At 38.8% G+C, this 121,896-nt stretch overlaps 7 protein-coding genes across 9 annotated transcripts; 3 read left to right on the top strand and 4 right to left on the bottom strand.

Annotated features, from left to right (window-relative positions):
• Window positions 1-2,161: 2,161 nt before the first annotated feature.
• cdk2ap2 (cyclin dependent kinase 2 associated protein 2) lies at window positions 2,162-7,185 on the top strand. The gene is made up of 5 exons (XM_056372101.1): window positions 2,162-2,255; window positions 3,308-3,463; window positions 3,969-4,060; window positions 5,561-5,681; window positions 6,452-7,185. The coding sequence occupies exons 2-5, from the start codon at window positions 3,409-3,411 to the stop codon at window positions 6,517-6,519; spliced, it is 336 nt and encodes a 111-aa protein (XP_056228076.1). The 5' UTR covers window positions 2,162-2,255; window positions 3,308-3,408; the 3' UTR covers window positions 6,520-7,185.
• A 121-nt stretch (window positions 7,186-7,306) lies between these two features.
• Window positions 7,307-12,313, bottom strand: aip (aryl hydrocarbon receptor interacting protein). Its single transcript, XM_056372099.1, has 7 exons — window positions 12,157-12,313; window positions 11,413-11,595; window positions 11,141-11,329; window positions 10,224-10,400; window positions 9,948-10,089; window positions 8,866-9,095; window positions 7,307-8,720 (listed from the first exon to the last, which is right to left on the bottom strand). Exons 1-7 carry the CDS (start codon window positions 12,253-12,255, stop codon window positions 8,715-8,717), a joined length of 1,026 nt encoding a protein of 341 aa, XP_056228074.1. The 5' UTR covers window positions 12,256-12,313; the 3' UTR covers window positions 7,307-8,714.
• Window positions 12,314-26,467: 14,154 nt separating this feature from the next.
• tmem134 (transmembrane protein 134) lies at window positions 26,468-30,332 on the bottom strand. Of its 2 annotated transcripts, none has more exons than XM_056368161.1 (8): window positions 30,127-30,332; window positions 29,348-29,604; window positions 29,191-29,258; window positions 29,000-29,086; window positions 28,833-28,909; window positions 28,153-28,197; window positions 26,935-26,988; window positions 26,468-26,824 (listed from the first exon to the last, which is right to left on the bottom strand). In XM_056368161.1, the coding sequence occupies exons 2-8, from the start codon at window positions 29,558-29,560 to the stop codon at window positions 26,742-26,744; spliced, it is 627 nt and encodes a 208-aa protein (XP_056224136.1). In that variant the 5' UTR covers window positions 29,561-29,604; window positions 30,127-30,332; the 3' UTR covers window positions 26,468-26,741. The 2 variants fall into 2 exon arrangements, with proteins under 2 accessions (XP_056224136.1, XP_056224146.1); XM_056368171.1 differs by lacking the exon at window positions 30,127-30,332 and adding an exon at window positions 29,974-30,120.
• A 1,541-nt stretch (window positions 30,333-31,873) lies between these two features.
• On the top strand, window positions 31,874-36,758 carry serping1 (serpin peptidase inhibitor, clade G (C1 inhibitor), member 1). The gene is made up of 11 exons (XM_056372491.1): window positions 31,874-32,012; window positions 32,375-32,422; window positions 32,549-32,657; window positions 32,749-32,910; window positions 33,043-33,342; window positions 33,575-33,790; window positions 34,609-34,752; window positions 34,910-35,113; window positions 35,196-35,335; window positions 35,744-35,966; window positions 36,180-36,758. The coding sequence occupies exons 2-11, from the start codon at window positions 32,375-32,377 to the stop codon at window positions 36,425-36,427; spliced, it is 1,794 nt and encodes a 597-aa protein (XP_056228466.1). The 5' UTR covers window positions 31,874-32,012; the 3' UTR covers window positions 36,428-36,758.
• A 73-nt stretch (window positions 36,759-36,831) lies between these two features.
• Window positions 36,832-103,686, bottom strand: doc2d (double C2-like domains, delta). 2 transcript variants are annotated; one of them, XM_056372492.1, is made up of 12 exons: window positions 103,435-103,686; window positions 80,412-80,532; window positions 64,106-64,511; window positions 63,563-63,642; window positions 62,845-62,919; window positions 58,449-58,558; window positions 52,664-52,790; window positions 52,318-52,374; window positions 51,471-51,595; window positions 43,690-43,771; window positions 43,336-43,432; window positions 36,832-39,817 (listed from the first exon to the last, which is right to left on the bottom strand). In XM_056372492.1, the coding sequence occupies exons 2-12, from the start codon at window positions 80,418-80,420 to the stop codon at window positions 39,678-39,680; spliced, it is 1,308 nt and encodes a 435-aa protein (XP_056228467.1). In that variant the 5' UTR covers window positions 80,421-80,532; window positions 103,435-103,686; the 3' UTR covers window positions 36,832-39,677. The 2 variants fall into 2 exon arrangements, with proteins under 2 accessions (XP_056228467.1, XP_056228468.1); XM_056372493.1 differs by lacking the exons at window positions 80,412-80,532; window positions 103,435-103,686 and adding an exon at window positions 66,969-67,138.
• On the top strand, window positions 85,427-106,434 carry cabp4 (calcium binding protein 4). Its single transcript, XM_056372494.1, has 8 exons — window positions 85,427-85,482; window positions 85,951-86,052; window positions 86,444-86,576; window positions 92,945-92,975; window positions 93,351-93,494; window positions 100,842-100,951; window positions 102,430-102,577; window positions 105,885-106,434. The coding sequence occupies exons 1-8, from the start codon at window positions 85,427-85,429 to the stop codon at window positions 105,911-105,913; spliced, it is 753 nt and encodes a 250-aa protein (XP_056228469.1). The 3' UTR covers window positions 105,914-106,434.
• Window positions 106,435-106,998: 564 nt separating this feature from the next.
• lonrf1l (LON peptidase N-terminal domain and ring finger 1, like) lies at window positions 106,999-121,071 on the bottom strand. The gene is made up of 12 exons (XM_056372322.1): window positions 120,336-121,071; window positions 117,245-117,363; window positions 116,120-116,242; window positions 113,329-113,520; window positions 112,987-113,200; window positions 112,500-112,605; window positions 112,255-112,369; window positions 112,003-112,124; window positions 111,707-111,865; window positions 111,297-111,459; window positions 110,933-111,085; window positions 106,999-108,864 (listed from the first exon to the last, which is right to left on the bottom strand). The coding sequence occupies exons 1-12, from the start codon at window positions 120,931-120,933 to the stop codon at window positions 108,706-108,708; spliced, it is 2,223 nt and encodes a 740-aa protein (XP_056228297.1). The 5' UTR covers window positions 120,934-121,071; the 3' UTR covers window positions 106,999-108,705.
• Window positions 121,072-121,896: the final 825 nt, after the last annotated feature.

The raw sequence follows: 121,896 nt of genomic DNA on the forward strand, positions 1-121,896 counted from the left end.
TAAATACTGTATACTCACTAACCCTGCAATTAATAAAGCACTGATATTTGTGCAATATTGTTTGAATAAAAAGTGATATTGGTGACATTTCTGATACATCCAGTGATACGTCTTCATCTACTGTTCTAGATGGAGCACTTTCCAATACTGTTCTAACAAACCATTTTGACTATAGTGCTATTATAGACCTCTAATCAAGGCACCAGGTAGCACAATAAAGAACCAGTACCTGGCACTGGGTAGAACTGTATGGTTCTAGTAAAATCACCCAACATTTGTTCTCACTCAACTCTGTCTCATTCCCTGTCAAAGAGTTTGTCACCTCCAAAGACAGCCAAGTATGTGCAGCAAAGTATCATCTGGGTTTCAGTGACCTCCTCCTTGCTTCTATTTTCATGTTATATGATCAATCAAGAAATTTCTTTGCTCTCATTGTGAAGCTTTAAAGTTAGCTCTGAAATATGAAATACTGTAGATATGAGTCATGGAGGTTTTCTGTTTTTTAATAAGGACACATCTTCGAAGGCTTTTAAGCTGCCTGTGTCCAAGGGGGTGAGACAAATACCTGTCTGCAATTTATGGAAATTGAGGCAAATGTATGCATAAGTATCTTTGAAAAAAACCTTTACTATCTTCCAGCTTATCAGCTAGCTAACCCTGCACCCAGTGGAGAAAAAAAAACCTATACTATATACTATATTATTTGGTCTCTGCTCACTTTTTTGTTGCAGCTGATATCTACTAAGAACCTGTGTGGAAAAGAAACAAAACTTCCAAGAATACAACTATTGCTTTCTTGCGCAGGCCGGTGCCAGCAAGGTTAATTGCCCTCTTCTGATGCATTTTAAAGAAACATTTCCTTTCATCGTGGATCTATGAATCCAGCTCAGAGATTGGCAGATAAAAGAGAGACCACATCTATGGTATATTAACACCATACATACTAACACTGAAAACTAGCACATAAATACAGAATCATGTTTAAGGTCTTACTTAGAAATGGGCAGAAATATCCCCCTCTCCTTACCATACAGTCACAGACTGCAGGGAAGATGAATGGAAGCTAAATTCTCTCCTCATGTCATCTGGTGGACAAAAGAAAATCTGGCACCATTAAGTTACCCGACTCCATGTAGTTAGTTGAAGTAAAATGTTAAAAGCAACATTTTAGACTTTTAAATATAATGAAAGCTAAAAAAAATGAATGAACAAAACAGGAGGCTTGTCCATACACCATTGGTGGAAGAAATGCTCCTCTTCTAATGACACACTGTTTCATTTGGTTTCTTTATTTATGCATATAAAAATTCAAAAGGTACAGCATGTAATTTGCAAGTGAATGTTAAGTAGACTTGCCTGGAAAAACCATCGAGGGGCTTGAAAAATGGCATTCACCAGAAAATAAATAATGTAGATTGCACAATCTGTAAACCATTAAAGTGCTGCATTGAAAGTTTTATTAAAATAAAAGAACACAAGTATTAGCATCGAAATAAATTTAAAGTACTAATTATGGAAAATGGTCAGTTCCAAAATAATGTATATTATCTTTTTTTGGATTATAGTTATTGATGCTTTAATGTGTTCATTATTTATTTATTTGTTTCTTTTCAACATAAAACTGCAACATAACAAAATGTGAAAAAATTGAAGGGGTCTGAACACTTTCTGAATGCATTCTATCATGTCTTAATTGGTAGGAAAAAAAATACTTTCTTTTAGAAATGCAAAACATCATTCAACATTAATTTGACATGCAAATATCAAATTTACAGTGGAGGAAAGCACATCTTATTGAAATTGAAATTGTTTTGAATCCAATGATTAAAAGAGATGTTTTCTACTACATATTGTTATTTCTTTTTTAAGATAATAGGATTTTTCCCTCCAGATGTAGGCTTATCATAGCATCGTATCGTACTCCTTGGTAACATTTGCTGGGATACTGACCCACAAGGAGACATTTCTGGTTTGGATAAATATCTATCATTAACCACGAGATATCTTTTCTCAATATTTATTTATTTATTTATTTATTATTTTATTTATTAATTTATTTATTATGTTTGTTGCTGTGGCGATTCCCTGTGATGACACCGTTTGGAACAGACGTCATAGGGTACACCATCAGCCAATCACATTGCACTAAAAGTATAAAAAACAGTACTACACTACACATCTCTTCTGCGCAGACTCACACACAGAGGAAGAGCCAGTACTCGCGTCCACGGAGGATTTCAACTCTCCTTAAAAAGGTGAAAAAAATACCACTCTTTTGAATCACTTGTAGTGTTCTCAATGGTCACAAGTGTAGATAACCCCTCTATTGTTCACTGTCTGTTTGTAGAATATCACCGCTGCTTCACGACTATTTTTCTGCGTTGTACTTTTGATGTTATGCTAACCGGCGACAGTTAGCTAATCTAGCTAACGTTACCAAGTAGTAGTTAGCTCGACACCTTCCTCTGAAGCTAACGTCAGCTTTTGTGTCATTAAGCACCTCCGGCTCCCTTCGTATCTTTCTTATCACATTCAGACATCCACGCTCCGAAAGCCTTTTGTATTCCGGAAATTAACCACGTAAAATTCATATTCACTCATCAGAAATTATATCTAGCAGATTTGAATGACAAGTGAACATTGCCTTCATTGAAAGGTTGTCTTTGCTAAACCTACTTAGTGAGCACTTAATTAGGAACACCATAGCAATTCCGGGTAGGGCCTCTCTTTGCTCTCTTAACAGCCTCAATTCTTAGTGGCATGGTTTCTACAAGATGTTGGAGACATTCCTCTGAGATTCTGGTCCATGTTGCCTCAGGGTTCGACGTGTTGTTCATTCTGAGATGCTTTTCTGCTCACCATTCCCCTCTGACCTCTCTCAAAAAACAAGCCATTTCAGGCTGTAAAATGACCAAAAAAAATTGTTCTCGATATCTATAGTGTCAGAGCGTCACCCCTTAAATCCTTCAACAAATTGAACTGCCCAAATCTTAATTCTCTGGTGTGTCTTAGTGGAAAAAGACAGATGTGATGTGTGTATGCCTATAATTAAGAGACCGAGGAATATATCAAGGCTTGCCCATTGCTGTTAGATACTGAGCTGTCTTTTTAGATTATTGTGTATCCCACAGTGGCAGTCCCTCAGTGCTTGAGGAAAAAATTGAGCCAATGTGCTTGAGTTTTGCATATTCAGTTCTGAATATTCACTGCCTTGATAACTGAAAACTGTAGCCTTCTTCCAGTTACTCTGAGGATGAATATAAATGTGATACTATCGTCTTTTATTTGTGTATCTCCTTTTCATCAGCTCTTAGGAGCTCATCACCACCAGTAAAGCTGTATAAGCACCGGGTTGACGGGACCGAAGGAAGTGGCGCGTCGTACGGGGAGCTGCCTGCTGACATCGCCATGAGTTACAAACCCATTGCTCCTGCGCCATCCGGCTCCAACCACACTCCTCCAGGTACTCTGAGACCACTCAGCCTTAATGTTGTTCAAGCAATTATTGGCCAGTTGCTGTTTCTCCATGTTAAGGATTTAAAACATCTTACACCATGGTTGATGGAAAATAATTATAAATCAGTGATAGCCCAGTCAATGTTGCAAGTAACCACACAACAGCATACAACAACAGTAGCCACAATACATTATCATGCTGTGATAATAGTTAAACTAGCTGATAGCTAAACCGAAGATACTCATGACGCAATTGGTTGTCTTCATATTGTATGTTATTTGTGATAAGTAGCCATGGTTTGTAAGTGGTAAAGATGTCTGAGGTGTAAAAAGTAAAAGTAATGTAAAAAGTAATGGCTATCAGTATCAGGGAGTATCAGGGAAACTTTTTGTGTTTTATTGCTAATTCCTTTCCAAGATTAAATAAAATGTTTCAGATGGCAAGTTTCTTCTCATTCTGTTTTTCAAGTTCCAGCTATAGTGTGATATATCTGTCCTTCTTTTCTGTCCAGGCTCCTCTGTGCCCTCTCCATCTCTCCCCTCATCGTCCAACTTTAGGCCAGCTTTTAGTGACTTTGGCCCACCCTCCATGGGCTTTGTGCAGGTATGTTTGCAGTACAGTTATCCATACTGTTCTGGTGTCTTATACTTTGGAAATACCACATACAGACAGATGGGTGACAAATTAAAGTGAAAAACCAAGTGTCTTAGTAAGGTACTGGGCCACAATGTGCTGCTAGAACAGCTTAAATGTGCCTTGGCATTAATTCTACAAGTCTCTGGACTCGAGGGATGAACACTATTCTTCCAAAAGATATTCCCTTGTTTGGTGTTTTGATGATGGTGGTGGAGAGCGCTGTCTAACACATCAGTCCAAAATCCCCCACAGGTGTTCAATTGGGTTTAGATCTGGTGACTGTGAAAGCCATAGCATAATTTTCACATTATTCCACATTATTTTCATAGTCATCAAACCATTCAGTGACCCCTTGTGCCTTATGGATGGGGACATTGCATCTGGTTTCTCAACTCATTTTTCAGGTTTTCCCTTTGTCACCCATCTGTACATAAAAGTAAACCACTCTTCATTGTATTCTTTATGTGGTTTAAAAGGTAGAACTTGTTCTTGACATCATGGCTTTGTCAGAGACTTTGTATAAAAGTCTGTACTAGAGTGGAAACTAAATGATACCTGTAAAGCATATTAACTGAAGATGTCTAAGAAAATTGCATATTAGCATATAAAGTTCCAATGTTTCATACAAATGTTCTGGCCAGGGGTGGGCTGAACACACCTACAGCTGTTATTTTCAAACTGATCATTAATTGTGAACCGACTTTTATTTCTGAACTTAAGGTGGTTTTACGAAGGACCTTTCCTTCATTTGCAGCAGCACAGGTCTTGTTAAATGTTAGGTGTTTCATACTTATGCACAGACCAACAAAGTCATTGTGTTCATTCTGTAACAAAGTAGACCTGAGTTGAACTTGTTGCAACATTTAGATGCACAGGATTGAACAGAGAATCTGCTTCAGCTAACTTACCTGAATTTTTTTTTTTTTTTTTTTTTTTTAATTAAAGTACTTGTAGCCAAACATGCATTTCTAACTATTGCTCTACATTTCCGCTGTACTCGTGAAGCACATTAAAGGTTGATAGTGCTGGAAGGCTGCAGGCATGTGACCTACATGGGAGTGCTGAGAATGTTGTTGGAATAATTTGAAACAGGGGAAAGGAGGAATAGATTTTGGTACAGCTCTGGAAGCATGGCAGTGTAGGAAGAATTAGATGGAAAGAGTTATGTTACTGTCTGTAAGGTAAATAATTTCATGAATATTGGAATGGTGATGTTGGAGTTTTACATAGTATCATTTTGACTTAATCAGTGTCTTGAAGATAAAGATGCCCAGGCCCTGTGCTGAGTTACAGTTGTAGTTTACATCACACTATATTGTATGGGCAAGAGAAACAATTTTCATTCATCTTTCTCTTCACCTGTGCTGTGACCTGTCTTAATGGGTTTTTTTTCTCTCCCTCCACCCCCACCCACAAAATGACATGTTTCTTTAAAAAAAAAAAAAAAAAAAAAAAATACACAAACAGCCTGTCAAAGTGTCTCAAGGGTCCACCTACAGTGAGCTTCTGTCTGTCATTGAAGAGATGAGCCGTGAGATCAGGCCTACATATGCTGGGAGCAAGAGTGCTATGGAGAGGCTAAAGAGAGGTATGTTTTACTTCTCAAAAACGCATATCTGTTGTCAGCACAGGTAATGAGTTTTTTTTGTGTGTTGTGATTAGTACATCCAAGTGCTGAAGGGGGGAGAATATATATCTATTGTACTCCAGAAAGAGTGATTACCTTGGCCATTGACGTCTGGGAATAAAATCAGCCTTTTTTGCTCTTTGGTGAAGGCAGGTCTGACACAGACTTTATTCTGTGTAGAATATGATTGTTTTTGTTGTTTTGCTTTTAGGTTTAAAAAAGAAAAAATGTGAATTTGAAATAATTCCACCCCTAGCATTGTTTGTTAGGACAATAACCTGTATATTTCGATATCTTTGTAGAGTTTTATAACAGTTTGTGAGGTGAGAGGTCCAACAGGGAATTAGACTTCTCTGGGAGTATCAGTATAAAGGAAGACTTGTATTTCTTTGTCTGTGACTTTTTGGCAAACCCATAGAACATGTTCATGCACAAACCATATAACATATAAAACATTAAATGTTTTAAGTTTGATGTATAGAATTAATGGACCGGTGTAATTGAAATAGAATCAAAAATATTTTTGCCTTTTAACTCAACCTGCAGTTTTCTTGATTAAGGGCAGCCCTATTGCTACCTCAGCAGTAATGGCTGTCTTGGATAACTTAGATTTTTGTAGCTGAGGTGGACCCGGGCAGAACATTTCAAAATTGCTAATTATTTTTGCAGATCATCTCATTGATATAAAATTGTTGATTTAACACCTTGCACCTTCTGTTTGTCTTGTTCAGGTATAATCCATGCCCGTGCACTGGTCAGGGAGTGTCTTGCAGAGACGGAAAGAAGCGCCCGCACATAACCTTTTTGACAGATCCCTTCACCCCCCAATCTTTCCCTGTAGAAGCCTGCCCTCATTATCGTCTGTTTTACAACCATTTTTTACCCCCACCTCCCCACCCCCCCTTCCCCCGTTTTGCCTGTTCCCTGCTGGCTTTTTATAGGTGCATTATGTCCTTCTTGTCTCCACTGTTCCCTGCATTCCACCACACCCATTTTTGTTAATGACAAACTTTCTGTGATGTGTGGGGTGTATGCAACTTGCAGTTTTGTATCTATTTTGAAATGAGTGTGGGGAATTTCAACACAATTTAAAGTAGAGTTGTGGGTAAAGACCTTGAATGGGAATGTTTAAAGTATTTGTTCAGTAATGGCAGTTGACATAAAAAAAAAAAGGCTTTTTTTTAAAATGGTGAAATCAATGTTGAAACTGCACTTGTCTAAGTTTCTATTCTGAGCATCACTCTACAACCACTTAATATTTTCTGAGCATCTTAAACATACCCTGTTTCCATTCACCCTGGCTTTGTTTTCATCATTATTTTGTAGTGTTAAACACACACACATTAGATGTTTCTCAATCCCAAGAACTCTGTACATCTCAAGTCAATTTGTTAGTACGGAAATTTTGTAAACCAGATTTTTGCAGTTCGGTATGTATATCTTAATTAAATAACAGAAAAAAGTACTTTTTTTCCCATGTGTTTCATGTTCATTGTTGACTTTGAAAATAGTATTTTGACAAAAACTCCCAAGGTCCACCTACTGCAAATTCTACGGTGCATTAAGCTTATTGAGTAGACTCAGAATCAGAATCCAAAAAACTTTAATAATCCCTGCAGGGAAATTGCTTTGATACAGTTGTGAAGCACTCAGGTAGTATTCATCACCAAACCAAAGCCACAATAGGAGAGATCTCTGAAAAGTTTACAGTAAGTTGACCTTGTGCTAGTATTTTGAGTCGTCTACACAGGATTATCTGTCTACAGTGCAAGAGGACACTGATCAGCCTTTTCTGTTTCAAATTATCTGTCGGCTGGTGTCATGTTTAAAAATACAAAGTTGGGGATAAACAAATTTATTTTCAGTTACATAATCATAACCTCAATAGTATCTCAGTTCCAACAGGTGAGGCTAATGACCCACTGCTTCACATGAAGAGTTGGCTCTTTCTAAGCAAGTCAAAAGAGATACTGAGGGTTTTGCTGAGTACATCTTGACAAAAATAACATAATGGTATTTCTTACATATATGAAATAAGTACACAGGAGAAAGCAAAGACAACACAAGTTCATGTGTGTTATATAATGATTGTCACAGACAGCTTGGTTTCCCAGGAGATGGTGGTCTCCTCCTGCTTATTCCAGTGCTTCTACTGTGAGCAAGATAGAAAACATGGTCTGACAGTGCAAGGCAGAGGTGTGCATGTTGAGTACATGATGTTCCTTGTGCAAAACAAACTGATTTTCAGGAGGGAGAGCGTTTGTCTGGAATTCATAGTAAATTTACCCTGCTGGGCTACGGTTAGGAGTACTTTAAGATTGTCCAACAGCTCTGCACATGTTTCAGAGAAAGCAATACAACATTAAATACGTAAGCTACTTGTTTAATATTGTGGGAAATTGGTGTTTGCTATATAAATTGCCATATAATGACTTAACACAAACAGTGATAAATTCATCATTAAATCATAAAAAAAGAAAAATCTCTCAACAAATGCTGAGAAAGCCATTGCTAAGGGTATCATTCTGAATGTAGCCCTTTACTGTGAGCAGGTTATTCACCGAGAGTATTAACATTTCTGAAACCTTAAGCTCAGTAAGAAATTGGAGTTCATTCATATTGAAGACCACAATGCTGTGAATTAACGTAGTTGCTGGCCAGTGCAGACCTAATGTTACCATGGGATTTTGAATTTTCATTAAAGTCAGCCTGATAATGTCAGCATATCCTCATCAAAAACTGAATTTCACAATTAAACGGGGAGTTTAGAGGAATAAGGCAGGAATGCAAATTGCACCTCAGTGAATTGCGAGTGCATTTGTGAGTCACAACCTAACAGTGTGTGAGAATGTTTCAGCGTGTACCATGGAGGGCAGGGTGGCAGAGTGTTTGTCTTAGGTGCATCATGGATAAAACTAAAACACCAGCAGCATACTGTTTCTCCTCCATCTTGAAATTCACAGGCATCCTCTTGTTTCCAACCCAATGACAGATTCAACCCTGAGAGGAGAAAGAGGATATGAGCTACTTAAAGATAAATTAAAATTCTACATTATATCATAGCAAACACGTTTCTCATTTTAATGTAATAGTTTGTGTCAATGAATGGGATAGATGCAATTAACAAAACTCAAACTAGACTGACTGTGGTGGCAGTGGCTGGTGGTTCGTTGTAGTTGAACAGGCCTTTGTAACGACCCTTTTCTTCCTTGTCTTTGGAGCGGATCCTCTCCTCCATGGCTCTCAGCTCTTTGGCTACAGATGGTCCCAGAGAAGGGTCCAGCTCCAGCACTTTTGCAAAGTCTGCTCGTGCCTCTGTCTCGTTCCACACTGCAGCATGGGCCTTGGCCCGCTTGTAGAAGGCCTTCACATTATCTGTTCGGAAGGAAATTAATGAAAAATTATACACATTTAAGTTGGGAGCAAGACCAAGGACATGGCTATTCACAACATACTGTATATGAGGTGTGATGTTAACTTCCAGGATGATGAAAGTAAGTGCAAGTAAACCTTTTTTTTTATAATAGTGCAGGTTTTGCGTTCTATAGGCCACATGGTACAACCAATACATTACAATACACTTGTATGGCAGACTCAAACAGTGACATAACTTAATTGCTGTATGAGAGAGACAAGTTATGGGACAATCAGATGTTAAGATTAAGTATATATATATTAATCTAATAGTAAAATATGCAGTAAATATGGTAACTCATGCATCAAAATACTTTTCATGGAGTATTTTACAGTCTTTACTACAAAACGCTGAAGTAAACTTCACTGGTTTTAATTTTGAATTGTGCTGTTGAAAACCAAGTTTTGGTATAAATTACAACAAGAGCTAGACTAGTTTTACAATGCAAATACAGTATGTAACAACTGCTACATGTCTAAAAACTATGAAAAAGTAAAGGAAAAAGCAACGTGAAGTGCAACCAAATATCATGGGAAGGTATTGGGTTATCATCAGCCAACAGCTTCAGTGAACTCTACTGGAGGGATGAACACCATTCTTACAAAAGATTTGGTGTATTGATGATGATGGTGGTGGAGAGCGAAATGAAGCAGCATACTCATATTTTCTTCACAAACTTTTTTTTTTCAGATATATACCAATTCCAAATAGACTTCTCCCTCTTTGAAACTACAAATATTTGTAATCTGTAGTAGCAACAGAAATCTTTCATCTCTTCTGGCACTTGTGCAGCACCAACAACCCAGCTTTACCTTCATATTTGAAGATCAAGGATGAGCAGTGTTCGATGACTTCGTAGTACTGGCCCTGGCGTAACTTGCACTGGCAGTAGTTGAGAAGCAGTGGTGTGATCATATGGTCCAACTTTACCCATGCTTCATCTCCAGGATGCTCCTGAAAGAAGAGAAAAAAGCCACAGAAGAGTTGGAGACACTTGATTGCATTGTGTTTGCAAATGTGCAATGGAATTGTCATTGGTGTATTCATGTTTACTGTACCGAACAACAAAGGATTAGCTGTTCCCTAACCTTCATCTGTAGATTTTTTAGGCAGGCAATGCCATTGTAGTACTTGTCTGTGGCCTCCTTAATTTGGCCTTGTTTGAAGAGCAAGTTGCCCTCCTCGTGGATCTGAGGCACAAACTCCAGTTTTTCTTCGTCTGTCATAGCCCACACATCCAGCTGGAATGACCCGGGAGGTAGAACCTGAGCAGACAGAAAACAGAGCTCAGTGGCAGCTGCGCTTTCATTGTAGGACAGTAAAACTGTATTAGCATGTAGCAGTTTTTTGTATGGTACATATATATTACTTAAAATGTTTTTTAAGGTGCACCTCTACAATCTAATGCAATTTATAAGCTTAGAAAACTTTGCTGAAACTGTGTCACAGAGTTGTTCACCTAGGACAATACCAATTTTTGAGACCATGATGGTGATCTCATATTGGACTGCATTATATTGATGTATCTGATACTTTTTCACCCGTGTGTATGTAAATATCAGAAATACCTTTCATGTAATGCAAATGTGGCTGGTAACGAAACTCAATACTTAGTTGGTATTGACCTAAATGTGTCCGTAGATCAGAGTATCCCAATATGTCAAGTACCAAATGCTGGCATCACATTTTTGGTCATATTTGTAATCTTGTGAACTTGTTAAGTATCTATATAATTTACAGAAATAATTCCTAATCTATATCCATATTCTTTTTATTTAGACAAAGTTATTGTACAGCTCCCTTCGTTTAGACAACATTTGACATGTTTTGCCTCTTTTGTTACATGAAAAAACAGGTTTTGTACAAAAACAATAATATTTCTCAAAGTAAGTATTTGTATCAAAACTCAGGTTTTTTGTTTGTGCCATAATAGAAAAAATTCAAACGATGCTTCCCTGAATACCACAAGCTATATTAAACTCTTTTCTCTCCCCTGCCTGCTCACCTCCAGCAGCTCGATGCCAAAGACAAGAGGTTGTGGACTGGCCTGAAGCTGATCCAGGTCCTTGTGCCCCAGAGAGTGGTGGGAGTGGATCTGGGCAATGCCGCAGCAGTGCCTCTGGCCTTCCAGGGGGTCCTTACCAGCACTGATGTTTCTCAGTGACTGGGATACAAGTGGGTACAGTGCGGTGTGCTGAGGGGTGAGGAGAGAGATAGGGAAAAGTCAGCACTGAGGAGGAACAAGATATTGACCCTGTCATGCCCAGTCTCACAAACCTTGGTGTCACAGGTAAATTCTGCAATTTCGCCTTGTCTCATGGTGATGACCACTCTCTCCCACACAGCTAGTTTGAACTTCTTGCCCAAGATGAGCTCCATGGGTTTGCTGCGGTCCCCCATGTTTCTGGAGTCATCCAGCACTGTACCATCACAGAGGCTGGTGCGGTAGTGGAAGACCACCTGGTAAAGCAGATATTGAAGATGAAAATCAAACATTGCTTAAAAGAACTATCCGGTTAAAATGCGCATTGTGGCACCGCCCCTTCAAGAACACTCAATCGATGCAGCTGATTGCTTGTTTACTTGAGACAAAACAGCAATCACCACTTCTCAGACAGGCCTAGACAACGTCTACACGCCAGCATATTCTGACCGACCACAGAGGCAGATATTTGATTGACATAGTACGCTGACGAATCAGAAACCATAAACACATGTCATCCTGTCCCGCCCCCTGTCTTTCCATCAGATGAAAAAAGAGAAAAAATTTAACCTGGCTAAAACAACAGTCATAATCAAATCTAACCTTAAAATCACAATAAAAGCAATGTAGCTCAGACGCGTATCAGCGGTGTCTGTATACAAGCTCAACGCTTTTATAGCAACATTAATCGGTAAATGACAGCTTGTGTTAGCTAAGATACAACTGGTGATAGCATTAGCTAACGTGCTTCGTCGTATATCTTAAACTAACCCAGAGGGTGAGACTAAACCCTCTAAATCCTTGACGCTGTGTTTTACCTTGGTTCCATTGGGGAAGGTGGACAGCTCTCCTTTACCAGGACTGACCAATTTCTTTCTTATTCCTTCTTCGAGGAGCTTGCGTGCTTCTTCCTCCATCCTACACAGAGTCGCAGTTCACGACAGATGACGGTGTTTGCCGAAGCTAGTCGCTTCGTGAGACGTCACTTCAGGCCTCAGAGCGCCATCTACACATAGACTGTTTAAGTGTAAATACAGTAGAAGTTGGGGACCGCGACTCATTTTTCAATAACAGAAACCATTTTTTAAATTAACTTGCATAATAATTCACGGGAATTTACATAATACATCACGTCTTTGGCGAGGCACACTACATCTACTACCAGTAGTAGAATGTTATTCAAGTACTGTAGCTTTTAAGTATGAATTAGGAGTACATGTATTATATCAAGCGACAAGTTTAATTTTCAAGGTTCATGTCTATTTTCATACAGTGTAATTTGCTCTTAGTTTGTTTACACACTGAGGTGTTAACTCATTAGAAAACAAGCAGATAGTAATTAACAATACTCTGGGTAAATACTTGTTGCTATGGAGCAGAGGTGGAAAGTAACAAAATACATTTAGTCACGTTACTGTATTGAATACTTTTTTTGTGTATTTTGTATTTTTTAAGTACAATTTAAAATCGGTATTTTGTATTTTACTTGAGTACGTTTTTACTCAAGTATTGTACTTAGTTACTTTATAAATCCTATCCGTTACTGAGTAAAAATAACAATTCAACCTACAGGGGAAAAATACGCGCCAGAACCATTGACAGTAAACCAATGGCCAGAACCAACAGTGACTAACTTTACAAAACAACTAACTTTAAGTTGCTACTTAAACTGAACAAGAAGTTCAGTTGTTGTGAAGTTGTTGTTTTTGCACTTACATTTGTTACACTTGTTCTTTAATTAAAAACAAAATAGTTTTGGTTTTCTGACCCCTTGTCCTATTTTTACTACCCTCACACCCCACACAAAGAAAGTAACTAAGTAACTTTTACTTAAAGTACATTTCAAATGAACTACTTTTTACTTTTACTTGAGTACATTTTCAGATGAGTACTTTTACTTCTACTTGAGTAATATTTCATCAAAGTATTGGTACTTTTACTTGAATACAAAATTTTTGTACTTTTTCCACCTCTGCTATGGAGGTAGATTTGTTTAAATATTATTTGTGTGAACAGGTCGACAATCTGGGCGTAAATGTGTAATCTGTAAATATGAAACAAATACATACCACAAATACAAAAAATGTTGAATTTTCAAATTCACAAAAATATCTTGCAAATATAAAACAGATTTAAAGCTACACAAACAAATTCCACAGATTATCTGTAAATACTTTTTATGTCTTATGTTTTAAGACATTTTATGCCTAACTATACTATTTCATCTTATGTCTTACCATACTATGACGTTTTTATGACCTTTTATGCCATAATATACTATGACGTTTTTATGACCTTTTATGCCATACTATACTATGACGTTTTTATGACCTTTTATGCCATACTATACTATGACTTTTTTTTTCTTTTTTTTTTGCCACACTATACTGTGACATTTCTTGGCATTTGGACCTTTTATGCCTTAATATACTATGATGTTTTTTTGACATTTTTTTATGCCTTACGTTACTATGAGGTTTTTTGGCATTTTTATGCCTTATTATACTATGACGTTTTATTCCTTACCATATTATGATGTTTTTATGACCTTTTATGGCTTAATATACTGTGATGATTTTTTGGCATTTTTGTACCATACTAGACTATGTCATTTTATGCCTTACTATACAATGATGATTTAATGGTGTTCTGTCTTACTATTGTGATGGAAATCTCAAAATAAAAAGTTGACAAAATGATCAAGTTGTCTTTGTGTCTTTTAATACCATCTATGCAAAAGATCAGGCTACAGTCCCACCAGAGTGGAACTTCAGACTGAGGTCGAATGAAGAGAGTCCATGCACTTTATAGAGAAAGGAATAAAGGAGGTATTTTTATGCCATAAAAATGATGTTTTTTTGACATTTTGTGCCATACTATACTATGTTTCTTGGAATTTTTTTTATACCTTTCTACACTATGTCGTTGTATTCCTTGCCATACTACGACATTTATATGACCTTTTATGCCTTAATATACTATGATGTTTTTTTGATGTTTTATGCCATACTATACTATGACATTTTTTAACATTTTTATGCCATACTATAGTATGACATTTCTTGGCATTTTTATGCCTTAATATACTATGTCGTCTTATGTCTTAGCATACTATGAGGTTTTTAAGACCTTTTATACCTTAATATACTATGACGTTTTTTTGACATTTTGTGCCATACTATACTATGACGTTTCTTGGCATTTTTATACCTTTCTACACTATGTCGTTGTATTCCTTACCATACTATGACATTTTTATGACCTTTTCTGCCATAATATACCATGATGTTTTTTTGACATTTTGTGCCATACTATACTATGATTTTTTTTTTGCATTTTTATGCCTTTCTACACTATGTCATTGTATTCCTTGCCATACTATGACATTTATATGACCTTTTATGCCTTAATATACTATGACGTTTTTTAACATTTTTATGCCATACTATACTATGATGTTTTTTTTACATTTTGTGCCATACTATACTATGACGTTTCTTGGCATTTTTATACCTTTCTACACTATGTCGTTGTATTCCTTGCCATACTATGATGTTTTTATGACCTTTTATGCCATAATATACCATGATGTTTTTTTTACGTTTTATGCCATACTATACTATGATGTTTTTTGACATTTCTATGCCTTAATATACTATGTCGTTGTATTCCTTGCCATACTATGACATTTTTATGACCTTTTATGCCTTAATATGCTATGATGTTTTTTTGATGTTTTATGCCATACTATACTATGACATTTCTTGGCATTTTTATGCCTTAATATACTATGTCGTCTTATGTCTTACCATACTATGAGGTTTTTAAGACCTTTTATACCTTAATGTACTATGATCTTTTTTTGACATTTTGTGCCATACTATACTATGTTTCTTGGCATTTTTTTTATACCTTTCTACACTATGTCGTTGTATTCCTTGCCATACTATGATGTGTTTATGGCCTTTTATGCCGTAATATGCTATGATGTTTTTTTTCATTTTTTATGCCTTTCTACATTATGTCGTTGTATTCCTTGCCATACTATGACATTTTTATGACCTTTTCTGCCATAATATACCATGATGTTTTTTTGACGTTTTATGCCATACTATACTATGACGTTTTTTGGCATTTTTATGCCATACTATAGTATGACTTTTCTTGGCATTTTTATGCCTTACTATACTATGTTGTATTATATCTTAGCATACTATGAGGTTTTTAAGACCTTTTATACCTTAATATACTATGATGTTTTTTTGACATTGTATTCTTTGCCATACTATGATGTTTTTATGACCTTTTATGCCATAATATAACATGATGTTTTTTTTACGTTTTATGCCATACTATACTATGATGTTTTTTGACATTTCTATGCCATAATATACTATGTTGTTGTATTCCTTGCCATACTATGAAATTTTTATGACCTTTTATGCCTTGATATGCTATGATTTTTTTTTGCATTTTTATGCCTTTCTACACTATGTCATTATATTCCTTGCCATACTATGACATTTATATGACCTTTTATGCCTTAATATACTATGACGTTTTTTGACATTCTTATGCCTTACTATACTATGATGTTTTTTTTACATTTTGTGCTATACTATACTATGATGTTTTTTTTACATTTTGTGCCATACTATACTATGACGTTTCTTGGCATTTTTATACCTTTCTACACTATGTCGTTGTATTCCTTGCCATACTATGAAATTTTTATGACCTTTTATGCCTTAATATGCTATGATGTTTTTCTGCATTTTTCTGCCTTTCTACATTATGTCATTGTATTCCTTGCCATACTATGACATATATATGACCTTTTATGCCTTAATATACTATGATGTGTTTTTGATGTTTTATGCCATACTATACTATGACGTTTCTTGGCATTTTTATACCTTTCTACACTATGTCGTTGTATTCCTTGCCATACTATTACATTTTTATGACCTTTTCTGCCATAATATACCATGATGTTTTTTTGACGTTTTATGCCATACTATACTATGACGTTTTTTGGCATTTTTATGCCATACTATAGTATGACTTTTCTTGGCATTTACTTACTTATGTCATCTTATGTCTTAGCATACTATGAGGTTTTTAAGACCTTTTATACCTTAATATACTATGATGTGTTTTTGACATTTTGTGCCATACTATACTATGATGGGTTTTTTTTGCATTTTTATGCCTTTCTACACTATGTCATTGTATTCCTTGCCATACTATGACATTTATATGACCTTTTATGCCTTAATATACTATGACATTTTTTAACATTCTTATGCCATACTATACTATGATGTTTTTTTGACATTTTGTGCCATACTATACTATGACGTTTCTTGGCATTTTTATACCTTTCTACACTATGTCGTTGTATTCCTTGCCATACTATGAAATTTTTATGACCTTTTGTGCCATAATATACAATGATGTTTTTTTGACGTTTTATGCCATACTATACTATAACTTTTCTTGGCATTTTTATGCCTTACTATACTATGTCGTCTTATGTCTTAGCATACTATGAGGTTTTTAAGACCTTTTATACCTTAATATACTATGATGTGTTTTTGACATTTTGTGCCATACTATACTATGATGTTGTTTTTGCATTTTTATGCCTTTCTACACTTTGTCGTTGTATTCCTTGCCATACTATGACATTTTTATGACCTTTGATGCCTTAATATACTACGATGTTTTTTAACATTTTTATCCCATACTATACTATGATGTTTTTTTGACATTTTGTGCCATACTATAGTATGACGTTTCTTGGCATTTTTATACCTTTCTACACTATGTCGTTGTATTCCTTGCCATACTATTACATTTTTATGACCTTTTCTGCCATAATATACCATGATGTTTTTTTGACGTTTTATGCCATACTATACTATGACGTTTTTTGGCATTTTTATGCCATACTATATATGACTTTTTTGGCATTTTTATGCCTTTCTACACTATGTCATTGTATTCCTTGCCATACTATGACATTTATATGACCTTTATGCCTTAATATACTTTGACCTTTTTTAACATTTTTATGCCATACTATACTATGATGTTTTTTTGACATTTTGTGCCATACTATACTATGACGTTTCCTGGCATTTTTATACCTTTCTACACTATGTCGTTGTATTCCTTGCCATACTATGACATTTTTATGACCTTTTCTGCCATAATATACCATGATGTTTTTTTGACGTTTTATGCCATACTATACTATGACGTTTTTTAACATTTTTATGCCATACTATAGTATGACTTTTCTTGGCATTTTTATGCCTTACTATACTATGTCATCTTATGTCTTATCATACTATGAGGTTTTTAAGACCTTTTATACCTTAATATACTATGATGTGTTTTTGACATTTTGTGCCATACTATACTATGATGTTTTTTTTTTGCATTTTTATGCCTTTCTACACTATGTCATTGTATTCCTTGCCATACTATGACATTTATATGACCTTTTATGCCTTAATATACTATGACATTTTTTAACATTCTTATGCCATACTATACTATGATGTTTTTTTGACATTATGTGCCATACTATACTATGACGTTTCTTGGCATTTTTATACCTTTCTACACTATGTCGTTGTATTCCTTGCCATACTATGAAATTTTTATGACCTTTTATGCCTTAATATGCTATGATGTTTTTTAACATTCTTATGCCATACTATACTATGATGTTTTTTTGACATTTTGTGCCATACTATACTATGACGTTTCTTGGCATTTTTATACCTTTCTACACTATGTCGTTGTATTCCTTGCCATACTATGACATTTTTATGACCTTTTCTGCCATAATATACCATGATGTTTTTTTGACGTTTTATGCCATACTATACTATGACGTTTTTTGGCATTTTTATGCCATACTATAGTATGACGTTTCTTGGCATTTTTATACCTTTCTACACTATGTCGTTGTATTCCTTCCCATACTATGAGGTTTTTAAGACCTTTTATACCTTAATATACTATGTTTTTTTGACATTTTGTGCCATACTATACTATGACGTTTTTGAACATTTTTATGCCATACTATATATGACTTTTCTTGGCATTTTTATGCCTTTCTACACTATGTCATTGTATTCCTTGCCATACTATGACATTTATATGACCTATATGCCTTAATATACTATGATGTGTTTTTGACATTTTGTGCCATACTATACTATGATGTTTTTTTTTTGCATTTTTATGCCTTTCTACACTATGTCATTGTATTCCTTGCCATACTATGACATTTATATGACCTTTTATGCCTTAATATACTATGACATTTTTTAACATTCTTATGCCATACTATACTATGATGTTTTTTTGACATTATGTGCCATACTATACTATGACGTTTCTTGGCATTTTTATACCTTTCTACACTATGTCGTTGTATTCCTTGCCATACTATGAAATTTTTATGACCTTTTATGCCTTAATATGCTATGATGTTTTTTAACATTCTTATGCCATACTATACTATGATGTTTTTTTGACATTTTGTGCCATACTATACTATGACGTTTCTTGGCATTTTTATACCTTTCTACACTATGTCGTTGTATTCCTTGCCATACTATGACATTTTTATGACCTTTTCTGCCATAATATACCATGATGTTTTTTTGACGTTTTATGCCATACTATAGTATGACTTTTCTTGGCATTTTTATGCCATACTATAGTATGACTTTTCTTGGCATTTTTATGCCTTACTATACTATTTCGTCTTATGTCTTAGCATACTATGAGGTTTTTAAGACCTTTTATACCATAATATACTATGATTTGTTTTGAAATTTTGTGCCATACTACACTATGACGTTTCCTGGCATTTTTATACCTTTCTACACTATGTCGTTGTATTCCTTGCCATACTATGACATTTTTATGACCTTTTCTGCCATAATATACCATGATGTTTTTTTGACGTTTTATGCCATACTATACTATGACGTTTTTTGGCATTTTTATGCCATACTATAGTATGACTTTTCTTGGCATTTTTATGCCTTACTATACTATGTCATCTTATGTCTTAGCATACTATGAGGTTTTTAAGACCTTTTATACCTTAATATACTATGATGTGTTTTTGACATTTTGTGCCATACTATACTATGATGTTTTTTTTTTGCATTTTTATGCCTTTCTACACTATGTCATTGTATTCCTTGCCATACTATGACATTTATATGACCTATATGCCTTAATATACTATGATGTGTTTTTGACATTTTGTGCCATACTATACTATGACGTTTTTGAACATTTTTATGCCATACTATATATGACTTTTCTTGGCATTTTTATGCCTTTCTACACTATGTCATTGTATTCCTTGCCATACTATGACATTTATATGACCTTTTATGCCTTAATATACTATGATGTTTTTATGACCTTTTATGCCTTAATATACTATGACATTTTTTAACATTCTTATGCCATACTATACTATGATGTTTTTTTGACATTATGTGCCATACTATACTATGACGTTTCTTGGCATTTTTATACCTTTCTACACTATGTCGTTGTATTCCTTGCCATACTATGAAATTTTTATGACCTTTTATGCCTTAATATGCTATGATGTTTTTTAACATTCTTATGCCATACTATACTATGATGTTTTTTTGACATTTTGTGCCATACTATACTATGACGTTTCTTGGCATTTTTATACCTTTCTACACTATGTCGTTGTATTCCTTGCCATACTATGACATTTTTATGACCTTTTCTGCCATAATATACCATGATGTTTTTTTGACGTTTTATGCCATACTATAGTATGACTTTTCTTGGCATTTTTATGCCTTACTATACTATGTCGTCTTATGTCTTAGCATACTATGAGGTTTTTAAGACCTTTTATACCATAATATACTATGATTTGTTTTTGACATTTTGTGTCATACTATACTATGACGTTTTTGAACATTTTTATGCCATACTATATATGACTTTTCTTGGCATTTTTATGCCTTTCTACTCTATGTCATTGTATTCCTTGCCATACTATGACATTTATATGACCTATATGCCTTAATATACTATGATGTGTTTTTGACATTTTGTGCCATACTATACTATGATGTTTTTTTTTTGCATTTTTATGCCTTTCTACACTATGTCATTGTATTCCTTGCCATACTATGACATTTATATGACCTTTTATGCCTTAATATACTATGACATTTTTTAACATTCTTATGCCATACTATACTATGATGTTTTTTTGACATTATGTGCCATACTATACTATGATGTTTTTTTGACATTATGTGCCATACTATACTATGACGTTTCTTGGCATTTTTATACCTTTCTACACTATGTCGTTGTATTCCTTGCCATACTATGAAATTTTTATGACCTTTTATGCCTTAATATGCTATGATGTTTTTTAACATTCTTATGCCATACTATACTATGATGTTTTTTTGACATTTTGTGCCATACTATACTATGACGTTTCTTGGCATTTTTATACCTTTCTACACTATGTCGTTGTATTCCTTGCCATACTATGACATTTTTATGACCTTTTCTGCCATAATATACCATGATGTTTTTTTGACGTTTTATGCCATACTATACTATGACGTTTTTTGGCATTTTTATGCCATACTATAGTATGACTTTTCTTGGCATTTTTATGCCTTACTATACTATGTCGTCTTATGTCTTAGCATACTATGAGGTTTTTAAGACCTTTTATACCATAATATACTATGATTTGTTTTTGACATTTTGTGCCATACTATACTATGACGTTTTTGAACATTTTTATGCCATACTATATATGACTTTTCTTGGCATTTTTATGCCTTTCTACACTATGTCATTGTATTCCTTGCCATACTATGACATTTATATGACCTATATGCCTTAATATACTATGATGTGTTTTTGACATTTTGTGCCATACTATACTATGATGGTTTTTTTTTGCATTTTTATGCCTTTCTACACTATGTCATTGTATTCCTTGCCATACTATGACATTTATATGACCTTTTATGCCTTAATATACTATGACATTTTTTAACATTCTTATGCCATACTATACTATGATGTTTTTTTGACATTTTGTGCCATACTATACTATGACGTTTCTTGGCATTTTTATACCTTTCTACACTATGTCGTTGTATTCCTTGCCATACTATGACATTTTTATGACCTTTTCTGCCATAATATACCATGATGTTTTTTTGACGTTTTATGCCATACTATACTATGACGTTTTTTGGCATTTTTATGCCATACTATAGTATGACTTTTCTTGGCATTTTTATGCCTTACTATACTATGTCGTCTTATGTCTTAGCATACTATGAGGTTTTTAAGACCTTTTATACCATAATATACTATGATTTGTTTTTGACATTTTGTGCCATACTCTACTATGACGTTTTTGAACATTTTTATGCCATACTATATATGACTTTTCTTGGCATTTTTATGCCTTTCTACACTATGTCATTGTATTCCTTGCCATACTATGACATTTATATGACCTTTTATGCCTTAATATACTATGACATTTTTTAACATTCTTATGCCATACTATACTATGATGTTTTTTTGACATTATGTGCCATACTATACTATGACGTTTCTTGGCATTTTTATACCTTTCTACACTATGTCGTTGTATTCCTTGCCATACTATGAAATTTTTATGACCTTTTATGCCTTAATATGCTATGATGTTTTTTAACATTCTTATGCCATACTATACTATGATGTTTTTTTGACATTATGTGCCATACTATACTATGACGTTTCTTGGCATTTTTATACCTTTCTACACTATGTCGTTGTATTCCTTGCCATACTATGAAATTTTTATGACCTTTTATGCCTTAATATGCTATGATGTTTTTTAACATTCTTATGCCATACTATACTATGATGTTTTTTTGACATTTTTTGCCATACTATACTATGATGTTTTTTTTGCATTTTTATGCCTTTCTACACTATGTCGTTGTATTCCTTGCCATAGTATGACATATTTATGACCTTTTATGCCTTAATATACTATGACGTTTTTTAACATTTTTATGCCATACTATACTATGATGTTTTTTTTGACATTTTGTGCCATACTATACTATGACGTTTCTTGGCACTTTTATACCTTTATACACTACGTCGTTGTATTCCTTGCCATACTATGACATTTTTATGACCTTTTCTGCCATAATATACCATGACGTTTTTTAACATTTTTATGCCATACTATAGTTTGATATTTCTTGGCATTTTTATGCCTTAATATACTATGTCGTCTTATGTCTTACCATACTATGAGGTTTTCAAGACCTTTTATACCTTAATATACTATGTTTTTTTGACATTTTGTGCCATACTATACTATTTTCCTTGGCATTTTTTTCTTATACCTTTCTACATTATGTTGTTGTATTCCTTGCCATACTATGATGTTTTTATGACCTTTTAAGCAATAATATACGATGATGTTTTTTTTACATTTTATGCCATACTATACTATGATGTTTTTTGATATTTCTATGCCTTAATATACTATGCTGTTGTATTCTTTGCCATACTATGACATTTTTATGACCTGTTATGCCTTAATATACTATGATGTTTCTCTGCATTTTTATGCCTTTCTACATTATGTCATTGTATTCCTTGCCATACTATGACATTTATATGACCTTTTATGCCTTAATATACTATGATGTTTTTTTGATGTTTTATGCCATACTATACTATGACATTTTTTAAAATTTTTATGCCATACTATAGTTTGATATTTCTTGGCATTTTTATGCCTTAATATACTATGTCGTCTTATGTCTTACCATACTATGAGGTTTTCAAGACCTTTTATACCTTAATATACTATGTTTTTTTGAGATTTTGTGCCATACTATACGATGACGTTTCTTGGCATTCTTATACCTTTCTACACTATGTCTTTGTATTCCTTACCATTCTATGAAGTTTTTATGACCTTTTGTGTCATAATATACAATGATGTTTTTTTGATGTTTTATGCCATACTATACTATGACGTTTTTTGGCATTTTTATGCCTTACTATACTATGTCGTCTTATGTCTTAGCATACTATGAGGTTTTCAAGACCTTTTATACCTTAATATACTATGATGTTTTCTTGACATTTTGTGCCATACTATACTATGTTTCTTGGCATTTTTTTTAATACCTTTCTACATTATGTTGTTGTATTCCTTGCCTTACTATGATGTTTTTATGACCTTTTATGCTTTAATATGCTATGATTTTTTTTTGCATTTTTATGCCTTACTATACTATGTCGTCTTATGTCTTAGCATACTATGAGGTTTTAAAGACCCTTTATACCATAATATACTATGATGTGTTTTTGACATTTTGTGCCATACTATACTATGATGTTTTTTTTGACATTTTGTGCCATACTATACTATGACATTTCTTGGCAATTTTATACCTTTCTACACTATGTCGTTGTATTCCTTGCCATACTATGACATTTTTATGACCTTTTCTGCCATAATATACCATGATTTCTTTTTTATGTTTTATGCCACACTATAGTATGACTTTTCTTGGCATTTTTATGCCGTACTATACTATGTCGTCTTATGTCTTACCATACAATGAGATTTTTAAGACCTTTTATGCCTTAATATACTATAATGTTTTTTGACATTTTATGCAATACTATAATATGACCTTTTTCAAATTTTTATGCCATACTATACTATGATTTTTTTTGATGCTTCATACTTCACTAAACTATGACAATTTTATGCCTTAATATACTATGACTTTTTGGCATTTTTATACTATACTATTTCTTTGTATTCCTTGCATTGCTATGACGTTTTTATGACCTTTTATGCGTTAATATATTATGATTTTTTTTTTTACGTTTTATGCCATACTATACTAGACGTTTTCTAACATTTTTATGCCATATTATACTATGACTTTTTTTGGTATTTTTATGCCTTACTATATTATGTCGTTTTATTCCTTACCATACTATGACGTTTTTATGACCTTTTATGCCTTATCATACTATGATGTTTTTATGATCTTTTATGCCTCAATATACTATGATGTTTTTTTTTATGTTGTGTGCCTCAATATACTCTGATGTTTTTTGACGTTTTATGCCTTACCATACTATGACGTTTTTATAACCCTTAATGCCTTAGTATACTATGATGTTTTTTTGACATTATCTGCCTTATTTATGTTTTCAAGTCGTATTATAGCATTACAATTTTATGCCTTAATAATCTATGACGTTTTATAGTTTAGTATATTGATACGCTTTTATGATACTGTATGCCTTAGTAAACAAAGAGTATTATTCCTTACTATATTATGATGTTTTTTCTGTTACATTTTATGCCTTAATATACTTTGACCTTTTATGACGTTTTATGCCTTGCTATACTATGACATTATTCGACATTCTTATGCCTTATTATACTATCACGTTTTTTGACATTTCATATCATACTATACTATGAAGTTTTATGCTTTGCTATAATGTGTAGTTTTTTGACATTTTCATGACTTTCTATAGTATGACGTTTTTTGTTGTTTCATGCCTTACCATACTATGATGTCTTATCACGTTTAATGCCTTGCTATACAATGATGGTTTTTGACATTTTTATGCTTTTATATGATGTTTTATGCTTCACTGTACTATGATGTCTACATGACGTTTTATGCCTCACCATAATATGTTCTTATATTTCTATGCCTTAATATACAATGACGTATTTATGACGTTTTATGCCTCATGATGTTTTTATGACTATTTTATACCTTGTTATATTATTATTTTTTATGCCTTACTATACTATTGCTTTTCATGCCTTATTATACCACAACATTCATATGTCTTACTATACTACGATGTTTTGTTTTTTTTGCGTTACTACACTATGAGTTTGTCATGGGGTGGCACGGTATTACAATGGTTGCCTCACATTGAGGGCCTGCAGTCCAGAGACATGCACATTAGTTTAATTGGTGACCCTAATACCTCATTATACTATGATTTATTATGCCTTATTATACTATAACTATTTATGCCTCAGTAAACTGTCATATATATATAACATATTTGTCCCTATATCAAGAGTGATGTTACTGTGTGTCATTTATAAGAAGACATATTATTATGACATATATACATCCTCTGGATATATGAAGATATAAGTTTATAACATATAAACTCGTGGAAAGTTTGTTTCAAAACTCTAAAGTGTCTTTAAAATTGAAATCGACAAGCATAAAACTGCGATCCACGAATGCTTTTTGAAAGTTGTAAATGTTAAATGAAAATATTCATAAATGCTTTTCATTTATTTGTAAATTAATTGAATGTATTCACAGATATTTTTTTTATTTGTGGAATTTGTTTGTGTATCTGCAAATCCATTTTACATTTGCAAGATATTTTTGTGAATTAGCAAAATTATTTTTCATACTTGTAGAAGGTGTTTTTTATTTACAGATTACACATTTACGCATGGACTGTTCATCTGTTCACACAAATAATATTGAAAGAAATCTACCTCCATATGTTTCTGATTGGCTGGAAGGTGTGCATGGAACTGGTGCACAAGTCGCACCAGTTTAATTTTAATCTGTTTTCTAAAACCACTTTTTTTTCTTTCCTGGTAACCACTTACCAAACTATGTAGCCATGGCAAACTCATAAAACAACTGAAAGCCCAGTACACAAACACTTGTTATACCTCTTGCTTCTTGAATTCAAATATAAGTTTACATCCAAAACAACAGTAAGTGAATGCACTTCTGTTAAAAAGGTGACTGTATAAGGACAATCCACTCTAAGATCTGCAGTACAGGATTTTAGTCCAGTTCATGGAGGCAACTTTTCAGTTCTTTAACACATAAATTGTGATAGATTTTTCCTCACTTGAACTACTCACTGGGCTGAGCTGCAGGTTTGACTTCACCACATTGTTTGTAGCTAGGCACACTGAGAAAAGTTTGATTGGAAAACTAACCCAACTCAAAAAAATAAAATATACAAAAGTTTTATTGTAATTTCACAGTCATTATTCACACATAGAAAACACAGGCAAGACCAATCTCCTTCTTTTTCATGTACACGTACAACAATGTCAGTTCATGTAGTGGAAACATACTCAAGGTACTGAGTGGTTAAATTAGTAGTGGTCATTACAATGACAAGAAAAAAGAATGTGAAACGTGACAATATATTTTTGTTACAAGTGACAAAATACAATTCATTTTAAGATAACAAATAGAGAAATGTAGTGTGTCATAAAATGTCATTTTTCAAAATAAGGTAAGTAGAACAATTTGAAGCCTCTTCTTCCGCGGACAGCACAGCTGATGTATATCACATGGTACACTGAAGGACATACAGGGAATTAAACTGTTAATGTCAAAACAAAGCATGTGTTTATTGGTGCAGCCAAAAGGCATGCAAAAGAAGTTCTAAGAAGTAAATGATCAATTTACCTCCAGGGATGAACAGAAGAAATCCGGGAACAAAGAAAATAGCACTCGAAACCCCTGTAATGACAGTTTCATTAGTTAAAGACACACTCACCAATACTAATCAGTGCAACAATACATTAAAGGAACAATTCAACATTTTTGGAAATATATTTTTTACTTTCCTGCCGGGAGTTACATGAGGAGATCGATACCAATCTCAAGTCTGTACAGTAAATGTGAAGCTACAGCCATCGGAAGATTTGCTTGTCTTAGCATAAACACTGGAAACGGGGGAAACAACTAGCCTAGCCCTGTGTAATGGTAACAAAGTCAACTATGCTGTGACTTGGAAAATGTCCTTACAGTAATTACTGTACAGTAATTTCTTTCTTTCTTTCAAAACATTGAAGTTAATCCTACAAATACAATTACTCATTCCAGGCATTGTTGCAAACTGCAATTTAGTTGTCCGAAGAGTTCACTGACAGTTATTAAGTAATACTACTTGTATAGTATAGGTTGGGTGTTGGCAACATCAACAACATGTGCAATTACACGCCATACAAGTCATTTCATTTTCAACTTTTGCCATCTTCTGAATAATCAAAAATCATGATCCTCATCTACAACCCACAGGCCCACCAGTCCTACATGTTTTTGTTTCTCCAGCTCTATTTCTTAGCACCAGTTGTAAAAGTAGACAAATGGAACAGATTGACCTTGAGTGCAGGGTTGGGAAACAGTGTGCTATGTCATCTAAAGAACTTTGGCCTTTAAAAACGGGTGCTTCTTCACCACCAACCCAGTGTCATGGTGGCACAGGGACAATTTAAAGACAAGATTACTCAGAGAGCCGCCAAGCTACAATATGTTTCTGTGCAAAATCAACATTCATAGACTCTAAAACTGTAAAGTTCTGAATTACAAGCATTTAAATACACAGAAAGACAAAGACATATTCATTATATGTCATTTGTAAATTTGTATAATTAAATAGAGAATTCTTTTCTCAATTTATTCCTTTTCTTTAAGAGTCAGTATTTTGTTGAAGAATGTTTATTTCTTTATGATTTGGTAACAACTTCAATTTGTCAGTAAAATGTTTCTTTTGCTACTTGTCAGCTCATACGACAGCGTGTTCTCTTTAAATACTTTTTAGACTAATTCTCTTGGATATGGACTAACAGATCGATTGTGTCATTTCTGTACACAGAAATCAAATAAATTTGTCTTTCTTACCTGCATTTGGATTCAGCTGTATGACAACACCTGTGAAAATAAGAGCTAAAAAGAAACAATACAGTAGCATCAGTATATACAGTAGACCATGAATGGGAGAATGGTCTCAGAATTTTGGACCCCACTGGGTATATATCTATAAAGTATTTCACACTTCTTTTTTCATTAGTTTTGTTAACTCTGGCAAGAATTAGTTGTACACAGAGGATAAACAAGGGGACAAAGTTCAGTGAGTGAAGGGCCAGGCATGTCACTGACTGACACAACACTGAACAAACTACCTGGTAATAAATTGGAAAACTATCTGAAGCGGTATGTTTATGTCAAAATAATGGGGCACATCTAGAGCTTCATATAAAGTGCCCTTTTATCATATAAGAGTTTCTGTGCTTTTCAAATATTCATTTTAGATTGTAGCCGATTAACTGTAATTTTATGAGTTTCATCCAATTACTAAACCATCTACATTTTGAGCAGCTCATACAAAGGAGTTTTAAAGGGTGAGAGCCATTACAGCCAGACATTATTACTGTCGTCAAGTAAGAAAGAAAATCTAGGAAAACATGACAAGAACAGCAGCAGAAGAAAGAAAGAAGGAAAAAGTCATATAATCACATCAGAATATTCTGGCTGGATATTTTATATTTGATGAGTGAGTAACACTTGTGCTAAAGACTCACCAACTCCAGTGATGAGGAGAAGGAATGAAGCCAGAACAACTCTTCTGTTTTTCTTCACCAGCGGATGGGACACCCACCTGAGCAACACATTTTTCTTAAGGTAACTGTGTTTGTTGTTGATTCTGTTTGTGAGTGTGTGTATGTGTGTATCAGTTGTTTGAACTCACCCGCAGCAGTGTGCAGAAAGCTGCGTGACAGAACTCAAGGTGCTGAAGGACCACTGAGAGCTGCAGTAAGACAGAGTTGCTGGGTCACTGTGGAGAGAGCAGAAACAGACTTTATCTCACACTTAAACCACATGAAGGCAAAGGAAGAAAAAAAACAATATCACATCAATAGTTATAGTTGTAAGACCTACCTGATTTTGAAGAAGTTATTGAAAGAGGAATTGCCATTGTTCCCTAAAGCATCTTCATTTTCCAGATTCTAAAGAAATGGCAGATGATAAAAGAGTTGCATTTTCAAGTAAACAACTTTTAGCTTCATGTTTGTACACACAGAAGGTGCATGTGTACCTGATACTTCAGGTTACTGTGTTCAGGGGAGCCGGCCGCAGCGGGAGAGGGATGAGTCTGAGGTTTAGAGAAAGATAGAGGACCAAATGTCATCTCGCCTGCTTCTCTGTCCTTGTCTCTGCCCCTCCATCCCTCTGTCTCTCCGTCTGACACAGCTCCCTCCTCATCTCCCTCCAACACAAAGGCATCATCAATACTAAACTGCGTTGCCATGGTGATCGCCTCTTACACCCTGAGGTCCTGTGGCTTGATGCTCACTGTGGGCAAAGAGGAAAAATCAATGTTGCTCACAATGCCTGCAGTCAAAGCTATGAAAGAGAAACATCTCATGGTATCATTTATTGATTGATTGATATCATTTATTAATTTTCTACATGAACTATTCTGCTACACTGCAGCCAGCTACAGTTTCCTGCCTTGCAAAACAAAATAAGTGGAATTATTGAGTATAAAGTAAAAAGTTGGATTATCGACGTTTAATTTTTGTTGCTGCTTCCTCTTCAAATGGATTAAAGCACGTATAAGGTGTGAGCTCATTATCACCAATGTAATACAGTTAACCACTCTGAAAATAGCAAAAAAAAAAACAACAAAAAAAACGAGTATACCATTAAGTCGGAAAATACCTGCAAAACTGCCTGAACTTGGCCGACACAACTGAGCGGATTGGGACCAAAGTTGGCTAAAATGAACAAGCGGGTAACTGGCTCTGTTGTTGCTCTCTGCCATTGTTTGTGCTATTTCCGCTAGTCGATCAGATGACCAGGAGGAAAACTTACTGTCTTGAGTAACTCTTTTCTCCAGCGAGGCGAAACTCGACACCACGTTGCTTAGAGACGGGTCACATGTTTGAACACTCTGTGACAATTTTATAGGAAGCTTTCCTACTACGGTTTGTTTTGTTCTTGAATGCAAAGAAAGGCTCTGAAAAAGTTTCGGACCTCTTCCTTTCTCTTTTTTTTTTTTAACTCCCGGCTCTCGATTGCACACGACTGATTACGCCCAAAGATCTCCCCCGGAGTCAGCCCGTTCAATCGAAGGTCGAGTTTTCGATCGACCCACTAACTTACATAAGAAAAAGTCACCCAAACTCTAATTCACCTGTTAACAATAGTTTAATAATGATAAGCATATTTAACCCAACTGGCCAACACTACAGTATGATGATCCGGTAGATCGTGATAGATGATGATCAATTGCTGTAGGCTAATTACTACTAATATTGTACTATTTAAATTTATCTAACACATATAGTCAGTTTTCAGATTTTAAACTAAAATAAACTATGATATGTTTGCAAAATACAATACTTTGTTAAAAAAGTTAATTTCAGATAGTGACCTGTATGTATTTAAAGTAACTTGCACTCTTCCATACCTCGCACCACTTGTTATATATCTTGATGTCTAAATGTTCGACTTGTACATTGGAGGCTTGGGGCTTTATAATAGGACTATATAATAAGGAGGGTTTTTTTGGTACTTTAAGTACATTTTGCAAATGTGTTTTTGTTAAACTGGATCTTGAATGCAGGATTTGCTTGGTATGGAGTATTTTTTACATTGTACTTTTATTTAACTCTTTTTCCACCTCTGCTTGTCATGTACTGAATATATGAGAGAAAGGCAAACTCATAGTGGTGAATAAGAGATTTATTGACCTTATCAATAAAAATCAAATATTATTTATTAAAATTATATGAGGAGTAGTTGACAACACATGAGGGTTTATTTTTATTAATGTATTAACAATTTTTTAAATGTAGAATTTGATAATATATATTATATACAGAAGAATATTAGATTTTTTGCTAGAATTTACATGAGAGAAGATGGAGTAAAGGTTTCCCTCTGAAACATTAAGAACAAAATGAAAGCAGTGACAACAGTGGGCAAAAAAATTATACTTACTGGTAAACCTCCAATGTGGGATCACGATAAGGCCAATACACTCGAAAATATAAATAAAAAACTGAAGAAAATAAAGCACAAATTCATTTAATGTTTCCATAAAAACACTTCACTTTTGTCACTTTAACTCCATAACTTTGAAATTTAATTATACATCATGTCATACATGTGACAACACTGTTTTCTGCCAATTAGCAAAAACTCAGCTTGTGTTTTCCTTCCACTATGTTCATGTCTGTGTTTATTATCCTGTGCAACCTTTGGCAAAATCAAATTATGTAAACACTTCAGGCAAAAACATTTTATTATGCAAACTGAAAATGAGCCAAAAATGAGTGAAACTGCTAATCCACCCCCAGCAACTCATAACTATGTTCCACTTGTCAAGATTGAGTAGCTATAACTGATATAACCTGGATTTAAGCACTGATATCCTAAGTAATACAATAATATATCGTTGCATTGCATAAATACATGAAATGACAGCAAAGTAATCACAGGAATATAAATCATCCCACTTTGTATTTGTTGCCAACATGTGAAATCATGTGGTTTCCAGAAAGTCAGAAGACCTGCATTATGCAAACACAAACATCTCTAAACCAACAAACACAGATTAGTCATTGTTGGTTACAGTTTACGGGAGCAGACAGTCAGAGGGAGAACGAGTGAACAGTGGTTTGATGTGGCAGAAACATTACTGGTAAAAACTAGTGCCGTTACTGAATTTGGATACATTTGGAAATTGAAGAGATGTGAGTTATTTAATGTTTTTCTGACTTTGACTTTGACTTTGTTGTTTAATCGCTGAACTGAAGAAATATTATTACATTATATTATGCTATACTGTTATAAACAACAATAATTTACCTCCTGAAGCTTGGACGGGATTGATCTCTGTCTAAGGTGTTTTTTATTGAAAGTAGAAGTCAGAGATATGTGCTCTAATTTTGAAAGGTTTTAATGGTGGGGAATATCACTATGTTTCACAGGTTGCGCCATATATTGATCTTTCTTCCGGCTTGATGCCATAATCATTTTGAAATCTTCACTTGCAAAACAACTCCATCAACTTGCTAATCTCATTTTACTCCCTCTGCTCTGTCCTCTGCTGCAGATGAGACTGCAGGCCATACTTTGCCTCTTGCTGCAGCTCATTTTTGAGGTAAAGAAGAATGTTCACCAATATCTTCCATATTGAATAGATGACAAAAGTGCTTAAACCTCAGCCTTCTTGACTCTTTGATTCATCACCTTTGTATCAGATATTTGACACTTTGTTTCTGTTCAGTTTTCATCATGCTCAAATCTCAGGGTGATATCTGGTTCCACCCTGGAGCTGCCATGTTTCTCACCCCAACCTGACTCCGCTGGATCCACCATCACCTGGATATTCAATGGTCTTGTTATATTTCTATCATCACTGTTCTCACTGTGTTGCAAAAGTATACACTTATATATTTATACCGTGTGATCTTTTTCTTAATACAGGTAAGGATGTAAGTGAGGAGCCACCTGACTCAGTTAGAGTTAAAAAGGATGGCTTGTATCTGTCTATATCCCCTGTAATTCCTGCCAACGAGGGCGAGTATGCGTGTTTGGTGAAGGAGAGCAATACGGAGATAATAAAGACATACAACATCTCAGTTGTTGGTGAGATACGCACCTATCTTTATCTTACATTCATGCATTGTTTATTTGGTTTTGATTTAAATTGACATGTGAAAGAACCAAGAAAAAGCTTGTAATCAAAAGAGGTTGACTTATTTGTGTTTCTCTCTACAGCATTACTTGACATTACCATCAAGGTAAACCGAGGCTCAGATGTGCACCTCCCATGCCACTTCCCACCCAGCAGCCAAGTCATGGCCAATGCACTCTGGTTCAAAAAGACGGACCCTGTCGGGAGGACACAGCTGAATCCTGAAGACGATACAGATGATACAACGAGACTAAGCCTGCTTTATCCACTTGACAATGATCAGACCATCCTTATCAAAGACACTATCATGGAGGATGCTGGAATTTACCATTGTGAATCTGCAGATGGGGAGAGGCTCAGCACCATATACATTATTGTTGAAGGTAGGTTTGGCAACCTTTTCTATATGCTGCAATGATACTGCACAGTCCATGCAATTTGTAACCATTAATTCTTACAGTAAATGTCAAAACAACCAAGCTTGAGTATTCATTTTAATAGCAAAGAGCCTTAACGTACAGTAAAAGCTCATTTCTGACCATGTTGAGGTATTGTTTTAAAAAGAAGGTAAAACAGTTATGTGCATTTTTAACCGTTTGCTTAACTCTCTTTTAGTTGTTCCTACCAAACCTCCTTTCTCCTGCGAGAAGTTCCCCAGAGCATGGGAGCCGTGCCAGGACGAGAACAGTCGCACAGGGGAACCCATGCTGCAAGAGTCCATGACAGAGTTTTCCATGAAGCTCTATTCTTACCTCAGAGGGTCATATCCTTCTGGCAACTTGCTCATTTCTCCCATCAGCATCAATGCGGCACTCTCCCATTTGTTGCTAGGTATGAAAAGGGAAGCAAGTCCCTTATTTGCTTTAATCAATTTAACAACTCTTAATTATTCTTAAATATTATTATTATTATTATAAGTCTGGTGATATTCCACATTTTTTATTATCAACAAATCCCATGAAAAAACTAAAAACCATCAATGAATTGTTAAAGTATTGCCTGTGTGTCTAATGCCCTCTACGCCAAAGAGCTCCATTCATGTCCAAAAATATTTTAAAAACACATCATTGAACCACACAGTCTCAGTGTATGATCTGTTTCCTCATTACAAGTAAAGTGATGCCAAGTTGATAAGTTGATCCCATATACACTATCTACGCTGAAGATAGTTCCCAACAAAAACACAATTTTACAATTTAAAAAATGCAAATATCTAATTTATTTTTTGTTTATATAAAATTTTTTGTTTTCATATATTCAGATCTCAAGTAGGAACAAATACTGTAGGCGTGCAGCTGAGTGCCCCAGACAGGCTGCGGGAGCTAGAGGATATTGTGAGATGTACAACCAAATTATTCATTTTGGTTGCTTCATAGCATTTGTTGACAGAAAGAAACATATAGAATGACGCCAGCCTTGGCCTTTAAGATTCTTTGGTCTAAAAAGCAACATAATCCCTTTGTTTTCTGTGGACAAGAAAATGTCTATATAACTTGGAATTTACATAAAACTTTTCTCACTGTTAAATGTCACAGTAGCTTTTCTTCTACTTATTTTAAACCTTGCAGCTTTCTTTACCACTCTAAAGTATGTGTCTTTCTATATTATCTCCATTTTATATTGTCTCTTCTTTGTTGTGATACTTTCAGGGGCAAGGGATACCACTCGCAAAGCCATTGAGAGGGCAGTCTGTGTGCCTCATGACTTCCACTGCGTTCACTTCCAGATGAAGAAGCTGAGAGAGAAGCTGGCTGGCTCCTTGCAGCTGGCTTCTCAGATCTACTATAACCCACGTACTGTACTGCTATCACAGTGTGAAGTGCACAAAATGGCCACTCTGTGAAGAGAAATGCAATCAGAGATAAAGATGCAGAGATTCTGAGCGCATACAAAAACTAAATGGATTTTTATCTCTGTAGCTCATCATAGTTTCTTTGTTCTTTTCCTTAGAAATGAATCTGGCCGAGTCCTTTGCTAACCAGTCCATTCAATTCTATGAAGCGGAGCCCACCAGGCTGCTGGAAAACAGTGAGGACAACACACGGATGATCAACAGCTGGGTGGCAAATAAAACCCAAAATAAAATCACCCAGTTGGTTGAATCAGTTTCACCCAGTACACAAATGATCCTGCTCAACGCTGTCTCCTTCAATGGTCAGTAAAGTGTGTGCGCACAAATGTGAGTATTTGCGTGTATAGTGGAAACTAATAAACTGTGCGTATGTGTGTGTGTCAGGTCAATGGAAGGTCAAGTTTAATCTGAAACCAAAGAAGGGTCTTTTCACAAAACTGGATGGTGATCTGGTAAAGGTGCCTCTCCTCTATCACCCTAAATACATGGCGGTTATGACGTATGTGGTTGAGCTAAAGGCACAGGTAACAAACACACTAACACACATCTAACTGTAACCCACCCATTTACATACTATATACAACAGCTAATGGCTGATTCAGCATACTTTTAATGCTACCAATTTTCCAAATATAAACAAATATGAGCTAAAAAATGAAGCTCTAGTTGTGGCTCACAGCTAACTGTACTCTCCATGGCGGATTATCTTTCCTGTTTGCAGCTCCCAAAGCATTATGGAGACTGTAGTTCCAAAATTTAAAGCGTGCTTATCCTCCAAATCGAGACACATAATTGAGTGAATGAATCCATTAATATGGACTTTTTTCAAGTTACGTCATCAATATTTTTTACATTATAAAGGTATCAGAGATCTGGACAGACTTTGAAAACATCTGTTTTTTGTATTTTTTTTTTTTTTACTTTGCCAACAGGTAGCGAAGTTTCCTCTTACAGGTGACAGCAGTCTCTACATCCTGCTACCTCGCTCCAACAAAGTGACTGACCTGCAGCAGGTGGAGGAGAGGATGACAGACACAGCTGTGCATCAAATGATAGAGGGAATGAAAACAACAGTTCCTCACTATATCGAGGTTACTCTGCCCCAAATCAAGCTGGATGACCAGCCAGACATGAACATACTTATCAAGAAATTAGGTTTGTTCGTCTTTCATGTGCTGTTCCGTCTGTCAGACTCAAGTTCTGCTTATTACCACATACTCAATACCACCCATGCTTTCAGCTCATGTATAACTTTGTCTAGCAGCCACAAGACATTTGTGAAATATGTCTCCCCATCTGCTCGATTCCACTGTATGTAATCCACTTACTTTGCTTTCCTTCCTGCTTTCTCTCTCTTTCCCAAAACAGGACTGTCGTCCCTCTTCGAGGAGCCCAACCTGTGTGGCATCAACACTGACAACATGCTGGTCTTGGACGATGTCAGACACAGGGCCTTCCTCACACTAAACGAACAAGGAGTAGAGGCTGGCGCTGTCACCACTATGTCGTTCTCTCGCACCTTCCCTTCCTTCTCTGCCTTGCGGCCCTTCATCCTGCTGCTGTGGAGTGACCAGGCCAACGTGCCACTCTTTATCGGCAGAGTAACCGACCCGTGAGCAGGAGAAAGAGCGAGGGTGGGGGTGGGGGGTGGGTGGGAGAAATGCAACCAAGCACATGTACAAGAAGAAATAAAGACATGGTGAAGAAAAGCTGCCTGATATAAGTGAAATACATGTTATTTCATAATGTTACTATGATTTTTTTCAGAAAATTCAGCTGATTTTTCGAAACTTGATATAAAACAATATAAATTCAGTATGAGCATTGCTTCAAGTAGTCACTAAAGAGAGTCTTAAAAAAAACATACACAGCCTTACAAAAACATATACACTGGCTTTGATGTGGATTGTCTTCAAAGTTGTCGATGAATAAACACATACGCACATATACTGCCTGTCTTATGTTTTTGAAGATGTGAGCACTGAGCGGATCACTTGTAATTCAAAGGAAGACAGACGAGCACTGAAACAGCTTCAATTTATTTTTGCGAAGTAGTTACACAAACCCACCACAGGATGGCAGCCATACTGTGTGATTGACATTGACAGTGAATACACAGGGACTGCAGTAGTGAATTCCCATCTCGCTCCCATCTCAGCCCTCCTGCATCATCACCACTGATATCAATTTAAGGAAGACAAGTGTCAAAATCTGTGACAGTAAAGTTGTTTTTTTTGTTTTTTTTTTAAAGTAATAGCTCGTTTGGTAAAGCACAGCAACTGAGCAAAAAAATACCCTGAATCATCGTATTCACAAACAAATACACACTGATGGCAAGAGACTGAATGGATGGCATAGACTGTAAACACATCAGCATCCAGAACAATCAGCTAAAGTTGCACTCTATTATACAAGCTGATGATGATTGCTAAACATGCAGCCGTATTGCAGATAAAAATGATTACATAAGCTAAGCGGGGTCAATAGACACGAGTCAGAAAACTTGGTGACTGTAAACAAAACCAACAGATCCAGTCAGAAACGTGAACTCTTAGGGCACTTCCACCCAGCTGATCCCCAAACAAAGTGTTCCCAGAAATGCATCTTTGATGCTTGGATAACATGATCATGTTGTTTTGGTTTGATTATCTCACTGCTGACGTGCTGGGAGTTTTGATGTGCATAGAGAAAGTACAGAATAAACCCATCATTCTTGCCCAACCCCTCTTGTTAAAGTCATTTAAGGTCTAACTGAAAATGTTTTTAAGCTTACTGTTACAATACATGGTTTAGTCCCAAGCTTTTATAATGCCCAAGCCCTTTTATTATTCTAAACCTAATTCACCACTGAAGGATCCATTTTTTGCAGTCAACGATGAGACATTCACAAGGTTGTCGAAGGACACCAAGAATATGAGCAGCCGGATCGATTCAACAGTTAGAAAACTCCCGGAGGCCACTGACTGACTGTGGGTATGCTTTTGTGAACCGGTGTATGGCCAGAGCAGGAGTGCTGCGAGATGAACCGAGGGAATACATTTGATATCCTGGCAGGTATTTAGGGCAGCTCAGCAACAAGCTAGCCCATACACACCATCAATATGCAGATCTGTGCATCAAGGCACGTAACACACATGTAAATTAATAAGTGTGCAATCTAGCATAGCTTCTCAGTATCTTGGATCCTGGTCTGTGATTATCCACTGTCCCCCTACTGCCAAATGTGTTTCCATACGGGGTGTAATCTCATTTTATCTCCTGAGGTTATATCATAGGGGGGCTCCGTTCTCTATGCCTGCATTTCTACTAACTGCACACAGTTAATCTCAGCAGGCAATCATATGTTTCACAGACATGGGCACAGTAGTCCCTCCAGTCCTGTCTCATGCCCAAATTATTAAATATATGCCACTATAGACCTAATATCTAATAGGTCAGAAATAATGGGATGAATGATCGCAGAAATAACTCCCCCTGATGGATGATGTAGATTACAGCCATTTTTTTTTTCTCACAGAGGGAGAGGCTCCGAGGGTGTGTAAAGGTGGATTAGGGGGATAGATAAGATAACAGGAACAATCAAATGCCTGAAATTTCAAATTAATACATTACTGGTATGAGATTGCCCTGAAAGAAGAAAATGTTACATCATCTGTGACTCTGCTGGAGCAGAATTGGAATCACTGAGGTAAACTCGCTTAGATCCTGTTGAAATCTGGTTCACAATGCTGGAGTGAAGCGAAGATACAAATGGTACCTCCAAAAGCAATAGCCGTACTGCCTGCCATGGACACAACTCATCAAAAAAGAGCAGTCAAAGGTTACGTATCAAGACATATTCCATTCTTCAAGTTGTTCAATGACTGTCTGGCAAAGGGAGAGAGAGAGAGATGGTAAAGGTCTGGCACACACGATTGACGGCTTGTCAGTGTCCTCCAGCCAGGAACACTCACACCACTGAGGTCTGTGGTGGTGGTGGTGGTGGTGGTGGTGGTGGAGGAGGATTTCTCTCCTGTATGTCTTTTCTTGTCCTTTGTTACTATTTCTTCACACCTCTGTGCTTCTGAAGTTGGACGGAGACATTTTGAATGGGGCATGATGTGAATACAGATAGACACACAGTGCACAGACAGTGGATGTAGGCACTCATATTCTCATAGCCCTCACGCACACACGTATGCCGACACGTTAATGTCCGATGTCAAGGTGTATAGAGAGCCACTGTCACCAAAAGTCAATGAAAAGACATTAGAACAAGAACACTGAAACAGTAAAGGTACAAATCCACCGAATGGATCGTTTTGTGCTTTATAATACGGTGTGTTGTTTTGCATCAGATCAACAACCACTAAAATAGAGACTTCTCCGAACATTCCTGCTCCTGTAACTAAATACCACATTATGAGTCACTAGGGTGCACATAGTGTTGGCCCCTTTCAATGAATGAATTTTTGAGTACATTAGTCTCAAATCTCTTCATCAGGTGTAGATTTCAATGACAGAATATGAGCAACTTCCACAATACAGTAAGGTCTAAAGCACAATTTCGTGGGTATTGTTTTGTTACGTCAACACTTTAATGAGGACATTGTCACAATTTGGTTCACCTTTAAAAAAATGTATTCAGATTACACCTTATTACCATCACTAATATTAGTATGAATATCATATACTAATACTCGGTGCTGTAATTGTTGGCAATATATGACGGATTTCATCTTCAACATTATTATTATTGCATGTTTTATCCTTTGCTCTTACTACTGCATGACTTGGTCTCTGTTTCCAACCACCGCCCAGTGAAACAAATGTTTGTGTGAGTGTGTGCGTGTGTGTGTGTATGTATGCATGAATGTCTTGTGTGATCTAGTCCGGTTTGTCACTGCTCGGGGCTCCTTGCTGTGTGAGCGTATGCCAGTATTCCACTTTCTTCCCTTTGTTTTTGAGACATTCGAACCAGTGTCTGAGTCTCTGACCGCTTGCATTGATCCCCAGCTCCACTCCACCTGAAACCAGAGGGAGACGACAGAGAGGAAGAGTCAGGAGGTGAGGGCACATGACAGAAAGAAAGACCAGTGGTAGAAGAAGCACTCGGATGCTTTACTTAAGTAAAAGTACTAATAAGGCGACATAAAATTACTACAAGTAAAAGTGCTTCAGAAAAAAATGTATCTGTGACTGATATAATTATATATTATATTATTAAATTGTTCAGACTGATGCATCAAATCACATGTAACATTTTACTGCTGCAGCTGGTCAATGTGGAGCTAAATTTAACTACTTTATTCACAGTTCAGTAGTTTATAGATATTATCATAAGATAAATCTGAAGGGTTGTGAGATGATTAATGGAGTAGGAAAGAAGAAAAAAGTTGTGCTACCCAAATTCATTGTTTTTTTCCCCAGACTTTCTCAGCTAGTCTCCAACTGTGACTGTTTGCTGTCTGTTACTCAGCAGGTAACGTAGAGTACAATGGGTTTTTAGAGCTTTTTTAAAACAATAGATGTCCCAAGTGAATACTGCAAGTACAGACATTGAATAAATATACGTAGTCATTTTCCACAACTGGTGACATCATCAAAAATAACTAAGGGGACAGGCAGACATTTTGCATTCTTGTTAAAATCTAATAATCAATAATGTGATATTGAGCTTCGGCAATAATGTACATCAACATTCACGCCAATAAAGATAATTATTATTTAACAGGCAGACAGACATGAGAGCAAAGGAAGAAATATACAGACACTGAAGACAAATTCCTCCAGGCAGAGAGAAAGAGAAATAGACAGGTAGCTGGGGAATTAGGAGGGAGAGAGATTTAGACAGCAAACGATTTATTGAAAGAGCATGGCTACTGAATATAATGGGGGGGGGGGGGTAAATATGCACAGAAGCAGGAAATGACTCAGGCAAAAGTGAGTGGAGGTGATGGAGGCGTTGGTGGAGAGGCAGGCTGGAAGACAGAGACATGCAGGCAGTTGTTTGCACCGAGGTTATTACAAAGCCATTCCCTTGGCTGTGATTGCACAGTTAATGGAGCGTGAAGTTTTAAACACGGTATTTTGGCAATGCTGGCTTCTAACAGTGCCTTGGAAAATGACAGCCGCAAGCAAACAAGGCTTGATTGTTGATCTGCAACTCATCTGAGCTCGGGAGCCAACGCTGCCTGAGATGCAGCCACTGGGAAGAGGGGAGCAGTCTTACAGTGTCTCATAACCTGTATCCTCCATCTCACACACAAGACACACAACTTAGAGAGCAGGTCTAAACCTGTTGACAGTTTCGATAGAATAATCACGCACAACACTTTGTCACCTCCGCCCCCACAACACTCCCACCACCTCCGAACAGAGATCGATGGAGTGTACCCCGAGGGTTGCTGGTGACAAACGAACGGTCAGCCATCCTGACATGCAATGGGGCACAGAAGAAGGATGAGGAACCGGAGGAGATGATACAGGCGAGTGTGAGACTGACACGCTGGCAAGCAGATGTGCACTCGCAGAGGTTTTACCCTGTATCTGTCTGCTTATTTTTACACAAAATCCTCCTCTGCTGCACATCTGTCTCATCCAACCCTACCAGCAGATACACAAGCTGTACTGAGCCAAGTATCCAGCCGAGCATTCGACCTGAAGGCATCAGTTCTTGTCAGATCATGGAAGTCCCCACACCTTCCTCCTTCCTTTGAGGGGCTACATCTGACAATTTTTTGTAACAGGACCAACAGTTAGAAAACATGCAGGAGTTGAACTTTTCTCTCAAACTGTCTTTTAATGTTTTCACACAGGACTGCTTCCCTCTCATTTGGTGTGTTGTTTTGCGTGCAACACTGTGAATGCCTCTGAAGACAGAATGACTCAGTGTGTGCACCATCATCCAACATGTGTGAAAAGCTTTCAAGTGTGGTCATTTGGACCAAGTACAAACACCTTTGCCTTAGAAATGTGCAGACGAAAGACACTTCAGACCAACCACTTTTTGAATCATATGAAAGCCATTAAAAAAACAAACAATAAAAACGCAGCTTTGAATAAAACCTGGTCAGATGAGGTTTCTTTTGAAAACAAATCCAATATCTCAACTTAGGGTGTCTTCTGAGTACAGATCCAATACATGTTCTATGCAGAGAGGTAAGAATCTGTACAGCTTACTGCATGGAAATGATATTTATGAAAGCTAACACAAGGCCAGCGATTGCTGTACAAATAAAACCAGAAGAAAGCAGCCCAATGTGACTAAATGAATATACATAACTTATAGCTGGATCACTGATTTTTACGTCATTGACGAAGAAGCTGCAGTTAATGTGGATCAATCACAACATGGCAGATACCTGATCTGCTTATTAAGATCAGTACCGGCCCAGATACTGATGTGGCGTATCAGATTCATTCTCACTTGAGACTTGAATTAGACTATCTACAGTATAGGTTTTACAGTTTTCCTGATTTGTAAATGTAAAACACGACTCAAAAATAGGAGGCTTGGATTTGGTTCAGGGCGAAGATGAAATTCCCCATCTCTCCTAGTGTATCGATTGCTCCCTCAAGTTATCCACTTGATTTATTGCCTGTGTTTTCTTGTGTACTTTTGCCCCCTCATTTTTCCTCTCACTGTTCAGTTTTTTCCTCCATGTATCTTTGAAATCTCACCTTTTACCATTTGACATCCTCTATATCTTCTGCTAAGCCTATTAGCCCACTTGTAATTGCTCTCACTCTCATACTAGTGCAGTGGCATCGTGCTCGCTCAGCCCCTTTATCAGCTCGTTTTCTCCATTCTTCCTTGTCTCAGTGTCATTTTTCTCCCAGCTTCAATTAACATAACTGGGAGGGTGCTGTAGCCAAGCCTGTTATATGATAATGGTCAAGGGAATGGCTGTTATCTGGGGCTGTATGTTAGACATGGCCTTTTTTCCCAGCAGGGCTAATAACTCACTGGGCTTATCTAAACAACAGGCGTCTCCCACTAACCCACCCATCTACTGCCTCGCACGCACACACGTGAGCACAGCACACACACATAAAGACAGCGTAAAACGCTTTGATCTGAAGGTCTCCAAGCTCACAGGGTGGTAATCCATTCTCACTGTGCATCCCCACTAGTTACCCATCACTCCCTAAGCTCCCATTGCCATGATATACACAGCAGGCCATGCCAAAGCTGTTTAGCGGCCTGATGGGGCAGCAGTGATCTGATATGCCGAGACCATGAAGGATGGGGATCCAGACCAAATGTCATCCTTTTTGATTTCCAAAGCCTTTCCATTTCCTTTTCCTCTCTCAAACTCTCCTTTGCTTGCTCAATCATTCTCCTCAAGCCTCATAATTACCCCTCATCTCTCTGCATTTTTTTTTTTCTACTCCTCTCTCCGCCCACACTTGGCCTGGTTTTTATGTTTTCTGCAATTGCGTCGCTTTCATTCAAACATTCCTGTAGAGTCATCTACTTTGCTGGTGCTGCTGCTTCCCTCATCCACTCCTCCCCACCGCATCACAGTCTCTATCGGCCTACCTATGAAGTCGTTGCTCATTCCCAAGTCGTAGTCCCACACAGAGATCTCCAGGGTTTTCTTTGCCAGCTGGTCCAGGGATACATCATATGAAAACTCCTGTGCAGGTGGCGCACACAAGAGCATATTTATATCAATGATTCATAAACACAGGAGTTGAAAGGAACTAGATTGGTGCTTTTTTTCATAAAAACATGCAGATGATGCTGAGAACACATTGAAGGAGATGTCATATTTGAAAAGGTACGGTTAATTGCCCTGCTCTACACAACAGGAAGTCATATGGTGCTGAGCAGACAAATTAAAGAAGCTTTCTGGTGTACTGTGGTTATTTGTGGAGCAAGAGACACATTTACCTCATTGAATTCAGGGTTGAGAGTCTTTTTCTTCACTGAAGTCTTGTACTTGGACTTTTTCCCCATATCTGGTTGCAAGATGCTGTGAAAGAGAGAAAAAAAAGAGAGCACAAGCTAAACAGGACATCAAATAATCAGGACCTTTTACACTCTAAGTTGTTTCCAACCTCAGTACAATAGCTTAAACTTATAAGAATAATTTGAGGAATAGCTTAACAGTTTGGTAAATATGTAAATGTACTTTATTTATACAGCCCTTTACAACAATCCTTTCGGCGTACCAAAGTGCTTTACAACAGGTAATAAATAAAGAGAAAAATAAGTGAAAACAATTAAAAAAAATAATAAAAGAACAATGAGAGCAATAAAATACAACAAAATCGATTAAGATAAAATAAGATAAAAGTGTTATCATACTACTGGGTATTAAATGCCATCCTAAAAAGGTAGGTTTTTAGCCTAGATTTGAAGAGGCCCAGGTCAGAAATAAGACGCATCTCGGCAGGGAGCTTATTCCAGAGCCTGGGGGCAGCAACAGAAAAGGCTTGGTCACCCCAGTGTTTGTATTTTGAGCTGGGCACTTCCAGCAAAAGTTGATTTGTTGACCTCAGAGGTCTACCAGGATTTCGGACAGTTAAAAGCTCAGATAAATACGATGGGGCAAGGCCGTTAAGAGTTTAAAAACAAACATTAAAAGTTTAAAATCAATTCTATAAAGGACAGGAAGCCAATGAAGAAAGTTAGAGAACAGGAAATAGGCTAATTTTCTTTTCTTTTTTTTTACCAAGATGATGAAAAGATTGCTACAACTCTCATGTCTTTCCAGCATTAAAAATATAACTAGAGCCAGTAGCAATTAGCTTAGATAAGCTCAGCATAAAGACTTGGAATAAGGGAAAGAGCTTGCATTATACTTAAATAAGAAATATGGTGTTACTCAGAGAGCTTTAGATGTGTTTCTCAAAATGTCCAACTATTTCTCTGATTCCAGTCTAGTTGTAGATCACGGATGTACTTCTGTAAAGAAATGGAGCAATTTCTACGCAGGGGCAACTGTAAAAACAACATTTCTAAAATAGAGATCCTCAAATACATTTTACCTCTCAAACTGGGTCAGAACATTCATTATTTCTGAGATCAAAGTAATTAATCCATGAATTTATTATCTTCTGCCCTGCTGCGACAATAACCCTCGCTGAATGGCAGAAACAAAGGGAGACAGAAAATTTGCAAAATCTTTTGTTTGAGATAACTGTGACCCAGAAGTCTTTTGAACATGGAGGACAGCGAGCCAGTGAAAGAGAAAGAGAAAGAGAGGGAGAGACAGTAGACCACAGCAAGATCATAATCATGCCAATGTCGGAGGAGTATACACTTCGGCAAAGAGGCAACAGAAGGATCGCTAGAGGGCAAAGGGAATCATCATCAGCATAAATTCCAAGTCAAGATGTTCAGGCGGTGAGATATCTCACTCCTCTAGCCTCCCCCCACTACCACCACTAGTGACGAATCCTGGCCTGACAGCTGATGCATGAGATGGGCTTGGGGCTGTCACTGCAGAGCCGGAATCAGAGCGAGTGAAGGATGGAGGGATGGAGGTGGAGAGGGAACAGGAAGAGGAGGAGGAATTGATAGAAAGCAAGGTGGTGACACAAAGAGTCGAGTTTGCCATCAGTGCCAAAAATGTCATTTTTCATGATATGACATGATCTGACAAAGTAGCAGTGGCCAGAGACAATTGTGACTTCAGTCTTTCTTTTTCTTGACAACAAAAAAAACCCTCACAGTTACAACCTAGAACTATTTTTAACCAGCACTGAGCAGGAGCCTCAAGATCAGAGTATACCTATTGTCTACGGCCTTATTTGGTGTCCTACAGTAGTTAGTGGGGCAGGACAGACATATGCCAGGCAAGAGAAATCTGAGGGATAACAAGATTTAGATTGACAAGACCAACGCTAAATTATGTGAAAAGAATCAAACTTTTTGCCTTTTCCTCATGAAACACTTGACATTTTCATCAAAATAAAACAAAATACTAAGTAAAAATCACTGTTTGGTTGGACTGCTCACAACTCCGCACTAAGGCCAGAATCTGTGACACCACACGGCTTTGTTTTAATAGTTCATAAGTCGAATAAGTTGGGAACCACTTTCCAGTAAATATACAAAGCTATAGTCTCATTCTGCAGCTGATCTGATTTTGTGACTGTCGTTTAAACCTGCATGAATTGATTTTTTTGTGGCCACTTTTGTGGGGCACTGCACCAAGCTGTAAACACCACATTAGCATACTGCAACATTTGTTAAGGGTGAATATGTTAGCAAACAGTTACCTAGTCACACATTCAGCAGGCACAGAGCAAAATCATCATTCAGCTGGAGTCATGTTTTTGGACGAATGTAAGTCCAATATTCACACTCACTCTTGTTTTGCTTTTCACCAACTCCTTAGGAAAAATATTAGAGTTTTAGCTGCATGCTGCCTTTTAAAGGTAAAATATAGTCTATCAGAGCCTTTTCACTCAAAACAGCTGCTTGCTGCAGCTGAAAATTACTTTGGTGAAACAGGTGAGACCAAACAGTAAAATGTGGGCCATAAAACCAAAACAATGAGGTGAAAAGTGCTAAAATACTCTGCCGAGCTTAAAGAAACTACAGGGTCGGGTATCTCAATGTCAAGCCAAGACTGCATCTGGACCTCTAGACTAAGAGAGGATTCACAGCCTCTTTGACAAAGGACATTTCATTTAAATCTGAGTGTCTCGAAAGAAGTGCCCACAAGCAATAAATTTACACTGTTGTTCCAGTTTAAGTCATTTAACTCATAAAATGTTACCAAACAATGTCTTGTCACCAATCACAGGCTCAGTTCGATGTTTACTGCATTTTTAAAGGTCATTTTCTCCATGAGCTAATCAGCATTTATCCTCCAAAATACCTGCTGCTTATACAATGGTCTGCCTGTCTTCACGAGAAAAGAAAAGGTAAACTGGAAGAAAAGAAGGAATCAATTGAGAGAGGCAGCCAAACAAAGCCTCTATTTGACCAGCAGCGTGTGAGAGGGTGAGGTGAAAGCCCATGAGACATCTCAGCTTGAGCTGTGCCAAATCGCATTTTACATACGGCTCCGAGGCAGCTCAGACAGGGGAATTCCAATTTCCACAATAACAAAACACCATTTGACAGCAACATTCATCAACAATGATAGCATAAATAAAAATATATTCCGAACAGCAGCAACCAAACTATGTTCGAATTACCGTAGAAAATTCAATGTGAATAATAATTCATAACATGGGAGGCTGGTCCATGGAGATATGAGAGGATTATCCTCTCAGTTAGTTTTTTTTTGTCAGCTGTTCCCTTAAAAAGTAGGTTGTTCACTGCAGAATAAAGTAAACTACCCATACGTTTCTGTGCTGTATTCTTCTACCATTTTTTCTTAAATCATGTTAAGAATAACACACAAAATAACAGGAACACGTACCTGTACATGTAATATAATGAAATGTGATGTAATACTGCAGCCTCAAAATTAACACCTACTGTATGTGCTAATATTGTTTTATTCAAAATTGTGCTGCATGTGTTAATGAACTCTGCTGTCTTCATATTACTAGAGTTTGTTACAACAGTTGACTTATATATTACATTACTGTTTACATTCCTTTCTAGACTTAATATATTTTTCTTGATTTTTCTTTCGTATTTTTATTTACAATGTTTATCTCTTTCTTTTTTCTTCTTTGCACTGTATGCACCTTGAAAGAGTTACTGTAATTATTCCTCATGTACATACTAAGCATGTAGCCCTCTCCTCGTAGCTTGACTACATTGGAAAAGGTTCACAGTCCTCATTCTGCGCAAAATGCATTACAGAGTTCAGGTATATTCTGATATTAAGGTTCTTTTACTTTACAATGCATTCACTGCAGTGGAGCCTCCTTGCTGATTTTATACCAACAAGACATGTATTAAGGAAGATATACACTTTGCCTTTATGATCGGATAGCTCTACATTTCGGGAAATATGCTTACTTGCTTTCTTGCTGAGAGGTGGATGAGAAAATCAATGTGCGTAGGCAGATTTTGTAACCTTTGGACAGAGTCAGGCTAGCTGTTTCCCCGTTTTCAGTCTTTGTGCTGCGCTAAGCTAATTGGCTGCAGGCTGTAGCTTCACATTTACTGTACAAACATCAGAGTGGTATCGATCTTCTCATCTAAATTTCGGCAAAGCAAATAAGCATATTTCCTGAAATGTCAAACTATATTTTTATATATATATATATATATATGTGCACGTGAAATGAAATGACACATGACGTTTTTTGAGAGGAGAGGGTTATTGACACAACCTGAAACAGCAGCAACACACACAATTTGACATTTTTTGTTTGTCTTTGCCCAAAATGCCACTTCATGTCATAGGAGCCACTGCGCACAGTCACATGACAATTTGACAACTCTCTAACTGGTTGAGTCATGAAAATTGTGGTACCTAACAGCATCCTGACAGCAGGCACAAGAACAAGAGCATCCCTGTAAATGGAAAAAAGAAAAAAAAAAATGCTGAGAGGTGACAGGGAGGGATGATCTAGAGGGAACTGGTGATAAAAAAAAAAAACCTGTCACCACACCAAAGAAGTTATGACAGAGATGTAAAAATAAAAAAAAGTGATAGAGAAGATAAGTGACAACTGGAAAAGAAGAGCTAAATATACGCCTGCTGCAGAGAGGAGTTATGACTTTCACTTCACACAAGTGTTCAGAGGAAAAGAGAGAGAGAACTAATACTGTAAAGCATGGTCTTGTGCTTTGTCAGCAGGAAATATCTGACATGTTTTGCACTTTTTTCTGCCTTCATGTGTCTTTTTTTCCTGACAGAATATAAATATATATACAGTATATATATTATACGTAATGTGTGAAGAGCAGGGGGGAGAAATGTGACCCCCCCCACCCCCACCCTGAAGGATGTAAACTCATTTAGTCTTTAAAATGCTAATTTGTCCTTTTAAATGGAAGACAAATTAGTACCGAGATCATTCTGACCTTGTGTCACTTGAATGGCTTCGAAATGCTGATTGAGAGCCACAGTGAGAAAAAGACCAATTGGAAAAGCCTTCTAGACAAATGTGTGGACACACACACACACACACACACACACACACACACACACACACACACACACACACACACACACACACACACACACACACACACACACACACACACACACACACACACACACACACGCACACAAAAACATAGCATGGACAAAGAGCGACTGGCATCAAGTTCAGCTTTAGTTACAGATTCCTCAAGAGAATTGCTGGTGTTACAACTGCAGGACATCACCAAACTGACAGTGGAGTAATTTAGAAAACATCCTGAGCAAATTCACTCCTGTGTCGATTCAATTGTTCAGTATACTCTAGAGATGTAATTCACCTGTTCCAGCAATACATTCACCCCCATTCTTTTGCTAAAGTTAAGTTCACTGAAACTTTAGAGCATAAATTATTGATGATGTTAGGTTTATGGTGGAAACCACAAAAGGATGAATGAGGAGAGTGACACATTCTCTGCAGACCATCCGTTAAACTGAGGTAAACACTGGTACAAAAACACTGAAGGGAACAAAAGGGAAACTCTGACAGAGTGGCAAATGAAAAACCCAAATGACTCAAGTGCCAGAAATAAGAATCGGATCAGAGCAGTGGCTTAAACAAATCATGTAAACTGAAGGAGTGTGGATAAAAGAGAAAGAGCCAGCGCAAAGATGCAGAACAAACACAACAAATTCAAACAAAATTCAACAAAGTTGGTGAAGAGAAAAGAATGACAGAAAGAGCATATGGTGCATTTTCCAGAGTACTCAAAAACACTGTGCATCATAATAGGCCGATAAAGCACAAGGCGTCACGTCTAAAACAAATCAATACGTTGAGTAAGAAGAAAAGAAAAACGTGCTTGAGACAAAAAGAATTTTCTTTCTTTTTCACAAGAGGTGAGCCTCCTCTTTGCTTTTTGTTTGTCTCATCTCTCTCTCTCTACAGCAATTCACAAGACCTTCAAAATCCCAATACTGTGGGTGTGTATTGATACATTTTGCCCACCTTGTGCAACCTACTGAAAACAACTTCAGATCAAAATGTTTTTTAATCCTGTAATTCTAGCTTTCCATTTGATTCAGTCCTTCAGACTTGTTAGGACTGAAAAAAAAGACTGTGTGGGTCATCCAGTCCTTTATGTAAGTCTGGAAATACAGCACATGTAACCTTCCCTTACAAATCTGGACAGTGAAAGGTGTTATGGGTAACTATAGGGTGCACAGGATCACAAAGGAGCCTGCATGCACACCATGACAATGTGTCATGCAGCCCTTCGTGTCAAACAAGCGGATTGGTTGTTTTAATCTCCTTTCAGGAGGCGGGTTTACAACAGAAAAGAAAAGAAATACTCACAAGGTTAAATATTAGTGAAACATTAGTGTTTTCTACATCTTTTACCATCATCACCAGGACAACATGGTCTTGGTCAAAAACTAAAGGGCTCAAAACCAAGTCAGGCATTAAACCTTAAATGACTGTACTCCAATAACACTATTTTGCTTCACAGTGTAATCCACTTCAGAAAATAAAAAACACTTTAGAGCCTTTAAAAGTTCCTTTAGAAGCAATTTCAACTGCCTGGAGCTCCTTCTACCTCAAAGCCTCCCACTGCTGGAGGTGGCGTTGGTTACAGGATTGGTTGTCCTGTGTGGGAGCTCTCAGTCCTTGCACTATTGGTATTTAAGTGCAGCAGGCAGATTGGAGATTGAGCTGTGTGGGTTTTATCTGTCATCACCCATGCCTTACAGGCAGGCTGGCTCAGGTGTACAGAGTTGGACACTGTGCCTCTCGCTGGTTCTGTGTTTTAGTCTTTGAAGAGATGAAAAGCTGAGAAAATCAGTCTCACTGAGTGGTATGATCTCCCAGATTGCAGTTATTTTAAAGATTTGTACTGGCATCACATGCAGCTGCTTACATCTTCAAGCTTACACCTTCCTTGTGTCTTAGAGATTGTCACAGAATCATCGTATTTCATCTTAAAAGGGGTGTTCAGAGGGTCGTTGATCTGCTTGTCGCTTGTTGTACTGTTTAAGGTCAGTCAGGCTCATGCTGACTTTCCATTCCTGTCCCTAATGCAATAAGGTCCCGGAATGTGACTCGTGTATGTGTGTTTCTTACTGAACCTTTGTGAGTGTTGTGTCAGAAGAGGGCATCTGGATACTCCCCCTCAAGCCTGTCAGTTGCTTAAAGGGCAAAGCACGTGTGAAGCAGAACAAAGATTACACACTGTAACTCTGGGTTCAGTGACAAAATGAAGTACGCTCAAAAAGTCAGTATGCAAGCTAAAATGAATTTTGAGCGTGCTGTTAATGTACAATATTGTCTCACAATGCAAACGAAATGAGGGAGTTTCTCAAAGGTGGAAAAAATTAAGATTAATTGGAAATACCTTTGCATGGCAGCTAATGGTTAAGATATTGTTAATGTTAAGTTTCCCTGGTTCTTGTAATCATTATTACATAAGAAAAACACTGACTGCTCTCATGAGACAAGACATCGCATTGTTGAACCCAACATTCTCACCTCCACACCCTAAATTTGTGCTATGCTAAAAGAACATCACACCACTTCCGACATTAGCACAAACTGCTGATGCAGAATAGTTGCATATGAGCATAATTTGTAGAATACCAGGTCTGCTCATGAATATCTGACGTGACTTACATTTTAACAAAGGGGTCAGAATAGCCGTTGGAGTCCATGGCGGCCAGATGGGCACAGCGTATGATGCCAACCATCAGGCAGCTCTTCTCTGTGTTATAGCACAGAGACACCAGGATGCGGCCACGCTGGGGGACATAGCAAACAACAGTGTCAGACACAGCACCTGTTTCTACCCCGATGTCTCGCTCTTCAGCAAATGCGTGCAGTGGAGAATCCTACAGCAGGTCAGTGGAGTTTCTCAAAACACATTTCTCTTTTCACAGCAAAAATGAAATAAAGAAGAGATGAAAAGGGAATTAAAATAATGACTGCAAATAAACTAGTTGTAATTACAACCCAGGATGTGTATTCTCATGGGCAACAGGAGTAATTCAGATTGAAGCTTGTAATTAAAGGCCTTATCTGAGTGTGGCAAAATGACACTACTCCCTTCCCCTTTTAATCTCCAGGTTGAGCCATAAACTGAATCTAATCAGAGACCAAAAGCTATTAGCCTCTGTCTCTAAAATCATGAAGAGAAATGCGATAACGTCCACCAGAGGAGAAAAACACTGGACTAGCTGCACTGGTGTGATTCACAAACTGTTGCTACACTGTGTCTATGTGAATAGTTTCCATTCACACTGGTGTATTAAGGTTCATGCAGCAGACACATATACAGATTAAAACCTTTAATTAAAACTATTTTTTTTCTCCTTTTGTGATGATGGAAATAGAGGATAGATTAGAACTGCTGAAAAGAAAGTGTATTAGACATATAAAAGTAATAGGAAATTACAATAACGAGACATGTTTTGGTTGAAAATGGTAATAAGATTGGTGTTGATAAAGCTGATGATTTTATTACCTCCTCCTCTGCCACAAGCGCTCCCTGCTCCACCGTTTGATTGTTGGTTTCTTTATTCTGAAACATGAGAGAGAGAGGGAGAGAGAGAGACAGAGAGAGAGACATAGGGAGAGAGAGATGGTGGTTATAACCTACAGAGCCTCCAGGTGAATATCTATTACTCAATATAATGCAGCATTTGAAACTGATGTCTGATATCCCCCTGGCAAACATGCACAATGGAGATAGGACACATCTTGATATATATGTCCACAAAAACCCATTTGGTATGTGAACAGTCCATGCGCAGCCACACACACAGTTACACACACACACACACACACACAGCCACACACACACAATGTACCTGTGCAATTCTTTCCAGTCCCATATTGTAGCGTTTGTTCTCGCCCTCTCTCAGTTTCTTCAGAGCCACTCTCACCTCTCCGATGAATTCATTTCGTCCGAGCCTGTCCATGTCACATACACACAGCCTTCGTACACAAAACAGGCACACACACACATACACACAAGCAAAGGGAAACAGAAGAGAAGCAGGTGAGTCAGAAAAGTTACAGATGAACCTTGCCACTGCTTTGCTGTGCTCATTACTGGGAAGCAAGTGAAGACTGTGCCAAATACATCCAAAGCACGTCTGAAAATCAATCAGCAGCCTCATGAATTATGAGAAGTTGTACGATTGCTGAGGGTTTCCAGAGGATTTCAATCACTTCCTTCTTGGCTGTTACTCCATCAGACACTAATTTGTCATAACCGAAACATGTGAGAAGAAAGAATGTGCTTGAAGCAGGTAATCTGTTTTCCTTCTGCATTTCCCTGAACTGAAAGCACAAACGGATTTCATGTTGTACACATGTATATATTTCAAGTGTGTTTTGTGGCTTTAGTATGTTAGGACTGAGTTTGGAGATATTCTGTGATACTCAAAATTATGATTGAATAAGAGAAACTAATCTGCCAGGCTGTTTACGAGTTCTGCTCTCTGTGCTGCTGCTACCGCAGAGGCACGGTTGAACTGAATGAATTTTTTACTCATGTTCGCATCGATCAAAATTGGCATTTGCCCGTCCAATGGATGAAGGTAGTCTGCATAAATGTGGAAGTGTGTATGTGTGTAGTTTCAAGATGTGAGCATGAAATTAATTATGACTCTGTCTTTGTGAGACAAAATTAAATAAAACTGAAGAGCTCGATTACTTCCACCTTCAAATTTTAAAAGAGACAACTGAATAAATATCTCCTTCTATAGCGCTACAGTTCTGTAAAATGATTTCTTCCACAGAGCGCACTTATTCATACTGATGGTGATGTTTGATGGAGGGTGAATATTCAATCAGCTACGGTAGAGTCTTCACAGCGCATCACCTGCTACAATATTCCGTCTGTGCTCAAATATTCCCAGATGGATTCTTGCTGCTCTTGATTTCTCCCCCCTATCACTCTCTATTCTCAACCTCTCGCTCTCTGTTCACAGACAGACACACTCGCAAACACACACACCTTCCACCTCGTCCTGTTCTCTTCCTGTCCCTCTGACATTTGGACATTTGACATGTTGGTTCCAGCCTTTTAGTCATAACTGATGAGTATCTCTAGCAGAAGCTTCAGAATAACTCTGACTCATGACCACAGCTGTCACATGATTTATGTGCCTTTGCTCTGTCATACATGTCGGGTGCCTGCGATGAAACGGAGGTTGTGGTGAAATGTGACACCAGCCAAACTTTTGGCTTCTTCTGTGAAAAAAAGCTCCATCCGTTTCCTCGCACCCGCTCCCACAATTTTCCGGCTTTAGAATTCCTCTAAAAATCAAACAGATGCTCATGGAATCTGTTCAAACTGCGGTGCCAAAGTCGCTGACAAAATCTGTCTCCTGAGTTACATTAGATTAGCAGGGTGTTTTAGCGCGTCTGCGTGGTGTCTGTACTTGTGAAAGTATCTCTTTAATGGTCTCACACAAGTAGGAAGAGTGTCAATAAGATTGACTTTGATGACAACACTGATCACCTTTGCAATGGTATTTCTAAAAAGGTCATTAGCATAAAATATAGACTTCACTCGCATGTCAAACTTTATATACTTAGTGAATCCCCATTAGACTGCCATTGATTTGTTATGCCATATTGCTTTTAATTCCATGTTAAACGGATTTGTGTGATTAAAGGCTTAACTCTATATTTGGGCATTACTTCATGTTCCCAAATATTAATTGAACTGTTCAAGTCAATGTGAATGATACAGTATGTTAAATGCCAGATAAAGTGTTTAAGACTTTAATATTGTGCAGATAAACTGCATGGCTGCTTAAAATCATACTCTGTGGATTTTTGGGGAAAAATACCAACAATACATATGTTTTATAATATTAAAGATGCAGATCTAACTTTAATACCAGACCATATTTTCAGAAAGTCAAAAGAGCTTTCTATTGAACACTAATGAACAAATTTTTTCTGAAAAAAAAACCAATCTGTAGTCACACTAGCAGCTCTGTGAGACTGTACATAGATGCAGAGGAGTCTAACTTTGAACTAAATGCTGACATCAGTATTCTCATAATGACAATGCTAACATGCTGATATTTAGCAGATGTAATGTTTATTTTACCACATTAGCATGCTAACATTTCCAAATTAGCAATAACCACACAGAGTAAAGCTGGGCTGATGTCATTAGTTTTGCAGGTGTTTGGTCATAAACAAAAGCATTGGATGAATCAAAATGTTGGCCTCAGGAGGAAAAGTGGGGGGGGTGGGGGGTAGACCAAAGGATTGATCAGTTAGGATTGATCCTCTAAGGATCAGAAATGTCTGTACAAAATTTCATGGCAATCCATTGTTGAGATATTTTAGTCTGGACCAAAGTGGACTGACCAACTGACATGCTGCTAGTATGGCCAATAAAGCAACCCCAGCTAAAAATATCATTCACACCAACAGCTAACACTTAATCAAAGTATTTTTTTTTCTGATCAGGTACCCGACTGTACATCTAACCTGAGGTGTCCAGTAGGCAATTTCAGCCTCGCCTTCCATCCAAAACCAAATCAAGTCCTAGATTTGTCCCTATCTCCTCACAGCCGAGGACAGTGCATCTATTACAAAGCCCGACAGAGGGATAGAGAGATAGAGGGAAGAAATTGAGAGGAGAGAGCCTAGACCTGGCACTGACATCATGCTGGTAGTTCCTTAACACACACACACACACACACACACACACACACACACACACACACACGATCTCTTGATACCCACCTCTCATCACAACACCTCCACATGCTCCATCTCTCCTCTGTTCACTGGCAGCCTGATAATCATTTTAGTGATAAAAGCCACAAGGCGTCTTAAATATGAGATTCTCCCCAAGGTATGCATTCATGCACAATTCACCTCAATTTTTTTGCGCATTAGAGTGCACATAAAAGGGTTGTGTCATTAAAATGAGGGGAAGGATTGGGGCTCCACATTATCACTGTCACTGCTTTCTAAATCATTTGAAATTTGCCCAAAGGCAGAGGCAGACTGCAGCAACTGATAGGGAAATTTAGACCTAATCTCAAAATCATGTCAGCCTCACTGCAATAAAACAATCTTCAGAGGAACTCAGTTCGTCTCGTATTCAGACTTCAAAGGACACTGATAAATCTACTTGTTCCCGCTGCAGTTTCTTTTTGTTTCAGGTATTTTCTAGAAGATTGTGACGGCTCAAAATATCAGGCTAGAAACAAGCTGACTCTTCCGGGAGATAAGTAAAAAGTTTCTTTCAAACGCTTTAAGACAATTATGATTTTAAGATTTAATAACAGACTATATTACTTGTCATAATGGAGATTTTTGCATTGTATTCCAATTCGGTTGACTTTTAGCTCAAGACCTGAGCACCTCAGGCAGCCTGGCTGCACCAATTAAAGGATTAGCCTGTATGAGGCCAACCGTGACGTCTGGATTGAGGACATCAGTTATTAGTTTACTCAGCTGGTTCATTCTTAATAACAGACTGGACCTCTAGTAGATAAAGTCTGCACACTGAGGAATGGAATTGTTGAATACAGTATAAAAAATAAATGCCATTACAACCTTTTTTCTTGAAGCCATTTCATAACCAGCATCTATTTTGCTCTCCTTCTCTATTTAGGTGCATTTTGGCTCAGAATAATGGCTTTACATAATCATTGTAACTGCAAATGAGCGAATGAATGGCAAAATATAAATATATAAAGAAATGCTCAAATCCAGTATTCTTCCTCCACTGTGTGTGCTACATAACTCTTTTTACATTTGTCCTCCAGTACAAAGAACGGTGCTGTAGAACGGACTTAACACCAAAGAAATTTTTAATGACTCAAAAGTTCTTGGCTACATTCCAGCTTTTATCACCATCTCTGATGTGGGCTCAAGTGAAAAATAGTAAGAAACTTGAATGAAAACACTGCTCAGAAAGTGAAATTGGTTTGTTCTGACTGCAGTATGGCCCAGTTTAACTATAACCCTTGCACTGTCCAGCCCTTCAGGCAGGTCTACAAAGAGACTGAGTCTTCCTGCTCATCTGTGCACAGAGCATGAGGATCAAAGAGTACAGCATCCCCTCCTCAGTGTCCTGCTGGGATCGGCGGAGCGGGATGCAGCAGGGCACAACCCAATGAGTAAACATCTCTCCAGAGATCCTCCTCTGTTTCTCCATCCTCTGACTGCTCACTGCTTTCTGTGGAGTAATGAGAACAAAGTCTGTCTGCTGGCTGAGGTATCATGCTGGCGCCTGAACGCATCCTGAGAGAGTTTGAGCAGATTTTCTTCCTTTCTCTATCTCTGTCTGTCGCTTGCTCTTCCCCAACACTCCCTCAGTGTCAGACATCTTTTCATTCACTCCCTCTTGTTGGCTGTCTCACATATTTCTCACTGTCCTCATTCTTTCGTTTTTTGGCTCCCTTTTGAGTAAACTCCTCCCAATCATTCGCCTTTTCTCCCAGCTAAGTGAACTTCCTCATTCATCACGTTATCCATCTCACTACTCTCTCTTTTCCCCTCTGTACAACCCCACTCCCCCTTCAACTGACCCTTGGATTCTCTCCATCACTCTATTGTGTCATCTTCCTTGTTCTTGGCCCCCTTAGCCCCCCCCCCCCATCTGTCACTTGACATCATTCATGCTTTTCCTCCTGCTCTCTTTGTTGATCTTGGCAGTCACCTCTCTCTCACTTCATCTCTTGCTTGACAGTGGTCACACTCCTCTTCCTCCTCCTCTTCTCCCTCGTTTTGGCTGCCCATAGCCCCCCTGCTGGTTTGTGTCTGTGAGCTATGTCCTTGAACAGAGGTCAGGTGGTTTCCTCTAGTTTGAGGGGTCTCTCCTCAAGCTGTTGTTTGTGTGTAACTGTGTGTGTTTGTGTGTGTGTGTTTGAGGAGGGAGAGTAAATGCTATTTCTGAATGTGTGCATTTGTAAAAGCTCAAGGACATGTGTTACTGTATATGCATGTGTGTGTGTGTGTTTGTGTGAGTGTGTATTTTCTCTAGGTACAAAGGAGGGGTCATGCATGTTCTTTCCTGCCAGTGATTGCCCTTGACATACACACAAGAGGATAAACACACACCTGACTGCTTGTACTTGTGTGTACCGCGCAGACAGGAATCATGTGTATGTGTGTGTGTGCGTGCATTTGTGCTCTTGTTTCCTCAGGATAAACAATGCCATCCAACCCTATTATGCATCCGCTGAGCAAACTGACAATGATTGCACGCAGCGCGCACGTTCACAAACAAAACACAAACGAAACTCCGTCTCTGAATCAACTTACACATGCACATGACACAAGTGCGTCAGCCTTTTTGGGCCAAGATGGCGACGCTTGACCTCAATCGCTCCATATGGGGAGCACTGTGGGGAGCGGAGACTCGCCGCACAGCCAACACCTGAACAGTTACCGCAGCAACAGCAAGTGGAACAGTTGGCTGGCATCGCCTGGCTGCAATAATGAATTACCTGGAAAAGCCAACTGGGAGGAACAGACGGCTGCTGGCAGTCCACTGGAGGATTGGTAGCATGAATCTTCATCTTCCACATAATAAACTGGTCACTTGGCTGTCTGGGGAATAGTGCTAATTGCTGGCCAGAGAGTAACTCAGAGCTGAGCACCTACCTGAGCGTTTTGGTGGTCATGTCAGCTGCTGTGATGCCGTGGTACACCAGCGTTTCGTTCCACACTGGGTTCAGCGTATTCTTCAGGGTTTTTGTGCGTAGCTTGTTTGCCTGAGGAGGAAAGGAAGAGGACGAATGAAAAGAAATTAATGGAGAGGGAAGGATCAAAAAGAGAAAAGAAAGAGTGAGGAATGTTTAAAGGTTGAGGGAGCAACCTCGTCAGATCAAACTGAAAGAATAAAAGATCATGGAAATGGAAGCAAAACAGGGGGGACACTAAAACATCATGAAAGGAGAGAGAGAGTGAAAGAGCAGAGGACATCATTTATCTCTGCCCCTAAGGAAATCGCAGACATCTGCTGCCTACTTTGTAGAGGAGAGTGAGAGGACGCGAGGCTTCCCTCACCTCACCTGTCCGTCTGTCTCCTCCCCAACATGATAAGGCAGTGCATTAGCACTGGCCAGACCTCCAAAACAAGCACTCTGCCTCAAACACAACACAACCCAGCAGCCAATTAAACTGCACAACACAATCAGCATGAAAAATTAAAGCTTTCCAGGAGAGGAAATGCCCATGAGCCCCTAACAGCTTCACCATCCATAAATAAAGTTTGCAGCCACTTGCTGCCTCATTTCCCACAGTTGCCTTCAGGATGTGTTCATCTTGTTATAGCTTTTATTTCAGATTTTCTTTTGTATTTATTTTACTGTTGAATAAACCCTTCAAGAAATGGGGTTTGCATACCAATAAAATGCATTTTTTACAGACTCCCAAGGTAAATACCTGCACACAAATCCTGCAAATCCAAACCTCTGGCTCAAATGACCAAGCGTCACAAAGACACACTCTTGTCATAAAATATGGGTTACTAAGACCTTGTGGAACCAAAAGCAGAACTAATTGGCTGTTCTTAGCTGCAGGAGTGGCTAATTTACTTGACAGTTTTAAATGCATGCCACTTTATTTTTTACCTCTACCCTTTACTACATTTCAGAGTGAAATAAATGTCTGTAGCCTGAAGCTTAATATATACAGTACACTGTCCTGGAGCCAAAAATATTCACTAGAGCACCAAAATTGTATTAATCCACATCTAAAAATAGTCCCCAACCAACGCATTCTCACTCCCATCTCATCACATACGTACGCTTGGTCAGGGACCCCTTGGTGTCACTTTTGAACACACACCTTTTAGCATAATTTTTCATTGTGTGGAGGCAGCATATTTTTTGACTGAATGAACCGCTACATTTATCAACAGCAGCGGAGTTGCCAGGAGGAGATTGGAGTGACGACTGTCACACCAGACAGGGTTTGCATCCAAATTAATTTGTTCAGGCAAAAAAAGCGATTTGGTTAAAGGTAGGGAAAGATAGTGCTATACAGTGTTTAATAAAGAAAAAGTTGACTGTGGCTACAGAACCATATGCGGTCTCACCCCATATATGTCAACAGAACAGGCTGCGGTCTCCTTGACTCGTGTAAACTTTCAACGCAGTAGGGAATACTGATAGTTTATTGGACTACCATGCACGTTGAAAAATAACATTAAAAGCGACCAAGGGGTACTGACCAAGCGTCCATAAGTGATGACTTGGGGGTGAAAACTGGTTGCCCCAACAAATGTCCAGTTGTTTTAGTGAATTACTGAGTTTTTTTTTTATTTTAGGACACTATACTGTATTTGTGACCTGTTCTTAAAGATTTACATCCTCAGGAGGAACAAATTGGCTCAGGGCTGGGACCCGCAGACAAGCTGAGAGAGACTGAAAACACTGAGAGCCAGACTCACACATTGTTGGTTTTGGTCGTTTCATGCGAATTGTTGACAATGAGAAAAATATGGAATATCGCAATTATTTTTTAAACTATCCAACAATATGCAAAGTGGGCACAAATATTACGACGTTAAAATGATGACAATTATTCAACATTACTTTAGTGGTGTTGCTGCTTTTATTTAAGTACAGGGTCTTCCACCACTAGTGGTCATGCAAAATTATACTGAGCATATAATCTGAATATCCACCTGGTAGAGAAAATGAGTAGCCTATTCTCCAACATATTCCTGCCTATGTCTGAAGCTTCACAGATAAAAAAATAAACTTCATCTCCCTCAGTCTCTCTTGTTTCCTTTCTGCCACAGTCAGCCTCTTGCTACAATGCCTCAGGGCCAGATGCTGAACCCTCTCTTCTATCTTCTCTCTCTTGGTCTGTTTGTGTCCCCCACATCCCATTGTTCTGCCTGTGCCCCCCCCCCAATCACTGCCCCCCTTTTAATTCTCTATTTTCTGCTGGAAACTTTGGGCTTATCTATGAGAGTCAGCCCTCCAGAGCCCGCTCCACGAAGGGAACAAGTGTTTCCGATTCATGTCATTTGTTTGATTCATTAATGTGCAGGAGGAGCCTTGCACAGGCAGAGTCACGACTCGCTGTGATGTTGCACAGCTGTATGTGTGCCAGCACAACTCAACAGAACAAATATTTCACAAATAACCATCACTCCTTATTGACTGAATTGGGTTGGTTTTCTGAGCACATCTTACCAAACACTCCATCTACAAACATTTAAAACACCAGCTCCCTCTTCCTGCCCTCTGTCCCTCCCTGCCTCCATTTTCCCCTTACACCAGTGCTTTTGCATCTGTTTCTAAATGTTTTATCTCTAACCCTCCATCTGTCCATCACATTCTCCCTCCTTTCTCTCCATTTGTCTGCATGGATCTTTTTACTTATTTCATGCTCTCCCTCTCGCTCTCTCTCTCGCTCTCTCAGTCCCTACTTCCCAGAGCCAAGAGTGAACACAGTCTGGCTGTGAGTGAATCTCCCCTGCACCTCGATTAGAAATGGGCAGATAATATACCAGTAACCACCACGGGCACCAAGAACTACCGTGTTTGCGCATGTTTGTGTGTGAGAAAGAGAGAGGCAGTGATAGAGAGAGAGCGAGGGATGAAGGGAGCATCTCTGTGTGACTGTGACTAAAGCCTTAGCATGTGTCTGCATATACGCAAGGTCATGCGCCGCATGTGTTGCAGCATGTGTTTGACACCGCAAGACAGCCTGCTTGACTGTACACTGGTTAAAGAGTGTGTGCTAGAGGACGTCAGAGTGAGAAAGGAGGACAATGCGTGGGGACTGAGGGGACGTGTGCGTCTGCTCTCAGTATTTTGACAACTCAGTTCTCCACAGAAACTGAAACCTTTTGTGTTCGGGATTATTCATTGTAACGCTTGCACGCTGAGTCTGAATGTGGACATGAGTAGGTCTGTGAGTGTGGATCTGCCATCCTCACTTCTTCGTGTGCACGCTTCCACTTTTCAAGTGTCGTGCCCACCTCACTTCACCCCACCCCCCGTCTGGTGGGTATTTAACAAACGGAGGTTCATGGTTACTTACTTACTCGTTGACGCTTTCTCCGAGTCCCCCCCACCACCACCACCATCACAACTAACACCACCACCACCCCTCTCCCCCCATCAACACTCGCCTGTTGACGTGAGCGGTGTAACAATCCTCCCTGTTTCCATGACAACCACCTGCTGCTGTCCTCCCCTCATCTGTCTCTCCCTCCCTCCCTTTCTCCACCACCCCCCCCTCCCCCTTTCCTCCCTCTCAGTTGTCTCCCTTCTTTCCACACTCTGTTGGTATTTCAAGGTCAAAGAGGGTCACGGCCAGATAGTGAGATAGAGACAGAGATAGGGGTGGGAAGTGGGGAAAGGAGAGCGATAACAATGGGAGAGAAGACAGACAGAGGAAGGCTGGAGGACAAAAATCCCCCAGACGTTGTTATTGTTAGCACCTTAGACCTCAGACAGTAGCCTCATTCAACCTATCTTGGCTCGACGCTTATCATAACCTCATTTTGTGTCAACCTTGAGCCAAAATGGCCGACAACAGGTTGCATTCTGCTGGAGCTGGGGGGGCTGCTGTTGTGGTGAGCCTTATCTTCTCTGCTGCTTGAGCTGAAAACAAGACAAGAGCAGTGCAGCAGACCAGAACGTGTTTGTGCTCGATAAAGCAGAGCATTGGACGAGCCACATTAAGTAGTAACCAACCGAAATGCTCCCTGCTCAACGGATTGAAACGACACACTAAATTAGTCCGCTGCCATGTTACATTTTCTGCGAGCGCATTTTGACCTTTTCACGGTGTCTAATCAACAAGAATCGACAAGGGAGACGATTGTTTACAAAAAGTAAATCACTGTTTTTGTTTTTGTATTTGAATAATATACGATATGTTTCTCATTTTTTTGTATTTTCAATGAATTATCTTCTTTTACCAGCAGTTTCTGTGTGATGTGGGACTTCATGAGGGAGTGTCAATGTCTGGGACAGCCCAGTGTGGTAGCATGTTACGTTAATTGCCGCTGAGGTAAGGTTGGAGCAGTGACCTTGCTAGCCCCGGGGAGAAGATGAAGCTTGACGTATGGATCAGCCAGCCCATTGGAGTCCATGGCTTTCAGTCCCTGTGGACACAAGCGTGCACACACAAACACACAAACACACACACACACACACACACACACACACACACACACACACACACACATACATACTATAGTATCAAAGGTGACGTCATCATGCCCTCAAACACTTCACACAACTGACTGGGGTCTGAAAAAGACAGTGAATATGACAGCCCTCCTCTACTGTAGTTACATCTCAACAGCGCTTCCGGGTGTTACTTTCCATGCCATTATTTTCTATCCTCCTCAACTCCTTTATGTTGTCTTAAAGGGAACCACTAGATTTACATAATTAACACCAAATAACAGTACGCAATATGTAATACAACATTTGTGTGTTTGTTTGATGGCCGTACCAAATTTGCCTGCCACAGCAATGGGGCAACATTATCCAACATTTCAAAGTGCCATGAGATGATTTTGCTTTGAATTGACAAGCTGCAGAGGGTGTGTGGCGAACATGTTACTTTAAAAAGGAGAGAGAAAGCAGTCTGACGTCTTGTGCAAACATAAAAGCATTAAAGGAGAATTGTTTTCATTGGGACGTCAAGGGGGATTATGCAACCACACACACGCACACACACGCACACGCACACGCACACACACAGTCTGTTTATATGAAGAAGATATTAAAATTGTGTACCTTTGCCTTGTGAATAGTACAATGAAGACAGTTGTTCTCCTGATCAAAGAGCAGGCTGAACTCCAACGTTCCCAGGTAGGCTGAAAACATCACAAACCATGGCAATTACTGCCAGTAAGGCAGGGGGCAGACACACTCAGTGACACATACGCACTCAAAAGCTCTGAGTCATATTTGTAGCAGATGGCTTCTTAAAAACATGACGCTGCCTAATATGAATTGATCTGTCTTGTTTGATTACTGTTTGGTCGAGAGCAGAAACTTCCAGGCTGTGTCCCACTATTGCACTGTTGTCTAATAAATCATCAGAGGCGCCGTGTCACATAAAGTCGGGGTGACAAACACTTTTGGAAAAATGCTTGACTCCACAATTACTTTGCAAGCATATGTTGTGAATCTGAGGCAAAATGCAGAAACTCAGTTTGAGTTTTTCTGCTGCATTGCTTTAGTTTTCACATGAATAAACATAAACACACAAACCAAATACACAATACTAAACAACTTTACCACCACAAAACTTTGTTCACCCCACACAGAACTCACTGTCATCATCATCAGAGTCAAACACCTCCTCCCTGTCTCCATCGTTGTCCCCCCTCCTCTCCCCGTCCTTGTATACCCCACCCGTCTCCCCGTTGAAAGTCTCCTCTTTCAGGATCTTCTTCTCCCTCGGAGGTGGCGGCGTGCAGGGGTAGTCGTGGAAACGGGGGAAAAAGTCTGAGATCTGTGGGATGGGGAGGATGGGGCCCGGGCACACGTTGATGGCGAAGTGCTCCTGCATAGAGATCTTGACGGGCGAGGGAGGGGGCAGAGCGGTGGAGTGGGGCGTCGCCGAGGGGGAGGAGGCGGATGAGGAAGGGGTGGAGGTGGAGGAAGGGGGAATGGCCAGGTGAGAGGTAGAGGGGGGCGGTGGGGGTTTGGAGACGCTCATGTGGACTGTCGAACGGGACTGGTGAGGCAGAGAGAGAGAGACAGAGAGAGAGAGAGAAACGAAGGAGGTGAGATAGACAGAGATTAACAGATGGGATCTTTGCACAAGCTCAAAACTAAAAGAGAAAAACTAAACAATACAGACACATCCTTCCACCTCCTCAGAGTTTCCAACTTTCCACTTTCTGTGAGCCGGGAGGTCAATTCTATTCAAGGCAAGTCAACACTAGCAATGTGTTGAAATTCACAACACATCTGAAACATCCTGGAGAAAGGCGAAAATACGTTTCTGTTTTCATCCGTTGATGCAATCCTGACTTCTCAAAAGCCAAAATAGAATTTTCCAGACTCTTTGGCACTTCAGGTGTGACTCACACAATGTGTCAGCACACCAAGTCTGTGCTCTGAATGAATATTCAAATGTAGTGCTGTAAAGTATGGACAAGTGATGTCACTTGTGTATCTGCACTTAACTCTAATCCTTCCCTTATCTCTCTCCTTCACTTCTCTCTCTCTCTCATCAACTAGTCCCCTGAGTAATATTTACATAATACTATTTGAAGCCCTTCTCAGTCCTTAGCATATTTGTCACTACACGAAGCGTAATAACTGTTACCAAACTCGAGCCTAGTTAAGCCAAATGCGATCATTTCCTGTTCCTCACAGTGATTAAGAGATTCTGAAGACACGTTTTCTCTAATGCACTCCCTCAGTGCTGCTGTGTCTTTATTATTTCAAGAACTGATTTGATTCTAATGATCACAGAGACTAACTTCAAACTGGGACGTGACAATGGTCCCTTTGTTTACTGGTGCTGGCCCAGATTAAACTTCTAAAAGCAATCACTTAATCTAAATGACACTCAATTTGTGTGAAAATTAGATGAAAATAAAGAACTAGATAATAATAAAAAAAAATCAACATAGTCTCTACTTAAAACATAAGGGGGTAGACAAAACAACAAATCAATTTTTATGAACAAGTATTTTCACAATGTGACAATCACCATTGCAGACGCTGCTACATCTGAGGATGCATGTCACTTGTCATCCCCCTATATATTGCATATGTCCATCATGTTGCTGCTGCTTAATGTCATCTTGCAGCCTCTGCTCCTTCATGTCTGTGCAGTTTGTCTGTGTTTAGCAAATGTCATCATGATTCTCAAGACTATTTTCCTCCCAAATTAAATCATTTTTCTCTTATAGTTTTCGCCTCATGCAGCTGTTATGTGGATGCAAATTATTAGCGCATTTGAGGCCCTGTTATTTGTCTTGTGTTGCTTTGTAAAAGGGATAAAACTAACAATTATTAATTCAATCAATGGTTAGTGTATTTATTATTTTTTTTTGTGTTTTGATTGTTTGTTAATTTTATAAAACGTCAGAAAATTATGGAAAATATGTGGCACAAGTTCCCAAGAGCCCCAGCTTCAAATTGCTTGTTTTGTCTGACTTAAAATCCACAGATATTTATTTACAGTGAAATTAAATAGAGAAAATCACCATTCCCTAAATTTGGGAAGCTGGAAATAGAGAATGATTAGCATTTTGTCAAAATTGATGCAAACAAATTTTCTGTCAATTGACTAATTGACATCAAGGTAATGTCTCGGCTTGTTTTCAAGCACTTAAGTCAGTATGGTCTGCCTTTGCAAATCAGTCTTTTTGGATAAAGTTGTGTTTAAGTTGTGTGATAAGATGTTTTTGAATGCTCTTCTATGTTTCCATATGCAGTATGCGTGTTGCCAATAGAGCAGAGTCTGCCTTTAAATTGAAAGTGTCTTCGTTGTATGGAGAAGCCATGCAAAAATTAGCAACTGATTAAAACTGGTACTAATGTGATTCTTCTGTGTAGGTAATAACAAAAATACAACTAAAACACCAGTAAGATTTAGTGTTTAATTGTTTACTTCCATATTGCTATAACTCACCTTTAGTGCATCATAAAATATTGACTCTCTCTTCCTTACATACGCGTTTATACACTGAGGTATAAACAATTGCTAACAATTAAGCCAATATACCATCAATATCCAAACAGATCAAGACTTAACTCAGTTGGAAACTTGCATTTCCTAAAACACATCCCTGCTCCCTCACCATGTGAAGTGACAGTACTTAAACACTCTCTCACACACACACGTGCGTTAAGATCCCACTCAGATAAAGACAGAACTGCCTTTTCCCGTCTTCAATGCCCATACTCATTCAGTCATTCATATTGATCTTATGTAACGACACCCAAATTCACTGCTTGTATACCCACATACAAATGATCACTTGCAGTATGTTGCTTAAAAAACTAATTCGTTCTCTCCCTTCTCACATACAGAGACACGCACATGCAAGTTCGAACACACGCACGCACGCACGCACACACACACACACACACACACACACACACACACACACACACACACACACACACACACACACACACACACACACAAATATAGCCATCCACAAATACATACCCAGGGACAGTCTTCATCTGTGCCAGCACTCCATCTTGCCTGCTCTCACGTCCTCTGTCTCTCACACACTGAGGAGCATGTACACCAGCTCTGAGTCAATATATCCCTCTGTACTCTCTCTCTCCCTCTCTCTTTCTCTCTCTGTCTCTGTTCATCGTTTTCTCTCCTCCTCTCCTGTCCTCCGTCCCTCCCTCTCTCCCTTCCCCTCCAGTTGTGACGTATCCAGTTAAAATCCCCGTCAGTCGTTCGCAGCTTGTGCATATACTACTGTCATTCACTTTCTCAGCAGTGGGGAGATTTAAGGAAACCCGGGAAAAAGAGGTGTGTGTGCCTGTGCGTGTGTGCGTGCTTTGGTGGTGGATGGGGTGTGTCTGGCGGGTGGAGAGAGAGAGAAGGAGAAAGTAACAGACAGAAAAGCAGATCAAGACAGAGAGGCAGATGAGGAGACAGACTGAATTCATACAGACACACAGACAAAAACGAAGCAACACCAGCAAACACGCAGAGAGGCAGACATTATATACTACATACTGTATGTAGATGGAGAGGAAAGCGCGTGTGAAAACAGTGAAGGCACACAAAAGGAAATATTGCCCTGGGATGAAAAAAAACTGTACCGGCTGAAGGACAGAGAAAGGAAATTAAATTCAACATGTTGACTGAGCTGAACAAAATACACTGCCAGCCATACAATCACACTGCCAGATTACTTTGTGTTGGCTATGGCCAATATCAGCCAAGCACATGTGTGTATGTGTATGAGTGTGCTTCTGTTTTGTCTGTATGCGTCCAACTGTGGCAGCCCTCATAGTAACGGCTGACACCTGCCACAGTAATAAAATGAATCAGAGACGACAGTGCATCAATAACAGAGGAACTGTGCAGGGTGACACTGCAGTAAATTACTGATGGAGACAGAAATTAATGTCTGAATGAGAAGAATGGGGAATGGATGCGCGGCTGTAAAAGTTTAAACGCAAACTATATAGTGTTTGAGGAGACCCAAGGCTCCTCTTTAAAAACATAAATATATTCAACATTGTTTTATCGGCTTAATACTGAATGATTTTTCCTGCTTATAAACCTGTAAAACATAGTTAAATAAAATGGATTTTCATATGCTCTACAGTTTCTCTGTAATCTTTACATAGCATATGTACCATAACATACTGTACATTTTTTATTCTCTGAAAAAATATTGGTTTTCATTATAGACAAAATACAGCTAGTTAGATACAAAAACTGCAAACTGCAAATCTCTCTTGAGAAAGCGAGCTAAAAACATGTTGCCTTTGTCAAATATAGGAGGAGAGTTCCTTTGATCACAGCACATGGCTGAGGACATAAAAGCCAATTCACATAACATTTAAGTGACACATTACTGAATGGAAAACCGTCAAAGCATTAATTGATAACTACGTAATTTGCCATGGTTGAAAAGTAACAAATGAACTACAACAAGCGTGGTCAGTGAAATTAATGGTCAGCTGGGGGGAGTATAGGGTGTAAATACATGTGGATTCATGTGCTTGTCTATTTGTAAACACTTCAATTTACTTTGTGCATCTCATTACCATCAGCATTACCTCATCAGTGTTGCGTTAACAGACCATTACACTGTATATTCATTAACTTGCAAAAAGAACATGAGGGCTAAATTAGTTGAAATGGCATAAATGAATACTCAGGCTACTGATGCCAAACTATTTATCTATAAATAGGTGCTTTAGACATGGGCCACATGCTTTCAGTAGCTTGAAATTAATGCAGAAGTGCTCCTGAAATACACCCCTCAGATTAATGGATGTCTGAGTTATTGTCACGCGCACAAGAGGATGAGTCCTCTCATGGTCTTCACTGGTTTCTACAGAGATGCTCTCGCCTGTAGTGAAAATGAAAAAGCATGTGTGCCACTTTACATAGGTGAACTCTCACTCCACCCAGGGCAGCAGCTCTCAGACTGCTGCAGAGCGCTCACAGCTGACCTGCCGACCACCAAACTCTCATACGTTCTCCATGTAGCTGCCCAGCCAAGACACGCACAGCAATCTCAACATGTTTAGGTCATAGGTGATTTAATTACAGATTTCTCATGTACTTCTGTAGGGTTGGTTAACCCAAAAACAATTCTCAATTACCCTAATTTTGTCAGGGTCATAGCTACTATTGAGGACACTGAGAACCGATCCCGACTAGCACATTGTGGAGTTTACATTCTCCAGTTAAAAACCTTAAAATAAATAATGAATAAAAGGGTTCAGTATGTCTCCACTTTTATCACTGGCAGTGTGGAGATGTCAATAACTTTCTTCTAAAATTTCAACTTAAAAGAACTTTGTAATTTGGTTAGAAATTAAATACTAGAGGGCTTTTGATAAAAGAACAACTTTAATTAATTAAAAACTAAACAGCTGCGTCAAAAAGTAGTAGGCTATATGAGAAAATCTCTCTTTGGTATTTGGAGGGTGATGGTGGGGACCTCATTATTTTTCTAAAATCCTATCTATGGCCCGATGTAACCATGCAGATTGTTTAGAGTTTGTAATTTATTTTCTCTGTATTTTACCTCCACCAAAGAGGTTATGTTTTCACCTGTGTTTGTTTTTCTTTGTTTTTTTGTTTGCAGGATAGCACAAAACCTGTTGAGGGGATTGGCCAAGGGCCAGAGAAGACCCCATCACATTTTGGTCCAGATCTGGTTAAAGGGGTGGATTCAGGATTTTTCTAAATCAATTTCCTGCACTTTTTAAATCAGAACTATTTATGGTGTTGAGATCTAGTAGTTTGTCCAGTTTGGTGCAGATCCTTATAGTAATCTGGATCTGGTGGAAGGAAATGTAGGATTGTTTGGCCTTAACAGAGGTATGTTGCTTTGTATGTTTATTTTGATAGAGGTTTTGATACATCCCTGTCTGAAATGTCTGCTGCCACCCAGACAGGTGAGTGGAATTTAGTTTTTACCAAAAAATATGGAAACGGATGGAAAAATGAAACAAAGTTTCAGTTTATTCTAGGTAACCCACATTTCAGTGGTTTTCATTGGAACTACTTTCAATCAAAGACATTGTCCCTCATGATTTTTGTTTGTTTGGGGATTTTTTTATTTGTTTTTCTGTGTGTGCACTTGTTTGTGTAATTTAATTACTGTCCATACGTGGGACTGAAGGTAGCACTAACAGAAGCAGGAAAAGGATATTGCACCCAAGACAATAAGTGAACATGTACAAATGCTACTAACAGAGTAGATTTTGAAGACCAATACCAGTCCTATGTTCATATTTCCATAAAAAGCTAATAATTATTACAATGTTATTATCATCCTTATTGTGTATTAAGGCAATATTTTTAAAATTAAACTGAAAAAGTGACAGGGATGGGCCACTTTAAAGAAGGTAATAAGTAGCCTATATTTGACAGGCACAGGCTTAATTGACACTGTTCCCCAATCACATTCACACCAAACCACATGGATTTGTCTAGTTTTCCTGTGTCCAGGCCAGTTCAGAGGAAGAAATGCAATCAATTGTGCTTGAAAAATTAAGTCTGGACAGTGGCGCTGTGGTATTGATCTTTCTCAGGGGTAAACATTAGGTAGCCTGTCAGATGGATATTTAACACAGTGGCATTGGCCATGAGCTGACAAAGGTAAAGAATAATCAGCAGCATTTGAAGAAAGAAAAAGATATGAGACTCCAACCAGAGGATGAAAAAGTATATACAGAGGTACATACTCAAAATCTTATTTAGAGAAAGGGCATTGAAAAAAAGGAAGGATATAAGAAAAATAAAACGTATGCCCAACCCAAAAGTCCATCCTTGACCATGAGGCACTCGCCCCGCAGCCTCCATGTCAGCATGACTAAAGCATCAACGCCACGTATGTGTATAATATACTGTAAATAATAAACATCTAGAATGAGAGAGAGGATGATTGGTGGGAAGGAGGGAGATGGTACGAGCAATTTGTGGAGGAGCATTCATCCAGTCCTTCTGCATAGCAAGATAATCTCCTCCCATTACTACAGCACAAAGCAGTGCAGGCTTTCCATTAAGTATACAACCATAACCTCCCTTGCTTCTCAGCCAGCCATTAGCTCTGAGATTACTAAGTAAACCTCTACTTAAATACTGTAGCACTAGCGCATGTTGAATTTTTCAATATTTGGCACCACACAGGATGGGAAATTGCATAAATTTTCTGATAAAGATCAAAGGAACTGCTCACCATATCCTACACTTCCCTGAAAGTATGAGCAGTTACGTCTCCGCTTTTTACATTTTTTTTAATTGCCATTTTCTGTTTTTTTTTTATTTACAAAAATGTAACGTTGAGTGCATGTGCCGTAAGAAAGCCTGTATGTTAACTCTACATATGCATACTGTACATATATACACACACCGAGCACTTTATTAGGAACACCTGTTTATTCATGCAATTATCCAACCAGCCAATCATTTGGCAGCAGTGTAATGCATAAAATCATGTAGATACAGGACAGGAGCTTAATGTTCACAACAAACATCAGAATGGTGAATGGAGATCATAATCTCAATGGAAAGTTTCCAACATCTTGTGGAATCCGAAGAACCGAAGAACTGACGCTGTTCGAGTAGTAGTAGGTGTTTCTAACAGAGTCTTTGGTGAATACTGTATATATAGCTATGGGAATAAAAATATATCCTTGGTGGGTTAGGGTTAATTTGTTTGGACATGTGAAAACTGTTCTTAACAAAAGGACAAAATTTAAGTTTTATTTATTTTTTATAGACATACCTTCATTCGTGTTCAAATACAATGTTGCCAACTGATTCACTTGAAGACCCCTTCAGTGACCCCTTTAGTAACTATTTTTAGTAACAAATTAGTGACTTTTTAGGCAGACCTTAACTCCTCTCCCATGAAGAGAGTTGCCAACATTTCTCAGTAAATGAGCTTTCATGTGGCTGGAACTCTCCAGACTGTCCGTGTTCAGCAACTGGCGATGCAGCAGCAAGTTCAGTCGACCAATCATCAGCCAGATGAAAACAATCACTAGGTATGTTTCCATCTACCTGTTTTATACACATTTTCACTTTGCACATAATACAAAACCTCCCAAATGTTCAATGTTTTAGAGGGACAGACAATTTAAAACGCTAATGATACATAACCAACACTGTGTTCTTGTTGCTCTTGTATCAATGTTGACAGGTTTTTACACCATATCGGGCTCCAGTCAGTACCACACAGACAGAAGTTGACAGCAATTCTCCTAGCAACAAACATCAATCATTCGCTGCCATCGGAAATGCAACTGCCCAGAGGTTTGACATTTGAAAAAATGGAAAAACATGCACAATAGCCTCAGTGTAATTAGCATATAATTTATATTTCCTTCCAAAAAAAGTGAGAAGAATTCAAATTTCAGTTCGGATTTAAAGTGAGACCCTGTAACGTCTGCCCTACAACAGCCAGTGTGGCCACAAGTTGTAATTGCAGGATAATGGAACAATGAATTATCCTTTATTTCTATTAAGCCAGCTACTTCGGTCATCACTAGTCAACCTGACTGAGAGCGAGAGGAATGAGACCAAAAACAAAACAAAGTTTCCTGGTGAGATATGGTGCATTTACGCCTTGTTTTACTTCGCTTTATGATAAAACTATTCAAATGTTTATCTATGACAGACTTATGTATAGTGTAAAAGTCGCACAAAAAGAGAATAGTTGTAAAGCCACTGAACTCGGTCAGTAATGTCAGTTACACTGCACTATCTAGCTAAGCTTTAAGTAAAACTGTAGCAGCAAAAGTCCAAGAGGGCAGTGTGGGTGTGTTTTATTGCTTATGAATTCATTTTTTTTTTTCCAAGAGGAAGAATTTCTTCTTTCAAAAGTTACATAACAAAGTTACTTGCAAGTTTACAAGCCTACTGGCAACCATGGGACGTTTCCTGATGATGGCAAAATGTAAATAACGCTCATTTTCCTTGAGTGTCTGACAAACTGTTTGAGTGACATTTCAACTCAGCTGAGAAAAATCGTTAAGACGCAGTCATCACATCTCAGAGTTTAGTCAATCTCACTAAATGCATTTAATTTCATAGCAAGCTCGATGTTGGCGAGGGCATTTTTTAACAGGTGGCTAGTTGCTGATGTTCCCCTAGGGTGGCAGTTGGTGTCACAGGTGCTGCTCGCACTCCACATCACTCTGCTTTGGGGGGAATCATTGGTTGTGTTGGCAGAGAGTGCTGTTCTGTCAAGGTGCATTATTCTTTTCACCACGTGTCATTCCTAACTTTACCTCGTATGGCTCCTGGTCTTGCACAAGAAGGAGCTCCCTCTGTCTTTCTCCCTTTTTCTCTCAGCCCTACCTCCCATCGCTGCTATCATATGCCACCAACGTCACCTTCCACTTTCACCTTTCCCTCATTTTATCAGTCTTTCTTCCTGTCGCTCTTTCTCTCTGAGGGCTGTTCTGACACAGACAGATCCCATTAACCCTACCTGTGATTTGTCCTTAACTCTGACAAGCAGGGGCGCACACAAAAAGAACAGATGTGGGGGTTTTTAATCTAAATTCATAGACACTGACACGGAACAAGTTTTCATTTTTCTAATGTTTCGTGACAGGTCCAGCCAGCAATGCAAAAGAAAGAATGACCCCTGTCAAATAAAATGACAGATTGTCAGAATGACATTCCCTCAGGTGAAATGTGTTATTTCATTCTTTGTTTATTTTATACTTCTATTGCTCTTTTGTTGGGTTTATGTGCACTCTTGGAGAAAACACAATGGGTCCCTCTGGCATTTAGGTGATGCTGTTTTGGACTCAATTCCATGTTTTGAAACTTACCAATTGGTTTTGAGGAAGAAACATGCAACTTAATTTGAGGTGTATATAGTCAGATTGCTCTGGAGATTCAAGGTTACTTTATTCCTTGTTTCATCTCAGAGATCTCTGAGATTGAATTACTCTCCTGCTGATGCCAATCTCCGACCAGACTGCTGTTCCAACGCCAAAGCAAAGCTCAGCACTACCACAACCACATTATTTGCCACTGACCCAATTTAGATCCCACATAGATCCTGTGATATTTCTCTCTCTCCTATCTTTCTCCCTTCCTTGTTCAGCTTTTTCTTATTTTTTCCTCTGCTCCTTTTGATGAATGGCTTTGCTTTTTAGGACAAATGACAGCTCAGTGATTAATTGTGTGTACTCTTTCAATCTTCCGCCCTCTCACTTCTTTTTCGATTTCGATTTCTGTTTCTCACCCTATAACTTGAAGAAAAAATTCTATCTTTACCTGGGTTTGCTCCATCAGCATATTCCCATAAATAAAAGAGGGGGAGATGTTGAGGTGGAGTGGAGACGGAAGGAGGGAAGTGTGGCCCAGAGGCAGGTCAGTGGGTATGTGTGAAATGGAGGGGTGAATGGACGGAGAGGGAAGGAGAGAGACGAGCCAACTGCTCCAGCTCAGGAGTGTGACTGTGACTGCAGTGAATCAGACAGAGAGATGGAGATGAAAATGTTAAAGAGTAGGATAGACAGATGAGGAGAGAGAATATGCAAAAATAAATAAATAAATAAATAAAACAAACAGCCTGAAACTGAGATGGAAATTGACAGGACTGCTGAATAAAAAGGTGGACTGTAGAAGGATGTCTGAACAATTTCCACAGCAAGAATTGAAATCCATGAACAAACCTTCAGATCCCCATGTCCTTTCATAATCTGTAGAAAAAGGGCTCCCCTCTATCAAACAATAAAAGGAGCTAAATGCGAGATGGAGTAAAATGGGGTTGTATTGAGATAGCAGTGATTGTAGCAAGGTGTGCATCCAGTGCCCCGTGGCAGCACGTCATGCTGTGCTTAATGAGGCAACGGTGCAGGCAATTAGTTCCTCATATGACAATATCAGGCACCAATAAGTGAACACATCATTAACCAAAAACCCCTCCAATAGCAACTCTCTTAATGTCTCTTGCTGACATATAAACAGAACATGCATGTGTGTTTAAACATGGAGTGCAATCTTTTTATTAATCAAATTAACTTTGTATATTACAAAATTATTTTCTCAATTATGTTTAGGTGACGAATGCAATTTCCAAATTGATTATGTTCACAGGCAACACTTTTTTGAGTCAGTGAAGTGCAACATTTATGCACTGCACTAGAATTACAAGAATGTTGTTGGGGTTAGGGTTGTGCAATCAATAGTCAGATTGTACAATCGCCACTCTGTAAAATTGCTGATAGCCGATATGGTCGACGGGGTGGAGGGGTGGTTTTTTTTATAATAACCTGACTGATCTTTATAATAACCCCCCACCCCATCCCATGATTTCTGCCTACTTTATGCACAGTTTCATCATGAGTGAGTGATGAATGAAAGGATGTTTTCTGTCTTTTCATCTTTTCCATTTAACGATTTAATTAACTGAGCAGCTCAGAGGCTACCAGCAGCTCTCGGACACTTATAAGGTGGAATGTTTTCTTGAGTGTTAATTTATGCGTGATTGACGTTTGGAGATCAATCAATACACCTTAGATGGCAACATGACAAGTTTGACATTTGACATTTAATTTGTTTTTATAAGCTCTCCACATGACATACACTTTATTGGTGATCAGATCTTAAAAGGCTTAAAATGTATATAAATATCAACCAGATTATTTGAACTGTAGATATTCTATTTCATCAGTTAGAGAAAAAAAAGAAAGAAAAAGTAGCGGAGCGTCGTTCCAGTGGCTCCAGCAGCTCTACACATGGGGGATGTTATGTTACCCTATCAGCCAGAGATAAGGAGAAAAGACCAAAAGCGAATGTGTCCCGTTTTGCTGCCTCTTTCCCTCATCATCTCCCACCATAAAAAGCAGCAGGATCAGAAATGGAACTAAAGGACGTGTTCTGTCTGTCAATCTCCTCCGCTCTTAAATAGCAGCAGCTCCTACACACAACAAGCAGCTTCATTACAATCAGCTGATCGGAGTGTGTGTGTGCGCATGTCACATCAGTTATATTCGATTATATACGTTAAACTGTGGCAGGCAAATTAAATTTAGTATTAATTTAATTCTACCAATAATAAGTTACTACATTAATGGCAAAACAAGTCAAATATCACTTTGACATTTGCAAAGGCATGAGCAATCTATGATAGTTCTAATGATTGTCGATCACCGATATCATTGTCCATCGGCACAACCCTAGTTGGGGTGTAACATGGGACGCCAAATGGTTTGTTGCACAGAGCCACCTGGGAAGGCTTAGTTATAAATTTTCTGGGAAAGGGCAGGTGCTCTCAAAAAATACCTGTCAGGTCATTGGATAAACCATATGTTGATCGTATGACGTAGTAGGAGAGCACCCAAGAGGAAAGACAACACAACACAACAAGAAACTGCAGCCCAAGTAGCTTTGGAACCTAGTTAGTGTGTCAGTAGACGATTCTTGCCGTCTTTGTAAGGAAAATTTGCACTTAAAAGGCAATCTTATGAATAACAAAACAGTTGCTTTGCCATAGCTCCCAGCAGTTCCTCTCTCATAGGACACTGATTGGCCTGAACCACTGTGGTTCAGCCACAAGCGAAAAGCTAAGATCCTGGCAAGATGGACTCTCGCTTGCTGCCTCGCAAGGCGAGCTGGGATCTATGGTGGGCTTACAAAGTGTAGGACTTGACACCAGAGAACAGGGTTCACATCCTGATTCCTGTGAGTGGAAAAGATCTTGGTTTCAATTAAATGTCAATGAACATGTCTCTGAAGTCACTGTGGACTTTTTATGTATAGACCACGATCTTTCTCCAACCTATAACAAGTGTTGTGAGTGCTTAAACATGAGCATAAAAAAAGTTTAACAAAGCTGTAGTCACTATGAGCACATACTGTATTGCAAGACCAGATATTTTCATGTAAAACAAATTAAATGTATTGTTGATGAATATTTTACTGATTCATTCAGTATCAACATATTTGACTTGCCAGATGCAATGATTTCTTCATCAAGTTAACAAAATGTGGTCAGCATTTCTTTTCGGTTTGTGGTTGCAATCGTAATTGGTAAATGGCTGCATTTACATCTACTGTATAATTCACAATTTTACTGTAAAGGCAACTTACAAGCTGATCTGTAAGGAATGGCTATCTTGCCCTGGATTCATCTGTCACAGACACTGATAGATGCATGGTTCTGGTCTTCACCAAGATCAGTTTGGGATTTGCCCAAGGACACCATGACAGGGGATCGAACCACCAACTCTGTGATTACTATGAACAACCTACTCTCCCTCATTTGTTCAATATCTATATCTATCAGGGAAATATTGTGGTCTTGCTTTAATATTGAAAAAGTCACAAGTTACTTGAGGCATGAAGCACATGTTTCATTTCATTAATGTGTAACCAACACCACAATGTTTTTCCTAACCTTTGCCTAAAGCTAGGATGTGAGTGTGTCCAGTATCGAACTCTTTGTACTGACTGTTTCCCTCAAAATGTTACTGGCAAAACTAATGAGTAGAATATAAATGTCATTTCAGGATTGAAAAAAAATGAAAATGTCCTTATAGCACTGCATGTGCACAGCAAATGGTCATAAAAATGATTTGTAAAATTTGGCTTCATGCTGCACCACTGCTTCCAGCCAATCCAAGCCAACTACAGAAGTAGATTTTTCTACTTAAGTCAACAATTCAGAGGTCTACACTCCATTGGGAGCTGACTGGTGCATGAAATGCACAACATTATTGCTCTCCCTTGTCTTTTTCTGAGAAGGTAAGGGGTGAAATAAGTTTCCACTTCAAAAAAAAAAAAAAAAAAAGGAAAAAGAAAAAAGAAAAAAGAAAAAAGCAGAGTGCTAAATAAGGGCTTTGGTTGGACGCACTAAGCATATTTGAGCGTGGCAAGGGTCTGATCGCACAGGGGAATAGGTTCCTCAACAGTCTCCCAGTGCAGCACTGCCTCACTGGGCAGAGAAAGAGAGAGGGAGGAAAGTGAAAGAAACAGGGAGAGAAAGCATAAAAAAAAAATTAAAAAAAAATAGATTATGCCTTACTGCAGTTTTTGTTTTCTCATGAGCATAACAAAGTTGTTTGCTCTACTTAGTGGATGATCATCTACCTGATTAAAATAAAGTTTAGCCCTTAAGTAGATCTGCTGGTCATGCATCTGTAAACTTGCAGGATATTCTTCACCGAAATGAAAAGATTGAGCAACTTTAAAGTGAGGTGTGACATTTATGTGAGTGATGGGTCATGCAGCAGGTTTGTCCAGTGAAGTGAGACAAAGTTCAGGTACTGACCAGAGCAAAGAAAATGCCAAGGACAGGAACAACAGAGAATTTGTATGGACAGTTACACACCTCTTTGATGGTCAAAGTGACTCAAGGTCATTTATGTTATATTTATGTAAAGGTCACTGATATCCACACTGAGGCTTGTGTACAGTTGATATCATAGACTGCAACAAAGGAAAAGACAGTTCACTGTTGACACTGTTTGGGACAAGTCAGAAGCCAATAAATAGTGTAGCGTTCAATATGAAATGGCCCAAGGGACCTGAAATCCCTCTAAATCCTTAGCCTGACTTAACTAACAAACAGCAGTCAATCAGTGAACTCTATCAGTTAGGAAACACTCTGTGACGGAAGGATGGACAGTAAAAGATTGTCACTCAAGCTATGTATATGTACAGCGCACACACACGCGCGCACACACACACACACACGCTTACCTGACACTGTGGAGACAGCATTACAAAGCATCCTCAGCTTAAACCCTAAAAGTGAATCCTCTGTCATTATACTGGCCACATTTAACACCCCTTGTGTCACTAAGAGGACTTCTCCATCTTTTGCAGCTGTGAGTTAATTAACCTTTAAACCTCTTGAATTGTCCCCCTGTATGTTCTCTTCAGTTGCTTAAAGTACTTTTTCATACATACTGCCATATATACAGTATATATTCATTATCTGCTCCAACACTGGAATTAATAGCCAGCGAACATCTAAAGATGCCATGGTTTTTAATGGCAGCAACATGACATCATACAGAGATTTTCTGATCTCAAATGCATAATGTTATATAAATTTCCACCAAAGTCGGCATGACATCTTTGGTGTCTTGGTGTGAAGTTTCTTAGGTGCATTAGTTGAGCTGTGCTTCTCCAAACCATTTAATTTTACCTGTTATTATTAATTAATTTTGCAAGTTTGCTTTATTGTAGTTTTGTTGTAGTTGAGTGCTTATTTGTAGTTGTTTTCCTCCCCTCATTTTTGTTTGAAAGAGTCTTCAAAATGGGACAGAGAAGTCACACAGCCATGACACAATCGGTCCTCAAATGCAGGCTCAGACAGATGCAGACCCTGATTTGGGACACAGCCATAGACTGCCTTTTTCACAGAGGGATAATGGACCTAAGACTTAATAACTTGAATTATAGTGGTTTTATATGAATGAATTTGGAATTTAAATATGATACCAAATAAATTTGATTAAAAAATATCTTAATACAAAATTAATATTGTGTTCACCATATAATAATTGTTTTAGGTCTTCCTATACCGACTCTGCTACATCTGTTAGGCTTTTATTTTCTTGTTTCTGACAGCAGACTTGAAGCTCTGGAGTGTGAAACTCTTGTTTTTACTCTTGAATGACTTTTTTGTGAATGAAACTTTCACACAAACGAAGCAGAACAGGCAGCCTTAAATAGCAGTTCTACGTTGATTATGCTAATGATCAAATCTCACAAACGAGCACCTCCTCATTAACAGGTGGTATTCTGTCGAAAAAGAGCAATTTACAACACGTTTGTGCAGATAAGAGAGTTTGGTGAATTACATTTGGAACAAGCAAGAAAATTGTGTACCTGCATGAGTCCCACTGTTTCCTTTACCATACTGTTTTTATTTATAAGCTGTGATCTTCCAGCTGCTTAACTGAAAACTGTAGACATGGTAATTGGTCAGTTATGCTAATTGGAACAGTTTACTCCCGTTAACTATCAAATGTATTCACATTCAAGTCAAAATGGTTTGTCTCTCATGGACATTGACATTTGGTCACTCACACTGTTGAAACTGTCGCGACCCCTCCTGTGTGACACCTGCCTGTCTGTTGTGTGAGTGTGTTTCTGTTGTTTTCTACCTTTTCAGTGAGTAAGATGTGCTTCACGTGTTTTGGCTTTGTCTATCATTCTGCTTGTTGGCCCTTCCTCCCTTGCCCTCTGTCACTTGCCCATCACTGGGAATCAACACACCTGCCCGCCATCAAGCTACTATAAAAACCCTGCACCGACAGCAAGTCCCCGCTGGATCGTTGTGCTATCTATGGTTTGTCAATGTGCCATGTTTCTAGCACTTACACGAGAGAATCTACCTGCCTGGCCTGTTTGGTAGTTTGTGTGCCTTCCTGCCAGCCTTATCTTACACCTGGTCTCCTTTTCTTCAGGGTCACCTACCTCACCCATCTGCCAAGCCTGCCAGCCGGTTCACTTCCTCAGGATCCCCTCCGCTAAGCCTCCTCCTGGCTTACTCCTCCCCAGCCCCAACCTCAGCTATCCACCATCTCATCACCACCACCTGTGTTGAGATAAAAGACAACATCGGCATTTGGATTCAGAATTTTATCTGTGACAGAAATATTGAAATATTGACTAGAATTTTAATTAAATTCATGTGGGTTTTGACAGTGCTTGTCTTTAATGGATCTGCGAGCTGTTCAATAATGATAAAGCAACATAGTATTGAATCTTAAGTCATTCAAACCAAAATAGACTGAAATGAAACAAATTAATCCAGCTGCCTCCACAGCATATCTGCAGTAAGACAATACCATTGCCCTTTTTGTTCTTGAGGACAGAGGCAGCCAGTTACATCTCTAATCCAGACATGTTTAGCTGGATAATCACCTTTCGTTATATAATCCTCAGGTTAGGTTAGGCTTCATACAGATACATCTCATTCGCATCTGTCATCCAAGACAAACAAGAAGAGCAATCTGTTTAAATAGAAAAAACTATCTATTTCTTCCCTTTCTTTTGGTGGCAGAAGAAGGTAAGTTTGTGTATAAGTGCGTTTTGCTTTACTCATGATTTATAGTCAAGTGTCAACCTCTTTTCTCTGGAATGTTCAATAATTCAAAACGACTGGAATCAGCGATGGTTCATTTGTGCTGAGAGCATTTGGTACAGAGCATGTTTGAGGCACTACTCACGCTTTAATGAGACTCACAGGCATCTCTTCTCTGCTTTATAACATTTGATATATCTGGATCTCAAGTGTATTTTGCTGTACAAGCCAACAGATGGCCAGCCCACAGTTTGTATTTGTTTTGGTTCAATATTTGCATCCCTGTTGCTTGCTACAATGCAATCACATCAACAGACTTATTCAAACCAACTCCACTGTGTGATTATGAGGCTGCCCCCTAGAAATAGGAGGAGGAAGAGGTTGTAATTAGACCAGAATTATACAAAGCAATAAACAGATTTTCCCAAATGAACAGACAAGAAAAGATGTCAGTGAATGAGAAAAATATCTCATTCTCGCCCTCTGTTCCTCCCTATCTGCACCGATACTGAAGGCGACAGTCTAATTTCGGAGCCGTGACACGAAATCAGTGCTGGGGGGGTGAGGTGGAGGAAGTGGTGGAGAGGTGTTAAAATAGGTGAAGATAAGATGGAGTGCCAGACCAGATTGCATTACTATTGGTTGTTTATGGATCAGACACAGGCTGGTTGGGCCCTCTGGGATTGATTTTCTTCTGACTGGACAACATGTGAATAGAAAGATAATACGAAAACAAAGAGAAAAGAGAATCGAAAGACGGGTGAAGCTCCACCTAAACTCCTAGCCAATCTGAGCAGAGCAATGTATGTTTTTAAATCTGTGACTTTGTGTGTTGTGTTTTTTACGTCTACCAAGGAGGTGATTTTTGCTCCTTTTAGTTCGCTTGCCTGTTAATTAGAATGGCATTTCAAAAACCACCCAACAAATTTTCATGATATTTATGTAATTTTAGGCTATATGACAAGGAACCATTGATCTAATCTTTTACAATTTTCTGTGAATGTGTAAAGGGGACCTCCAATTTTGATTTTGTACATTAAATATGTTTACAGGGCCTGGGGCTTATGTGAAAATAAAAGGCCTCAAATGTCACGAGACAGCATTGAATACCAGAAGACATGAGCTTATCAGACCTGTGTAGCCCCCTCCTCATCTCTGCTTGAGGCTGTGAGTGCTTGAATTGCATTGTGGGTAATGTAGGCACAAAGTTTTGACAAGTATGAATGCAGAGAGCAGAAAAGATCTCTGGTTCTCCTCCATCAATTTTGGTCCTTTTTCTTTTTTAAAGTATATTTTTTTGGGCTTTTATGCCTTTAATGGACAGCACAGTGGAGAGTGACAGGAAACAGGGAGGCAGAGAGAGGGGGAATGACATGCAGCGAAAGGCCGTCCGATGCGGGATTCAAACCAGGGCCAACTGCAGCGAGGACTGTAGCCTCTACACATGGGGCGCCTGCTTAAACCACTACGCTACACGACGCCCCGATCCTTTTTCTTTTAATTGTCTGCCATAAGTCCAACAATTGTGCAATGTGCAATGCTAACTCAATGGCGCTCTCTTTTAATTACTTTAAATTAGTTAATCTATGTGGCCATTTCAAATAACTTCATAACTAAAATATTGTTAGAATATAGGCCCATATGTTGCTACAGCAACATCACAAATTCAAACTAGGGCTGCACGATATTGTGATTATTTTGCAATTTTGATGAGTCCTGATTTCAGTTGGAATAGTCATATTTGCATTTCATTTTCACTGAAAAAAAAAAAAAGATTTTATGATTATGATTTTTCTCATGTACCAAACATGTTCCTTTACACGTGGAAACATGATTTGTAGGCTGGGGCGTTACAGCATCTCAATGTTAGAGATGTTATGATGCATTCTGCCCTCATCAAAAAAGATTGCAGCTCTTGCTATTTGGATATTGAACTTGGCCGTATTGCGATTTCGATGATATATGGATTAATTGTTCAGCCCTAATTTAAACAGCCATAACTCTGTGACCATGAGTGTGACTCACTTGTTATATGGCACAATTCATCCTTGTAAAAAGCCTTCCCAGATAGGATTGAGGTATTCTCCAGAAATCATAATCACTATCGTCCAAACAGCATGATGTCTGTCACTGCATGTATTTTGATGCAGATTTACATCCAGATGTAGAAAAACCTTTTTTTTTTTTCCTTTTCATTCCATCCAAAAATCCTTAAAATAACAGATCAAAAAGAATGGTGCAGCCATGGTGGAGTAATCACCTCTCTGAGTGCTTTCTATTTTCTGCCCATTTTGTGTCTGCGTGCGTGTGTGCACTGTATGTGGGTCTTGTTTTTGTATGACATACACTGAATCTCGGCACCCTTCACTCCAGTGGCTCTTGTGAAATATATTTAGAAGTCCTTTTTAGTGTTTAACCCCTAATGCTACAGCCTGCTCTCCATCATCAGCCGTGTTTGTTTTAGCCCCGTCCACCTGGCCCTCCTTTTCATTACTTCAATTAGTGTGATTAGGATCTAAAATTGCCTGTGTCGGCTTGATGATTGACAGCAATTGGCCACTTAGGGAGGAGACACACAAAGTGCTGCTCAGTGGCTTGTGTGGTGAAACGTGCATGTGTACAGTCTGTCTGTGTGTGAGTGTGTGTGTTTGTTTACCCTGATGGGAGTTGTGTGCTCACTGAAGATGAGAGTAATTCTTCAGGCAAACAATGTGAGACCACCACTAAAGAAAGTCAAGATATCTTGCGTTACGCACATGTGCAACGTGAATGTGCTTTGGGGAGTGGAAGAGACGAGTGTGTGTGTTTGTGTGTGAGATACTTTGTGTGTCTACACAAATACAAGACTTTGTAAACATTATGAACTATCATAGCCTGCCTGTATAGATAAGCTTTTGCTTTGAGATGGACATACAGTACAGTGTAGCATCCACAGACACTATGAATACTGTCCAATCTGAAACAAATTCACAACTATAATCATATGTGGACATGAAAATTTCTTCCTTCTCCACCCATACAGCTTAACATGCTCTAAGCATGTTGCGATCAGCATGCATCACATGCTCACTGATTGTGTGGAAGCGTGACAGACAGGCAATCACTACTCAGTCATGGCACGTTTCGTTCAGCCCAGTGGGAGTCGGGGAATGCGGCTCGTTCGGCAGAGGCACATTCAACGGTCGGGCGTAATTTAGAGGACTGGCTGGTCTTCATGTCTCTTCTCATTACGGCCCTCGTGGTCTACACGGCCCTAAGTAGCGGCCGCTGGAGCAGCTCTTCAGTATCTGTCTTCACACCATCTTTGTGGCATGTGAGATGGTGGAGTGAGGCATTATGGTTATAGCACATCAGTGCCAAGTATGGCCGTTCATCATAAGGCGCTGATAGCCAGAACCGCAGAGGTCCATGACAGAAGATTAATCTGCCTCTGAAACAGACAGCCATAAGTCTCTCCTCCTCCTCCCACTCCTCCTCTGCAAGTTCAACACATGTGATTATCATTCACTCCCTTTTTCTTCATCTTTCTCTATCTCACACTCCTGTCTTTCTATTTTTCGCACTTTCCTTCCTCTCCGCACCTCATGTTCCATTCATCTCGGCTGTCTTAAGCTTTCCACCCACTCGTTTTCTTTGTGTATCATTTTGATTTCATTGTTTGGGTATGAGTCCTTTAGTCCAAATTAATCTGTCTCTCAAATGGATAGCAGTGATTCCTCCTCCCTCAAGATGTACTAGTCATTCTTCAAACTGAATCCTGTGTCCATGTTTCTTGCTTTACAAATTGTAAAAACTGTAATTATAACTCTGGATAATGTGAATGGCGTCACTTGTACTGAATAACTCACAGATGATGATCACCTAAACTGGCAGTTCCCCTCAGCTCATGGAGCGTTTGAGCATCTTCAAGCTCACTGCTTTGGTTTTATGTCCCATAACTTTACTGTTTTGGTTCACTCTCACCATGATCATCAGCGACCACAGCAAGCAGCTGTTTTCAGAAACAAACTTCTAAAATGCCACTGTACACTACCTACCAGCACCAAATGACACAGACAAAGTTAGCAAGAAGGTGGTGAACACACTGGACCATTTAACAGGTAAAGTCAGATATTACTGGACTCATGACTGGAAAGCTATTGCTGCTTAGTGTCTGCTGGTTGTTTCATAGGAAATTGTTTGCCAACAGGTCTGCCATAGCAACTTTTTAAGGTGGTAATTTGTTAATGTTGTGTGTCTAGCTTGTTCCAATTGTCCAAAAATAACAATTTTGTTGAACATTAATGTTTTTTTCCCATAATCCATATTTAGCCTTTTGGAAGGAGACTCTCTTTTTTTGTCTTTTTTGCCTTCACTGTTTCTTGTTCTCACATTCCACTCCACATGTATGTCTCTTCTAACCAGGATGTCTATGAAAAGTTCAAAGGGAGGTCAAGACAGTAGACCATCATCTGCTGCCAGGTCAGTAACAGAGAAATAAACATAGTGGATAAAATTGGTGAAGATGTGTAAACACACATTACATCAGTCCAAATCACAATTTTGGGCTGCAACATAATCAATAGATCCATCTCACATTTATTTTCTTGTGCAATTGGAAGTGGGAAATTTATGAGGAGAAAGACAGACTCACTAAAGATGATGTACCGGCTTTGGAAAGATGATTTTTACCATTTTACATAGTCTCTGGGTAATATAGTCCCTAAACCTTTAGACAACAAACAATTTTCTCCCATTGCCACTGCTGTCTATCAGGAGTCTGAGTCCACGCAAACCTCCTCCACAGGATGTTCTATCTAAATGACAATCCACACAGTGGATTAGTGTTGTTGATTTATATTGTTGGTTATAAGGAAAAAGAGATGTATTCATTTTGATTACAAGACATTTAATGCATTTTAAACTGATTAATTCTTCATTTTCTCCTAGCATGTCTCCACGAGGAGGGAGGGGTGCAGCAGCTGGCAGATCGCCTGCTACTGGGAGATTCAAAAACAAGGCCCTTCAGCTCAGCCTCTCCAAGAAATTCTGGTTATTATCATTCTCTGTTTCTAATCAACATTGATTAGAACAAGGGGAGTGGGTTGTGTAGATGTGTGCACCCAATTAGTGTCATCGATTGGTACATCAGCGGCAAAACAAGCCTTCAGAATTTCAAAATTGTCCTTAGAAAAAACATTTCCTTCCCTCCTTTTTATTTTTGGTGACTAATGTAACCACTGATGTCAGCTCATTGGTCTGCTGACATTACACTCAAGCTGAGCAATTATTTCAAGGGAAGCTAGATGGAGTAACACCTTTCTGAGAATATCACCCAAAATGCAATTAAGTGTGTTTGTTAAAGTATGTTAGGAGGGGAAATTATATGCCTGGCTTTGATGATGACAGCTCTCAACACTTCACGCAAATGCACACTTCACAGCTCAAAGTCACAGTCCCCCAAAGGGAAGGGCTCTGCTGAAGAGGACGCTCGTCGGCGCAGTAAAAGGAGCCTCAGCAACAGCTCAATGGTGGCCGCTGCCTACATCTCCTACCTCAATAAACTCTTTGGCCAGGTCAGTTCATACATACATACCTTAGTCGTCATAGCCACTTGTTGGTTACATCAAAAGAGGAAAGAGTTGCAGTTTCAAGCTTTTGGTTTATAAAAACCTACTCTCTCCACAGCAATGGAGAATGGTCTGGTTACACCCACTATCATCTTCCTATAAGGGAAAAACTCTCTAGCTTATTTGCATTTCTTTAAAGTAATTATAATTGTCTTGGGCGGCGCTGAGCCCTGGATGCAGCTACTGCTACTGCAGTGCCACTGCAAAATAGTGTTTGGTGGAACATTTGCATGTGGGCAAGTGAGTACTGTTAAAATGGGAAATTTTCACACACACACACACACACACACACACACACACCATAGAAAATGTCCACTATTGCCAGATGAATCTAAAAACAAACTAATCACATCACTTTGCACAGTGAAGCCTAAATATCAGCTGCTTTGTTGACTACATTAATTGCATCTGGGATAAACAAGTCCTTGTAGATCTTTTTCTTTGCCATGGGTGTCCTATAGCATCACCCTAAGGGGAGAAATTCAAAATAAGGATGGGGGGGGGGTGTTTGTCATTGATGATTGTCAGAGTTTCCTGTGCACAGCTGTGCTGTAGAGGTTATATAATGGCTTTTGTTGGCATCTTCCCTGCTGTCTTAATCATGTTCAGCTTGTTTTTATGCGCTACAGTCAAGTACCCATACCAGACAGAGATTTTGAAAACATGGATGCTCTCTATCAGGCTGACATACACTTTTTTACAAAATGTCAAGAGTGACCCCTTCAGTTTCCTAATTAAAACAAACAGTCTCAGACTGGCTTTCTTAGATATGAAATCAACATTGTCTGTGTGTCATCTATGCATGTTTCCAGATTTCCCAGACTTAAAACAGTTGACAGTTTCCATGGTTTGGTCACACAGTATCAATGAGGATGGATCTGCTTGGTTTAAAATAACTTCTTTTGTTTTTCCAACATTAATCAACAATGAGCTAGGCCTACACAACTGTTCTGGCTTGGAAACCTGCGCAAAATAATCAAAAATCATAATATTTATAAAAAAGGACCCATTAAAGCCATGACATCAGCATAATTAAATAGCTTAAAATTGCTGTTGTATGTTGTCTATATATACTGACAGACGTAATTGCATCTATGAGGCAATGACACCGATATAGAATATAACCGTTATTGTGAAATGATCTATCATTTTCATTTCATTCTAGCAGTTTTTATTTCAAAATATATACATATATTTTTTTTTCCCAAAATGTTTCTATGTCACAATGCCATCTTTTCCCCAAAGACTATTCTATTTCATAATGTCACTTTTCATCATGTCTTTGTTTGTCAATCAAGAAATGCAGGGCAGAGCCAGTTATGTGATTGGCTCTCAGCTCCTTCAGACTAAAGCAACAGCCAGCCAGTAATAGAAACTGCCAAAACAAACTTCTACGGTGAAATAAAAATGATTATTATGATTGTCAAACAAATGAAATGAAAACATTTCATAATAATGAGTGAGTTTTATATGTTTATTCAATTATTTCACAATTTCATGGTCACTGAATATATTTGGTCTATACATATTTATGTGATTATTTATTAGGTCTATTTATTTACTTCATTTTGTACATTTAGATCTCCATGAGCAGGTTAGAGACTGGCAAACACAGGTTGATAAAGTGGAGGTTTGCAGACTCACAGTAACAGCTGAGATCACATCACATTGACTTACAGTTACACAGAATCGAGTTGGAAAATGGATCCATTTGATCAGCAGATTCTAAGTGGTAACTATCGATTGGAAATATAAACACTGATTGTAGCTGTGGTAACTGGTTGTGCAGTGAACCATGAGTATCCAAAAAAGAATGCACTGTTTGCGAACCAGTAATTGCTGATGTATAACACGTCACAACCCGCGGAAAGTCAATATCATTACCCACCTCTTTTCATTCAACATGAAACCCTCTGATCACGACTGTGGACTGTTACCTTATCCTCTAAATCTAAAAAGGCATCCTTTTAAAGAAATCACTCCAATAATTTCACTTGACAAACGCTGCCTTCCACTAATGCACTGCTTGGCTGAAGTTAAGCATTGGCTCTGTTCATGCCTGATACCACGATCCCAGATTCCTGTAGGGCATCAGAGTATTTGGGACAATGACAACAGGAAGTGAGCCAATAAATGATCCATCCCAGTGGCACCCTCCTTATTTCTGTTTAAATCATTGGCTGAGTTATATATCAAGTACCACAACAGTATATGTTTAACTATAGTTAAACTATAGTTATACGTTTTATGGCAACTATGTTCTGGATGTTAATGAGCCTGACCTGAAAACTGTGTTCTTTCAAGGACAGAACTCTGAATGACAAATACACAATTTAAAGGACTCCTTCTATGTTCTTTTTAAATTAAAAGTCTAAAACTTCACGTGTAAAGGGTCTCATTCTTTTTTACATAATGAATCTAAGTTTAATCAATACTTAAAATACCTAAAAAAATACCTCAAATCTAAGAATGATATGATTAGACATTTCTAGTCAGCTGAAAGCCAAACAGCTGATGAATGAGCCAGTGACTGAAGCATGAGGGAATGAATTTAGTCTTCTGTTATCCAACGCAATGCTCCTTTATGGCACATCAAAGCCCAGGAAAATGTGTTTTACTACTCCAACAAAAGTATGTATTGCCTTGGCTACAATGTAAATTTATAATCTAGTTTTTGTTCTTCTGTTTTTTTTTGTTTTTTTTACAGACACGTATTGTATCTTTACACATTAATCTATATACATACAGTATATTGCATGTATGTACAATATACATAACATACATATTTTAAGTAATTATTCCATAAAACTATGATTCCTAATATTTTTTTTTGGGGGGGGGGGGTTCCTTCATTTCAGACAATGTTCCAAAAAAATATATTTAATTTTAATGTATGATGGTGATAATGGAATCTCATTAGTTAGATCAAGGGCCACTTGTTTTAGTTAGTGTTGTATATTTCTTTCACTTTGTAGTGGTCCTTGTATATTATCATATATCATTATTAACATTATTATTATCATTACTATTATTATTATTATTATTGTGCTGAGACCCTGTTACAAACCAGAGCTTAAGACTTTTCCATAAATGCCTTCATCACAGGGATTTACTGTAAAAGATAACAGAGAAATCTGCGCCAAAGGCTGTTGTGTGCCCATGAACCTTTTAATGATGTTTCATAACTAGATTTCTTAAGACCTAATGGGACCATTTCATTGTTTTAAAGCAATTTATGGAAAATGAGAACCATTTCACAATGACCTTGGGCTACTATGGACTCCTCTTCCACATCCCTCTCTGAGTTACTACCTCACCTGCCATGACTGATCTGCCTTGTTTTACTGTGACAGTCCTTAGTTTGAATTTACTAGTAGCCAGGTAGAGAGGTCTGCATCGTTTCCACAGGATAGAGGACACGCTCTTTTGGTTTCTTCCTTGACACCTAGGCAGGGAGACCATCCATCCTGCAGCATTCCTAATCCCTGCCTCAACACACAAGTATTAATAACCCCCTTAGCAAGGTTCACTGTCAGCACTCATTAGATCCGACTGGAACTGGGAGAGACAAATAGCCAAAGAAGGACAACTGATGCATTTACATGTCGGACAGAGCCACAGTGGAAGACTGTGGATGCATAGCAAAATGGACTGTAACCATCAGTGAGTACTTACTATGTGCATTCAGTACTTTAACTGTATGACATAATGCATTTGTGTGAAGTAACCACATACTTCTCATATGTGTTCATGCGTCATGCTTACAAAGCAGTAGGCTGCTCAATGGGCCATGTGAAGGCAAGCAGAATGAAATTAACTGTTAATGGGCTCATTCTGACAGATGAATTGAGAGTCTGCATGGCATGCTGTCTAATCCTTTCTGGATGAAAAAAAAAAAATCCAATTAATGTGTTGACCTTACCATCTAAATATGCCCTTGTAGGATGGAGGATCCTGTGCAGGGTAAACAGCGGTGCTGCACTCTGGGCAACAGAGTTGTTTTTCATGCAGCAGCATCAAAAATCATATTACATGATTTAAAAGGTTTATATAAATCATGAGTGTTTTAGTAATTCAGGAAAAGCACACATACAGTAAATAAACTTTTGATGCAATTACGTCTTGGCATTGCACTTCTGTATAGACTCTGTTGGCAATATTATACAGTGAATAATCATTTGAACGCCTGCCATGCGGAGCAGCTTCCAAATAAACCATGATGCTTCTTCTTTTCCTGCAGCTATTGTGCACTTGAACAGGATGACCTTGTATGATTTATGTATTAGCCACCCTGAGTGCCAACATGTATTAGGATGTATTAGGAGGAAAATATTGCACTTCTCTTTGCATTTCAGTTTCACTGCTGCTCTGATTTGCCTTTTTATCTCTCACTTTTTCAGCAATAAAAAGAACCGAAGGTTGAAAATTCATTTTGCTTAATAAAAGTAGCAATAAAGTAATGGAAACAGACACTTGATTAAAAGCATAGGTCCCACATAAGAATGTTAAAGTACAATAGTAAAGCAAGCATTAAATAGACTTTAAGATCAAAGGAAAACACTTATTCTTTCAGAATCTGAAGTGGATGCACTCAAACTGTTTTAACAGCCAAGGTTGTCCATCTTCTTTACATGCTATACTCCAACAGTGCCGCATATTTTGGGTGCTCTGTTCTAAGTTTTTAATGTAAAACCACAAAACATTAATAGATAGCAATCAGACAAATGTGATCAGGTGAAAAGTGCAAAGTGTTCCTCTGACATACACTGAAAGAAAGGTAAAGTCTAACACACTAGAAATATGCCAGTACCTTGCCAGTATCAGAGGTAGATACAATTTGTTTCTTGCAACTACTAGTGGTTCTTATTCTCAGTTTGAATACTTTCCTTTCTGCATGACAGTGAAGAAAGACAAGCCCACAGCAAAGTTGTGCACATTTGTGCAAGCAATATTCAGAGCTTTTATATGCCTGTATGTCAGTCTTGTTTCTTTGAACTTATAGATATTCTCAGGCTTGTGACATCTTTGTGTTAAGCGATATTTCCATATGTAAGATTCAGTTGCTCTAAACCAAGACGACGGAGTTTGCATGTTTCTTGCTTTCCATTTGGATGTCATAATGTTTCTGTAGAAGACCTGCACATCGTTACTAAACCTTAGAGTCAGGTTGCTGTAGGCACAAGCACGATTTAAATGAATGAAACAGCAGGCATCTTGCTAAAGACACATTGTCAAATTGCCTTTAAAGGATGATTCATTTCATTTCAGGATGATATTTCAATATCACATGCTTTACATATGCAAATTTAAGTCTGTATATGTTTACAAATATGCTAATTAGAACATAATTTCAAGGACTGAGGCATGCGATGTGTGTCATTATATTTTTTGCTAAAATGTAGGAGCACATTCATGGCCAACATACTATATGATAGATTTATGTGAACCTCCCAGACCTATAAGCTCATCTTTTTAAAACTAACATTTCAAGTGCATTTCTTGGCATTTGTACAGTAGTTGTGACAGACAGCCAAATTATAGTGTGTTTTTCATAAAATTGTCCAACTGCAACCAATGGAATATATTAACATATTACTATTTTGTGCGCTTAGCACACCTAAATTTTACTGCCATCCATTATGCTAAACGGCAATGTGGAGATTTTGTTCCTAGCTTCTAGCTCTGCCTCGACTTCCCTGAAAATGCATGAAAAGATGAGGGAAAGGGAGAGAAAGAGAGAGAAAGAGAGCGAGAGATCACCCTGAGCAAATGTCAAAATAAGGCAGGGAATACTGAATGTTCCACACACAAGGCTATATGCAAATAATATGTCTTGCGTCTGTTCAGGCAAGTGTATATGTGCACATATCTGTGTCTTAGTTTACATGTATCTATTCCTTGCGACAATGCAAGGTTTGTGAAACTCACCGTCATATGGTTGTGCGTGGGTGTGTATGCACATACAGACTGAGCTTATGCAGCGTCTCCCTCAGAATGCTGCAGATGTAGAGTATGTATGTGTGTGTGTGTGTGTGTGTGTGTGTGTGTGTGTGTGTGTGTGTGTGTGTGTGTGTGTGCACATGTTGCAAATTAGAAAAACATGTCGCAGGGTGAAATCCCATTAGAGTTTACTGTCAGCATGCACCAGTGTTGACATGATATGCATGTTATTCTAATTTGCTAGTCAAAAACAGATTATCACTGAGGTATTTCTCAGGAGAATACGCTGTTTTAAAGCCACCCTGATTTTACATTCCGTCCTTCAATGCTGTCTTGTGATTATTTCAACTGTCTTTCTCTTCTGTGCTCTGCAGGAGAGAGAGCTGATGCCCGAGGAGTTAGATGGTAAGATGTTGTGAGTGTAATTATGATGCAAACACATGATAAATGACTAGTGAATTCCACAGCTTCATCAATCGCACTGATATTTCCTCCTGTTCAGCTTCCTCCTAGATTGAATCTTTCTCAGATTTGCTGTGAAATGTTGTTTGCCAATGACTCAGAGCTACAAAAATCAATTAAAACAACATAACTTGCTGTTCTTAAGAGCTGGCTGTAGTTCTGTCTGCTGGAGTCAACAACTAACTGATAAGTTTACTTTGCTGAAAGAATTTCTATCAGTGTCTGCGCACACTGTGTATATGTGTTTCACTCTTGGGAAAAAATATTTTACCCTACTTAATGGTTTGTTGCAACTGCTGTGATTTGTGTGTCTGTCAGAGCTGCAGGTGGCCTTTAAGGAATTTGACTACGATGCGGATGGCTTCATCCATTATAAAGACATCGCAGACTGCATGAGGACCATGGGCTACATGCCTACAGAGATGGAGCTCATCGAGATCATCCAGCAAATCAAAATGAAATGTGGGTATTTATCTGTCTGGTAGTATGCGTGTGCATGGTTTTCATTTCTCTCTCAGTGGTTAAAGCATGTGTGCATGACTGATGGGTCTTTCTGAAGTGAGCAGGAGTGAATACATGAGTAATGTGTCTGTCTGTGTTGCACAAACACGTGAGCTGGTATTTGTGCATGTTCTTTCCTAAGAGTCCATGAGGAACTGATGTTTGTCTTTGACGTTGGGGACATTTGAGACGTTTTAGCAGACTGATAAATGGCCCTCACACTGCAGGTGCATGGGTGTACGAGTGTGAGTCTGCATGTAGAAGTGTGAATTTGGTTGAGACGTAACTTTCCTCTCTCCGCTCTTAATGAGTGTGTTTGTCTTTGCTTTCTTTCTGAATAATCAAGTATAGATCTGTGTGGGTCTAGTGTTTAAAGTTTAAAGTCAATCAGCAATGCATTTATTTCTGGATTTTTGCCATAAGGCTAGAGAACCTGTGTCTGTAACACCTACATGGTGACAGAGCAAGGTCTGCAAATCTTAACAAACCTAGAAGTTTCTGCCAAAACTTTACTGTATCTTTACTTGGCACATGGAGCACACTATCAGTGTGATGTTTTGAAATATCCTGATTCATAATCTTGGTGATACTTGCTATGGCTCAGTAGGTAAAGTGGCTCATCCACTAATCACTAGGTTCAATCCCTAGCTCTTCCTGACTACAGGTTGAAGTGTCCATGGGCAAGACACTGAACCCTAAATTGCTTCCAATGGTCTGGCCAGCACCTTGCATGGCTCGCTGTCACCGTTGTTGTGTTGCTGGACGTGTTGTATGGCAGACTGCAGTCTAATTAAGCGAGTTAGCTTGATTTGCAACTGCCTCTGCCATTGCCATCTTGGCATTGCCTGATTCCACCCAGCCAGCATAGGCTCACCCTCCAGTCACTCAAAGCGACATGTCCTCAATTATGTATAACTTTAAGCTTTAATCAAATTTAAATGAGTAGTTGTATAAAAATTTACCCCAAGCCTCAAGTGGCAATTAAAGGAACTGCAGTTTTTGGCACTTCCGTGTTGGCTTAATTTTTCAGCCCCGGAGGTTGTCCTTCCTCTTCAATACTGCAACTTATACGATTTATAACATTAATTATTTATTTATTGTCTTCTTCTATATTTGTATGTGTCTCCTATTAAAAATATACTGAACTCAATCAGTTTATACATATGAGTGTAAGCTAGCATTGAGCCCCCAGGACAATAACACTGATAATGAGAAAAATATTGGACTTTAGGTCCACAGTGTAATTGTTTAGCCTGAAAACTCTCACATCACACTGGGTACAGTAAGTCAGTGTTTCTCAGCTGTGATCCACAGGGACCGGAGTGCAGCTGGTTTCTGTCCTAGCAGCTAGTTAATTAGATTCACTTGGTGTCTCATGTGTAAATAATCTCCTGATTAGATGGTTACAATGACAACAGCAACAATCTTGAAAACCAGGACTGAAAGTCAGTGCTGTATTAAACACACAAAGACTTCCCTCAAATGTCCACATCAAAATGTGACACAATGTTGGTCACAAACTTATGCAGCACAAGCAATCATTGCTCAAGCCTCAGAGCCTTATTTTAAATTCCTGTCAAGTTGCTAAGAATTCCACAAACAACAAATACATAATGCTGAATTAGAGGGAAATGAATACAATTAATTGTGTATACAATTACTCATATTTTATTGTGACTTCACCAATTGATGTAATGTTGCAGTCATAGAAATGGTGCCTCAGATTTAAATGATAAGTTTTATACTCTATAACTAACAGCTGGAACAAGCAAACACACAAATTGTGATGCTTCAAACAATGTAGAAAAACAGTACATCAGGGCTTTGGTGGTTGTGACGACAATTCAAATTATTGTATAGTAGCTATTTCTTATACTGCGAGATATGAATTATTCATCTGTTCACTGATGCTTTAATAAGACCAATAAGGTATCATGGGCTTGAGATATTCCTAGCTTATTCTCTCTAGCATAATCCCTATAGAGCCATTAATACCATGAAATTCCATATTTTCTCTATAACTCGCATTGCACTATCAATTAAAACATTTTAATAATCTTCTAAGACTTTTGGGAGAATTTCTCTACTCCGTTGTAGACTGGCCCACTTAAGGCAAAGAAATTCTTTAAGGCGGTGTAAGGAATCCCCGCAGACTGTTACTCCGGGTAAAGCCAGTCAGCCAAAAAATATACCTTACCTTGAGGCAAATATGAAACCCCTTAGAATTAATTGCCAGAAGGGGTCTTTTATTTCAGAATCCATGCACTACTGTTGTAAGTGGTAGATGACAGTCTGAGCCATTAGTTTCATGATTCAGCACCATTAAGAGTGCTTTCCATGCAAGAGAAGTTCACCATAGTTTGATTCTCATTCTCGACAGTTCTGAGACTCAGAGCACTGATTACATTTTTGAACCACAAAATGACAGCATGGCTTTATAGAGTCATGTTTCACATCCACCTAGGCCCAGATAATGAAAACAGACCCAGCCTATTGGTCTACACTATCAAATAAGCCTGTCTTTTGTCAAACTAATAACATGAGCCTTCCCAATTGTATCAGTCTGTTTTGATAATTACCATGGAGATCAAACAAAACAAAAGTCGTTCTAACTGGGTTGAAGGTAGCATAATGAGCATGTTGCTCCATGCACTGAGGACATTCACAAACTTTTCTCAGACAAGCATGGCATTAAGTCAAGAAAGGCAAGGTATACAGACATTGATACTAGCTTTAATTAAGTACTGATCGCTCTATTTCTTCAACACGATATTTTAGTTGGAAGTATTGTACCTTTTACTTCATACAATATTTGTTAAACTATGTTACAAGTTAAACTCCATGAGGAATGCCTGAAAAAATTTCTATGACCAAAACATTTTTTTTTCAATAGACTTTGCTCAAACATTGTGCTGAAATTCAGTGTCCACTTATGCTGTACATGATCCTACCTAAAAGTATGTAATTTATCAATTTATAACTCAGAGAGTGGCCATTCTTCATAATGAGTACTTCCATTATGATACTTGAGTACATTTTACTGCAAATACATTTACTATAAATTTGTGACCTATAGGTTTTATTTACAAGAGGGCTCTGTTTTGTTTACGTCATGCACATGTAAGAGGATGCAAATGCATGCACATGCAATGCATAGTATTCCACTTATTAACTGGGAATAGTAAAGAGCCAAGAAATATGAAGTAAACGGATGAAAGGACACGGGGAAGTCCACAATACCACTGCATAGGTACCCTCCACTGCAGATCCATTGAAAAGAGCTCTCTGATACACCTCTTGTAAAGTGAGCGCATATCATATGTCATGCAGGGGGTCTTTCCCTGCCATAACATACACACGTGGACAAAATTGTTGGTACCCGAGAAAGAAAAACCCACAATGGTCACTGAAATAACTTGAAACTGACAAAAGTAATAATAAATAAAAATTGACTGAAAATTAACTAATGAAAATCAGACATTGCTTTTGAATTGTGGTTCAGCAGAATCATTTTAAAAAACAACTAACAACTAATGAAACTGGCCTGGACAAAAATGATGGTACCCCTAGAAAAGATTATAAATAATTTGACCATAGGGACATGTTAAACTAAGGTGTGTCCTGTAATTAGCATCACAGGTGTCTTCAAACTTGTAATCAGTCCGGCTGCCTATTTAAAGGGTGAAAAGTAGTCTCTGTGCTGTTTGGTATCATGGTGTGTACCACACTGAACATGGACCACAGAAAGCCAAGGAGAGAGTTGTCTCAGGAGATTAGAAAGAAAATCATAGAAAATAGTTAAAGGTAAAGGCTATAAGACCATCTCCAAGCAGCTTGATGTTCCTGTGACTACAGTTGCACATATTATTCAGAAGTTTAAGGTCCACAGGACTGTAGCCAATCTCCCTGGACGTGGCCGCAAGAGGAAAATTGATGACAAATTGAGGAGACGGATAATACGAATGGTAACCAAGGAGCCCAGAACAACTTCCAAAGAGATTAGAGGTGAACTCCAAGGTCAAGGTACATCAGTGTCAGATCGCACCATCCGTCGCTGTTTGAGCCAAAGTGGACTTAATGCAAGACGACCGAGGAAGACTCCACTGTAGAAAGCAAATCATAAAAAAGCGAGACTGGAATTTACCAAAATGCATATTGACAAGCCACAAAGCTTCTGGGAGAATGTCCTTTGGACAGATGAGACAAAACTGGAGCTTTTTGGCAAGTCACATCAGCTCTATGTTCACAGACGCAAAAATGAAGCATACAAAGAAAAGAACACTGTACCTACTGTGAAACATGGAGGAGGCTCGGTTATGTTCTGGGGCTGCTTTGCTGCATCTGGCACAGGGTGTCTTGAATCTGTGCAGGGTACAATGAAATCTCAAGACTATCAAGGCATTCTGGAGCGAAATGTGCTGCCCAGTGTCAGAAAGCTTGGTCTCAGTCGCAGGTCATGGGTCCTCCAACAGGATAATGACCCAAAACACACGGCTAAAAACACCCAAGAATGGCTAAGAACAAAACATTGGACTATTCTGAAGTGGCCTTCTATGAGCCCTGATCTAAATCCTATTGAACATCTGTGGAAGGAGCTGAAACATGCAGTCTGGAGAAGGCACCCTTCAAACCTGAGACAGCTGGAGCAGTTTGCTCACGAGGAGTGGGCCAAAATACCTGTCGACAGGTGCAGAAGTCTCATTGAGAGTTACAGAAATCGCTTGATTGCAGTGATTGCCTCAAAAGGTTGTGCAACAAAATATTAAGTTAAGGGTACCATCATTTTTGTCCAGGCCAGTTTCATTAGTTTGTTTTTTAAAATTATTCTGTTGAACCACAGTTCAAAAGCAATGCCTGATTTTCATTAGTTAATTTTCAGTAAATTTTCATTTATTATTAATTTTGTCAGTTTCAAGTTATTTCAGTGACCATTGTGGGTTTTTCTTTCTTTAACGGAAGGGTAACAACAATTTTGTCCATGTGTGTATGCCTGAGTGATGGCTTCGCACAACCAGACAACCATTGTTTAGTCAGGGGCTTCCCTTAAGAATGCTCTCTGTGATGCACAAACAGCTGCTGGTTCTGTCTGATGGCTGCTGTGCGTGCCATGTAATGAGACAGTGAGTGCCGCAGACAGAGGCGATGAGACGCTTCCACCATCTCTTTCCTTTGAGAAGGAAGAAAAAAACCCTCCAAGAAAATCACTCTGGATCTTAAGGAGGAGGTTAAAATTTTAGGCATGAACGCAGGATTGGTCTGTGCTCCCATCATCTCGGATTACAAGTCAGGATGGGAAGACAGACAGTGTACATAAATTGCTTACTCTTTTAGCTGGGCTACAAGTGTTTAAAGGACAGAAACTTGAGAGATTTCTGTTATTGGCTCAAATGGAGGCTCTCCCAAAGCATGTAAAACCATGGGTAAATACCACTGCAAGTCACAGGCTACTGTCTTCTGATTCCTTTCAGTGGGTGCGCAAAGACAGATTTCTCTCCTAAATCCTCATGGCAGGATGAGTTGGCACCAGCATAAGTTTTGACCATAGAAACAGTCAGATTTCTGTGTACTAGTAGCTGGAGGGAAGTCAGTATAAGAAATAAGGGGCATGATGTGGGATTTGTGCCCCTCTGCAGACACCAGCACTGAAAAGTGGACCATTTCGATGTGCAAGACGCTGTTGTGGATGGAGCACTTGTGCTAAGTGGGCTGGGACAAAGCGACAGCAGTGGCTGAGGGGTGTCTCAGCCTAGGGCAGCAGTCCATGTGGTTCCGCCAGGAGGCCTGGGAATGCTAAGACCACTATGCAGCATGGCTCCTCGATGTGTGATCCTGATCCTGCACTGTGCCACCACTGTGGCTGACAAGAGAGCTGTGGCCTTTCCAATCTCGTCAGCTCAGAGGGGAAAGCCCTGGACTAAAGGAGGGAGGACGAAGGAGAGAGACAAAGAGAACAGCATGATGTTGATGGCCACTGCTGTCTGACCAGCACACCGGTGGGAGTGGTCGGTGGGGCAGGTGATGACCTGGTCACAGGGAGACTGTGGAATCAGTTGTTTTTTGTTGAAGAACATTGCTTTCGGCAGCGAGATGGAAATCAGGCTAGGTGAGATGGCAGGAAAATGGGTTTCTCTATATTTCTCTGCACCCTGGTGAGGGGATCATAGTGGGACGAGAAGCTGCCTCTGTCAGATAGGGACAAAGAGCTGGGAAACACAGCCACACAGGGAGACATCTGCTCCCCTGTTTGCTGCGGTAGGTGTCATTAGGGGCAGGTGCAGGCCACTCCTGTGGTAGCAGGATATTCTCCTGTTCAGCTGCTGTCCTAATGATCTCCAGGAGACAGGGACAACATCTTCCTCTGCCAGAATCAGGAGGGGAGCGGAGTCAGAGGACTCTTGCCCTTCACCTTCTTGACGGTGAAGCTATCATGCTTCACCCAGCTGTCATCGTCATCATCTTCTTCCTCCTTAAGTGCCACAAAGGCATCTACTTGCCGCTGTTTCTCCACCACTGGCAAATGGGCACAATGACATGCATGTGACTTAGGAAGTAAGGGCTTGTTACGGGCCGAGTCATGATTTACAGGGAACATTGAGGTCGAAGCCTATGATATAACCAGCATGGAACAAGGGGCTAATACGGACACCAGTGGGGGAACACTGGGTTGACATAACTTCTCTCTTCACAGATAACTGCATAAGCACGCTGAACAAAAAAGGGGAGCAGAGCTCTCTCACACAGGTGTTATATACTGTGGATGTGGACGTGATTGGGGACCAGTACTTGGTACAGAGCGCAAAAGAAGATCTTTCCCACTGCCTATGCGCAAGAGATAAACCCTATAGCAACAGCTCTTAGAGGGTGAAGACGATACTAAATAAATCCAACAGAGCATCATTATAATTTATTTGGCGTCATAATTCTGTCTACTGAATGAGAGAGCTTTTTTTCCCCTGAACACAGCTGCCTGCTGTGGCCGAAAACAACACTAATAATGGTGACAGTGAATGAAAATGGTCAAGTTGAAACTCACACAAGGCTCTATAAAGCATGGGGAGCTGCAGATTCAGGTAATAATTCTCTGTAGGCTCATCACCACAAGTGACAATTGTCACACAGAATACTTCTTCCACCAGTGCCACTACGCAGATAATTACACATGCTGTATTTGCCAGTATCCTCTGACACCTTAATGCTTAATGCATGTATCCATATGTGTAGCATATACACTCAAGGAGGCACAGAAGTTATTACTCTGTAGTCAATCTGTGCATATGCAAATCTGCAGCCATGTGTGTCTTTCTGCAGGGGGTGGTCACGTAGACTTTGATGATTTCTGCGAGTTAATGGGGCCAAGGATGCTGGCTGAGACGGCTCATATGGTTGGGCTGAAGGAACTTCGCTGTGCCTTCAAACAGGTAAATACAGTACTTTGAACAGGACCTTTCCTTAGTGAATACCAAGAGTGTATGGCTCTTACTTGAAAAAAGTCTGAGGGAAGAGGGCTCGCTGAATATCATGCATAAGAAAGGGGTTTAAGAGGAGAAGAAAATATTCATATTTTGAGATGTTTTTTTTATAGACTGTTCCTGCCATCCAAAGAGCCAACATTTACACTATATTCTGTATATTCTGTATTCTGTCTTCTTTGTCTCACCTCTTCATTTGTGCTCAATAGCCATGCACACTTTATTTGAAATTTTATGGTGCCTTACTGGTCTGGAAGAAAGGTCTATTGAGTTACTCTCTTTGACGTCAGTACAGAGGCAGGTACACAAGCAGTGATTTGATTGTCCCCATGAGCCAAGCCCCAGTGAGCTGTAGTCTCTGACCAGGCAAAACAAATGTGGTGATGATGTTATTTATAAGCACAGCTTCACACACACCTGGGTTCAGCCATTTAACACATTACAGCATGATAGGTTTTCAATAGTTACTGCAAAACAAGCAACACTGATGACGTGTTCTTAATGATTAAAACTGAAAACATATTGGAGTGTACAATAATTTATAAGTTAAGCCTAATGCAATTAGTTTGACTACTTTTTGGCTCCTATGAAGAGCAGGTGGGGGGGGGGTGTAAGAGGTGTATAAGAGATGACAAAGTGATGGCAAATCAATATTTAAATTCTGTACTTTACCAGTTCTGGTATTTTTTAAAGTGCTTTCTACATGGAAATTCTACACAGTGTACAGTTGTGCACCTTGCAACGTAGTGAGCTCTAAAGCTAATTCTGTCAGTTATATAACCCAACATTGACTAATCCTGAACTGCACTTGTATAGGCAAGATATCAAAAGAATCATTCACCTGCATTAAATGATTTTAAATATGCGTCAACATCAGGTCCTGAGTAATGCTGTCAAAGGCCAGAAATTTACATATTCTGATGTTTGAATCTGTGAGGAGAGTGATGAATTACCTCTCCATTCTACTATGGTTGAATAGAAACCTCTCAGAGCATAGTCTACTTTTTGAACAAATGAAAATACAGTTTTAACTCATCCTAGATCAGCCTTATAGTCACTTCAAAATTGATCCTCACTTGAGCACTAACACCTCATGATTCAGCATCTATTCGAAGACTCAACCGAGACCTCCAGGGACCTTGTGCAGCCATGTTACTATAGGAAAATCGGTTTTGATTATAACCAAAGGCTACTCTGTTTGAATAGCTCTGGTATGGCATGTTCTATAAGCTTTTTTGTCTGGTTTAATCTAATTCTCTTGATACCTTTCCCTCCCTCTATTTCTGTCTTTCCCCTCTATCATCATATATTCAATGTGTCCACTCCATATTAGCCCAGAGACATGTATTGTCCTCGTGTCACCAATAATTTTCTTTACATGTTTGTGTCCACAACTTCTTGTTCTCTACTAACCCTACATGCTGTAGTTTGACTGTGATGGCGATGGAAAGATCACGTTTGATGAGCTGAAGGAGGGCATGAAGACCCTCCTGGGGGAGAAGCTGAAGAAAGGCGAGCTGGAGGAGATCCTCGGCGACATTGACCTCAACAAAGATGGCAACATTGACTTTGATGGTAAGCCATTAGGGACTTGGGGGAAGAAATGAGTGGGAGGTAAGTGGATAGACTCCAGGAAAGGTGTGGCAGTAACGCAATTTAGGAAAAAGAAAACTATGAGCCACTGAGAAAACACTAAGACAGTGGGCTGGGTTGTGTACATTTGTGATTTCCAACCAATCAAAGTTGCCAGAGGGTATGCAGAAAGACCAATAACTCCCAATAAATTCAACTAAAAATATAAATTGCAATTTTATTTAAATAATATCCACATACTTGTGTTAAATAAAAAAATAAACAACCAAATAGGAACTTTTGATCTATAGTAATGCAAAAATATTAAGTAAGCAGGTGAGTTGTCCTGAGTTGTCACCAAATAAAAAGTAGCCTCATAGTTAGCTAAAAGTAATATTGAAATAGGTAATACAGGTAGATAAACAGATGAAATAGGTAATGTTGTCTATACAGTTAAAATAACTACTTGAAATTAAATGATAAATAGTTGAAACAGCAAGAAAAAAAAAAAAAGTTAGGGTGGCAGCTTAATGAATGGTTGCAACATCAAACTTTCCGCTGGGTGTAGGCCAAAATATGGACACTACTATGTGAAGTATTGTTTTGATTATCAGTGCTACTGTGAGTACCAAAACACCAAAAACAACATCAACACCAAAAACCTTGATCTATCACGTTGTATCACACCCTGAGCACAAAAACACTTAGTAGTGTTGCATTTGCTGCTGTTGTTGTGTGCACACAGTGATGACCTCTTCCGTTCAGAGAATTCACAAAATGAACATTCGTTATTTAACATTAAACGACTCCCACCCCCAGCCCCACAAGCATATCCTAGCATATAAGTATTGACATCTTACCTGCGATGGCATTTCTACGAGTTTCTGGAAAGAGGCCTGCTGAAGCTGAGTATGCCGAATGGTAGGCAGGTAGTCGAGTCATTGCTCCGCTCGTCTGTGGTGTCTCCGTTGCCTCACTTGGTGCCAAGCTAGCAGGTGTGTCCGCAGACTTTTACCACGATGTACAATCCAAAATGGTTGAACACAGCTTCTCGGATCCTGCGGTGTCTCAGTCCGCTCAGGACAGCTCTCCATTTTCGTACCAAACAACATAACTCTACTAGCTTGCTTAGTTTCCTGATATGTCAGTAGCGCATGTCAGAGGTCAAGCTGACAGTGAAGTTTCAGAGCGTCCCAAGCCGGCTAACGTGTTGCGCTTCGGCGTGCCGAGGAAAAAAGTTGCAGCGGTGTACACTGGCCTCTTGTTCGTCGACTCAAACCAAACCGGCTGGTGGCGTCACTTGCGATTCATCGTCTATTTCAAAGGCCGAGCAGCTCACAGCGATAACAGCTGGTCATGTCGGTTATTAACGGTCTGTTGCGCTGATTGACAGTAAATTTTGAATTCGAACAGTTCTTTACAGTTTAATATTAATGTTTCCCCCAGGTTCGTGACAGGCCTACTGTCTCGTGTTGAGACATCCATGTGATAAAGAAAATAACAGAGAATGGTAAAAGAAATGCCATTTTGAAATTATTTTTGGTAGTTAAAATCTATTTACAAGTTAGGTGCTTTTCTATTTGCAATTAGGTGCTTTCAACAATAAAAATAGTGATATTGCTATTGATATCGGGGATCATAGCCTAGGTATTGAATCAAAACCTTATTTCGTTGTTTTGCCCACTTCTATGTTTTGCTGATCCAAGTGTAGTTGTTCCAATACAAACTTGACCAACCAAAACATGGGTAATTTAATTGAATACAATTAATATTGTAAAAATATCAACATAATTATAATTAATAGCATCTAGCACCATACAGTAACATCAAGTTTATTGGAACATGTAGGGTGTGGAGTCGATGAAGGGATACTTGAGCTCATCTGAAAGAGCTGTGACAAAAAAGGTTAGGAGGCGCTGTTGTACAGTAGGGAAGGACAAAGCAGTAGGGGTCAGTGAATGGGTTTACGATGAAGGGGACAGAAGGAGAAAATTAGTAAAAATGAGGCAAGGAAAGGGTTAGATGGGAAAGGAGAGATGGTTAAGTCAAGGTGGGTTGGGTGGAAGGGCCAATCCAATCCAATCAGTAGTGCATTAAGCCAATCAATACACAAGCCTGGAAACTTGTCACGTTACACACAAAGAACACACACCATTGAGCAGCTCAAGGACTTTGCAGAAATTACATTACCATGTGTTACCTCACAAGCAAATAAACAATACAATGGGACACAATCACGCACACACACACACGTGTACACACATACATGTTGACGTGCACATATGCAAGCGCCATCTACACCACATGGATGTTAGTGTGATTATAGGCTGAAACACACAAAGGGCTCAGAGGTGTGATCCTGTTCGTCTTGTCTCAGCAGTCCAATCAGTTGCAATTATTGGGAACATATGAATAGGCATGTCAGTCTTAGAAAGGATCAATAAGCAGTGCTTCTCATTCTCATCAATTAGCCCCTAGGGCAGCATTTGGATATATCTGTCCAGTTTAGCCACGTGCAGAATAGCCTACAAGGCACCTAGCCAACAGACATCCACAGACTACTGGAGCTGTTAAAACCTTCTAGTGGCAGGTCAGACGACTGAGACAGGATTGCTGTTTTGCTCGGTTTATTTCTTTTTATAGAAAATGGTTAGAGGAGTACCTCAAGGGGATAATGTTAATGGGTTAATCTGGAATTAAGCTTTAGTACTCGGTGAATCAATAGACTCACACCTACAATCAGAATTCTTTCAGAGCAAAGTGCTTCAGGAAGACAATGGGAAATAGAAGACATGATTGATAGGATGGATTTAGTGAAGCCTGCCTCAAGCTATCTGCAGCTGGGTTTCATTGACAGCACACATCAATAGCTGTCTTGATTGACAAGTGAATTCATGATAATGGATACAGCAAACTGGAGGTGGTGGAGTGGTAATCAAAGTGATTACTGGTTACAAGAAGAGATAAACACAGCCTAGAAACTGGCAGTTAGCATATTGGAGTTGTTAACCTTTTAAATCTAGGAGCGGGTTTAATCTCTGCCCAGAAAACCTGACAAAATAAAACTGGCATATTTAAATGTTCACCTTAAATGCTCCTGTATCTTTGTCCCTGTTTATTTTTCTTTGACTTATCACCCTATAACCACTTAAATTTTTCATTAACTTGGTGATAATGGAAACACGCCATGAGCTGTGTTAGTTTCCACCGCAATAATAATGATGTGGTTGTATCCCATGCTGTCCTTTATGATATCAGTGTCATTAGTCGTTATCAGTGGATCTGCAGCTGTCTCTGTCTCCCTCCACAGAGTTTGTTATGATGCTCTCTGCACGATGACCTCTGATGGAAGAAGATGGAGCAAACAACACTGGATGCATGAGCTGTGTACCAACTCATGATGACTGTCTCCTTCCTGCTACTGTAATGCTTTTCCTGTCGCATTGTGTATTTGAAATCTCTGACTGTAAAAATCACACATAATGTAGTCGAAGAAGAGATCTGTTTATATTTTCATAATAAAAGTTGAGGTTGAGCAAGTGCAGAGGGTAAAGGGTGAGTTATGAAACACTTAAATGGAACAAGAATGCTGCACTGTTGCCTCCTTGTGGCTCAGATGTGTACAGACTGTAAAGCTTTAAAATGAAGCTACATTTGTTTTCCACACTCACTGGTATTTTAACTTTGGAGTCATGGGGAACTGTAGTGTATCTAAAATTATCCTGCATATAAATGGGTTAAGGGTTGTAGAAAAATCTTTTCTCAATCAGCATCTTTAGTAATAGGGTCCTTAATGAACATGCTATTTTCTACCTGAATTGCAATAGTTAAGGTTCTTTTGAGTTGGAAGCTTCTGAAGCTGGTTTACAGTTTCGTTGGGTGAGCATTAAAGGTGAGATGCTGATATACACTCACTGAGCACTTTATTAGGAGCACTACACTGACACTGAGTAGGGTCTCCCTTTGCTCTCAAAATAACTTCAATTCTTCATGGCATGAATTCCAAAAGATGTTGGAAATGTTCCTTTGTGATTCTGCTCCATGTTGACATGATTGCATCACATAATTTTCTGCAGATTTCTCAGCTGCACATTCATGCTGCCAATATCCTGTTCTACCACACCCCAAAGGTGTTCTACTAGATTCAGCTCTAGTGACTGGGGAGGCAACGGAAGTACACTGCTCAGTCATGTTCACGAAACGAGTTTGAGACGACTTTTGCTTTGTGACATGGTACATTATCATGCTATTATACTCAAGCTGTGGTATTCAAACCATGAGTGGCTGAGATTAAGGGACTTATAGTGTGCCAAGAAAACACTCCCCACACCTGTTTAAAACTATGAACAAGCAGGTGTTCTAGTGAGTGTATCCTATATTGCTCAGTAATTTCTTCTCATAAACAATTATCACTGAGGCAGAAGTTGAAAAAAGAGGTGCATTTTCTTTTATTGAAAATTGATAACTTAAAACATCTGAGCAAAAAGCAAAATCTGTCCAAAAAGCCTTTTTACAAATTATTTACATACAACAAGTTTGACTTGAATTTTGTTTTTTTCAGATTTTCATACATACATTGTGAACACATCGTGCCTCGAACTAACTGAGAGGGGAAAAATACAATTAAAACATACTTCATACTATGGCAAAAAGGAATGGTAACCAAGCCAACACATTGTGTTATTCATATCACAATGCAAAATGGTGTAAGGCAAACACAGTCCCCTGACTGCAGCACTGCACGTACTCTCGCTCCTCCAAGCAGACAGAGCAGCTTTGAATGAAGAATAATGCTAACCCATTGGTGGTATACGTGCTGTTTTTGTCTTGTTTTGATTTGTCATAATATTAAAAGACCCCTTCAGAATATCTCATACAAACACATGGTCAGAATGTACAAATATATTTTATCTTATAAATAAATTCAGTTTAAGTTAAATGGGAAGCTGAATCATTTGGTTTTGAGAAGAGACAAATAATACAAGAACAGAACCACTGAACTCTAAACACTTTCATTTCAAATCCTCACACTCCAGCAGGATCTCCAAAAGGTCCATGACAAACAAAACTTTTGGAAGATAGGGCTTACTAACTGTGAGAGGAAGAAAAGCATTTAAAAAACATAGAACCATGATGAGACTTCAGGGCCATGGCTCTTCCTCCAAACTCATGTTAGAGGAGGCACACAACGGCTGATCTCTGCACGATTGTGGAAGAAACAAAAGGGGAAAAGATGGAAGAATCACAGATGGTTTCGCCTTCAGCCAGTATTTAGAGGCAGCGATGGAAGTTGTGCACGGTAAGCATGTGGGAGAAGAGATTACGTAGAAAATCTGATGCTTGGAAGAGATCGATGAACACTTTCACCATGTGTTAGTACACATACACCAGCCTTTAGTTGCATGTGATGCAGTTTGAAGTTTGAACTTCTGAATGGTTGCTCTGAACCACATTAAGTTATGTGTTGCTATCACTTTTTGGACTTTCAGCATTTAGGATTTTGTCATATCATGTCTTCTCCATATGAACATAAATCTTACAGGCAAGAGACAAAAAAAAAAAAAAACAACCTTCCTTTGCACTGGTCTCAACAGAGACACAACACACATAGTATGCTCTCTTCACCTCAGCTCCATCAGTGCTATCTTTAAAGGAGGCACACTCAATGGTGGTTCTTCAATGTACTACTCTCTGTTGTTGTCTTCAACATAATCACTAAATATTAACCAAGTGGAATAGTAACTGCTCTGCTAATTTCAACAAGATCCTTCAGGAAGTTCTTGTGAGAATGAACTACATTAAGAACAAGAGCAGATGAGAATAGTAGATGTCATATATGTCTTTTAGACAATTAGAAACAAATAGTGCACATCCTTGGAAGTATCCCTGAGGTGGTTTGGCCATATCTCTGGTTTCAGTGATCAACAGTTCAAGGATGTTTCAGCTTTGCTCTGCACTTGTGTAAGCTTGTTACTAACAGGAGTAAAATAAGATGTCTTTATAGCTGTAGAAATAAAGGTCTCAAGGATCAGATGGTTGTATAAACAAAAGTTGGTGAGATGTTGATACAAGGTTGCTTGAATGTTGTTCAATAGTCCAAAAGATTTTTCTGGTGGTGAGAAGAGGAAGCTCTAGTCGCTGGGGATGCTTTGTAGATATGTGAGGATGTGCTGGATCTTCACCAGGCGTTCTTTGAGGCTTGTCATGGAGAGGACAGAGAGCTGGTACCGAGGGTCGATAGGCAGGACAGCCAGCAGCCACCAGCAGCAAGCTGGACCATTGGGAGTTGCCTAGAAGAGAGGAGGAAAACCAAACCATAAGACTATTGCGTTCACTATTGCTTATCTTTCAAGATCCGATAATATCATTTCTGTGATAATCTTTGAGCTAAAGTGCAGATCAGGTTACTGCCTAGAAGGTTTCTGAAAAGGACAATGTGGTGAAATAATTTTTAAGTGTGAAAATAGTGGTACACATCCATCTCACTTGAATTCAATCTTTTGAGAAGAGGGATAAATTTCCGTTTTCATTACAAAAAACTTTTTGTAACTTTAAATTTTAAATAATTTCGTTTGAGAGACAGTGCTTTGCTTTCTCACTACTCCTCCCAAAAAAACAACTACTGTGTCAGCATTTGAACCTAAATCTGAAAATTTTCTGTCATGTGTAGCAAGTATCAAACAGCAAAGGATGAGTACAACAATCAATACCATCGTAGCTCCTGAGCAACTGCCCTTCAGAGTTTTGTGTTACTATTCTTGTTCATGCAATTCATTTAACAGACAGAAGCCTCATTGCTTTCTCCTGTCTGCCCTCTTTTGCTGTAATTTCAGAGAAATCCATTCATCCCTGACATTGTTTCAAGCTAATCTGCTGACAAAAACTTTGAATGTGAATTTAAATGCACTTTGATTACGCATCAGGTAAGCTGTGGCTAAATTAAGTTCTCACTTTTTATTCATGGCGTTTTAAATGTACTAGTACTATATACTCAGCCCTGCAACTGTGTAATGACTGTTAAATGATATGAATCAATCAAAATGACCCTTTACAGTAATCTGCCAAAGGAATGCATGTCTGTGAGTTACATAGCTGAAAAAATCCCTGTTTCTTGGAGATAGAGGCTGAGCCAGTTACAAAATGTGCTTAACACTTACAAGGATTTGAAGTGAATGATGTTTACTATGTCTGTGCTACATTTTACTTTAAGACAAATGCACTAGCCGTTAACCAGAGTAATGCTGTATTTCTCCCTGGAGAAAAGATTTTCAAAAATTACCTAACAGCATCAAACCTCAGGACTGTGTGCTTTGCTTTCTTAGTGCATGTGCACGTGGTAGAATTGGGGATTCTCCTCATGACACTCTTCTGACGCAACATGGCCAGTGGGATTAAGCATGAAGCACCCATAAAGCTCTTTAGCCTATATTGTCAATAGACTCCGCCCCATGGTTGTCCTTAGAGCGGAGCCGTAATCCCTTTCAGTGCTGCAGACTGCAGGCTGCAAGCTGGAGCCAGAGCTGAGCTCAGATAACAACTGTGTTCCGGTATTAAGACCTCCATGGCAGGTGAATCCATGGTAATGTGGGTTTCCCAAAAAGACAAGTGTGTCATGAGTTGATCCAATTTCAGGTTAAGAATATAGTGACTAGCCAAGTCAAAGAGAGTAATAAAAGCTTTACAAACCCTGCAGTGTTTTGAAGAAAACCACTGCTTCCACAGAACTCAGCTGATACTGGTTCTGATAATAGTAACAGTCATATAATAAAGAACAGTGTCCCTTTGTTTATCTACCTGGTTATTTAAAAGTTGTGAAAACCACATGAACTGACAGCTGACAGTTAACCACACAACTTCTTGCTCTTAACAGACTATGCCCCACCGTCTGCTTAGCTGCCAACTGACTGCCGCACAATATCTTTACAAATAGATCTGTTGGACAAACTACATTACATTGACTTCTGAATCAATATCACTAATGCTGTTTTTCATATTGGCTCCTACTCTGGGGACTGACCACAAGCTCTGCATTATATTCTTGCACATTATTCATCATACACAGTAGTACTAAAGTAATTGTAGTAGCAATGAACTAGTAAAGCTGGGTGTCAGGACAAATTCAGAGGCATACAAAATGTATCTCATTTGCTTAACCAAGCTTAAATATCGGTGCAAATATTTGCCTGTATTAAATGACTCTGACTCAAGCATCTACACACCTACTACAGACTAATGCAGCAGTTACAATTCAACAACTTGTGACACTTGATATGAAATCAACACTTTTATAGTGTTTCAGATATAGTCCTCTATATTTCTACAAGATGGCAGAAGAGGGACACTGTACTGGATGTTTACCTGGATGTCAGCTTCTTGTTCTGGCATGGGTCCAAAGTGCTGCAGGATCTGGTTGTGGAAGCGGATCTTGAGGTTCTGAAACCAGACACGGGCCTGCTCGTACACTGCATCATGCAGCTCTTGTAGTCTCTCTAGCTCATCACTGTCCTCCACCTAACAGGCAAGAATCAGTCATTTAATACACCAGTCACTTTTACATGGTCTGAAAATAAAATCTAATCTATCTAATGTGACACCCCCATCAAAACCTGAAGACTTAAAAGGCAGTTTCATTTTTAAATCATAGATTTTGGGTGGAGAATGATATAAAAGCACAATATACCATTGATAATATAATTGAAATGATAGTCACGGTGGTTCTTACCCTAGTATCCTCCAAGTGTTCGATGTCAGCAGTGCTGTAACCATCCTTCATTCCTCGGGACAGGACCCGGAAACGTTTTCCTCCGATGGTGTCCACTACTGATCGTCCGTCAGGGAGGAAATGGACGCTCCTGATGATCAGCATGCAGCCATAATCTGCAAACCTGCATTGATGAACATAATGGTTCATTTTGAGTTTTAGCAGATCTATCATAAGCCATTAATTAATGTGTACAATGGAATCTAATGTCAATGAATGAGCAATTGACTGCCTGCTTGACAACAGTATTTCAGAGTGGATCTCATAACTGATGTTCTATAAGGAAACTCTTATCTGGATATGTAGATATGTCCATTTTAATATATTGCAAACCATACAATTCTATACCAGGTTTGTGCTTGCATGCTTACCCTTTCTGGGGATCATTAATACACATCCCGAACTGCTGCGTGCCCGTGTCCATGCATCGGCGAATCATGAGGCGGTAACGTGGCTCAAAGACATGCAGGGGGCAAGGCACGGTGGGGTAAGCCATGGTGCACACAAAGATAGGCACATTCTTTGTCAGACTGCACAGAGGACGAGAAGTAGATAAGGAGTTTAGACACTTTGAACATACAAAAATCTGATGATGAACACTGGAAAGAACCACACCAAAAAAAAGAAGAAAAAAAAGAAAATGCAAATGAATGGAAAGACTGCTTACTCAGAAAGTTCTCTGGTTTCTTCTAGATGAGTTTTAGTCCTCTCTGCATACTCCTGACTCAAATACTGTTTGATCATCATGTCCAAGACAGTTGTCACCACATACTTCCTACATGCTAGATACTGGAGAGGGCAGAAGGCAAGTTAACGATTGATACAGAAAGCAGGGAATACATATATTTTTGTATCACACTTGAAAAGTTACAAAAGAAGGTTAAAATCCATGTGCAACAAGACAAGAATGGTCTTTCACCTCTTTCAAACTCTCTTTACAGAGGGGACACTGGGGTGTATGGTCCAAGCAGCGTTCCAGGCAGTTTTTACAGAAGGTGTGGCCACAGGGTGTAGTCACAGGCTCATAAAACAACCTGTATTGATCACAGGAATTCAACGATCAACTGGTTGTTTGGAATGTTCTGTCTTTTACAAGCATTCATTGTGAGCTGGTATGTAATATTTACAGTAAATATGTGCATGAAGCTCGTAATGTGTCCTTACCTCATGCAGAGAGAGCACTCTAAGTCATTGGGGTCTAGCAGATTCTCAGGAACACTTCTGCAGGTTTTCGCTTTGGAAGCCAGCTGTTTTGAGCCTTTCGCAACACCTAAAGTCAAAGAAGGAAATGCTTTTTAAAATTAATTTTATTGACAAAAACATCATCTCTGACAGATATGATGCTGATTTGGTCCTTTAATAAGGCGTTAGGATATAAAATGTGCTCATCATTAACTTAGAGTCATAGTGTGGGGCATACACAGCAGAATGTCAGTGAGTGTCTACCTAACCCATTATACATTATTCCTGCAAAAAGTATTAAGTGTCCAATAAAGCCTGTGGTTATGCACCATTACAATGATTATATGTTTTGAGCTTTCATATAAGATATTATTATGACAACAGAAACAAACAGAATTTGATTTGGAAGTTGAACTATAATACACTGGGAAGACCTAATAGCAGTACAATGAAAAGCTTGACAACTGACCTTGTTTTTTATGTTTGCTACTTCCACTGTCCACGAAACATGGCTCTGTGTCTGACACTGACAACTTCCTCTTCAGCAGGCTCCCCTTGTCTTGGTCCCCCAGCTGAGGAGCAGAGCAAACTCTCTTCAAACCCTCCTCACCACAACTGGAGCCATGCATCCGAAGCGAATGAGCTCGGCTCAGACCAGGCCGCTCAAGACTTTCCCAGCGTTTCTGGAAGATGACACAAGCCCAAGTGTAAGATGATGATGAAGGTCTCTTTAACGATGTGGCAACAACTGCACTGAATCATTCCATTAATTACTATGTAACATCAGTATTATTATCCAGCGTGGTAATACCTGCTGGTTGTCCAGATGGTGATGTGCAGAGGCAGCTCGGACCTGGTGTTGGTGTTGTCTTTGGACTGGGCTCTGAGCTTGGGAATCGGCCACAAGGGTTTTGCTGCGCAAATGAGGCGATGTGTTCTGCGTTGTTTCCCTCAGCCCAACCTTGACATTCTTATCAGCCGGTGAGAGAAGGTCACACAGGATCTGTAAAAAGCACCTCAGTTTGTCAGCAAAGCAGTCCTGCTGAACAGGCATACTTCTCAAAATTCTGACTAAGAAACTGAATCTCCACAATGAAAAGGTGAATATGATGGCAGTCATTTGGTGCCAACATGGGTACTGGTGTCGATGTTGTCATATTTTACTTAAATAATCTTAAAACTAGGGCTCCCTGGTAGCTTAATGGATAAGCCGCATACCACATAACAATAACTCCTTTTCTTCTGAAAGAACATCTTGTAGCATTTAGCAGCCATGGTTACCATTGTTAAAAAATTAAGTCCTCTAAAATGTGTTAAATCAATAAGTTTTCGAGTTCAAAACATACAGTGTGTGATGAGGGAACGACGGACTCTCAGTAATACAAAAGTGTTATTGACAAAAGATTAAACTACACAATACTGTAAATCCAATTCTATAACCATGACCAAAATCCAACTTGGTTATAAAACACATGGTGATGTGAGAGGAACAGAGAGCGCAAACCTTGCACAACTTTGTGTTCTGTTCAGAATAGATATCAAGATGACCTCGTTTTAAACTCAGTGCATATGAACCAGTAGCAGAGAAAACATCAACCTTTCTTTCCAGTCCACTTAAACCTTAATGGCCTGATCATTCTAACCACATGTATATCTATAGATCTGTTAGTAAACTGGCTAGGTGCAAAGTAAAGATTTTAGTGATATATCTGTTAAATTTTTAGTTTCAACATTTACTCTTTATTCAGTTAAAATATAATTATATAAGAGCATTTAGAAGGTTTCATTTTACTTCAAAGATTCTTGTAAGTTTTTTTTCTATTTCTCACTGAGGACAATAAGAATGGATGCTGTCATTTTCATTAATTAGCTGTTTTCATTGCTGTTTCATTTTCATTACATGGATACTGGGGAGTCCTTTGAGGCTGTAAGTGTGATTACAGGCTGCACAAACATGATTTGACATTCTACTGATGCACGCTGTCTGGCTCCCACACTTTTTTTTAGACTAATGTCTAGTCTGAGTAGTGTCTCCCTCAGGATCAGAAGAATGAGGAATCCAGTCAAGATGCCAAAGCAACCAACAACCTTAAACAACGAGCACAATCAATTTCATACCTTTTTAACTAAAAGAAAACCAGAGCTGACTAATGTGATTATGTGCTTCTTATACAACGATGATTCAGAAATGATTACACAAAACTTCAGCAGCATTAGCAACTGAATCTAACAGAGTTTTATCCTGAAATGGCAACAAATTGTCATGTTTTTTTTTTTTTTAAAGTATATTTTTTGGGGCTTTTTATGCCTTTATTGGACAGGACAGTAGAGTAGAGAGACAGGAAATGGGGAGGCAGAGAGGGGGAATGACATGCAGTAAAGGCCGTCCGATGCGGGACTCGAACCAGGGCCAGCTGCAGCGAGGACGGTAGCCTCTACACATGGAGCGCCTGCTTAGACCACTACGCCACACGACGCCCCTTGTCATGTTATTTTGAGAATGTATGTTGCACTGGATACATGAATCAACTTTGTGTTCCTTATGTAACTTATGATGCTGTGGTCTGTCTATCAAGTGGTACTAATGTCATTACAGACAGAGTCACAGGACCGGATCCGCTAACAGCTTATGCAATTCCATGACAGATGATCCCGATAGAAAGAATGGACAATGTTCAAGGCTGAGAATGTAGAAGTACACATTTTGATTTATTTCTTTAAAAACACATCCATTCATTTACTTAACATTACTTATATGTAACCACTATGTATATGGTTGTAGCATAGAACGTATGCCGATTATTAATCAGTTTTTGTCAATTTCTCATTAGATTTTATCACAACCCGAAACAATGAATTTCTTGTCATTGTTTCATGAAACAGGCAACAATCTTCACCTCTGGATAGCCGTTAAATGTTTAGTGCTTCTACTTTCCAAATTATGTTAAGGTCATTTTTTCCATGTTTCTCTGAAGTGACTGTTTGATTGACACACAAAACATTTTAGCACAAGACAGTCTCTCTCCTCCATTTAAATAAACTGACTTAGATCAATATGGATGAGCAGAGTAACATGGCCATTGTAAGTAATGCCTGTCAGAACATTTCAGAGGCATTCAATGCACAATGAAAAGCCTATTAAAACCACAGCAATAAAAGAGGTGCTTTCATCAGGATGCCTATAAAACACAACATCTCCAACTTGCTGCCAGTTAAACTGTTTATTTATTCCTTGGGATTAAGTGGGATTTTAAAAGCTACGCCATGAAAAGAGACAGGTTCCATTAAGTCAGTGTACGATAATCGTAGATGCTAGCTATAAAAACAGAACAAATGGCTTTGTGCAACAAAGATCATCATGGGAGAACTTTACATTCCTGGCTATCCAATCAAAGAGCTGGATCACTCACACATCTAAATTCCTTGATGAGACGTTAAATCTTTGGCTTATGGTGTATTGAGTCTAGCTCCTCCAGCCTGCGTGCATCAACACTATGTGACCTCAGTTCAACTGACAACCAATCTTCAGAGCGCCAACAATTTTTGTCTCTTTCCTATCTCATACTTTCAGCGGATTAATCTCAACTCTTTCATTCTCTCACCTTTTCCACTTGTCTTTTAGCACAGGGGAAGTCCTCGTCCACAGCCAGGCAGTGGAGAAAGACTTGGAGAGACTCGTCCACCTGGCCCATCTCATGCAGCACCATAGCCTTCCTAAACAAAGCCTGAAAGAGCAGAAAGGAGCAACAGAAAGAGATTAATTTTACTTCTGTACCGGCATTTATGTTTTCATAGGGTATTCACTCTCATGCTTTTTTTTTTATTTGCCTACTGTGTACAGACAAAAACAATCCACTTTGAAACAGCCAGACAGAACACAAGCAGCTTTTTGCAGTATTTATATGCTTGTCAATAAATCAATATGAATCGACCAATTATGCAAGTGCTTTTACATGATATACTTTGCCCCACAGATACAGAATATCTGGGCTTCAACCCAGATATTTGGTCTCTTGTACTTGATGTTATAGTCACTAATGGCTTTGACCTTAATCACTTTCTCAGTTGTGGTCTAGAAAACCTTCTAATACTCTTCATGATACTCTTTCGTAACAAATCTATTTTTAAGAGGAACCCTTTTATACGACACTAAAATAGCAGGAGGTTGTTAAAAATATGCCTTGTAGTCAAACAAACAAACAAACAAACAAACATATAGGATCACCACAAAAAAATATTCTTGGATCATGATTCTGTAAATCAGCTGCCAAATCATGCAACCAAAATTATGTCTTCAACCAGGTTTATTCTATAACAAGGCAAATGAATGAATAAATTTGATGATGAACTGATCTGGCCCACAGGTTACAGGTCATTAACTTGTAACTATAATCCAATGAGACAACCAACGAGGTGCTCCCTGTCTAGGGCAGCTATCTTAAAATACTTTTCTTAGTAATGGCTGGCTGACCAATATATCATCACAGACTGACTGACAGATTAAACACATGCCAGCTTCTAGTGAGTAAAGACAGGTGTGTGAGCATATGTAAACAACCTCGCAATGCCACCATCCCTGTGGAACCAGGTGTAATCACATCATACAATTTGACTAATAACAACCAAATGCTTGCACAGAAGACATTTTCGATCAAACTTGAATTTATGTAACATTTTCTCCTGTTTCAACAATGATCTAATAAATTACTGCCGTATCAGTGACCTACTTCAGCAGAACAGCTGGACCCGGGACAAAACTCTGTGTCCTCCAAAGCCAGACAGTACTGTTTGAGAGCCATGTACGCCTCCGCTCGAGACAGTCGCGCCACCGCTGCCGTCTCTGGATCTGCAAAATACAGGATGAGATATATTACATGACAACATGACAAACAAGCTATATATCAACTCAATTCTGTACAAACAATGCAAATGAAAATAAGTTACAGAAACTTCAAAGAGCTCAGTGGATTTCACATTTTTATTCACCATAGTGGGCTGAATTAAAAGGGACACGAGTTTCAGATCCTAGCCTAAACTGCGACCACAAATTGAAACGTTGAAAAAGAATCTCTGCTTTTTGTTGGTGGCAGCAGCATTTTGTGGTATGGCTACATGGCCATATGTTCCTTTGGATGTACGTTTACTCTACAATTAGATATGTGACATCCCTCCCATTGCCCAACCATGTCAATCTGCTGTGAGCAAGTCTCAGCCTTTTGAAGCAGACTGTCCTGCAGACAATACTGACCAATGGTTTCTGTTTGTACACTAAGTTTACCTTCATTTCATGAACCGTTCGGTCAGTTATATTTTCTTCGTGGACTAAGCTGTAATTTTTCTGCACATGGCATGTCATCAATCCCAGTAATGTATTACCTTTCATTGAAACACATGGGATTTAGCTCATTTTTCTGATGTATTGCAGATGCTAATGTGAACAGGACCACTGGTTGTTTGTCTAGTCATTATAATGTCAGTTAAGTGTCCTTAATTATCTGGACGTTTCTGTCCTGCCTCTTAGATTGTCTGCAGCACTGAGGGCCATCACTGTCAAAAGCAGGTGGTATGACTGGATCACTCCTACTCCCCACAGTGGTATTAGTCTGCATTCCCAACCCAATGGCAAGTGACAGTTTTTGTTGTCAGAGGGTGGTAGACCAGTTATCCTCATATGTCCTTTAGTTATACAGTTCATGGTTTTTGTCCAAAATGCAGAACCACAGGATCATGTATGATTTTACAGACTGTCAACAATCAATCTGTCCTTAGGCAAATAAAACAAAATATCACACAGTTTAAACACATAGATGAAAAATTCCACTTAAACACCTCACTTTGGCTAGACAGTACATTAGGGCTGCAGCTAACAATCATAATTATCGATTAATCTGCTCATTATTTTGTCACTTAATTAATCATTTCGTCTATAAAATGTCACAAAAAAGTTAAAAATATTCATGATAATTTCCCAGAGCCCAAGGTAATGAATTGCTTAGTCTGTGCAAGCAACAGTCCAAAACCCAAACATATTAATTGTATTATCATTAAATGATAAGATGATATGAAAACTAGTAAATATTGACATTTGCTACTGGAAGCAATACATTTCTGGGATTTTTGCTTAAAAAATTACTTAAATAATGATTCGATTATCAAAATTCTTGTAACCCAGTAATTTAGGTCATGCCTTTCACAACTATCCTGTAGGCAATGTTTGAGTAACAGGGGTCAACAGGGCTACAGCAAGGTTACATATGTTGTTACATCACTTGACCCAAATACTATGGATGTCTCCATAAGCTCTCATAACCCAAGTGAAGGTCCAGAACAATTTCCCAGCCATACTGTCACAGCACCAGGACATTACATTGTGTTTTTTTTCTATGTCATTCTAAACTGCTGCACATTGGGATTCTCAATCATCTCAACATAATACGAACAACTGCGTAAAATAAAAAGGAAGACACAATGGTTCCCTCTTTGGGATTTAGTGGTTGTGAAGTAAAAAACTATATTATTTCTCTAACAGGGCAGTGCCTTACTCACAATGCAGCATACCATTATAGTTTGTATTTATAGTTACTTGTGTCATGATAACCACAATACTTTTTAGCCCTTTTTAACCAGAAAATTCTCAGTAGACTAGCAGGCAGTTTCCAACTGTGGGCCACCTCCACTGGGGCATGTGGGGGCTCAAGGACACACTAGACCATAGTTGTAAGGCTGCAACTAAGAATATTTTTCATGAACAATTAATTACCAAACTATTTTTCAACTTAACAATTAATAGTTCAGTCTATAAAAATCAGATATTTGACAAAAATGTTGCAGAGCTTTAAATGACAACTTAATAGGTCTTGTTCTGTTAAACCAATTTAAGTACCCCCCCCACACACACACACACACACACACAAAAGGACTATAGTACTGTAGGCCCAGGAAAAGCAGCAAATATGCTCTTTGAGATGGTGAAACCACCAAATATTTGGTATTCTGCTAAATAAAAGCAACACTAAATCAATTATCAAAATGTTGATGCTGAAATGCCAATTATTTTTATGTAAAGCGACTAATCACTTAATTGACTCATTGTTTCAGATCTAATTATCTCATTCATTTCACCTTTGCCAACTTTAACGTAAGGTAATGTTGGGATTTGAACCAGCAGCCCCTCCAGCCACATACCTCCTGTATCACAAGTGTGTTATCTAAATATCATCTGCCACAAATGTACCCTTTTTTTCATTGCATAATGTCAGGGTTTGTTACAAAAGCTAACTCATAGAGTGTCTATCTGGCCCACCAGCCTGCCCCTGCCTCCTAAATTGATCCACAAATGCTGTATTCATCCCCTTTTAAAACATTTATGAAACGCTGGCTCGTAGCAGTGATAGCAATTACAAAATACAAATGCCCTCCCCCTTAATAAGTTACAAAACTGCCCCAATATGTGTCACGACCTGCCTTATGCAACTTGCACCGAGTGCGCATGCTCAACTTGTGAACTTTCGTAAGCAGGACCTGCCTGATTACACGACAGTCAATGGGAGGAGGCTGACACCAGAACAACACATGGAGTACTGGACTTAGTTTTCAAAATGTTGGTCAGTGGAACTCGGGATTTGCTGGCATCAAACAATTATAGTGTAATGTTCAAGCATTTTCCTATCATTTCTACACAGAGTTTGTAATGCAGCGTCTCAACAACACGTGATGCTCGTATCACCCCCACTGAGAGTGCGCAGCAGAAGACACACAGCCAGGAAACACCTCTCTCCTCCAGTCAGCATGAATGTGTAAGGTTATGCTAACACTTACCACTATCGATAACATCGGTCGCTAGCGACACAGCCTCTTGGTAGCGTTTACTCCTGCACAGCTCGTCCACTTCACATAGTGTTTTCGACTTTTTCAGCTCATCGGGGAACCATTTATCTAAAAGTCCGCACAGAATTACATTGGCTTTCTCCTCGCCCCCCACGGCTTCACTACACAGCTTACATTTGGAGAGCAGCCGTCGTTGTAAACACCTCTTACAGTATGAGTGTCCACATGCTATAGTCACAGGTTCACCTAGAAAGCTACGACAGTTGGGACAGTCAAACACATCGCCCCCACGGCTGTCCCGATTCCGGCCCGAAGGTGCCTCCGGTCCGGCCGCTTTCCTCTTAAAGTTTCGGAGGATACAGTCCACAAAAGTGCTCAGTTGCTCGGGTCGCACAGGGCCGTATTGCATGGCCACTGAAAACCAGTCAATGGCTTCTTTGGGGCAGTTTTCCGATGATAGCGCGTTGGCTTTCTGTAGAATAAGTTGATGGTGGTCCTCCTCTGCCGAGACGTCGTCCGAGTCCGCTGCGCCGATGAAGAAGGCGCTTCTCTCCTCCGTAGCGTCCTCCACTTGCGTTTGGAGCGACATTATAGCGTCTAAAAAATTAGAAATAAGTGTTATGTAGATTTGGGTTTTCTTCTGTTAGTCTGTCTATACATTTCTAAAGCTGCCGCGGTCCATCGTTCTGCAGTGAACGGACTTTCCCATAGACACCCGTTTGTTACATAAAAAGCACAGTCACGTGAGCAGCAGGCTCGGGCCGTGATTGGTCAGAACGTTTCGGTTACAAAACATGCGTTGTGAAGTTTCATAACTACGGAAAGGACGTTGTGAAGTTGACTGACTGTGCCAGATCACAGTGCTACCATTTGAACTCGACTCCTCTGCTCTTAAACCCCCACAGACTGGAACTTAAAACAATAGAATAAAACAAAAAACATATTACATAAGTACTTTTTGATATATCGATCGATACAATTTTGAAAGCTGTCTGAAAACTTATTCAGAAAACCCCTTTATAACTGGTTGTGTAATAACATTTTATAACACATTCTAAGTTTCTATTTTATATAATTTATTTTATCTTGCCTGGCTGTGTCTAGCCACTAGAATATTTCATTATCACTTTGTAAAACTTCTTTCTAAGTGACCTCCACATATTCTTTTCTTGCAAGTAGCAAATTTTGCATAAAAAACAATGGAAAAAAAATCAAAGCAATTGGCCTAAGGCTGGATTACCATCCCTGTAGTGGGCAACTGCCCAGGGGCCCAAAAGCACTAGGTTTACGCTACTCTAATTCTGTCTACATAATCTGATCTCTTGCCAATTTGATAGAAATTTGCACAGATGAAGTGTGCCAGGCCCTCAACCCTCCATCTTGCGGCCTACGTCTGTCTCTCAAAATGTAGTTTTAAGACCTCATCTGCCTTCCTAAAAGAACTACAAGGCTGCAGCCAACAATTATTTTCATCATCAATACATCTGACAATTATTTTCTTGAATAATTTATTGATTGTTTAGTATATAAATTGTCAGAAAATAGGGAAAGC

The sequence above is a fragment of the Seriola aureovittata genome, chromosome 3, assembly GCF_021018895.1.
Source record: "Seriola aureovittata isolate HTS-2021-v1 ecotype China chromosome 3, ASM2101889v1, whole genome shotgun sequence".
Lineage (NCBI taxonomy): Eukaryota > Metazoa > Chordata > Actinopteri > Carangiformes > Carangidae > Seriola > Seriola aureovittata.

Coding starts and splice junctions, on each gene's coding strand:
- doc2d (XM_056372492.1), bottom strand. Junction 52,791..58,448: donor ATGACCACCAAAACGCTCAG/GTAGGTGCTCAG, acceptor TTGTGTACGAAG/GCTGTGTGTATGTGACATGG. Junction 51,596..52,317: donor CGCTTGTGGCAGAGGAGGAG/GTAATAAAATCA, acceptor TATGTCCCCCAG/CGTGGCCGCATCCTGGTGTC.
- lonrf1l (XM_056372322.1), bottom strand. CDS start 120,933: ATGTCGCTCCAAACGCAAGTGGAGGACGCTACGGAGGAGAGAAGCGCC. Junction 113,521..116,119: donor CTAAAAGACAAGTGGAAAAG/GTGAGAGAATGA, acceptor TGCTTTTTACAG/ATCCTGTGTGACCTTCTCTC. Junction 113,201..113,328: donor ACCATCTGGACAACCAGCAG/GTATTACCACGC, acceptor GTCATCTTCCAG/AAACGCTGGGAAAGTCTTGA.
- tmem134 (XM_056368161.1), bottom strand. CDS start 29,560: ATGGCAACGCAGTTTAGTATTGATGATGCCTTTGTGTTGGAGGGAGAT. Junction 29,259..29,347: donor ACAGTAACCTGAAGTATCAG/GTACACATGCAC, acceptor CCATTTCTTTAG/AATCTGGAAAATGAAGATGC. Junction 28,198..28,832: donor TCTCCTCATCACTGGAGTTG/GTGAGTCTTTAG, acceptor GTTTCTTTTTAG/CTCTTATTTTCACAGGTGTT.
- serping1 (XM_056372491.1), top strand. CDS start 32,375: ATGAGACTGCAGGCCATACTTTGCCTCTTGCTGCAGCTCATTTTTGAG. Junction 32,911..33,042: donor ATACAACATCTCAGTTGTTG/GTGAGATACGCA, acceptor TTCTCTCTACAG/CATTACTTGACATTACCATC. Junction 35,336..35,743: donor TGGTTGAGCTAAAGGCACAG/GTAACAAACACA, acceptor CTTTGCCAACAG/GTAGCGAAGTTTCCTCTTAC.
- cabp4 (XM_056372494.1), top strand. CDS start 85,427: ATGTCTATGAAAAGTTCAAAGGGAGGTCAAGACAGTAGACCATCATCT. Junction 85,483..85,950: donor AGACCATCATCTGCTGCCAG/GTCAGTAACAGA, acceptor ATTTTCTCCTAG/CATGTCTCCACGAGGAGGGA. Junction 86,053..86,443: donor AGCCTCTCCAAGAAATTCTG/GTTATTATCATT, acceptor CACACTTCACAG/CTCAAAGTCACAGTCCCCCA.
- aip (XM_056372099.1), bottom strand. CDS start 12,255: ATGGAGGAAGAAGCACGCAAGCTCCTCGAAGAAGGAATAAGAAAGAAA. Junction 10,401..11,140: donor TTGGCATCGAGCTGCTGGAG/GTGAGCAGGCAG, acceptor CTGTCTGCTCAG/GTTCTACCTCCCGGGTCATT. Junction 9,096..9,947: donor CTTGATCTTCAAATATGAAG/GTAAAGCTGGGT, acceptor CCTTCCGAACAG/ATAATGTGAAGGCCTTCTAC.
- cdk2ap2 (XM_056372101.1), top strand. CDS start 3,409: ATGAGTTACAAACCCATTGCTCCTGCGCCATCCGGCTCCAACCACACT. Junction 3,464..3,968: donor CTCCAACCACACTCCTCCAG/GTACTCTGAGAC, acceptor TTTTCTGTCCAG/GCTCCTCTGTGCCCTCTCCA. Junction 5,682..6,451: donor TATGGAGAGGCTAAAGAGAG/GTATGTTTTACT, acceptor TGTCTTGTTCAG/GTATAATCCATGCCCGTGCA.